This window comes from Elephas maximus, chromosome 12, assembly GCF_024166365.1.
Source record: "Elephas maximus indicus isolate mEleMax1 chromosome 12, mEleMax1 primary haplotype, whole genome shotgun sequence".
Classification (NCBI taxonomy): domain Eukaryota; kingdom Metazoa; phylum Chordata; class Mammalia; order Proboscidea; family Elephantidae; genus Elephas; species Elephas maximus.
Genome location: NC_064830.1, coordinates 63,445,841 through 63,590,019, shown reverse-complemented (window position 1 = coordinate 63,590,019; position 144,179 = coordinate 63,445,841).

The following is a 144,179-nucleotide window of genomic DNA, read 5'->3' as shown; positions in this document are numbered from 1 at the left end:
TTAAATTGCAAACCAGCACAATTTCTGAGGTGTCTGGTAGAGCCTCTAGACCTGAGTAGGCAGCACATATAAAGACCATTTGTCTTGTCCTGGAAACTCTGGTGGCATAGTGGTTAAGTGCCTGCGGCTGCTAACCAAAGGGTTGGCAGTTCGTATCTGCCAGGTGCTCCTTTGAAACTCTATGGGGCAGTTCTACACTGTCCTATAGGATCACTATGAGTCGGAATTGACTTGACAGCACTGGGTTTGTCTTGTCCTTGGCTGGGAGGAGGAAGGAGATGGGGAGGTGTGCTGAGGGGCTATGAACACTCTCCCTGGGCTGCTGTCAGTCACTTGATACTGGCCCAAGGGACTCCTTGTCCTCCAGGGGCTCTGCAGCTTATATCCTCCCCACTTCAAATCCTCTGTCTACCCTGGAGGCAGTGCAAAAGGAAAACAGGGTTCATTATATAGACTCTCCACTATTTCCTCACTTGGTTTTTACCATGCACCCCTCTCTATGTATGTAAAGTGCTTTTATACTCACTACAGCACTGAGACCAAAAAAAAAAAAAAGCCAAACCCTTTGCCACCGAGTCGACGATTCCAACTCATGGCGATCCTATAGGTCTGAGTAGAGCTGCCCCGTGGAGTTTCGAAGGACCAGCTGGTGGATTCAAACTGCCAACCTTTTGGTTAGCAGCCAAGCTCTTAACCACTGTGCCACCAGAGATCCATGGCATTGAGACAGAGTCTATTATTAGCCTCATTTTACAGATGAAAAAACAGAGGCTCAGAGACATGTATTGACTTGTCCAAGGTCATGCAACAAAAAAAGTGGAAGAATTGAGGTTTGAATCCAGGTCCACCTATACCAAAACCCATGGGCTTAACTCTTTCAAAGATGGAGAGTCCCTAGGCTTGCTCCCAAAAGGTGGATGAAGCAGGATATTCACTCCAAACGTTTGGCTACCTCCAGCCTGCATTCATGTATTCACACCACAAACACTTCCTGAGCCCCAGCTAAACCCTGGGTGCTGGGAACAGAGGGTGAGCAAGCCACTGCCCTTGTGTGTCTCAGGAGTCTGGGGCCAACTCAATGGCAGCTAACACCACCAACAAGCAAGCTTTTTCCTACTGTGATAGATCATTTTATATGGCAAATTGGCCAGGCTGTGGTGCGCAGCTGTTTGGCCAAACACTAGTCTAGATGTTGCTATGAAGGTATTTAGATGTGGTGAACATTTAAAATCAGCCGATTCTAAGCGAATGAAATTACCTTCCATAATGTGAGTGGGCCTCAGAAATCAGTGGAAGGCCTTAACAGCAGAAGCTGAGATTTCCTAGAGAAGAAGGAATTCTGCCTCAAGTTTCCAGCCTGCCACCCACCCTACAGATTTTGGACTTGCTGATTCCCATAACTGTGTGAGCCAAGTCCTTACAATCTCTCTGTCTCTCTATCTACCTACCTACCTACTTATCTCTATCATCCATCCATCCATCCATCCATCCATCCATCCATCCATCCATCCATCCATCCATCCATCCATCCATCCATCCATCCATCCATCCATCCATCCATCCATCCATCCATCCATCCATCCATCCATCCATCCATCCATCCATCCATCCATCCATCCATCCATCCATCCATCCATCCATCCATCCATCCATCCATCCATCCATCCATCCATCCATCCATCCATCCATCCATCCATCCATCCATCCATCCATCCATCCATCCATCCATCCATCCATCCATCCATCCACCGACCAACCTATCAACTGACCTACCTACGTACCTACTTACCTATCTCCAGTAGGTTCTGTTTCTCAGGAGAATCCTGACTACTCCCCCACCCAGCATCCTCCAGGCTCTGTTTCCTCCAATGGGTCATCCTCTCCAACCTTCCATGTCAACAATTTCTGGGCACCAGCTATTTGGAAGGCTCTGATAAAATGCTGGGGATGCAGAGAGGAAGAACATGTGAGCTTCCCAGGCTGACAGAGATATTGGTGAACAATAGCACTGCAGTGCACTATGAAATAAAATGATTGTCTGGGGCCATTGTGAGAATGGGAAATGATCCCCAGAGGAGATCTGTAGCATACCCTCTTGCTTGCTTACTCATTGGCAAGTTTCTCTTCCGCACTGGCAGAGCCCCAGTTGCTTTCTGGTGTTCACCTGTCTGTCCTTCATCACTGATGGAATGATAAAGGTCAAGGGTGAAGGTCAAAAACTGTCACTTTGGAGACTGAAAACCGTGGATGGGTAGGGTTCTCACATGGCATACTTGGGCAGTCAGTTCCCAATGCACTTCATGAGAAGTGATTTAGTTTCAGCCAAGGAGCATCATCCGTCACATTAAACTAATGTTGTTAATTTGGATCTTATTGGTTCTGTAGGTTTGTTTGTATTTAATTTATAAAGTTGTTTTAGCTTTATAGCTATATAAGAGCAGTAAGTATAAGGCATTTATAAGTGGTTTCATGTTTGTACTACTTAAATAATAATTTAACACTAATTTGGAATTATTTAAATCAGCACTGGGACTCCAAGAGAATATTTTTCCCCATGAGAAACGCCATAAATATAATGCTTGGGTTTGAAAAATGCTGCACTCCATGGTACTAGGCTCCAGTTCTTGAGCCCTTGGCTAAGAATTACTACAAGAAATGAAAGGAAATGTGCAAAATGAGGACAATCCTCGTCAAGCTACTTCTGATTTGGTTTATCCCTTATCCTCTTAATGAGTCTTCAGAAAATCCAACTTATTGAAGATGGCTGGCATTATCTTCCGAACCACACCCCTTCTTACAGAACGTGCCCTGTTCAGCCCCTGCTAAAGGCAGAACCACCATTCACAGCTGATTGGACCGGGGTTGGACAACTATCCAAATATAGACCGACCCAATTCTCTTTTCTGGGATTTTAGAATCAATATATGGAGAGACAGAACCAGTAAGTTACTGGAAGCCAAGCTGAAAAATCATGCAGACTCAGAGCAGAGACCGCCATTTTGGAGAAGCCATCAAGGGCTGGGTATGCATGGATCAGTGAGCAGGACAAAGTCAGTTTATGGCGAGATGAGAATGAAGTGGCTGGGAAGAGAGAAGCAGCGGTGGCAGTCGATGTGGCCCCAGAGAAGGGGCCGGGGAGAAGCTATGCAATTCTGCTGGTTTCCCAGATGCCAACTCCAGGACCCAGAGACCTGCTGTGAGATGCACCTATCTCTTCCCAACAATCCCCTTTCACATGAGCTAGACTGAGTGGGTTTCTATTCCTGGTAACCAAAGTGTCCTCTCTACGGCCTTCTGCTTGTTTCATGTCTTTACATTCATTGGAAGGTCTTTTAAAAACCATTTCCTTGTCATTGCCATGTCTCTGTAAGTACCAACTATCCCAGAAGGCTTTTGAGGCCAGGGGCCAGAAAGGAGGAAAGTCAGAAAAGGAAGCAAGATTCATCAAGTGCCTGCTGTGTGCTAATCACCACACTGAGTAGGCAGTTCACATGATCATATTTAATTCTCATTGTTTTTCTGAAACATGAGCATTATTACACTTAGTAAACAATCCAGGGCCAGGACTCAGAGAGGTCAAGTAACTTATGCAAGGCAAAGAGAAGGAGGGATGGAAGATAGAAAGTGATGGGAGACAGGAAGTGATGGGAGATAAGAGGTGATGGGAGGCAGGAAGTGATGGGAGATAAGAGGTGATGGGAGACAGGAAGTGAGGGAAGATAGCTAAATCTGATTCTACAACCTATTTATTTCCCATCAGGCTTGACTTTGGAGGGGAGGCATCCCTGCCTCAGGACCAGATACTGGACTCCGAATGTCACCCATGCTTAATCAATATTCTTGGCTGACCATCCCCAGCCAGAGGTAGGAACACCCACTGGACTAGCACAAGCTACTTGGAAAACAATTGAAAAGGAGGCAGTATAGTGCTTGAAAACCTAGGTTCAAGTCCTGGCTCTACCACTCACTAATCCAGTGTCACTATCCTGGCCCTCAGCTTCTTCATCCACAAAATGGAAATAATACTGGACTGCCTCACTGGGTTGTTGTGAGGATTAAGGGAGACGCTGCATGCAAAAATGCCCAGCACTGTGCCTGGGAGGCCACTTGAGGAGCGATAGGAGTTACTTCCTGACATCTCAGAAGACAAAATCACACGGCATATTTCATGAATCAGCAAGCCCTGACAGTCTTGCCATTTCCCAAAACTTCGCTGCAACAGAGCTTGCTACATTTCCCCAAACTATTGGATATTGATTTTTAACATGAATAACCTTAGATGATCTTTGTTTATAGCAGCAACTGCTTCAAACTGGCCCAAACTGATCAAGCATAAGGATTTTCTAGTAGGCAGAAATTAAGGAAACACATCTTCCAATATCTCAATTAAAACAGACCCTGTTTTGCAAAGGTAGGAGTCGTTACCTTGATTTTAGTGTCTGGAGAGCCATTTCATTGAACGAGGAGATCAATAAGACAGAAAACAAAGTGCCTCTCTCCACACACGCACGCACGCACGCACGCACTCACGCACACTTCCCCTCTCTTGGAGGCTGGATTCCAGGTTGGAGTCCATTCCTGGACTTGATCCCTCCTCCCACAGATGACAGTGAGGAGGGATGCTCTGCATTGGCTGCAGGAATGGAGGAAGGAAAGGAAGGAAAGTGAGCGGAGAGGAAGAAGGAAAGAAGACACCACCAGTTACAATGGAGTCTACTCCAGCTCACGGAAACCCACGTGTGTCAAAGTAGAACTGCGTTCCATGTTGTTGTTGGGTGCCATCAAGTTGGTTCTGACTCTTAGCAACCCTACAGAACAGAGTAGAACTGCCCCATAGGGTCTTCTAGGCTGTAGTCTTTACAGGAACAGACTGCCAGGTCTTTTCTCCCTCAGAGAGGCTGGTGGGTTCGAACCACCAACCTTTCGGTTAGCAGCTGAGTGCTTAACCATTGCGCCACTAGGGCTCCTTTAAAACTGTGCTCCATAGGGTTTTCAATGGCTGATTTTTTGAAAGTAGATTGCCAGACCTTTTTTCCGAGGTACCTCTGGGTAGACTCAAACCACCAACCTTCTGGTTAGCAGCTGAGTGTGTTAACCATTTGCACCACCCAGAGAAGGAAGGACAGACTGCCACATATTTGTGCAGTCAATGCCCTGTGGAGAAAGGCCAGCCTCCACTGTGTGATGAGAGGCGGCCACCCGAAATACCTTTGCTTCCTCCTCTCCCAAATGCACCTGCAGCAGCTTGCAGCACACCATGGGCTTCTCCAGCTGGGCTGCCCCCGGCCAGATGCTGTGAAATCAATAGCACACGTCCATCATTCCATCTCCACCACTTAATGGACACAAAACCACTTTACCAAAGTGCCCTCCGCCCCATCGCCCCGTGACCACCATCCACATCCGCCTTTCGTACAACTGTTTGAGTAACGTGGGAACCTTTGAAATCAAAGGTTTATTCCTGCCTTCCTTATGTTTTATTAGGGAAGGTTTATCATCAATATGAAAATTTAATTCCTCCAAAGTCGTGGATTAATAGACTCATAAACTTTAATACCTGGTGCTTTATATACTTCATTCAGCATGTACTCCAGATACTTAGGGAGTGGCAGCTCTGTCTCTCAGCCTGATCTTCCAGCCTCCCCTATCCTGCAGCTCTGAGGCCTCTGGGGACCGCCTTAGATTCATCTTGAGAAAACATTACATTGTGGGGAGCAGGTTGACTGCTGGGGTCAGACAGATGTGGGTTCAAATCCTGACTGCATCACTTACTGTCTGTGCAACTCTGGGCTGGTTGCTTTACCTCTCTGGAGCTCAGCTGCTTCATCTGTAAAATGGGGATGAGCTTAGGACCTACTTCACAAGGTTACTGGTTGTTCATGGTATATGTGTGTGTGTGTGTGTGTAAGTGTGTGAGAGCGAGAGACAAAGAGCAGCAGTGAGAATGACAGACAGAGAAGGGAGAGACAGAGGCAGGGGGATAGGGAGACAGAGGGAGAGAGGGGAAAGAGACAGAGGAGAAAGAAGGGCAGGAGGAGAGAGGGAGAAATAGAAATAACTGACAGTGCATGCAGAGCATTTCATACAGTCCCTGAGAGTGTTTGGTGACAACAGCCACTATGATGATCGTCCCTGGGTGGTGACAGGTTAAATACTCAGCTGCTAACTGAAAGGTTGGAAGGTCAAGTCCACCAAGAGGTGTCTCAGAAAAAAGGCCTGGAGGTCTATTACTGAAAGGCTCAGTCATGAGAACCCTATGGAGCACAGTCCTACCGTGACACACATGGGGCCACCAGGATTCGGAGTCAGCAGCAACCAGTATTATCATGACCACTCTTGGCTTAATGGTCCCTGGGGAGTGCAAACAGTTGACACTGGACTACCAACCAAAAGATTGGTGGTTCAAACCCACCCAGCAGCACCAAGGAAGAAAGGCCTGGCAATCTGCTTCCTGAGATTAAAGCCAAGAAAACCCTTTGGAGCAGTTCTACTCTGTAATGCATGGGGTCGCCATGAGTCAAAATCAATTCAACTCGAAGGCAATGGGTTTGGTTTTTTGGTTTCTTTGGCACCCTGGTGGTGCAGTGGTTAAGTGTTGGGCTGTTAACCAAAACGTTGGCAGTTCGAATCCACTAGCCACTCCTTGGAAAACAACTGGGGTAGTTCTACTCTGTCCTATAGGGTCACTGTGAGTCGGAATGGACTCGATGGCAATGGATTTTGTTTTTTGGTTTGGGTTTGGCTTAACGCTAAAAGACCCACAAAGCACAAGATGAAAAAGAAAACCTTTTCTACAGCCAGGTAAATAAAGGCACCACCACCTCAGAACCTCCACAGAGGAAACAGAACCGAGAGACTACAAGTCTTGTTTCCTCTCGGCTCTGCACGTGTCCTCAAGGCAGAGCTCTGAAGCTGAGACCCTGCACTTGTTTTCCTATCGGGCCACTGTTCAAAGTACAGCTGCTCCTTCTGGAAAGAACTGCTCATCTGCTCTTCCAAAGGAATCTTTGGGGGCCAGGGCTGAGGCTGAGCTCCTTATACCTTTCTAATTCCTCTGAAGACAATTTGGAGAGACAACCCCACTGTTTTCATAACTAACTGCGTCATCCTTCCAAAAGACCTCCTCTTTTCTAGCAACAGCTTAAGTAAAACAGCAAAAGAAAAATTATCATCTTGCTGGCTACACAACATACAGAGACTCAGATAATAATAATAACGGACATTTACATTGAGACAGTGGTGGCTCACTGGTAGAATTCCTGCCTTCCACGCAGGAGAAAAATTCACCATACTGCCCCCTTAAAATTGGTGAATTACATTTTATGTGAATTATTCCTCGGCAAAGTTTTGTTTTGTTTTGTTTTTTAATAAAAGTAATTAGCTTAGAAAAAGAGAGAGAAAGAGGATCTTGGAGACCATGATGCTGGCCCACCCCAGGAAGGCTGTAACACACCCCCGGTCCCCTTCTTGCTGTATCATCTGCATCCTACAGCCGACCCCGCCCCCTGTGTACACTCAGCCTGCCCCACTGCCTGGGGTGATTAATAGGTTTAATTTATCATTAACGTCCACGGAGCTGAGCTAGGCCAATGAAGGCTCTGGAACAGTGTATGAGCAATCCGTGGGGAAGCAGAGCCCTTTCCTACCTATTTATATTCATTTGTGCTGGGGACATGGCTATTTTGTTTGCTTTTCTCTGGTCTGCCTTCACCTACCTGGGCTTGGATGGCTGGGCCAAGGCCAAGAAAGCGCGGTGGTTTGGGGTCTGGGAGGGGAAAGAAGAGAGACTGAGTCCAAGGGGGCAGAGAAGGAAAGAGACGGGAATAGAAGGGAGAGAAGAATCTATGAGAAGCATAAATTTCTATGCCAACCGGCTGGCAGAATCTTACCCATCCAGCCAAATGCAGCCTGAGGACACGGCTGGTGCCAGGGTGGGGAGGTGAAGAGGCAAGGACATGAGGGTCTCCGCCTCCAGCACACTGCCAGCACATTAAGGGAGGCAGGCACATGAGTGACTTCAAGGCAAAGGTCAGACCAGCAGGAGGAGGCATGTAAGGCATGTGGGCTCCAAGGGAGGGGAAGGCTCCTGTTCTCATTCCTGGTAGGGCTTCAGGGCCCAGGCCTCCCAGAGTAAGCCTGAATCCAGGCAGCCTCTCCCCTCCTTCAGAGCTAGAATGGACATAGGCCTGGAGCCACAACCAGGGTTGGAGATGGGAGAGAGAGAAGAAAAGGTCTCTAACACACCCATTGCCACTGAGTCCATTTCCTGTTTACAGAGCAGAGCTATGCTTCAAGGTTTTCAAGGCTTTAATCTTTAAGGAAGTAGACTGTGAGGACTTTCTTTCACCATGCCCCTGGGTGGGTTCGATCCGCCAACCTTTAGGTTAGTGGCCAAGCAAACCGTTTGCACCACCCAGGGATCTCTCTAACACACAGACAGGGTGATAGTGTGGTTCCATTTGTTGAGAGATAGGTCCAGCCCCTCAAACACACATGCAGACCAATGCAGACCCCCTGGGCTGGGGAGGGCATACCACACACCTCCATGAGGAAATCCTAGCCAGCTCCTAAAAGCTGTGGGTTCCGAGAAAGGGTGGCAGGATGGATTTCCCTTCCCTCTCACCCCTCCTGAACAATATAAGAAGGTCTTCTGTGGTGTGTTTCGAGGCTGAAAAGGAGGCAGACCTTCCTTTGGCCTTCTAAGATACAGAAGCTCCTGCAGGTAGTACCCAGGTCTGGTCTGTGTAGACACTCCACCGGGAGCTAGACCACGGTGAGGCCAGCAGGGCAGTAGGAGAGTGGGGGGCCTGGGTGGGGCTCTGCCCCCCTCCCCCCCACCTAGGGCACTCCCAAATCTCAGATGGCGAGTACCACTCAAGGACAAGCTAAATGAACAAAAACCACCCAGGCTCTCTCCTGCCCAGCGGAAACGTGTAGCTGGAATCTGAAGGACAAGAGGGAACCTTCTCTGGGATTCTATGCATCTCGAGCAGTTCCTCGGCTCTCCTGAGCTTCAGTGTTCCCCTCTGAAAGTGGGGTAAGCAGCATCCACCATGGAGTTCATGGGGGATTAAAGGAGTTACTACCTACAACTGTGTCTGGCACCTATGAAGTGCTCAGCAAACATTAGGTGATGTATCTGCCCTTTGGGGGTTTGTGCCTGGTCTGCTTGATGTGGGCTGCACAGGGTCTTCTCCCTTGAGGATAACAGACGTGGTGTCAGGGTTCTGTGACAGTTACAGGTGACTATGCACATGGATGAGGAAACCCTGGTGGTGTAGTGGTTTAAGTGCTACGGCTGCTAACCAAAGGGTCGGCAGTTCGAATCCGCCAGGCGCTCCTTGGAAACTCTATGGGGCAGTTCTACTCCATCCTATAGGGTCGCTATGAGTTGGAATCGACTCGAGGGCACTGAGTTTGGTTTTTTGGTTTTATGCACATGGATGGTGCTATAGATTGAACTGCATCCCCCCAAAATACATGCTAAAATCCTTACCCCTCTACCTGTAAATACAACCCTATTTTGAAATAGGGTTTTTCTTTTGTTGTGTTGATGAGGTCATACCGGAGTAGGGTGGGTCCTGAACTTGATCACCCTAATCACATCTGAGTGGTCTCTTATAGAAAGAGTAGAATAGTTACAGAGACATGTAAGGACCTGACTACAAGCAGAGCAATGCCAAGGATCACCAGCAGACACCAGAACTAGGAGAGAGGTTCTTAGAAGGAATTAACACGGCTAAAACCCTGATTTGGACTTTTAGCCTTGAGAACTGTGAGACATATAATCCTGCTCTTTAAAGCCACCCACGTGTGGTGGTGTATGTTACGGCAGGCACCAGGACCCTGAGATACTGGTTAAGCCTCAGGCAGCACCTCTGTGGCTTGTCCATTGAGTCTGACTCTTCGTGGATGGAGACAGACGGCGTAACACAGAGTCCGCTCAGTGCATGGAGGGCTTTTTATGATCCTGCTGATGTGGATGGAGGCTCTGGTCAAGTTCATGATCAGAAGGGACGTACCACTGGCCCTGTAGCAGGAAACTGCTTCTTGGTGGGCTAAAGACAAACGCCAAGGGCTTCCTCATTATCAGGGCCCTGGGCCAGGCTGGGCAGGCGTCTCAAGCCAGTCTTGAACAAGGCAAATGGGAGGGTGGGGCGTGTCCTGGCAGCCCCACTTGCTGCTGGTGGCTGCTCGGTCCTGGGTAGCCTGCTCAGGCGCCAGGCTGGGGCGGGCAGAGTAATCAGGTTCATGTTCCGGGGCTGCAGCTGCTCTTGGCACGACTACAAATTGAGTTTGAAATAAGCACTCCAGAGTCAAGCTGCTTGTGCTGTGTGCAATGAGCCCTGGGTTGGCAGGACTTCTCCGCAACCCCCACCCCTGAAGATGCTGCTGCCCCAGACCTACCCCAGAGGCAACGAGAAAGCCAGCTTCCCTCCTATGTTGGGGAGGAGGGGCAAGGTGGGCCCACCAAAAAGAAGGAAGGAGGCCATTTATATGAAGCATCCAGAATAGGCAAATCCAGAGACAGAAAGTTAACTAGCGGTTGCTAGGGGCTGGGGAGGGAGCCTGGTAGCACAGTGGTTAAGGGCCCAGCTGCTAACCAAAAGGTAGGCGGTTCAAACCCACCCACAGGCACCTCAGAAGAAAGGCCTGGCGATCTGCTTCCAAAAGGTCATAGCCTTGAAAACCCTGTGGAATACAGTTCTACTCTGTACATATGCAGTCGCGCTGAGTCAGAATGGACTCAGTGGCAAGGAGTTTGGATATTTTGGAGGACTAGCAGAGGAGTCCCGGAGTGGTGCAGACAGTTAACATACTTGGCTTCTATCTGAAAGGTTGGAGGTTCGAATCCACCTAGAGATGCCTTGGAAGAAAGGCCTGGCAATCTAATCCCAAAAACTCAGCCACTGGAAACCCTGTGAAGCAGAGTTCTACTCTGACACACATGGGGTTGGGGCTTAGGGTTACTGCTAAAGGGTATAGGGTTTCCTTAGGGGGTGATGAAAACTGACTGTGATGATGGCTATGCACCTCTGTGAATGTACTAAAATCCACTAAACTGCACACTTTAAATGGGTGAATTGTGCAGGATGTGATTTATATATCAATAAAGCTGTTGTTAAAAACAACAAGCAGGAATGAGGAACTGGTACCATAAACCTCCGTCACTCCATCAGCAGAGCTCCTTGTCCTCCACACTGAAGTCCTTCACAGACTCTCCCATGAAAACAAAAACAAGAGCGAAGACGCATTACTGGTCCTTAGGTGGCACATACAGTGTGTGCTCAACTGCTAAGCTAAAGGTTGGTGGTTTGAATCCCCCACTGGCTCAGAGGGAGAAAAAGCCTGGTGATCTGCTTCCATTAAGGTAGATGTTGTTGTTGTTAGTAGGTGCCATTGAGTGCAATCCGACTCATGGGGACCCTATAAGGACAGACTTGCCCCATAGGGTTTTCTAGGCTGTAATCTTTACAAAAGCAGATCACCAGGTCTTTCACGCATGGAGTTGCTCAGTTGGTCTGAACTGCCAACCTTTCAGTCAGCAGCCAAGCACTTAACCATTACACTACCAGGACTCTTTCCGTTAAGATTAACCCATTTAAAATAAAAAACCCATTGCCATGGAGTCAATTCTGACTCATAGTGACCCTATAGGACAGAGTAGAACTGCCCCATAGGGTTTCCAAGGAGTGCCTGGTGGATTCAAACTCCCGACCTTTGGTTAGCAGCCATAGCACTTAACTACTATACCATCAGGGTTTCCTTTGTTAAGATTACAGCCAAGGAAATCCTACTGAGCAACTGTACTCTATAACACATGGGGTCACCATGAGTCGGAGTCGAGTCCCTGGCAAACAACAATAAGACGTGGTAGCTGTTTCACAGAGGAGGAGGCTGAGGCTGAGAGGCTAATGCTCCTGCCCCAAGTCACCTACCAGTCCACAGCAGAGCTGGGGCTCCTCCCCCAGGCTGCCCAGCTCCGGAGCCTATCCTCAACCATCGTGACATGCTGCCCCTGACTGATAAGCAGCTTAAAGACTTGTTTGGGGCACCGCCTGGCAAAACACCCTCAAAGAAGGAGAAAATCTTTTAGGAGAGATGTTTGTACTTGAAACTTCTAAATAAAATAATCGAAGCCATGGTCTCGGGGGCGAGATCAGAGATTTGTTGCATATCGGCGTGCGTTCTGTAGGGGGTCAAATCTTTTCTGGGACTAACTCTCTGGAAGTCTGAACACAGCTCAGCATCCGTGCCCCAGTCACTCCCACTCTAGCTTTTTCTCAGGGTCCCTTGAGGCAAGGAAGAGCCAGGAGCCAACAGAAGTTGTTGTGATAAAGATCCGATGGCGGGGGCAGGCTGTGCCGCGCAGGAGGTTCCACAGACGTCTGCAGAAAGGCTATAACTCAATAGAGAATTCTGTTAATATGGTTGCTGCCTGCTCTAATCCTTTCAGCTCCAGCCTAACCACTGCGGAGATAACTGGCTGGAGGCTACCAGGGCCTGATTACATTTTATCCCCACTCTCGCCTGCCCTGAAAGGTTGGGCTTTATTGGGTTTCTGCTGCCACCTACAGCAGCAGTGACAAAAGGCAGGTCTGGGACTGCAGCGGAGCCCTGGTGGCACAGTGGTTAAGAGCTACGGCTGATAACCAAAAGGTTGGCAGTTCGAATCCACCAGCTGCTCCTTGGAAACCCTATGGGGCAGTTCTACTCTGTCCTATGGGGTCACTATGAGTCGGAGTCAACTCGATGGCAGGGGGTTTGGTTTTTTGGGGAGGACTGCAGTGGGCCCTGGAGGAAGAGAGTAGGGAGCTGCAAGGGGGCGCTAACACCCCAGCTCTGACACGCATAGCCTCCCAGACCTCAGATAGGGTTGAGGGAGAAGATTCTAGAGCCTTCTTCCTACCCCTCCCCCACGGTGACCCCATCCATAGGGACACACCAGCCTGGAGGTGACACATGGTAGGGAGGACACCTCTCCCTCCTAGGGACCCGAAAGACACCCAGCCTTCTTCCTCTGCCCACCATCTCAGTCACCGCCTCCTCTGAGAAAACCAAAAGGCCAAACCAGTTGCCATAGAGACAATTCGATTCATGGTGGCCCTGTGTGTCAGAGCAGAACTGTGCTCCATAGGGTTGTCACGGCTGTGACCTTTTGGAAGCAGATCACCAAGCCTTTCTTCCGTGGCACCTCTAGGTAGACTCAAACCTCCAACAGCCGAGTATTTAACTGTTTGCACCACCCAGGGACTCCCTTCCTCCAAGAACCCCCTCTTGGTTCCCCCACTTGGTTTAGCTGTTCCCACAGACCTTTCTGCTGAACCACTGCCCATTCTGAGAAGGAGCTGTTTACCCTATCTGTCTCCTCAATGGTAACACTAATGTTGAGCTTGGGACGCATCACCTCATTTAATATGTTCAGCCATTTATGAGGGAGATGCTATTATTGCCTCTATTTCACAGATTCGAAAAACTGAAACTCTGAGGCTTTTACCCAAAGCCAGCCTGAGATTTGAATCCAGTCCCATCTGAGTCCAGAGCCCCATTCTCTTAACCCAGGATTCAGCCCTGCCTCGCTTCCACTCTTCACAAACCTTCCCACCTGGAGGACAGGATGACCACACAATTATTCTGTTGTTGATTGATTTAGAAAGTCAGGAGCCTACTCAGCTGGGATGTGGATAACCACATTTTCTTTTATAAGGTTCATGTAATGCTGGAAGCCATGAGTCGATGTCGACTCAATGGCAATAGGTTTGGCTCTTTGGTTTAATGTTGGAAGCAACTGTTTTAAAAAATATTGGCCATAATGATGTTGGGTCAGCAGGGGACAGTTCTGGGGGGTAACTTCTCTCCATCACACTTCCCTGCCCTTACAGTCTGTTTCTCTAGGGTTTAGGGGTGGGAGGGGCAAAGGGGAGCCAACACTGTGATCCCAAAAATTGTTGTTGTGTGCCATCGAATCAATTTTGACCCATAGCAACTCCATGTGACAGAGTAGAACTGTCCCATAGGGTTTCCTGAGCTGTCATCCGTACAGGAGCAGATTGCCAGGTCTTTCTCCTACAGAGCTGCTGGTTGCTTACATTTTAAATTTTTTTACTGAAATATTCGTACAGAAAAGTACACTGTTTGATGAACCATCACTGCATGAGAATACCAGTTCCACCACTACCCAGAGCCTTCTCATGCCTGGCCAAAAAAAAAACACCTGTTGCCATGGAGTTGATTCCAACTCAAGGTGACCCCATGGGTTCCAGGGTAGAACTGTTCCACAGGGCTTTCTTGGCTGTAATCTTTATAGAAGCAGTTTGCCAGCCCTTTCTTCCACAGAGTCACGGGAGGGTTCGAATCGCCAGCCATTAGGTTAGCAGCCAATCGTAAACAACTTGCACCACCCAAGCCCCCTCTATTCAGAAATTTATTCTTGTAGTAGCTGTATTCGGGATGAGGTGAGGAATAAAAAATCATAAAACCAAACTTTTTGCTGTCGAGTCTATTCCAGCTCATGACAACCCCGTGTGTTACAGAGTAGAACTCTTCCATAGGTTTTCTTGGCTGTAATCTTTACGGAAGCAGATCACCAGGTCTTCCTCCCCCAAAGCTACTGGGTGGGTTCAAACCACCAACCTTTTGGTTTGTACCTGAGCATCTAACCATTGCACCACCAGGGCTCCTAACTCCTAAGGACAGGATGAAGTTGGCTTTGGAGGGGTGGGGGGCCCCAAGTCTGTGAGTTAACAGTGGGATGAAGAGGTTTCTCAGAGATGACACTGTCGCATGGTGGGAGGAGCTATTTGCTCTGAGCAGACCAGACCTGGAGCACCCAGGGGTGGGGCCCACGCTGTGAGGGATGCTGGCTGAGGAGGGGGTTTGGAGAGAGTGACCAGGGGGTGAGAGGGAGAACTCTGAGTCATGACTTATCACAAGGCAAGGGTGGAGAGAACTTGGGGGAAGCTTAAGAACTGCCCACAAACATGTGGAGACCCCGATACCAGCAAGTACCAGGACCAGTTGCTGTCAATTCCAACTCATGGCAACCCCATGGATGTCTGAGTAGAACTGCATTCCATAGGATTTTCAGTGGCCAATTTGTCAGAAATATATCTCCAGGCCTTTCTTTCAAGGCACCTCTAGGTAGATTCAAACCTCCAACTGTTCGGTTGGGCTCCTGAAATTAGCAGGAGAGGAGATCTAATCCATTTCCCTAGAGGGCAGAACTAGGCAAATTTGAGGAGCGGAAGAGGGAGTGGGAGACAGCAAAAAAGCCATGGTGGCACACAGTAGGAGCCCTGGTGGCACAGTGGTTAAGAGCTACGGCTGCTAACCAAAAGGTCGGCAGTTTGAATCCACCAGCTGCTCCTTGGAAACCCTATGGGGCAGTTCTACTCTGCGCTATAGGGTCACTATGAGTCAGAATCAACGGCAGCAGGTTTTTGGTTTGTTGGCACACAGTAGGGATGCAATAACTATTTGCTGACTGAAGGCATGAAACAATGAGTGACCATTATGAGCATGGAATCTGGGGTCATAGAAACCTGGGTTCAAATCCTGGCCTTGCCCCTTTATAACTGCGGGGCCTTGGTCAAGTGGTCTAGCCTCTCAGGCTTTGCATATATGTTTCCCTTGGCCGGGAATATTCTTGCCCCCAGCTCTCTGCTGTGGGCTCCTCCTCATCTTTCAGGCATCTGTTCAAAAGCCACCTCCTCAGAGAGGCCTTCCCCAGTCACCAACCAACCTAATGCACCTTCCCCCCAAGCCTTCCGTTCCATCACTTTAATTCTCGGAATCTCTCCACTCTCTCTTTGTGTTTGTGACTTTAGTGTCTATACCCCCATCCGGATTGCAGGCTCTGGGAGCGAAGCAGGAAATCTGTTTGTCATTGTGTGGGGGCCACGAACAACCCAAGCTGGTTCCTGCCTGCAAAGGCCTCTGGGAAGGAACCAGAGAAACCTTACTGAGCAGCGACCTGGGCCAAGAGAAGAATAGGACAAACACCTGAGTTGAAGATAACGTCAATTGAAGCCCGTTAACTAGTACAAAAACAACCCCATCCGCCACTGATTAACCATGTTTTTTCCTGGTTCCCCTCCTTGCACGTATCCTTGATGGTGTATAACCCCACGCTGCCCTGTGTGGACCTCTACACGTCGCACAGGAATCTTGGTGCCGACCCCTGCCTATAAGTTCCCTAGTAAAGCTAGGTCTGATCTACCTGGCATTTTCCTGCCTCTCTTTTTGGAATCCGACCTGTTCTTCTCACAGCCACTCCTGCTGCTGGCCCAGGGGGTGCAACACAGTCACCACTGCATTTCCAGCAACTGCCACACATGGCGCATTGTTGAAGCTCAGGGGGCTTTATTCCAATCTATGACAATGGGTTGGTTGTGGGAGGCCTTGAAGGCCGAGCTAAAGAGCATGGAGATTCTGAGAGCTTCACAGCAGAGGCAATACCCAGCCTGGGGAGACAGTGCCTGCATCTTCTGAGAAAACCCCTCCAAGGATGCCACAGATAATAATAGCAGAGTAAATTCCCAAAGTGGATCTAAATTCACCATCCCTGGTGAAAGCTGGAAATTACCACCCCAAGTGGTGGAAATGTCAATTCAAACTTCATTTATAAAACCATTTCAGGCTCTGATTGCTAAATTATTATTTCATATGAGAACGAGTATTGTCTGGCTAAAAAGCGATGGCAAAAGTAAAAAAAAAAAAAAAAAAGCAATTCACCCGACATCCCCTTATCTAGAAAAAAAATTTTTTTAACATTAAAAGTTACTCCAGATAATTGCAGATATAAATATCACTTAGTGCAGATGCTGTGTATAAAACGTAATTATTACTCATGGAAAATCAATGGTGGCAAATGATAAAATCCATGATCTGGGTCTTTCTACTGAGCAGAAATGTATTAGCGCTTTGGCTGTGGTTGATGTGCTTTTTAATGGAAACTGATCTCCAGCTAGGAACGAAACTCAGCACAGGCGGGGCAGCCAGTTGCAGATGAAGACGTAAGAACCACCAAACTCTGGCAATACGGAATTCCAAAGCAGCAACCACCTTCCCCCAAAAGCATTCCCTGCACCCCCTCATCCACCTACTGAAGCTTTCCGTGCACCAGCCCTGTGCAGACAGCTGTAAACAAGACGGACGTGGCTCCGCCTGACCAGTACCAGTATGCACACCATTTGCCGTTAAGTCGACTCTCACTCGTGGTGACCCCATGTGTCAGAGCCAAACTGTACTCCATAGGTTTTTTAGTGACTGATTTTTAGGAAGGAGATCATCAGGCCTTTCTTCCGAGGCACCTCTGGGTGAACTCGAGCCACCAACCTTTCAGGTAGCAGCCGAGCATGTTAACAGTTTACACCACCCAAGGACTTCTGACGTTGTTGTTAAAGTGCCATCAAGTCAGTTCTGACTCATAGCGACCCTATGCACAACAGAACAAAACACTGCCTGGTCCTGCGCCGTCCTCACAATCGTTATTATGCTTGAGCCCATTGTTCTGGCCACCGTGTCAACCCTTTTCGTTGAGGGTCTTCCTTTTTTTTTGCTGACCCTCTACTTTACCAAGCATGATGTCCTCCTGATAGACATGCACAAACAAATAAGGTAATGAGACACTGACAGAGCGTGATACGCGGGATGAAGAAAATAAATAGGGTGACATACAGTGTAGCCAGAGATGCCACTAAAGATGGAGGAAGTCCTTTCTGAGATGCTGGCATTAAGTCGAGATGGAATGATGACAAGGAGCCAGGCACAGGGAGACTGGGGAGGAAAGGATCATCAAAGGCACATTGTAGTTGTTCACTGCCGTTGAGTCGGCCCCACGTACGGTGGAACTAAAGGCTGCCTGACTCTGCATCATCCCCATCGTGGGTTCAGGATCAAACCGTTGTGATCCATACAGTTTTCACTGACTGATTTTCAGAAGTAGATCATGCTTCTTAGTCTCTCCTAGTCTGGGAGCTCCACTGAAACCCAGTCAGCATCCTAGTAACACACAAGCCTCCGCTGACAAACAGGCGTTGCTGTGCATGAGGTACATTGGCTGGGAATCAAACCTGGGCCTCCCAAGTGGAAGGCAAGAATTCTAACACTGAGCCACCACTGCTCCCAAGGGCACATTAAAAAAAAAAGGTACCATCGAGTTGACTCTGACTCATGGTGACCCCATGTGTTTCAGAGTAGAACTGCTTTTCACAGGGTTTTCAATGGTTGTGATCTTTCAAAAGTAGGTCACCAGGGCTTTCTTCCGAGGCACATCTGGGTGGATTGGAACCACTGACCTTTCAATTAGGTGCCAAGCACGTTAACCATTTGCACCACCCAGGGACTCCAAAGGCACATTAACCACATAAACCTGTTACCGCCAAGTCAGTTCCGACTCACAGTGGCCCTATAAGACAGACTAGAGCTGCCCCATAGGGTTTCCAAGGAACGGCTGGTGGAGTCAAACTGCTAACCTTCTAGTTAGCACACTGGGCTCTTGGGTACTGCACCACCAGAGCTCTGAATGGCATATTGTTGTTAGGTGCTGTCAAGCTGGTTCTGACTCATAGCGACCCTACACACAACAGAACAAAACACTGCCTGGTCCTGCGCCGTCCTCACAATCGTTGCTATGCTTGAGCCCATTGTTTCGGCCACCATGTCAACCCATCTCATTGAGGGTCTTCCTCTTTTTTGCTGACCCTTTACTTTACCAAGCATGACGTCCTTCTCCAGGGACTGATGCCTCCTGATAACATGTCCAAAGTATGTGAGACTTAGTCTCGCCATCCTTGCTTCTAAGGAGCTTTCTGGTTATACTCCTTCCAAGGCAGATTTGTTTGTTCTTTTGGCAGTCCATGGTATACTCAATATGCTTCACAAACACCACAATTCAAAGGCATCAGTTTTTCGGCCTTCCTTATTTATTGCCCAGGTTTCAGATGCAATATGAAGCAATTGAGAACACCATAGCTTGGGTCTGATGCAGCCTACTCTTCAAGGTGATGTCTTTGCTTTTTAACATTTTAAAGAGGTCTGTTGCAGCTGATTTGCCCAATGCAATTTGTCCTTTGATTTCTTGACTGCCGCTTCCATGGTTGTTGATTGTGGATCCAAGTAAAATGAAATCCTTGACAACTTAAATCTTTTCTCCATTTATCATGATGTCACTTATTGGTCCAGTTATGAGGATTTTTGTTTTCTTCATGTTGAGCTGTAACCCATACTGAAGGCTGTGGTCTTTGAGCCTCATCAGTAAGTGTTTTAAATCCTCTTCACTTTCAGCAAGCAAGGTTGTATCATCTGCATAACGCAGGTTGTTTATGAGTCTTCCTCCAATCCTGATGCCATGTTCTTCCTCACATAGCCCAGCTGCTTGGATTGCTGGACTTTGTATTTGCTCAGCATATAGATTGAAGAAGTATGCTGAAAGGATACAATCCTGACACACACCTTTCCTGACTTTAAACCACCCAGCGTCCCCTTGTTCTGTTCCAATGACTGCATCTTGATCTATATACAGGTTCCTCATGAGCACAATTAAGTGACCTAGAACTTCCATTCTTCGTAATGTTATTTGTAATTTGTTACGATCCACACAGTTGAATGCCTTAGCATAGTCAATAAAACACGGGTAAACATCCTTCTGGTATTTTCTGCTTTCAGCCAGGATCCATCTGACATCAGCAATGACATTCCTTGTTCCATGTCCTCTTCTGAATCTGGCTTGAATTTCTGGCAGTTCCCCGTCAACGTACTGCTGCAACCATTTTTGAATGATCTGGAGCAAAATTTTACTTGTGTGTGACATCAGTGATATTGTTTGATAATATCCACATTCAGCTGGATCACCTTTCTTCAGAATAGGCATAAATATGGATCTCTTGCAGTCGGTTGTCCAAGAAGCTGTCTTCCAAATTTCTTGGCGTAGATGATTGAGCATTTCCAGTGCTGCATCCCTTTGTGAAACCTTTCAATTGGTATTTCATCAATTCCTGCAGCCATGTTTTTCGCCAGTGTCTTCATTGCAGCTTGGACTTCTTCCTTCAGTACCATTGGTTCTCGATCATAGGCTACCTCCTGAGATGTTGGAACATCAACCAATTCTTTTCTTCTTTTGATGCTTCCTGCATCATTCAGTATTTTGCACATAAAATCCCCCACTACTGCAACTTGAGGCTTAAATGTTTTCTTCAGTTCTCTCAGCTTGAGAAACGCCGAGTGTGTTCTTCTCTTTTGGTTTTCTAACTTCAGGTCTTTGCACATGTCATTATAATACTCTACTTTGTCTTCTAGGGTGCCCTTTGAAATCTTCTGTTCAGCTCTTTTACTTCATCATTTCTTCCATTCACTTTAGCTACTCAACATTCAAGGGCAACTTTCAGAGTCTCTCCTAACATCCGTTTTAGTCTCTTCTTTCTTTCCTGACTTTTTCTGACCTCTTGCTTTCCTCATATATGATGTCCTTGACGTCATTCCACAACTTGTCTGGTCTTTGGTCATTAGCATTCAGTGCGTCAAATCTATTCTTGAGACAGTCTCAGGTGGAATATACTCAGTTGTACTTTGGCTCTCATGAACTTGTTCTAATTTTCTTCAGCTTCAACTTGAATTTGCATATGAGCAATTGATGGTCTGTTTCACAGTTAGCCCTTGGCCTTATTCTGACTGATGATATTGAGGTTTTCCATCGTCTCTTTCCACAGATGTAGTCGATTTGATTCTATCTGTCAAGGTCCATGTGTATAGTTGCCATTTATGTTGTTGAAAAAGGTATTTGCAGTGAAGAAGTTGTTGGTCTTGCAAAATTCTATCTTGGGATCTGTGGCATCATTTCTGTCACCAAGGCCATATTTTTCGACTTCCAATCCTTCTTCTTTGTTTCCAACTTTTGCATTCCAATCACCAGGTTTGCAAGCCTTATCTCACAGACATAAAGGGGAAAAAAAGGCAAAAGTTTACAAATGTTTACAAAACTAACACATTCTGGAAGCATCACCTAATAGAATGCTCAACCTACACAACAGTGAGGCTCCAACTCTGGTCTGCTGAGCTTCACACATTTCAGAAGGGATTCACCTTCATGCTAAATGCATTAGAACTGGAATAACATACTACCTATGAGGTCCAGAGGCATAAAAAGTGGCTAGTATGCCGTTAACCCAATAGTAACTAAAGAGATAACCCAGGAGAAAAGAACACACTCTCATCGCACTGGGGCTCCATCTCCTGCTCCATTTATGAAGTAAACCACCTTACCAGTCTGCACAAAGCCCCATGAGAAGGCTGTTTATCTTGGTCCTCCCGAAATTCCTTTCTTTCCTTTTTGTTTGTTTTTAATTTCGTCCCCCTTCCGTTGTCTGCTTTGGAACAGCCACAAATGAGACAAGATGATTAATTTCGTATTTTGGCTACCACTGCAGAAACACCTTCCCTCAACCCCAGTGCGAAAAGAAAGACTTAATCAGTCTCCACTGAGGTTACCTCACCCGTCCCCGAAGATGTCTGATGGGAGGTGAAGAAGAAGTCTACGAACATTAAACTTTAATGAGCACAGCAGGCAAACATATTGCTGCATCAACACCCGACTTGGCCTCATCAGGGAGAAGCCCAGGGTAGCCCAACAATCTCTCCAGATTGGTACTGCCATTCACCCTCAGCTCTTATTAAGTTTCCCCAGCCCAGGTATGCATGGAGAATATCCTGTTACATCAGTCAGCATGGGGGAGAGCCAATGGGGAATGGGGGCTTTTGCAAAGTTGTGCTCCGCTGATGGAGGCAAGGGTTTTCTGTCTTCTGGGTGGAAGCTAATTCTTTCTACTTCTAACTTGCCATTCCTTAGATCTCAGATAGTCCCTATTTAAAGAGAAGGAAAAACATGGAGGAAAGAGAAGGTCTGTCTTGAGGAAGAATATCAGGGCAACAGTGAAAGCATGGTCTTGGAGATGTGAGTGGAATTATCAGTAATCATCTAGGCTGTTGTTTTGTTCTTGTTAGTTGCTGTCTAGTTGATTCCAACTCATGGTCACCCCGTGTGTGCAGAACAGAACTGCTCCATAGGGTTCTCAAGGCTGTGACCTTTCAAAACAGATCGCGAGGCCTGTCTTCCGAGGTGCCTCTGGGTGGATTTGAACAGCCAACATTTCAGCTAGTAGTTGAGCACTTAACCGTGTTGCCACCCAGGGACTCCATTCATCCAGGCTAGGTATAAGCAAACTTTTTCTGCAAAGGGCCATATAGTTTCTGTTGCACCCACTCAACTCTGCTTTTGTAGCATGAAAGCAGCCATAGCAAATACACAAATGAACAGGGGTGGCTGTTTTTAATAAAACTAATTACAAAAACAGGCAGTGAACTTGACTTGGACTATCGGTTATAGTTTGCTGTTTCTGACTTAGGCTATATGATCAAAAGAAGTAAATAGGATCTCACAGTGGATATGGAGAAAATTGAGATCAGCTTTCCCCTCACAGAAAGATCACTGCTTGGAGGTCAGAAAAAAAAAGTCCTTTCCCTACTTTGATGGTTGATGGTTTAGTGTGAGAAGGTAAATGTCATTTCATCCAAATGACTCACCCAGTAGACCAAAAGAACATGGGCATGTCCCTCCAATCACAGGACGTTTGCACATGCTGTATCCCCTCTGCTTAAAATGTTTTTTGCCGCACTTCTGCTCAATTAAATCCTCCTCACCTTCAGGGCTAGACTCAAAGACTGAATCCTTCATAGAAGACTTGCCTGGTGCTTCCCACTCCCGCCAATCGCTCTTAGCGCTATTAGTGCACTATCACAACGTGCAGCTATGTCTTGGTGTGACGGTCTCTCTTCCCTCTTAGAATACAAGCCCCATGAGGTCTATCTGCATTGATGGCATAGCAGTGCTGGCATGTAGAAAGTACTAAGTGAATATTCATTAATAAATGGACATGAAAGGCTTTGTATAGTGTTGGAAACTGCCAAATGGAAACATCATACGTGGAAAGCACCAATGACCTTTGAGATTGGCTCATCAACAAACTCTGACTGAACACCCTTGGTATCTACATACCAAGAAGGCAGTTGTGCAGGGGTTCTTGCACTTGAATTTTCACTAGCATTCCCTGGGAGATTGTTAAAGCACAGACCCTTAGGCCTCATCCCACAGTTTCTGGGTCAATATGAGCTTGGGTAGGGGGGGCAGTGGTGGTTCAGATGGTAGAATTCTTGCCTTCCACCCAGAATTCCTGGCCAGTGCACCTCATGTGCAGTCACCATCCATCTATCAGTGGAGGCTTGCGTGTTGCTACGATGCTGAACAGGTTTTAGCGGAGCTTCCAGACTAAGACAGGCTAAGAAAGGTCTGGTGATCTACTTCTGAAAATCGGCCAACAAAAACCCTGCGGATCACAGTGATCCAATCCACAAATGATCATGGGGATGGTGCAGGACTGGGCAGCACTTCATTCTGTTGTGCATAGGGTTGCCGGGAGTCAGGGGCTGACTGAATGGCTGCTAATAACAACAACAGGTCTGGGGTGGCGCCTGAGAATTTGCAGTTGTAATAAGCTCCTGGTGATGTTGATGCTGCTGGTCTGGGGACCCCACTTCATGGTTCTCAACCCCAGCTGTATATTAGACTCACCAGGGAATCTTTAAAATATACCAGTGTCCGAGCCCTGCCCCAGACCAATTACGCCAGAATCCCTGAGGATAGGGACTGGACCTCGTTGCTTGTTTGTTTTCTGTTTGTGTTGTGGTTTTGCTTTTGAAAGTTTTCTGGGTAACTGTAATGTGCACCGAGGCTTGAGAACAACCGATTTAAAGGATGTTTATAGTGCAAGAGCTGTCCCCTAGAGGCTGGGCTCAGGCTGGGCTTTGGCTGGGCCCATGGAGGCAGTTTGAGAACATGTTCCAGGTCTAGCTTACGGCTGCTGTGATGAATATCTAAAAAACATTTAGTATGAATCCAGAGCAAGAAAAACTTAGTGAGGAGGCAGCTGCACCTCCCATCAGTGGCCTGCAGGGGGCATGCCAGCTTCATGAACTCTGCTCTCCCAGGCTACTGCTCTGGTCTGCGGAATCCTAGGCCACCTTGAAGTTGCAGGGCAACCTGAAAGCAGTGGGTAATCCGAGCTCACAGGCAAGAGTGTCCAGCGCTGGGGGAGCCTGGCCAGTGGTAGGGCCACACTCACCTCCACTGGCCCCCAGCTCAGACACTCAGGCCAGCTGGAGATGTCATTCTCAAAAGCTCCCAGCATTCCAAAGCAATTCTGCCTGAAGGAGAGCCCACGATAGCGATGTCAGGGTCCCAGTTTCGTACACAGAGAATGGGGCATGTGGTTCACAGTTAGGGCAACCTGGGTTTGAGCTCCGGCAAAGCACTGAACCCCACTTCCTGTTCTGTAAAGGAGGGGTGATACTACCCACCACATGGGTTGTGGTGAGGACTTAATGAAATGGTGTATCCAAAAAGTGAAGGCAGGAACACAAACAGAAACTCGTGCAATGTTCACTGCAGCACTGTTCACAGCAGCCAAAAGGTGTAAACAAGCCAAGCGTCCACCAACAGACAAATAGATGAACAAAATGTAGTACACACTCAACAGAATACTGCTCAGCTATAAAGAGAAATGAAGTCCTGATGCATGCCACAACATGGATGGACCTTGGTGTATCATGCTGAGCTAAGTCAGTCAGTCACCAAAGGACAAATGCTGTGTGATGTCACTTATAAAATAAGCAAAGTGATTACAGGATGAGAGGGAGCAGGAAAGGGGGCTTTTGCTCGGGAGGCATTGAATTTATGTTAATGGTGGTGGAATGATTTGGAAACAAATAGCGAGAACAGGTGCACGAGTTGATGAATGAAATCAACATCACTGAATTATACGTGTAGACATTGGGTATATTTTCACCACAACAAAGAGACAGGCAGACAGACATATACACAGTCCATAGCTAAGCAGTGTCTAGATTAGGAGGTAATCGGTAGCTGTTATTCTCACCACACCGAACTGGACAATCCCAGCCTGGACTAGCCCTTCCCCTGCCTCTTCCATGTAGCACTGCATGGTCCTGGTGGGGAGGCAGGAAAAAACTTGCCCTTCCCCTGTCTGCCAGGATTCAGCGAGCTCTGCCACACAGAGAAGCTGGGGATGGGTTCAGCCAGGTCAGTGGTTGCTGCCACAGGCATCTAACCTGAGAGATGGTGGCCGAGGTCAGCGGCTGGTAGCACCAAGGTCAAGAGCAGTTGGAAACAATAGCCCAGGCCTGAGTCTGACCTCGTTCCAGACACTCCGGGCTATGAGACACCCCAGGATTCAGCACATACACTGCCAAGAAGGTTGGCAGCTACCTGGAACGCCAGGGGCTGCTTCCTGGGAAGTGATCCAGTGGAGTTAAGAAGACGGTTTAGGAACTCAGACAGGGAGCATCCCAGCTCCAGTACCTACTAGCTTCGTGACCTGGGAGAGCTACTTGGCCTCTTGGAGAAATGCCCATTATATGGAGAAATCACCTGCCTTATAGGATTGTTGGGAGAGCTAGGTGAGGTCATTTTGTCAAACCCCTGGCACGTAACAGAGCTTAGTGGATGCTGGTTCCCCTGGGTGGCTCTGGGCTCGTGAGATAACAATTAAAACAACAACAGTAATACCAGCTAACACAGGAGAACTTAGTACATGGCGTGGAGTCCCTGCATGGCACAATCAGTTAAGAACTTGACTACTAGCCAAAAGGCTAGCAGTTCAAATCCACCCAGAGGTGCCTCAGAAGAAAGGCCTGGCAATTGCTCCCAAAAGGTCACAGCCTTGAAAACCGTATGGAGCAGTTCTACTCTGCACACATGGGGTCACCACAAGTAAGAATCAACTTGATGGCAACTAGTTTGGTTTGGTTTTTAGTACATGGTGTGACAGCCCTTTGAGTAGGCACCAATGTCCCCACTTTACAGACAAGGATATTGAATCCTAAAACAAGGAAAGTGAAGGGCGTGATCTTATCCAAAGTCAGAGCCAGAGAGGACTAGAGGCTGAATTCGACCCAAGACTGCCTGGTTTCAGAATTGTGCTGTTAACCCACCTGGCCAAATGAGAACTCAGGCCCCCACCTCAGATTCCAGTCTCCATAATCCTCAGGGGCAAGTGCTGAACATTAAAGAGGTTTCTGCCCAGTTCCTTGCCCTCCATCCTCCTTCCAAAAAAGCTAACAGCTCTCAACTCACCCCACAGTCCTTGGCCCTCCACCTGCAAGTACAGGGTTGGGAAGTCAGGGGATGGGTTAGAGGAGGCAGGGGAGAAACCTGTGTGCAACTGTCCACACCTGTAATGCAGGAAAACCCCAGCCTTCTTCCTGTATTGTCCGTAGAGCTCCAGTGCCAGGCAGAGCTGGGGGTCAAGCCTTGCTCTGCCACTTACCAGCAGTGTGACTGCGTGCAGCTTAGGTAATCCCTCTGTGCCTTGGCAGTCTCATTTATGAAAGTGTGGATAAAGCCGGAAATGGAAACTACCAAACAACGTCCTTGCAAGGACTAAATGAGGAAACATGTCAAATGCTTGGCAGAGTGCTGACATGTAAATCAGCACTTGAGTTTTAGCTATTGTTGCAGGGTTGCTATGAATCAGAATTGACTAGAGCACCCAATGGATAGTAACATAGGCTCTCATGCCTCCATTTCCCCAGAACACAGCCTCTGGATCCCCCAGGACAGGGACCAGACTTGAGCCCCTGGGGAAGAGAAAAATGTCCAAGTCCACCTCACGCTCAGACTCCACCCAACAATCCAGAGTGGCCCAAAGACAACTTATGCCACCAGTTTCTGCAAGATCTGTGACTCTCACACCATTTCTGGTTCCTGCATACTCTCTGCTGTATTTCCACATCATTCACTCATTTATTCCGAAGAAGATTGAGCACGAGGTACCCCACCCCAGACACTGTACAATGAACTCAAGAACAGTTGAGAACAAAAATGGTCCTTATCTCTGCCCTTAGGGAGCTTTTGATTCAGTGGAGAAGTTGGACACTGAGCAGATCATTATGTAGTTACAGCTGTGAAAGGTTCTAGGAAGGCAAAAAAACAGGGGTGGCCCAAATGGTTAGACATTTGACAACTAGCCAAAAGGCTGGTTCAAATCTACCCAGAAGCACCTGGAAGAGAGGCCTGGCCTGGCAATCACCTTCTAAAAAGTCACAGCCATTGAAAACCCTATGGAGCAGTTCTACTCTGCACACATGGGATCACCATGAGCTGGAATCTATCCAATGGCAACTAACAACAACAACAACTTAGGCCAAGTAGGCTAAGTAAAGAAGACTAGGATTTTATTCTTAAAGCTCTGGGAATGAGGCGGGGCCAAGAGGGTGGAGTAGTCAGACACTTCTGGTGATCCCTCTTACAACAAAGACCCAAAAAACAAGTGAAACGATCGTATTTATGACAAGCTAGGAGCCCTGAACATCAAAGACAAAGTGAGAAAACAGACTGAGCGGCAGGGGGAGGGAGAGAACAGTCCAGAAATGGAGAGGAGTTGCCGGACATGAATCACTGGGGACCCTCAGGCACCATTCCCGGGAGCAACTGCGGTGGGCTGGTGGTAGCATTTGGCCACAGTTTCCTCAGGGAGAAGCAGCCAGCCACAAAGCCTACTCACACCTCCAGAATCAGAGAGGAATGGTGCTCTTGGCAAAAGCTAAGTACCTGCATATATTTTACTGCATCCCCAGCCCCCCAAGCCAGCGTCAGTGGCTGTCGATTTCCCCGGGACTGGGATACATTCTCCTGAGCGCCCTGAGCCATTCTCCTGGCCTTGGAGTAGGAATAAATTCATCACTGGGGGAAAACATAATCTGCCAGCAACACTAACCTAGGGAGCTCAGCACAGAAGCAGCTCCTGTCCAGGCATAAACGGTCCATGGACTTTCAATACCTTTTCCCGCTGCATGGACCTGTGTGGGCCTATTTCAGGAGAATAGTTGGCAAACTACAAATGTTTCAGCTGTGCGGTGGAGAGGTGGGTATTTGATGTTTGACACTGCTTTGCCTGGTAAACAGGGTCCTCCCATACCCACATCAGGGGCCTAAGGACTGGTGGCTCCAGGCAAGTTACCCAGCCATCCGTGACAGGGGTCCAAGGTTAACTGGTACATCCCAGTACTTACAACCAAAAGCATTGGGTGCCCACGGTCTGACTTTAGAACTCACCGACCTGTGTGCTCTAGGGAACAGCGATGCGCTTTCCTCACAGACTTTCAGGGGATGGTTGTCAGCCCCCTACCTTGTTCAGAGCATGAAACCCTGCTGCAACCAGATACCTGTACCTACACCAATCACCCCTGGCACTGAAAGACTGTAGGACAAAGCCTGTGCCACACACTTGATGACCAATTACCTGGACACCTAACCTGAATCCATACAAGAAAATTGAATGCACCCCTAGGCTCGTATACCTGATAACAGCTCTAGCCATTTGGTGACAGGACATTAGAGCTTCAAAGGTGAAAATAATCAAGCTAGCTCACTCAAGGAACCTATCTGGGCATATCAAAACAAAACAAAGCAAGAAGCTAGGATACAGTAAGTAAACATAAAATAAACTAATACAATAACTTATAGATGGCTTGGAGACAACAGTCAGTATCAAATCATATAAAGAAGCAGACATGATCGCCTCAACAAGCTCTCAAAACAAAGAATGAAGGGATCTTCTGGATGAAGGTGCCTCCCTGGAATTACCAGATGCAGAATACAAAAGATTAATATACAAATCTCTTCAAGACATCCGGCACGAGATCAGGAAGGAGATAAATCAATACGCAGAACAAGCCAAGGAACACACAGATAAAGCAGATGAAGAAATTAAAAAGGATATTCAAGAACATAATGAAAAATTTAATAATCTGCAAGAATACATAGAGAGAAAGCAATCAGAAATTCAGAAGATTAACAGTAAAATCACACAATTAGACTACTCAAGAGAAAGAGGAGCAGAATTGTGGAAGTGGAAGGCAGAATTTCTGAGATTAAAGATAAAACACAAGGCACCAATATATTTGAAGCAAAATCAGAGAAAAAAAAATTTTTTTAATGAAGAAACCCTTAGAATTACGTGGGACTCTATCAAGAGAAATAACCTACAAGTGACTGGAGTATCAGAACAGGGAGGGATAACAGAAAACAGACAGAATTGGTGAAGATTTGTTGGCAGAAGACTTCTCTGATATCCTGAAAGATGAGATGCTCATCGAATGCCACATAAGGTAAATCTTAAAGAAAGGCACCAAGACATATTATAATCAAACTTGCCAAAAGCAAAGATACAGAAAGAATTCTAAGAGCAGCTAGGGATAAATGAAAAGTCACCTACAAAGGAAAAAAAGTCACCTCAAAAGAGAGACTACTCAGCAGAAACCATGCAGGCAAGAAGGCAATGCGGTGACTTATATAAAGCATTAAAGGGAAAAAAAAAAAAAGCCAGGCAAGAATCATATATCCAGCAAAACTGTCTCCCAAATATGAAGGCGAAATTAGGACATTTCCAGATAAACGGAAGTTCAGGGAATTCATAAAAACCAAACCAAAACTACAAGTAATTCTCTGGTTAGAAAATCAATATCAGGTATCAACCCAAGACTAAAACACAGGACAGAGCAACCAGATGTCAGCCCAGACAGGGAAATCACAAAGATAAATGGAGATTAAAAGAAAACACTCAAAATAGGTAAACAGTGATGTCAATATGTAAAAGAAGACAACATTAAATCAATAAAGAGGGACTAAGAAACATAGTTACAAATCCTTCATATGGAGAGGAAGAGAAGGCAATATAAAGAAATAAAGTTAGATTTAAACTTAGAAAAATAGGGGTAAAAAGGTATCAACAAAGGAGACTAACAATCCTACTCATCAAAATAAAGTACAAAAAAAAAAAGTAGAGGCTCAACAGAAACAAAATCAACAACAACAAATAAGTGGAAAAGATAATAGACAAAGGTAAACTACTCAGCACAAAAAATTAAGTGGGAAAAAGAAACTGTCAGCAACACACAAAAAAAAGACATCAAAATGACAGCACTAAACTAATACCTATCCATAATTATGCTGAAAGTAAGTGGACTAAACGTACCAATAAAGAGACAGAGAGTGGCAGAATGGATTAAAAAAAAAAAAAAACAAGATCCGTCTATATGCTGCCTACAAGAGACACACCTTAGACTTAGAGACAAAAACAAACTAAAACTCAAAGGATGAAAAAAATATATCAAAAAACAACAATCAAAAAAGAGCAGGAGTGGCAATATTAATTTCTGACAAAATAGACTTTAAAGTTAAATCCACTACAAAGGATAAGGAAGGACACTATATAATGATTAAAGGGACAGTATACCAGGAGCTATAACTATATTAAATATTTATGCACCCAATAATAGGGCTGCAAGATACATAAAACAAACTCTAACAGCATTGAAAAGTGAAATAGACAGCTCCAAAATAATAGCAGGAAACTTCAACACACCACTTCCAATGAAGGACAGAATATCCAGAAAGAAGCTCAATAAAAAAACACAGAAGATCTAAACACCACAATCAACCAACTTGACCTCATAGACATACACAGAACACTCCACCCAACAGCAGCCAAGTATACTTTCTTCACCAACGCACATGGAACATTTTCTAAAATAGACCACATATCAGGTCATAAAGCAAGGCTTCACCAAATAGCAGAATCCAAAACATCGAAATATCACAAAGCATCTTCTCTGACCATAAGGCTGTAAAAGTAGAAATCAATAACAGAAAAAGCAGGGAAAAGAAATCAAACACTCGGAAACTGGACAATACCCTGCTCAAAAAAGACTGGATTATAGAAGACATTAAGGATGGAAAAAAGAAATTCATAGAATCTAATGAGAGTGAAAACACTTCCTATCATAACCTTTGGGACACAGGGAAAGCACCGCTCAGAGGTAAATTTGCATCAACACATGCACACATACAAAAGAAGACAGGGCCAAAATCAAAGAATTATCCCTACAACTTGAACAAATAGAAAGACAGCAACAAAAGAAACTCTCAGGCACCAGAAGAAAGCAAATAATAACAATTAGAGCAGAATTAAATGAAATAGAAAACAGAAAAACAATTGAAAGAGTTAACAAGACCAAAAGCTGGTTCTTTGAAAAAACTAACAAAATTGATAAACCATTGGCCTAACTGACAAAAGAAAACCAGGAGAGGAAGCAAATAACCCGAATAAGAAATGAGATGGGCGATATCACAACAGACCCAACAGAAATTAAAAGTATCATGTCAGATTACTTAAAAAAAATTGTACTCTAACAAATTTGAAAACCTAGAAGAAATGGATGAATTCCTAGAAACACACTACCTACCTAAACTAACACAAAGGAAGAACAACTAAATAGACCCATAACAAAAGAAGAGGTTGAAAAGGCAATCAAAAAACTGCCAACAACAAAAACCCTGGGCCCGGACGGCTTCACTGCAGAGTTCTACCAAACTTTCAGAGAAGAGTTAATACTACTAAACTTATTTCAGAGCATAGAAAAGGACGGAATACTCCCAAATTCGTTCTATGAAGCCAGCATATCCCTGATACCAAAACCAGGTAAAGACACAACAAAAAAAGAAAATTACAGACCTATATCCCTCATGAACTTAGATGCAAAAATCCTTAACAAAATTCTAGCCAACAGAATTCAAGAACATATCAAAAAAATAATTCACCATGACCAACAGGTTTTTTTTAACAGGTATGCAGGGATAGTTCAACATTAGAAAAACAATTAATGTAATCCATCATATTAATAAAACAAAAGATAAGAACCACAGGATCTTATCAATTGACGCAGAAAAGGCATTTGACAGAGTTCAACACCCATTCATGATAAAAAAAAAAAAAAAAAAAAACTCTCGGCAAAATAGGAATAGAAGGAAAATTTCCCAACATAATAAAGGGCATTCATATAAAGTCAACAGCAAACATCATCCTAAATGGAGAGAGTATGAAAGCATTCCCCTTGAGATCGGGAACCAGACAAGGATGCCCTTTAACATCACTCTTATTCAACATTGTGCTGAAGGTCCTAGCCAGAGCAGTTAGGCTAGATAAAGAAATAAAGGGCATCCAGATTGGTAAGGAAGAAGTCAAAGTATCTCTATTTGCAGATGACATGATCCTATACACAGAAAACCCTAAGGAATCCTCCAGAAAACTACTGAAACTAATAGAAGAGTTCAGCAGAGTATCAGTATACAAGATAAACATACAAAAATCAGTTGGATTCCTCTACACAAACAAAAATAACGTCGAAGAGGAAATCACCAAATCAATGCAATTTACAGTAGCCCCCAAGAAGATAAAATACTTAGGAATAAATCTAACCAGAGACGTAAAAAACTTATACAAAGAAAACTACAAGGCACTACTGCAAGAAACCAAAGGAGACCTACAGAAGTGGAAAAACATACCTTGCTCATGGATAGGAAGAATTAACATTGTAAAAATGTTAATTCTACCAAAAGCAATCTATAGATACAACATAATTCCAATCCAAATTCCAATGGCATTTTTTAATGAGATGAAGAAACAAATCTCCAACTTCATATGGAAGGGCAAGAGACCCCAGCTAACTAAAGCATTACTGAAAAAGAAGAACAAAGTGGGAGGCCTCACTCTACCTGACTTTAGAACATATTATACAGCCACAGTAGTCAAAACAGCCTGGTACTGGTACAACAACAGATACATAGACCAATGGAACAGAATTGAGAATCCAGACATAAATCCATCCACATTTGAGCAGCTGATATCTGACAAAGTCCCAAAGCCAGTTAAATGGGGAAAAGACAGTCTGTTTTACAAATGATGCTGGCATACCTGGATATCCCTCTGCAAAAAAAAATGAAACAAGACCCATACCTCACACTATGCACAAAAACTAACTCAAAATGGATCAAAGACCCAAATATAAAATCTAAATCGATAAAGATCATGGAAGAAAAAATAGGGACAACACTAGGAGCCCCAATACATGGCATAAACAGTATATAAAACATTACTAACAATGCACAAACACCAGAAGAGAAACTAGGTAACTGGGAGCTCCTAAAAATCAAACACCTATGCTCACCCAAAAGAGTAAAAAGATTACCTATGGACTGGGAAAAACTTTTTAGCTATGACATTTCCAATCAGCACCTGATCTCTAAAATCTACATGATACTGCAAAAACTCAACTACAAAAAGACAACCCAATTAAAAAATGGGCAAAGGATATGAACAGACACTTCACTAAAGAAGACATTCAGGTAGCTAACGGATACATGAGGAAATGCTCACAATCATCAGTCATTAGAGAAATGCAAATCAAAACTACAATGAGATTCCAGCTCACTCCAACAAGGTTGGCATTAATCCAAAAAACACAAAAGAATAAATGTTGAAGAGGTTGTGGAGAGACTGGAACACCTATACACTGCTGGTGGGAATGTAAAATGGTACAACCACTTTAGAAATCAATTTGGCACTTCCTTAAAAAGCTGGAAATAGAACTACCATATGTTTTTTTTTTTTTTTTTTTATGATCCAGCAATCGAAGGCCAGCGTAGCAAGGGCAGGGTTTTGGAGACCATGGCTTCAAGGGACATCTAGGTCAATTGGCATAAGAAAATCTATTAAGAAAACATTCCATATCCCACTCTGGAGAGTGGCATCTGGGGTCTTAAGTGCTGGCAAGTGGCCATCTAAGATGCATCAATTGGTCTCAACCTACCTGGAGCAAAGGAGAATGAAGAACACCAAAGACACAAGGTAATTATGAGCCCAAGAGACAGAAAGGGCCACACAAACCAGAAACTACATCAGCCTGAGACCAGAAGAACTAGATGGTGCCCGGCTACAACCAATGGCTGCCCTGACAGGGAACACAACAGAGAACCCCTCAGGGGGCAGGAGAGCAGTGGGATGCAGACCCCAAATTCTTGTAAAAAGATCAGACTTAACAGTCTGAGTGAGACTAGAAGGACCCGGTGGTCATGGTCCCCAAACCTTCTTTTAGCCCAAGACAGGAACCATTCCAAAAGCCAACTCTTTAGACAGGGATTGGACTGGACTATGAGATAGAAAATGATACTGGTGAAGAGTGAGCTTCTTGGATCAAGTAGACACACGAGACTATGTGGGCAGCTCCTGTTTGGAGGGGAGATGAGAGGGTAGAGGGGGTCAGACACTGGCTGAATGGACACAAAAATAGAGAGTGGAGAGAAGGAGTATGCTGTCTCATTAGGGGGAGAACAACTAGGAGTATATACCCCACTGCTGTAGAGTCAATTCCGACTCATAGCTACCCTACAGGGCAGAGTAGAACTGCCCCATAAAGTTTCCAAGGAGCACCTGGTAGATTAGAACTGCTAACCTTTTGGTTAGCAGCTGTAGCACTTAACCACTACGCCACCAGGGTTTCCAGGAGTATATAGAAAGATATATATAAATTTTTGTATGTGAGACTGACTTGATTTGTAAACTTTCACTTAAAGCACAATAAAAGGTAAAAAAAGAAAAAAAAGCCCTGGGAAGCCATTAAAGAAAATTTCAGTTGTAAGAGAAAAATTCTGAATTTTAATTAATACTTGCTTCATGCTCAGAAACGGGAAGTACTAAGTCTTAGCCAATATCCTTGTTGGAGTCTTCTCCATCTCCTGGGACCAACACGAGCAAAACCAGAAGAGGATTCACATAGAGCAATACAGCAAGAACTTACTGACCGATTAGGCTAACCCAGAAAGAAGGAGACACTCCAGATACTTCCCTGAGCAGACGACCATTTTCCCCAAATCGAGAAGAACCTGGCAGTTGACATTTCAAGTACCTGCTGCCCAAACCTACTCTCATCCGGCTTCCCCATCCACCCATTCCAGGGAGTCCACACTTAAGACTGTTCACTCTGAACAGTGGCAGAGTTGCATACTGACATCTTCCAGGAAAGCAGGTCCTCCTTGGTCCCCTCAGCATCTCTCCCCTTGCCCAGAAGATAAAACATCCAAGCTGGAGGCCAGGCTAGAAGACAAGAAGCTTCATGGACCGCCCCCCCTTGGTTCCTCCCTCCAAACATTCTCTCCATCATGGGTCATTTCAGGAATTAAGATGATCCTCGGGGGAACTCAAAAGGAAGAACTGATCACTTTAATATCGCTGCAGCCAAGCCCCCATCACCGGGACTTCCTAGGAGGGAGGCAGTCTGAATTGCGGAGGCTTTTCATAGAACTGTAGGTAGTATTACTTTAAAGAACGACTGGAACCAAGCAGTTCTTAGAATGCTTCCAGAGAGAGAAAAGAATTGCCAAGATTAGAATAAATTATTGGGAAGCAGAGAGAGGGGAAAATCACTCACATTGAATTTCTACTAGGGGCTAGGTACGTTGCATACTCTTTTAATCCTCACAATAATCCTATGACATGGATACTATTATCACCTCCATTTTGCAGATGGAGACAATGAGGTTCAAGGGGATAATAACAAAACAAGTTCCATCTCAGTCCCGAGACCATGTTCATTCCAGTTCTTCAACACAGGGTGCACTTCTAAAGGTCCGGACAGTGTTTGAGGAAACTCCAGTAGTTCAAGGATAATAGGCCTCGTGGTTAAAAATCTGGGCTTCAGAGTCTGACTCGGTAAGTGGCTTAACATCAACTTCTTTGTCTGTGAAATGGAGATAATAGTACTTATGTCCTTGAGTTATAATGAGGAACAAATTTTAAAACCCATGTAACCCCTGATTACTGTACCTGGTATTTGTTGTTGTTAGCTGCTGTCAGGTTGGCTCTGACTCATGGTGACGCTGTGTAAAACAAAATGAAATGTTGCCCAGCCCTGTGCCATCTTCACAATCGTTGATATACTTGAGTCCATTGTTGCAGTCAATGTGTATTTTGAGTACCTATCAACCATGAAGGCTCATCTTTCAGCATTATATCGGGCAATTTGCCATCGTAATCCATAGGGTTTTTGTTGGCTGATTTTTGGAAACAGATTGCCAGGCCTTTCTTCCTTGCCTGTCTTCATCTAAAAGCTCCACTGAAACCTGTCCACCATGGATGATCCTGCTGGTATTTGAAATACCGGTGGCATAGCTTCCAGCATCATAGCAACATGTAAGTCACAAGAGAATGACAAACTGACAGATGGGTGGAGACCTGGCATTTAATATGTGCTTAATATTTGCTAGCCATCATTACTATCATGAAGCATGTGCTCTAAGTGTGGTGGGCCACCTCTGAGATGGTCTCCAATGATCCTTGCCTCTTGTTATTCACATCCTTGTCTAATCCCTTCCATTTGAGCATGGGCTGGGCTGGTTGATCTGCTCCTAATGAAATGACTGCAGAAGCAACAATGCAATGTAGCTTCCAACGTTAGGCTACAAAAAAGGCTGTGGCTTCCATCTTGGGTGCCCTCTCTCATCACCCTCTCTCTCTAAAGGAAGCAGCTACCAAATTAGGAGAGGCCCGTGTGACAAGGAGCTAGTGTCTCCAGCAAAGAGCCAGCGAGGACCTGAGGCCCTCAGTTCAACCACGTGGGTGAGTTTGGAAGCAGATCTCCTCAGGCAAGCCTGAAGATGATGGCAGCCCTGGTCAACATCTGGCGCAAAACGTCTGCTCTCAGTTGAGAACCAAAAGGGTGAAGGTTTGAATCCACCCAGCAGGATCACAGAATAAAGGCTGGCGATTTACTTCTGAAAGGCTTGTTGTGTGCCGACAAGTTGATTCTGACTCATAGCAACCCCATATGTCTTAGGCTGGGCTCTCGAGAGAAGCAAAACCAGTAAAGTGAATAAGTATAGAGAGAGATTTATATCAAGGAAATGGCTCACATGGTTGTAGAGACTGGAATGCCCCCAGTCCCTGGGTCAGGCTGGAGGCTTCTCTTGATTCACGCAGCCACAGGGGCTGGGGAACCCAAGATCAGCAAGTCAGAGATCAGGGCTCTTGCTCACAGGCTGTGAAAACCAAGGAATTCCAAGATTGGCAGGCAAGACAGCAGCTAAGCTGCTAGCTCAAGTCCCAGGCAGCAGAGGTCAGAAGAACAGGAAACAGCTACAGGATTCAGAGCACACAAAGCCCATGAGCCTTGCCAGAAAGTCCACTTATATTGGATGCAGGCCATACCTCCAAGGAAACTCCCTTTCAACTGGTTGGTTACTCACAACAGATCCCATCATGGAGGTGTTCACATTATATCACATCTCCTCATGGAAGTGGTCACATCATTATATGACTTCCAAACTACATCATAACTGCCAAACCACTGAGAGTCACGGCCCAGCCAAGTTGACACACAACCTTAACCATCACAGTATTTGACAGAGTAGAACTGCCCCCGTAGGGATTCCTAGGCTATAATCTTTACTGGAGCAGAACGCCACGTCTTTTCTCCCATGGAGCCACTGGAGGGTTCAAACCACAGACCTTTCGATCAGCAGCCAAGCACTTAACCACCGTGCCATAAGTATTCCTTCACCGGCCACTAGAAAACCCAGTGGAGCAGTTCTTCTCTGACAAACATGGGGTTGCCATGAGTCAGGGTCGACTGGACGACAACTGGTGTTTTTCATACCCTTATCCTCTGTCCTGTATTCTTGGCAGGCATCCTTAATCAATCAGAACATCCTTTCTGGATAAACCTGGATATGGATCAGCATCTGTACACACACAGCACCTCAAGCAGTCCCTACTATCGATCAGAGCTAGCAAGGAAAATTAGATTGGAATCAAGTGTCTGCTTTGTCTTCCTTCCTAGCTCAGATTCTGATTTTCCACCGAGCAGGCCTGGCTCTTTCCCTGAGTCACATTCACCAGCCGACCCTGGCTTGGCTCCAAAAGGTGGGGGAAACAGCCAGACTCTCATCTGCCCATCTTCTCCTTGGCCTGGAAGGCAAATGCCTGGCCTCCATGTGCAGGGCTTCGTGCAAGGACTCCAGGTACTCAGCATGCGGGAGCGCCAGGACTTGGACAGCCACTGACATCCACAACCTAAGAGGTAAGGCCCAAGCTTCTCTGCCCCGGGTGCTTCGTGGCTCACCAGCGTTGAGTCTTCTAAATACTGGGTCTTGGAAATAGATTGGAAAAGGCATCGTGATGGTAAGAAGGGATGTCCATGTTGTTATCAAGTGACCTTATAGGAACAAATCAAGCATAGGATTCTTACTCGGATCCTAGTTACCACTACCTGCAAGGACACTGACAAAGAAGCTTACACATAAACAGGTACACAGAACCTCCTTTTCCAGGTCAGGGCAAATGACCGTGATCAAGAAGAAAGATAACCCCATCTGTGATGGTTAAGGTAGTGTGTAACTTGGCTAGGCCATGATTCTCAGTGGTTTGGGAGTTATGTAATGATGTAGTCTAGCAACTATGTAATGATATAGTCATCCTCCATGATGGGATTCTGATATGATCAGCCAATTGGTTGTAAGGGGAGTTTCTTCAGGGGTGTGGCCTGCATCCAATATATCTGAACTTTCTGGCAAAGCTCGCTTGCTTGCTCTAGATCCTGCATCTGGCTCGTCATCATCTGACCTCCAGTGCTTGGGACTTGAGCCAGCACCCTGCCATCTTACCTGCCAACCTTGGATTTGTCAGCCTCTATAGCCCATGAGCCAGCAGCCTGCTGCCTGACCTGCCAATTTGGGCTTGTCATTCCTGCAACTACATGAGTCAGGAGAAGCCTCCAGCCTGACACCTGACCCACGGACTTGGGACTTGCCAGCCTCTACAAGTACATGAGCCATTTCCTTGAGATAAATCACTCTGTGTGTGCGTGTGTGTTAAAAAAAAAAAAAACCCTGGTGGCGCAGTGTTTCAAATTCACTGGCAGCTCCCTGGAAACCCTATAGGGCAGTTCTACTCTGTTCTATAGGGTCATTACTAGTCATTGTGTGTGTGTGTGTGTGTGTGTGTATGATTTTGTTTCTCTAGAGAACCCAGCCTAAGAAACCACCTTCAGAGATGAATATATTTTTCTATGACAGTTGTCTTACGGAACAGAACAATGGAGAGATTCAAGCAAATATTTATTGATGTCTACTATGAGCTGGGACATCCCTGGGTGGCACCGTTGGTTAAGAGCTTGACTACTAACCAAAACGTAGGCTGTTAGAACCCACCCAGAGACACCTCAGAAGAATGGCCTGGTAATATGCTTCTGAAAGGTCACAGCCTTGAAAACCCTGTGGAAGTACCGTTCTACTCTGACACATGGAGTTGCCATGAGTCAGAATCAGCTTGAAGGCAACTGGTTTGGGTTTTTTTTGGGGGGGGTGCTTACTAGGAGCCAGGGGCTGTGTTTGGGTGAAGATGCCCAATGTCAGACCCAGCTCCTGCCTTGGAACTCGACATGGATAGTTCCATCATAGGGGCTGTGCGGACAAACTGCACCCAAAGTAGAGGAATAAACTCATGCCTCTACTTCCAACAATACGGATATGCAAATATTTCTGGAATTAATATACTTGTGTGGGGTACATGGCGACCCCATGTGTGTACGAGTAGAACTCTACTCCATAGGGTTTGCAATGGCTGATTTTTCAGAGGTAGATCACCAGGCCTTTCTTCTGAGGTTCCTCTGGGTGGACTCGAACTGCCAACCTTTTGGTTAGAGCCAAGCACTGAACCATGTGCACCACCCAGTCAGAGCTGACCAGAGAGCAAGTGATTTCTGGTAAGGTAACAGGAACTGACATTCATTGATTCAGTTGTGTTTGCTGCTACAACCCTTCTGAAGGGCTATTTAGCTATAAGTCAGAATCGACTCAATGACGACGGGTTTGGCTTTTGGTTTGTATCTGTTGATATGGCACAACCAGTTAAGTGCTAGGCTACTAACCAGAAGGTTGACAGTTCAAATCTACCTAGAGGCACCTAGGAAGAAAGGCCTGGTGATCTACTTTCCAAAAAATCAGAGCCATTGAAAACCTTATGAGACGTAGTTCTACTCTGACACACATGGGGTCATCATGAGTTAGAACGGACTCTATGGCAACTGGTTTGGGTTTTTTTTTTAATCTATTGACATTTAAAATCTTGAGCCTTTGACCAAGCCTTTCCACCTCTAGAGATTTACCCTACATGGATTTACTTGCCAAATATGACAAGATACATGCACAATAATGTTCATTGAAATAGTTTCTATGAGCAAATCAGCAGCAACAGCGAAGTATCAAGAGCAAAGAAACCATGGGACATCCATATGATGGCATTATGCATCCATAAAGAAGAAAAGAAAGAAAGAGCTGTTTGTGTGTCTGGAAAGATCCCCAAGAAACAAGAAGAAAAAATAATAATAATAAAGTTACAAAAGAGCATGTTACGTATGACCACTTTTGTATAAATTTTTAAGACTCCATAAACACACTGACATTCACGCTAGGACTGCAATAGATGATTCTTCTAGAAGGAGTTCAGGAAACCATTGGGAAGTAGGACAGGCTAGGCTGGAGGCTTTGGGGGACAGGGACGTTTTGTACCTTTCTGCCCATGTGAATTGTCTAACCAGGTGCACTTTCATTGTTAGCAGGGGTTATCTTGGTGGCGGGATTACGGGACCTTTTGTCTTCTTCTTTATACTTGTGTGTATTTTTGTGAAACGAAGCTGTAGTTTTTTTTTTATCAACGTGCAATGTATAGATGGGTGGGGTGTTTCTAGGTGTGTTACGTGCATGCATTTGCTTCCGTCTCACCCTCCTGGGGACCTTTGAGGGAGATCAATAGAAAATCACCCACTGGTTTTGACCTGTAGGCAAACGCTTCAACAAACATCATTAGTGATTCTACAAAGCGCGGTGGGGATTTCTTTTGCGTGTCTCCCGTTGAAAGGAAACCCAGATCATAAGTCATTCTGTGAATCTGAGACAGCTCCCATCTCTGGGGAGGACCCCTGCCACCTGAACAACACAGCAGCCTCACCGCCCGGCACACCTGGACGTGGAGACCACCTCCTGACGGGGGACAGGGTCAAGCTGTTGACTTTCTAGTGGCTGGGCTAGGGAGGAAGGGAAAGAGATACAGAGGAAGGGAAGGACCGTGGACGCTGAAGACCAGATGCTGCTGTATCTAGGCAAAATGCCTAGTGGGAGAGAGGAAGATGATTTAAGAAAACCAAACTTTCTCTGCACCATGAACACAGGTAACAAGGATGGAGTGATTTTAAGGAAACAGTACCCCATCCGCAGCTAACCCTGGGCTGCAGCTTGGCGCTGGGAGGGGCACAGTCTTTGCACTCAGAGAGACGTGGGTTCAAATCATGCCTCCACCACCTCTGAGCTATTAGCCTTGGGAAAATCACCTGACTTCTCCATACGTACGGAGCCCAAGTTCCTGGTAGAGGACATGAGCCACAAACACATCAACAGATTTGGGTGCCACAAACAGTTAAGCACTTGACTACTACCAGAAAGGTTGGCGGTTCAAACTCACCCAGAAGTGCCTCAAAAGAAAGGACTGCCAATCTGCTTCCAAAAGGTCACAGCCTTGAAAACTCTATGGAGCAGTTCTACTCTGTAAACATGGGGTCGCCTTGAGTCAGAATCAACTTGATGGCAACTAACAATTGTACCCTCAAGGTTGGTAGTTCAAACTCACCCAGTTGTACCATGGAAGAAAAGCCTGGCAATCTGCTTCCCTGAAGACTGTTGTTAGATTACAGCCTTGAAAATCCTATGCAGCACTTCTACTCTGATCACATGGGGTCGCCATGAGTTGGAATCGATTTGACAGAAACTAACAACAACAACAAGGGAGATCAAACAGATGCTATAATGGGGAATAGTGGGGGCAGGGGGGCCTCTCTAAAAGGGTGACATTTAAACCATGACTCCATTTTTATATAGTGGAATAAGCCATTGTATGAGCCAGGGTCCCAGCAGGAAACAGATGGTACACTCCAATTAGGATAACTTGAGAGGGATTTAGTAAAGGGGCTATTTATAAAGGTGTTGGCAGGGGCCAGGGAAGGCACAGGAGATAATGCAGTACCTGGGGCTACTGGCAGTGGGGGGTCCATGTTCTATCACCTCCCTGAGCCTGAGCGCAGATAGAGAGGATGCCTGAGAGGACCTGAGATGTTAGTTTAGGATATAGGCAGCCCATGAGAAGGAATAAGGTCTATAAATGCCCTGCCCTCTCCTCCTTCCTCCTAGATCCTGCTGTGGCTCCCTATTGCCCAAGCCCAACAAGAAGCCAGTGGGCAAGGGAGCCTAGTGCTATGGTCTATATAGGGAAGCGGGGTGGAAAAATGCAGACAGTAAATCTGGGGGGACAAGGAGATGCTATCCTGCACCTCCATGTTACCACATGTCTGAATTTTGGGCTGGCCTCTTAGAGCTGACCAGCACTCCTAAACCTCCATTCTTGAGGCCAGTGATAATTACCTGTGTATGTCTTGTGTGTCTGTTTAAATGTTCAGTGATTTGCTACAGATATACTTCTCCATGCATGGGTTTGTCACTGTCTAGAGCTTTAGATGTTCCAGGTAATCGATAATTCTGCAGCTCTGATTCCAAATTAAATAACTGCACATTTATTACCCATTACAGGAAGGCACACCAGGAACTCCCCCGCCCATGAGCACGCAGCCACAAATGCTCAGAGCCGTCTCTCTACTCCGTCACTGCAGAGCAGACAGTGCGAACACCATCCTGCTTTTTGATATCAAACTCCATTTGCTAGTCTAGCCTACCCAGGGATGAAAAACGCCATGGCTCTGAAATTTACTCTGCCAAGCTCAATCCCCAGGGAGGAGGTAGCATTTGACTGTGGAATCTCGGTATGTCTGGCTGCCTCTCCTGTTACCTGCTCCTCCAAGGGAGGTGGGGGACACAGGATTTCAGTTCTGTGGGTGGTGGGTTCCTTCACCCTCCCTGCTGAACTACTGAAGTAGAACGGAACAGTCACCTACAAATGAGTAAGCCAGGCTGGCTACCATGACGTGCAGTGAAAACCCCATTTGGGGCTGGCCAAAACTGAGTTTTGTAGCATGTTCTGTCTGTCTGAGCTGATGAAAAACGTCATGCCAAATGGCTGGGGAAGGACAACAGTGGCTGTCTTAGTTGTCTAGTGCTGCTATAACAGAAACACCACTAGCAGGTGGCTTTGACAAACAGAAATATGTTCTCTCACAGTTTAGGAGGCTGAAGTCTGAATTCTAGGCACCAGCTCTAGGGGAAGGCTCTCTTTGTCCAGTCTAAAAAAAAAAAGCAACCCAAACCCGTTGCCATCGAGTCAATTCCAATTCATAGCAACCCTATAGGACACAGCAGAACTGCCTCATAGGGTTTCCAAGGAGCAGCTGGTGGATTCAAACTGCCGACCTTTTGGTTAGCAGACGAGCTCTAACCACTGCATCACCAGGGCTCTGAAAAACCTTGCCTCAGCTTCTGGAGTGTTCTCACTGCTTCTTGGAGCTCTCCACATGGCATCGGTCTTTCTCCATTTGTGCTTCCTTGCTTCTCTGCCTTATCTGCTCTTTTTATACCTCAAAAGTGATTGGCTTAAGACATGTCCTATTCTGATATGTCCTCATTAACATAACAAAGAAAATCCTACTCCCAAGTGGGAGTACATCCACAGGTAGGTTGTCATTAGGTGCCTTGGAGTCGATTTCAACTCATAGTGACCCCAAGAGACAGAGTAGAACTGCCCTATATGGTTTCCTAGGCTGTAATCCTTACAGGAGCAGATAGCCTGGTCTTACTCCTGCAGAGCCGCCAGGTGGGTTCAAACCGTCCACCTTTCAGTTAGCAGCCAGGAGCATAACCGTTACATTACCAGGGTTCCTTTCCCACAGGCATAGGGGCTTGGATTTATGACACATATTTTGGGGGGACACAATTCAATCCCTAACAGTGGCCAAGCCAGAAATCCCCTCCACTGACACATCCTTTTTCAAGTTTGTGTCCCTAGGTGGTCTGTTCTGTGATCAGAAAACTGTGAAGCACCCCCACGAGAAGTAGCCATAAGGACTACGGCCTGGCCGCAAGCCAAGCAGAAGAGGGGAAAGGTGGGTATCCCATGGTCCCCAGCTCCCAGTACAGAGCTCACAATGAGGGACTGCCTACTGATCAAAGGCAATCTAGAGAAAGTCACAGCTCAGCTCGTTAGTGGTCCCAGCCCTGTTCAGCATCTTGCAGATCAAGAGCAATAGCCAGTGCAATTACTTTAATCGCTTATGCAAAGTAGGATCTGTTCCCAAATTGGAAGTGGCGGCCTCAGCCACCTGGAGGAGAAGGCAGCCCGTCCCCCCCTCAAAAGGCTGAGCATTTCTCATTTCTGTCCTGGCTCTTTGGGGGTTTGCTTAGTCATGTGATAATCATAATCAAAACCATTATCTTCTTCACTATCACCATCATCAAATCCACTCAGGTAGCAGAGTGTTGAGTAGGACTTCTCAGTACCCCTGAAATTGGCTCTGGAGCCCACACCTAAAAATAACAGGCATCAAGCAGCCATGTGAGGTTGAGTGGTATTCCTCGAAAGGGTCGTAAGGTCAAAGCATTTGGGAAACTGCATACCCTATATCCACGAATGGGAGATTGAAAATCCACGGTGTGGTAAAGGTGCTGCTAAGTCCTGCAGTGAAGAAACCTGATTAGCTTTGTCTTCTAAACTTGCTTGATCACAGAACCATCACCGCCACCCTTTAAAAATATATAGAGAGCTTTAGGGCTGTCTAACTGGGTTCTCTAGAAAAACAAAACCAGTGAAGTGCATATATGGCGTAGTGGTTAAGTGCTACAGCTGCTAACCAAAGAGTCGGCAGTTTGAATCCACCAGGCACTCTTTGGAAACTCTATGGGGCAGTTCTACTCTGTCCTATAGGGTCTCTATGAGTCGGAATCAACTCGACGGCACTGGGTTTTATATATATATATATATACACACACACACACACACACACACATAGAGAGAAGGAGTGAAATTTATCTCAAGGAAATGGCTCATGTAGTTGTAGAGCTGACAAGTCTCAAGGCTGTGTGTCAGGCGTCAGGCTGGAGGCTTCTCCTGACTCAGGAAGCTGCAAGGGCTGATGAACCCAAGTCAGATGGCAGGCCACTGGCTCAGGGGCTGTGGAGGCTGATGAATCCCAAGATTGGCAGGTAAGCTGCTAGCTCAAGTCTCAAGAATCAAAGGTCTGGTAAGGACAAGCTGGATGCAGGATCCAGAGCGAGAGCCTTGCTGGAATATCCATTTATACATGCAGGCAGGCCACACCCCCAAGGAAACTCCCTTTCAACTGACTGGCAGCTCATAACAGATCTCATCATAGAGTTCATTGACTACATCATTACATAACTGCCAAACCACTGAGAATCACGGCCTGGCCAAGCTGACACACAACCTCAACCATGACAGGGGTTAAACCCTACACGGGTAGTGTGGGCCACACGGCACTAAGTCAGTGGTCCTCAACTTGGGTTGTGTGTTGGAAGCCCAGGAACTTTCCAAGATACTGAGGCCTGAGTCCCAGGCTTAAACAGTCTAACTTAATTTAATTACCTGGGGCATCAGGACTTTTACAAGCTCCCTGATTCTAGAGGCAAAGGTGGCTCAGTGGCAGAATTCTCCCCTTCAACACAGGAGCCCCAGGTTTGATTCCCTAAAATCTCCAGGGAAGTAGATCACCAGGCCCTTCTTCCTAGCCTTAGTCTGGAAGCTCCACTGAAACCTGTTCAGCATCAGAGCAACACACAAGCGTCCACTGACAGACAGGTGGTGGCTGAGCACGAGGTGCATTGGCTACAAGTCGAACCTGGGTCCCCCACATGGAAGGCGACAATTCTATCTTTACTGATACTACTTTGCTTAAGCCCCACAACAACCCAGTAAAAGTGGGTGCTACTATTCCAGTGAGTAGCAGAGCTGGGATTAGAACCCAGGCAGCCAGCTTTGGAGACCATGTGTTTTGCCACTACACTAAATAGTAATGCGCTAGAGGATTGGTAAAATCAGGGCCAGTTACCCAGGCAGAGTGGCTAGTTCTGAAGTAGTACAAAATCTTGCTCTGAGAGCAAGCAGCAAGGCGAAAAGTAGCAGCAGCATCACCTTGGTGCATGTAAGAAATGCAGAATCTCAGGCCCCACCCCAGACTTACTGAAATCAGATACTGCATTTTAACAAGAGTTCCTGGGGGATTCTTATACACATGAAAATCTGAGTAGTGCTGGTCTAGAACTCTGCGGTCAATAAGGCAAATCTAATACAAAGAGGAACACCCTGGGTGGAAACAGAGCAGGCCAGAGCCTCAATGAGCTGTTGGTGGCAATATGGTTCCAAGCCCCATACAGCTGGCAGCAGTAATTTCCAACAGAGAAGCAAAACAGTTGTGGTTGGGAACTAACGCCAGGTCCAGGCACTAATGACTCTGCCACTGACTCAACCGTGTGACCTTGGGCAAGTTATGAAACTTCTTGAAGATTCAGTTTTACCATCTGAACAACGGAGGCAAAAGATAGCTCCTCATCAGCATGTGGTGAGGATTTGGTGAGAAATTCTGTTTGGTGCTTAGCACAGTGCCTGGGACATATTATCATCTTTGCAAATACCATCTATTATTGTTGTTATTGTTAGTTGCTTTTAAATCAGCTCTGACTCATGGCGGTCCCATGCACAACAGAATGAGATGTTGCCCGGCCCTGTGCCATCTTCACAATTGTTGTTATGCTCAAGTCCATTATTACTATTGTTTTTGTTATGATGATGTCAAAATCATAATCTCTTAATATTAACATGCTTCTAAAGGGCCTGGCTATAGAGGCTGAGAAGAGGTCAGAAGAAGATGCGGAGAAATGCAGAACACAGGGAGCTAAAATTCCTCATCTTACCTGGCCGGAGTTCAAAGATGCCACTTCATTCTTGACTTCTAAGATTAGAGAAAAAAGGGTTACAGCATCCTTTTCAGAAGAACTTAAGGCAACCACACGCAGAATTAATAACAGGATGCTACCTTCCAAGTCAGTGGGTAAGAAGAAAGCAAAGCAAATGGAATCCACAGAGCAAAGAGCAGAGAAAATAAATGAAGGAGCAAGAAAACTTTTTAAGGAATAGTTTTTTAAATGACAGAAGATCAAACATGTCTATTATGGCAAATATACTTGTGCTAATCTCTTCTATTAAAGGACTATGACTCTCCAACTGGGTGAATAAACAAGACCCATTGTAGGCTACTTCCAAGGAACACTTACACCAAAAGGAAATGAAAAAAGAAGCAGCAGTGATGGATGTTTCCAGGCCAAAAAAAGAATGGAGAGCAACATTGATTTCAGAAAAGGCTAAGGCAGGAAGCATTAACCAATTTCAAGACGGTCATTGTATATTAATAACAGATTTGCTTCATAACCAATGCCAGCCAATAAACAGCCACTGTGAGTCAAATAACATAGCTCAAAATATACAAAGCACAAACTTTGACCAACACCAAGAGAAACTAACAGAAATATAGTAGCTCTGGAAGACCTTAACCAACCTCTCAGATGAAAAATAATAGACCCCAAGCTCCCGAGTTGTAAAATTAATGAAGTTTGTCACAAAAAGAACACACCTACAAGTGTCTAAGGGATATTTACAAACAACAATCATATACCAATGCACAAATTAAACTTTAATAAAATCTCCTCAGTAGGTCTGTGCAGGCTAAATCCTCAGATACCATGCATCTGGAAATCAATGAAATGTAATAATACTAATATCCTGACAACAAGTTCCTAATACTTAGAAATTCATGTGCATCTTGGCTGGTGTGACTAATGGAGATTAGGTTGGGTTTGAATAATCTTGGAGAAAACCATGCCAGATAAGTTATTTTCTGTGGAGTATGGTCACTAAATTAGGAAAATTCAGCCAGACTTTCCCACTTATCCATCCACCCATCCATCCATCCACCCACCCACCCATCCACTTATTTCATCTATCCGCCCACTCACCGATTCACCCATACCACCATCTCATCCATCTATCCTTTCATGTACGCTCTGTATATCTCTCCATGTACCCTTGGACCCATCTGTCCATCTATCCATCCATCTACCCTCCCACTTGGTCACCCCCGCTTCAGCCATTCATACATCTACTCATCCATACATCAATCCACCCATCTATCTATTCATTCATCCATCAATCCACCCATTTACCTACCCATCTAACTGTTCATCCATCCATCCTCCCATCTATCTATCCATTCATCCACCCACCAACCTGTCCATCCATCCCACCCTCTGAGCCATCTATTCATGTACCCTCCCACCCACCTCTCCATCTATCCTTTCACCCATCCATCCATCCACCCATCCATGCAAAGTATATTGAGAATCTGCTTCATATAAGGTACAACACAAGGCACTGGAGATCCAATGGAATAAAAAGACAAATTAGGTACTTCTTGTTATCAATTGTATAGAATTCCCCCAAGCACAAAACAGAGGGCAAGCAGACAAATGATGTAATTAAAAATGGAGGTATGATGATAAACGACAGGACATGATAGAGGGTAACAGGAGAAATAAGGTATCATGAAGGTCTCGGCTTTTAATTTGACTAATATTTATTGAATGCTCATTATGTGCCATGCCTAGGCGCTATTCCAGTGAACAAGACATAGTTCTTAGGGAGCTGAGATTTTAGTGGGAAGGAGTCAACTAAATAAACACGAGATCACGAAAAAAAAACATTTCAGACAGTGCTAAGTGCCATGAAGAAAACAAAATAGGGGAGTGAATAGGAAAGGGGATGACTGGGACAGGAGAGGTACTGACCCTTTGGCCAGGGTAATCACCAAAGACCCCGCAGGGGAGGAGACACTGGACCTGAGAGCCTCAAGGACCAGTGGAGTGGCAGGAGGAAAGGTCAGACAGGTGGCTGGGGGCCAGCTCACGTCAGTTGTCTGGGTCATATTCTTAGAACGATGGGAAGCTCAGGAGAGTGACGTGATCCGACTGAGTGCTTTGGAAGGTAATTCCACATGATTCTGCTGGGGCCCTGATGATACCATGATTCCTGTGGAAACCAGACACCCTTCTACGCCAAAGTTTCCACAGAGGATCAGATGGTAAATCCTGTTCTAATTACACTGGTAATTAGGAACTGACACTTGCTGAGCAGGGAAGAGCATTCCTTCTGTTAGGAAATGATCACTGGGGGGCCAGCCTCTCCAATAGGGAGGGTGCTGTGAGTTGACAAACAGCTGATGAAAGGAGGTGAGACTGGGTCCAGATGGGGAGCACAAAAATACATGAGGATCCTGGACATTGGGAAGGAGCTCCCCGCCCAAGCATCCAGGCAGCATTAGAAAGAGCAGATACACCTCACTCAATCCCACCTGGGCATTCATCCTTGGCCTGCCTCCAGGGAGCTGGGTTATCCCTTGCCATCCAGGTGATTCCGACTCATCACAACCCCATGTGATAGAGTAGAACAGCCCCATAGGGGTTCCAAGGTTGTAATCTTTACAGAAGCAGACTGCCACATTTTTCTCCTGCGGAGCAGCTGGTGGGTTCAAATCATCAACATTTCAGTTAGCAGCCAAACACTTAACCATTGCTCCACCAGGGCTCCTTGAGCTGTGCCACCAAGGACTGTTATTTCCCTTTCCGAGCCTGTGATTTCCAACCTAAAAACAGGTTTAGTAAAAACCTTTCCCACAGGGTTGGCACACGGATTAAATGAGATCCCTTTTGTACGGAGTCCAACACATAGTAGGTGTCTGAGAAATGCCAGATCCATCTCTTCAGTGCTAAAAGCCTCTTGGCTGGAAGCTCCAGGACCAGGAAGACGAGAAGGCGGAAAAAGAGAGGGCTCAGCCAGCCACAGAGGTTTCTCTGCTCCCTGGTGCTGCCGGAGGGTTAAGGAGCCAGGAGAATCAGGTTCTCAGCCGTGTTCCCTGTGACAGGGAATAACAAAGTCACGAGGATAGGGCATCCATCAGGCCTTAGAGAGGAAGGAGGTGGACGAAGGCAGGTGATCAAAGGGATAAAGCCGCTGCAACCTGAGAAACAGCCTGCCTGCTTTCGTCAGCCTGAGGGGTGACTGAGGACTCACACTCTGGCCAGAAACAAGCTTTTTTTTACCCAAACCACACTTACCCTCCAGCCAGAAACAAGCTTCTTTTTTTACCCAAACCATGCCGAGGGGGGCAGGGGCCATTGGCATGGCAAGCTCTCAAGACAGATGCTGGAGGGTCATAAATCTCCTCCTTGGTGGGGCCACATCGCACCCATGCCCCCCATCCCCACTCTGAGCTCAGCTTGAGAAATACACCACTGCCAGGGAGATTTATTTGCGGTAAAAAGTCAGAGTTATGGCCACAGAAATGTGTGCATGGAGCAAGTGTAAATATTCCCCAGCTCCCCCAAGTGCTTCATCATGCTCAGAAGAGGAAACCTGGGGGGCATGGAACCTTCCAGAAGCTAGTACCCAGGCAGGGCATTTAGCTGTGTTGGTGGCTGGGAGTCAGGAGACCTACCTACCCAGATTGCTTTTCTCATTCTCCTCTTCCTCTCACCCTAGAAACATCGCATCTCTAGCTTCCTGGGCCACCAGTGATACCTGAGGCCGGGACCCTCCCTGAGCAGGTTTGTGAGTCTGCGGGAAGAAGGACGAGCAACTCCACACAACAGGTTCTGACCTCAACCCAGTTACAGAAATACTGAGGGAGCAGGGATGCAAAGCCTATCGAAAACCACCATCCTCACCTTGACTGTAAAGAGTCTGTTTTGTAACACATCAGTTACTAAGCCATTAGGAAAGGAGCCTTGGTGGTGCAGTGGTTAAAGTGCTCGGCTGCTAACCAGAAGGTTGGAAGTTCGAACCCACCAGCCACTCCTCAGGAGAAAGATGTGGCAGTCTGCTTCCGTAAAGATTACAGCCTATGGGGCAGTGGTACTCTGTCCTACAGGGTCCCTATGAGTCAGAATCAACACCATAGCAACGGGTTTTAAAGCCACCGGGAAGGGAGACATGGAATGCATCTCCCCAGTCGGAATGCTCATCTTCTCATGGCCGACTAAGAGCTTCCTAGAGTCCCAAATGCTCTGGGGGCTGTGTGGGTCCAGGCGAGCCAGAACTGTAATTAGATTTTTTTTAACAAGAAAACAATCAATCGTTGCACTAGTATGAAAAATATCGATGCCTGGGGGAGCTGGAGACGCCTCCAAACGCAGGGGAAAGAATCCAGGCTGCGGAGATGGGCAGATCTGGATTCCAGTCCCGGCTCTGTCACTCGCAGGCTGTGTGTCCTGGGCAAGCTGCCTCATCTCTGTAAGCTTCTGAGCCTGTCATAGAAAGAGGTGGACGATGAGTCCCTCGATGCCCAGGTGCTGTGAGGATTCAGAATAATGAAGGTGCTGTTGCTTGGCTCAGCTCACAGTTGATGCCCAACAAATCGTTGTTGTTATTTTGTCAAGTTGACTATGTCAGCCCTGAGATACATATACGTACAAGAATCTCTCGTGGCACAATGGTTAAGTTCTTGGCTCCTAACTGAAAGGTTCATTGTTCAAACCCACCCAGTGGCTCTGCAGGAGAAAGACCTGCAATATACTTTCACAAAGATTGTTGCTGTTGTCATGAGGTGCCATCAAATCGATTTCTACTTATAATAACCCATGTGACAGAGTAGAACATCCCCATAAGGTTTTCTAGGCCATAATCTTTACAGGAGCAAATCTTTCTCTCATGAAGCCTCTGGGTGGGTTCGAACCACCAACTTTTCGGTTAGCAGCTAAGCATTTAGCCGTTGTGCCAAAAAGGCCCTTCTGTAAAGACTATAGCCTAGAAAACTCTGTGGGCAGTTCTACTCTGTCACATGGGGTCACTATGAGTTGAAATCGACTCAACAGCATCTAACAACATCAATATGTATACATGTACATGTACATATACCTACACATATACATATAGAGTCCCTGGGCAGCACAAATGGTTAGGTGCTCTGCTACCAAGTGAAAAGTTGGTAGTCTGAATCCGCCCAAGAGGCACCTTGAAATAAAGCCTCAGCAACCTACTTTTGAAAGATCACAGCCATTGAAAACCCTATGGAGCACAGCTCTACTCTGACAGGCGTGGAGTCACCACGAGTCGGAATCGACTCGATAGCAACTGGTTTGGTTTTTGGTATACATATCCATATATACATACGGAGACAAAGATTGGTACTGAGTAACTGAATCCATCAACCTATCAACGAACCCGCTCAATCAACTCACACAGCAACTGCGCAGACTCCCCAAACCTCAGAAGAGTCCACAGTAGAAAAAGGGAGCAGGGCAGGGGAAGGAAGCCCGTGGGCAGGTGAGCCAGTAGCGGTTGGCATCTGGTCCTTGGAGATGAGAGGAGCCCGCTCACCCTCCTCTTTCCCTCCCACCCCTTTTTCCCCAGCACAGTGCACAGAAGGAAACATGCTAACCAGGGCTGACAGACAGGGCACCATGGTTGTTAGAGGCTCTGGTCCTGGAGCCAGCCTGCCTGGCTTCAAATTCCAGCTCTGCTCTCACTATGGGTGACCTTGGGGGAACCTCACTGAGTTTGTTTCCTCTCGTTAAAAGGAGTAACAGTCTGGTGGATCCTCGAAAAGCCAAATATAGATTTACCGTATGCCCCAGGTCACTCCTTAGGTATGGACCCAATTCACTCTAAAGGTATATGCCAAAAATAACTAAAAAACAGGTATTCAAACAAATACTTGTATGCACCAGTTCAAAGCCACATTATTCACAATAACCAAAAAGTAGAAACAACCCAAATGTCTATCAGCAGATGAACGGATAAACAAAATGTGGCCTATCTACACAGTGGGATATTATTCAGCCATGAAAAGGAATAAAGTTCTGATACCTGCTGCAATGCGGATGGGCCTTGAAAACATGATGCTAAGTGAAAGGAAAAAAAAAAATTTTTTTTATTTTTTTTTTTTGAAAAGGAATAAAGTTCTGATACCTGCTGCAATGCGGATGGGCCTTGAAAACATGATGCTAAGTGAAAGGAGCTGGGCACAAAGGTCAGCTCTTGTATGATTCCCTTTCTATGCCCAGAATAGGCAAACCCATAGAAGCAGAAGGCAGACTGTTAGTTTTCAGGGGCTGGGGGAAGGGGAGAGTGGGGTGTGACTGCCTAAAGAGAACAAGGTGTCCTTTTGGGTGATGAACTTGTTCTGGAAATAGACAGAGGTGGTGGCTTCAGGACATTGTGAGTGCCCTAAATGTAACCGAATTGTTTACTTGAAGACGTTTAATTTCACGTTATGTGAATTTCACCTCTTTAAAACCATTAATAAAAAGAGAGAGAGAGAGATTAAAGAGGGTAGCAATGGCACCATCCCTCAGGAGGTCATCAGGAGGGTGAAAGGAAGGGGGGCATGTAAATAAAGCACTTGTCACGTCTCAGGGCACATAAAAGGCACCCCAAACATTCAGTTGGACGCTTCCTATGTTTGCTGGTTTTCAACAGCGCCGTCCCTTCCCCAGTCACCCCAGTAGTCCTGAAATACCCTCCCCACCTGTAGGGAAGGACAAGCCTGGGTGCTGGCATTGTAGGCCCCCAGCCTGAGGCTCCCCACAAAGCAAGAGGACACTGATTAAGCTACCAGTGGCCCAGAAGCCCCAAGACCAGCTGTGCCTGGAGGCTCCTTCCTCTGCCACTTCCACCATGCTCCCCGAACCAGTGGGACAGGTGCCATAGATGGACGGAGCTGTGCCCGCTCCAGTGCCCCTGCCTCCCTGTGGGTCCCAGTCACCCACCCCTACCAGGCTCTGCAGAGGTTAGAGCGGCCAGGGCCGCTCACAGCACAGGCACACCAACCTACAAGGAGAACGGGCAGCAGCATCGATGCTTCTGTTTTCAATTCCCAGCCCAAGAGGCCAAGGCTGAGGCAGTGGACAAGCAGGCAGCCCAGCAAAGGAGTCATGAACTCTATCCCCAGATGGAAACAACCTCCCACCTGGATCCCACAACTTCCATCTGTGCCTTTGGTAAAGGAGCTGGGATCAAGGCAGAGGGGACCCAGGTCAAGCAGAAGGCAGCTACTCAAATCCTCTAGCCATAACTGGCAGCTGGGGGGGGGGTAGGGGGCAGGGAGAAAGGCTCCGAGGGATGGTGGCACTCAAAGAGAGAGGCACAGAGCTCACTCTAATCACCACTCAGATGGCAAAGACCATAGACTCCGCCCGCCGCTGCCCACCCCCCCTTACACGGTCTCCAACCCACTCAAGGACCAGCCACGGAGCTCTCCAGTCTCCTTAAGCACGCAATTTATATATGTAATAAAAAACTGCTGTCTTGCCACTAATCTTAGAAAAAAATTTTCTTACATTTGTATTAATTTGTATTAATTCTCCTTCCCAGGTGACTGCTGTAACAGAAACACCACAAGTGGGTGCCTTTAACAAATGGAACCTTATTTTCTCACAGTTTAGGAGGCTGGAAGTCCATATTCAGAGCGCCAGCTCTAGGGAAAGGCTTTCTCTACGGGCTCTGGGGGAAGGTCCCTATCTCTTCAGCTTTTGCTTCCTAGTTCCTTGGAGATATCCATGTGTCATGGCATTTATCTCACCCTATCTTTGCTTCTCTCACGTGCTTGTTTAATCTCTTTTTATCTCTCAAAAGAGACTGACTCAAGATACACCCTACACCTATCCTGCCTCATTAACGTAACAAAGGCAACCCATTCCCAAATGGGATTATAACCACCGGCACAGAGGTTAGGATTTACTACACATATTTTTGGTGGCATAATTCAATCCCTAACACCTGGTTTTAATTGAAGAGAAGGTACGGTGTCTCAGGGGAAATAAAACCATTCTTGGTCTATCCGAGGGCCATGTGGCTTCATTACAAATTACATTAGTTTCTCATTAAGCAACAATAATAATGTAGAGCTGGAATCAGTAAAAAAAAAAAAAAAAAAAACACGGCCCAGAGGTATAGATTTATTTGGTTCAATTATATTCTTACATGGCCAGCTCCAGTGGCTCTGATGCTAATAAAAATATGGTGTGATGCTGGGAGATGTGGGTTCGCTTGACTTGCCTTCAAAGCACAAGGCACAAGGGCTGGTTTCAGCAAAACAGAGGCAAGCGTTTGTATGCTTCCCACCCTGATGACCATCCTCATCGTTTCCAGTAAGAAGCTATCAATCACCCTGGCAAAGATGACTTCGTTTCTAGAGTTCATACATTAAAGACTGTAAATAGGTTCCATCTTACAAGCCTTCCATGATCAATTAGTAGTGGCTGTTCTGCGTAAGGGTTGAACAGTGATGTGGTTGATTATAGAAGTCTGCCTTGGGCACAGGGATTGGAGTACTGGGCTGTGTGGCAAGTCTTTGCCAGCCATGCCCAGAAGCCCCTACAACTGACAGGGTGGTTTAAGAAAACTACAGGTTATTAGCACTGATGATGCCCACACCCTCCTTAGCCATGCCCCCTACTTGGTTGGGTTGGGTTGGCACAGAATCACAACAGTTTTTTACCTCCTTCATTTCCATCAGACATAAGAAACATCCTAAGCAAGAACAAAACCAACACTTACCTGACTCTCTACCAGGCTGTACGGCAAGGCTGGTAGATCCTGCATAAAAAACAGAAAGACAAGAGATGTTGAGTTTCACATGGAAACCATTGCTTTTGCTCTGCTTTTAATTCAGACATAATAGCAGCATTCCTTAGGAAGAGATATTTTTATTTGTTTATTCATCCATTCTGAAAATGCTGACTGAGTGCCTCACATGTGCCAGGCACTGTGGTGGGCTCTACCTTTTTAACAGTAAGCAAGATGACAAGTCCCTGCCATGGAGTGAGAAGGGAGAACACAGCAAATAAGCAAGCTAATAAATAACTAATAAATGAAGACAACAGCAGATAGTGATAAATCCCATGATGATAATAAGATGGGTTATGGAATGGACAGTGACTGGATGCAACTTTAGGGTGAGGGTCAGGGAGGGCTGAGAGCTGAATGACAAGAAGGAACCAGACATAGCCAGGGCAGAGCGTTTCCAATGCAGGAACAGCAGGTGCAAAGGCCCTGTAGCAGGCACAAGTGGATGAGGGCCAGCAGGAAGGCCAGAGTAGCTGGGGGAAGTCAAAGCCAGGGAGAGGGACAGAGATGACAGATGTCAGGGAGGAAGGCAGGGGCCTTGAAGATCAAGATATGGAGTTTGTGTGTTTTTCTAAGCAAGTTGTGAAGCCACAGGAAGATTTTAAGCAGAGGTGAATTTTCACAGACCCAAAAGCAATCTCCCACTCAGCTCAGCATCATCCCCAGGCAGGGCCTCAGGGCTTTACTCTTTCTAAAGACCGCCTAGCTCCTGAGCTGGGGTTTGTTTGCAGCAGACATCCACAGAGACCTTTGCTGCCTCCAGAAAGACCTTGCTTTTTGAGGAATCTCAGATTTCAGGCCCCCAAGCATTGCAAAAGGAGCTCTGGTGGCTCAGTGGTTAAGCACTCAGCTGCTAACCAAAAGATCGGCAGTTTGAACCCACCAGCCACTCCACAAGAGAAACCTGTGTCAGTCTGCTTCCATACAGATGACAGCCTTGGGAACCCTATGGAGCAGTTCTACTCTATACTCCAGGGTCGCTCGGAGTGGGAATCGCCTTGAGAGCACTAGTTTGTTTTTGCTATTGAGAGTTGAGATGCCCCCCTCCTCTCCACAGTCAGGCCTCCAGCTTCCCCCTCACCCAAATGTAGCCCTGAGCCAAAACGGAAAACAACCCCAGCCACTGGACGTGCTTCTTCAAGCCACAAACACCTTTGCTTTCTGCCTCGCCTTCTCCCTTCTCGGCTCCACCCTTCGGCACTATTTCCTACCTGTCAAGACGCTTTCCCACTGGGAGGGACAGAGCACCCCACATGCCTCTTTCTCAGTGCCCAAAGCTCAGGCCCTGCCCCTCCTTCACATCCACACGAGCTTTCTGCAGGGCAGAGACAGAACAGCAGCCCCTCCCCAGGCTCTGCTGCACCAAGGAGAATCCCCACCTTCCCCAAGCCAGCACCTTACACACAGACCCTCACCTGCGCGTGTTGCACCCCTGCTTGCTGACCAGCCTCAGCCCAGCACACTTGACCATTCCAGAGAAGGCAACATCCAATAGGTGTCTCCCACCCAGCATGTAAGTGCGGGGTCTCAGGCTCCTCACCCCACCTCGTAGGGAGCTCTCGGGAATTGAACGAGATCATGCCGGCCTGGTTCGTAGAAAACACTCAGCAAAGGCAAGCAGTATTAGCCTGTTCGTAATTGTTGCTTGTTAAGTGCGTAGCCTGGAAATTAACAATGAACCTGGGCTACGACATGCCAGGGGCAGTCTTGTCAGCAAATAGAGAAATGCTCAGGGGTTTGACTTTTCACTGGAGCCCTGGTGGTGCAAATGGTTAAATGCTCAGCTGCTAACCATAAAGGTCAGAGGTTCAAACCACGAGCAGCTCTGCCGGGGAAGGACCTGACGATCTGCTCCCATAACCTGTTGCTGTTGAATCACTTGTGACTCATAACGACCTTACAGGGCAGAGCAGAACCGCCCCATAGGGTTTTCACAGCTGCAGTCTTTACAGAAGCAGACTGCCACATCTTTCTCCCACAGAGCAGGTTGTGTTTGAACTGCCGATCTTTCAGTTATCAGCCAAGTGCTTAACCACTGCACCACCAAGGCTCCTCCATAAAGGTTACAGCCTAGGAAACTTTATGGGTCAGTTCTGCTCCATCCTATAGGGTCGCTATGAGTTGAAATTGACTCCACAGCACACAACAACAATGTATATATATTGTATATACATATTGCATATATTGTTTATATATTGTATATATTATAAATATAGTAAGGAACCCTGGTGGCGCAATGGTTAAGTGCTCGGCTGCTAACTGAAAAGTTGACGGTTGGAATCCACCAGCTCTGCAGGAAAAAAATTTGGCAATGGGCTTCTGTAAAGTCTGGGAAACCCTGTGGGGCAGTTCTACTCTGTCACACAGGGTCGCTATGAGTCAAAAATGGACTTGAGCAGCACCCAACAACATTCTCCTTTTGCCAGTAGTGATCCTGAGTGCAGGGGACAGTGTAAAACGGGCACCCTCACATTCTGCTGGTGGGAGCGGAAATGGTACAACCTTTCTGGCAGGGGACGTGGCAGTAAAGATCAAGAGCTGTCACCCTGTCTAGCTACGTATTTCTTGTTCAGGAAAATGAGGTGAATGGTTATGGTCTATCCTTTCCCTTCTCTTTAGACTTGATGAGCTCAGCGGAGCTGGATAGCACTCAGAGATAAATGCCTGGCTCCTCTCAGGAAGACAATTAATGAGCTCAGAGACTGCTTAAACCCAGATGAAGTGTGAGATTAGCCAACGCACGGCCATCCATCCACTCCACCAACAGGCTTTTTCCTGTTCATAGTGCTGCTGTTTCATTTGACACTGCCAGGAAACCCACCCCGTGCACCTCAGCCATCACGTCTATTTCTGAGATAATTACAGGGCCCAGGCTTGAGTCCACTGACAGGTGGAGATATGGGATGTTGAAGGATTAAGGCGAACTATATCCTTTCTTCTTCAGCTAAAAATGTCCCAGAAGGCTTTAAAGGGAAGAGAATGTGACGTGAAACTTTTATCAGAGCCCGCTGGCTGCTGCCGGAGCTGGGGGCTAGAGGTTCTAATTCTGAGCAGCACCCAGCACAATAATTAGGTGCCTCCTTTCCCCTCCGGCTTGCTGGTCTCCCCACCCACTGCCTCTGCTCGTATCTGGGAAAAGGAGTACCTTAAGGGGAAGGAAGGAATGGGAAGAAGGAAGGAGAAACAGAGAGAAAAAGAAGGAAAAAGGGAGAAGGAGGAGGGAGACAGCGGAGTTCAGAGCTCTCGTTGAACTTATTTTTATTTTTTTACTTAAAACTTTTTTTTATTTGATAACTTCTCAATTTGGTTTTCTTATTTTTCTTAAAAGGAGCCCTGTTGGGGAAATGGTTAAGTGCTTGGCTGCTAACCAAAAGGCTGGGGGTTTGGACCCATCTAGTGGCTCCACAGGAGAAAGACCTGGCAATCTGCTCCCCGTAAAGATTACAGCTTAGAAAACCCTATGAGGCAGTTCCACTCTGTCACTTGGGGTCTCTGTGAGTTGGAATTGACTCAACAGCACATAACAACAACCGAGGAGTTGGAGAAAAGGAGATAGGTAGCAGAAATATTTTGGAGGTAGAAATCAAGAGGTCTTGCTAAAGGATCACAGTGTGTGTGTGTTGAGTCAGGGAAGATGACACTGAAGACAAGTATCATGACCCCTCATTTCCTGGCTTCCATTTCTGCTGGATGGTGAGGCTGAAAATTGAGCTCAGAAGGACTCAGGGGGAGAAGGAAAAGGGTTAGGGGATGGTAAAGAAGTGTTTGATATGCATGGGACTTTTTTTAGACATATGACAAGTGGTAACATCTGAGATGTCTGTGAAACATCTATTACAGCAGACAAGGAAGCAGCTGGCCAGGTGAGTCTGGGATTCAGGTCAGAGGTCTGAACTTGGGGACCTGAGAGGCCTCACCAGTTGGCCTAGCAAAGCGATAATGGTTCTTTCTCAATTTCAGAGTCCTCTTGGGGTCCCAAACAACTCCGTAACACTGCATGAGGATGCGATGACACTTTCAGATTCATTTGAATAGGTGAGCTATACCTGCCATGCAGGTGGTCAGAGATGTGGATGGGGTTCTGAACACAGAGGACAAGAGTTTTACATGAGGATCCAGGGTCAGATCTGGCCTAGGCACCAATGACATGTCTCCATGTAGCCTCTGAGCACTGGGCACAAGACATTCCATGGCTCAATCATCTGGGGAAGATGATGTTGACCAGGGACTCTCTGAGCAAGCTACCAAGGATCAGGGCACAGTCAGCACAGGGCCAGAAATCTCCCTTCAGCACCTCACCCTGTCCTGACTCTTCAAAGACACAGGATACATGACCTGGGCAAAGAGTGGCTCAGAGTACGGAAGCACCTTGAGAAGGGGAAAGAACTTGGTCCTGGCTTCTGCCACTAGATTATGAGATCCACGAGGATAGGAATTATATCCGCTTTGTTCCTCCCACTGGCCATTCCTGGTAATCATCAGGAGCTCAATAAGAACCTATAAGATGGGTGGATGGATGGATAGGTGGGTGGATGGATAGATGGATGGATAAATGAATAGATGGATGGCTGATGGGTGGGTGGAGGCGTTAAATGGATGGATAGACGATGAGTGGGTGGATGAATGGGTGGATGGATAGAAGAGAAAAAGGAAGGGGGAGGGAGGGAGGAATAGACGGATGGAGGGATGATGGGTGAATGGATGGAGGGAGAGATGGATGATGGGTGGATGGATGGATGGAAGAGAAGGAGGAAGGGAGAGAGAGGGAGGAAGGGATGGATGGATGGACAGATGGGTGGGTGGATGGATGGAAGAGACAAAGGAAAGGAAAGGGAGGGAGGGAGGGAGGGAGGGAGGGAGGGAGGGAGGGAGGGAGGGAGGGATGGATGGATGGATGGATGGATGGATGGATGGATGGATGGATGGATGGATGGATGGATGGATGGATGGATGGATGGACGGACAGACGGACAGATGATGGGTGGATGGATGGAGGGATGGGTGGATGGATGGATCGAAGAGAAGAAGGAAGGGAGATGGAGGGATGAACAGATGATGCATAAATGGATGGATGAATAGGTCCAAATTCTACCATGTTCCCCTTTTTTATGAACAAAGACAGCCAAAAGGTAAAATTCTTTAAAACTCATGTGTCCATTTGGATTCAGAGCAACCAAAAAGCACTTCCATCAAGAAGCAGTAGACAGTTGTAGTTAAGAATACAAGTCAGAATGCCTGGAATAATATCTCAGCCTCACCAAGACTATGAGGCCTTACGGATTCTCTTAACCTCTTTGAGACTCAGTTTTCACGGCTGTAAGGTGGAATAATAATTATACCCATTTCATTTGGCTATAAATGAGATAAAAAATTAATGAGATATGCTATATAAACTGCTTAGAACAGTGTACAGCCAATGATGAGTGCACAATAAATTATATCTCCCCCCTTCTCCTCCCCTTTCCTCTCTCCTCCTGCTATCAGACATCGGCTCTCACTGCCTTGCCTTCCTGGCCACTTCACCCAGCCATCCGCAGGCTCCCACAGCCTCTCACCATTTCCTTTACTCCTGTAAAAACCCAAAAAGGTGCTAATAAATCATCAGTGGCATGGAAAATGACTACAGGCAGCTAGCACATGCTGGGCTGATTGTGGCAAGGCCTTCATAATCCAGCTCTAAGGAAGAGCATCTAGTACTTAATTGTTAAAATGTATATTTAATCCAATATTAATATTTAACTCACTTAATGTAATATTTAATTTGATATCCAATGCAAATAAAAATAGTAAACAGATTTATTAATGATTTACACACTAGCACTTCTGTTTTTAAAGCATTTCTCAACCCAGAAGACAATTTTCTACCCACCCCCCACCCAGAAAGCAAATATCAGATCTTCAAGCTGGTCTTTTAAGTGGGTCAGAGTTGTCACTCTGTGAGTGGGCTTAGCCAAGAAGTGGTGCTGGTGTTCATTTATTCAAATAGTTACCAAAAAAAATCATTGTCATCGAGTTGATTCCAACTCATAGCGACTCTGTAGGACAGAGTAGAACTGCCCCATAGGTTTCCAAGTAGCAACTGGTGGATTCAAACTGCCCACCTGTTGATTATCAGCCGAGCTCTTAACCTCTGTGCCACCAGGACTCCTTCACATAGCTAACAAACACCTGTTTTGTGCTGGGCACTGGGCTAAGTTCTGGTGAAAAGAGGAGGCCCCGCTCTCGCCAAGTTCACAATCTAGGAGGAAGCAAGGTAAAATCCTGTGGCAACTAAAATAAGTCCTAGGAAGGGAGTCCACACCCATAGTCACATGGAGCAACTAGCAGGGCACCTAGCCCATTCTTGCAGAAGTGGTCAGGGAAGGCTTCTCAGAAGAAGCAATATCTGAACCGAGACACATTTGGAAAAAAGGAGGAAGAACGTTCCAAGCAGAGGGAACAGTTAATTCAAAGGCCTGGAGATGTGGCTGTGCCCAAGACGGAGAGAAGCTCAGAATGGTTAGAAGACTGAAGAGGAAGAGTAGCATGAGGTGAGGCTGGTCTCGTGAGCCCCGTGAAGGGGCTAGAATTTATTCTGAGGGTGGGGACATTTAAACATTGGAAGGACAGGATAAGGTCTGAACTTTGGAAGGTTCACTCTGGCTAGAAGACAGTTCCACAGCTATTAGAGTTGTCCAGATAAGAGAGAACTCAATGGGAATGGGGGGGAGGAGGGGATGGGCGGATTCAAGAAATATTTAGGACACTGAATTGACAGATCTTGGTGACTGGGGGTTGCTGTTGCTGTTGTTAGCTGCCATCAAGTTGGCTCCCGAGTCATGGCAACCCCATACACGATGGAACTAAATGCTGTCATCCCCATGATTGGTTGAGGATCAGACCCTTGTGATCCACAGGGTTTTCACTGGCTGATTTTCAGAAGTAGGTCATCAGGCCTTTCTTCTGAGCCTGTCTTAGTCTGGAAGCTCCACTGAAACCTATTCACACAAGCCTGTACTGACAGACAGGTGGCGGCTGTGCTTGAGGTATATTGGCAGGGAATCGAATCCAGGTCAGTGTGGTGATAGACAAGGTGTTTTCACTAGGTTTCATTCCACGTGGACCAAACAACTCAACACAAGTTTACAAGTTTGAAATAACCTAAATGTCAAAAAAAAAAAAAAAAACACCATTGCTGTTGAGTCAATCCCAAGTTGAGTAGAACTGCCCCATAAGGTTTCCAAGGAGTGGTTGGTGGATTTGAACTGCCAACCTTTTGGTTAGCAGCCAAACACTTAACCACTGTACCACCAGAGCTCCATCAATAGGGTTAAATAATATTCATACAATTGAATATTATACAACCTTTAGAAATCATGCTTCCATCTTATAGTTAATGACACAGAGAGAAACAGGCTTAATGTAATGTTCTGTTCTCAGTATTAGCATATGTAGAATAATGCCCTTATCTTAAACACACAGTTTAAAAAAAAGAATACTACATGCCAAACTATTAAAACAGCAGTTATCTCTTAAAATTTTTATTACTACTTCTGTATTTTTCCTTTCTTTTTTTCACAGTGAACATATATTGCCTTGGTACTCATAACACTATCAATATAAACAGAACTTATAGCAGTCAATTTACTCAAAATGATACCTAATAAAAATACCAGAAGCCTTGGATTAATATTATTAGTTGACTCCCAAACATGAGAGACTTAGTCAAAGACTGTGTCCCAAGACCAACAGCCTTTATTTCAAGGACATATTTCCCCAAACCAGGGCTCTCTGGCCAAGCACCTTCACCATCTCCTTTCTCCACCATTACCATGGCCAGGCCCCCATCTGTCTATCATCCCATTAGGAGGATGAGCAAAGAGAATGTAAATCGATACCAAAAACACTGCCTCTCTATGCTGAGCATCAGATGTGTGGAGAATAAAGTGGGAGATAATGGTCTTTCTCTGTGGGAGGAGAGGATTCAGTTGAATAAAACATCACAGAAACTTGAGAGAAGAGAAATATTGAAAAATTATCTAGTCACCTTGGGTAAGGATGAAAGAATCCTAAATATTCCCCAAGGCCTGATTCGTGTGGTGTTTTACATACCTGCCCTGAATTACTGGACATTCCTCCTATCAAGAGGTGAGGTCTGCATCCCCACCCTTGAGCCTGGGCAGGCTTGTGATACTTCGACCTACAGAGTACAGCAAAAGTGATGCTTCATGACTTCTGAGGCTAAATCATAAAAGGCCACACAGCTTCTGCCATGGTCTCTTGGAAAACTCATTCTCCAGACACACCCTCTTAGGATGCTTTCTTTCAAAACCCAGCCACCACGCATGAGAAGCCCAAGATACATGGGTAAGACCCTTGAAGAGCTCTGTTTAACAATCTTAGCTGAACCCAGGCTTTCAGTCATCCCAATCAAGGCAAATGACATGCAAATGAAGAAGCTTCCAGATGCTGATTCCACCTTAAGTGGTATGAGTCATCCCCAGCCATCTGAGTCTTCTCAGCTGAGGTCCCAAACATTCTAGAGCACAGACAAGCTGCGCCCTCTCCAAATGCCTGACCCACAGAATCCATGAGCATAATAAAATCATTCATTTTCTATGCTACTAAGTTTTTTTTCTGAAGATCATTCAAAAACAGTTGCAGCAGTACATCAACAAGAAACTGTCAGAAATTCAAGCTGGATTCAGAAGAGGACGTGGAACGAGGAATATCATTGCTGATGTCAGATGGATCTTGGCTGAAAACAGAGAACACGAGAAAGATGCTTACCTCTGTTTTATTGACTATGCAAAGGCATTTGTGTGGATCATAACAAATAATGGATAGCACTGTGAAGAATGAGTATTCCAGAATGCTTAATTGTGTTCACGCTGTTGTTGTCGTTAGATACCGCGGAGTTGGTTCCGACTTATAGCGACCCTATGTACCAGAGAACAAAACACTGTGCACATGAGGAACCTGCACATAGACCAAGAGGCAGTTGTTCGAACAGAACAAGGGGATGCTGCATGGTTTAAAATAAGGACAGATGTACGTCAGGGTTGTGTCCTTTCACCATACTTATTCAATCTGTACACTGAAAAATAATCCGAGAAGCTGGACAATATGAAGAAGAACAGGGCATCAGGATTGGAGGAAGGCTCAATAACAACCTTAGATACGCAGATGATACAAGCTTGCTTGCTGAAAGTGAAGAGGACTTGAAGCATTACTGATGAAGATCAAAGACCACAGCCTTCAGTATGGATTACACCTCAACATTAAAAAAAAAAATCCTCACAACTGAACCAATGAGCAACATCATGACAAACAGAGAAAATATTAAAGTTATCAGGGACTTCATTTTATTTGGATCCACAATTAATACCTATGGAAGCAGCACTCAAGGAGTCAAAGGATGTATTGCATTGGGCAAATCTGCTGCAAAAGACCTCTTTAAAGTGTTCAAAAGCAAAGATGTCACCTTGAGTACTAAGGTGCTCCTCACCCAAGCCATGATATTTTCAGTCACCTCATATGCATGTGAAAGCTGGACAGTGGATAAGGAAGGCCGAAAAAGAATGATGCCTTTGAATTATGGAGTTAGTGGAGAATACTGAATACACCACGGGCTGTCTGGAAAGCACAGCCAGAATGCTCCTTCAAAGCAAGGATGGTGAAACTTTGTCTCATGTACTTTGGGCATGACATCAAGAGGGACCAGTCCCTGGATAAGGACATTATGTTTGGTAAACTAGAGGGTCAATACTCAAGGTGATGGACTGACACAGTGGCTCAAGCATTGTGAGGATTATGAGGATGGCACAAGATTGGGCAGTGTTTCCTTCTACTGTACGTATGGTCACTATGAGTCCAAAGAGACTCAACAGCACATAAAACAACAACAAGTTTAGGAGATTTGTTATACAGCAATAGATAACTGGAACAAAATGTGGTACAAAGAAGTGGCGTGCTGCTGATAAAAAAACTAAAAAATAAGCCATTCATTTGGCAACCAGGTGTCGAGCCTTGGTGAAGGCAAAGAGGAAGACGTCATTGGAAGCTGAAGAAAGGGAGTTCCCTGTTATGTAGTGGAGGGAAGTTTGACAACACTGTTGCCTATGGTAATGCGGAAAGTGGGAAACACACCGAGTGAACTCCATAACGGAGCAAAGGAGATTTCCGGGCAAAGTATCGAAGGTGCAGCTTGGTTTCTTCTAGCCACCTAGGATAAAATGACCAAGATCAGAGTTCAACTAAAGAATAAACTATTCTATTTTCAAATACAAATTTGGAATAAATGTAAAGGGTCCAAGACAATCTTTCAAGACAGCAAAGGGTACTCAAAGTAAGAAAGAGCAAAGATCAAATCTAGATCATCAGAACACTAAGCTGGGGCTGGTATCAGACAAGTCTTTGGGTGGCGCAAACGGTTAAGCGCTTGGCTACTAACCAAAAGATTGGTGGTTCAAATCTACCCAGAGAACTCTCAGATTGTCTGGTGGAGAAAAGAGCTGAATGAAGGAGCTCAGAGGGATCCATGTGTAGGCTGGAGCCAAATGAGAGAAGATACTTGTCTTTGAAACCACGGACAGTGATGTTTCTCTCCTTTCTGTGAAGTCTCATGGTATCCTGTGTATCCTTCTATTGTAGAATTGATTTCTTTCTACCTTAGATGACAGTCATTTATCTATCTCCCAAAAGCAGACGAAGCCCCTTCAGGGTGAGAAGAGTTCTTTCCCATGTTCTCTGAAATTCCTGCACATAACAGGTCCCAAATAACCTCCCCAGGAGCCCTGGTGATGCAGTGGTTAAGCACTCAGCTGCTAGCTGAAAGGCGGGTGGTTCCAACCCACCAGCCACTCAACTGGTAGCCGAAAGGTTGGCAGTTCAACCCACCCAGAGATGCCTCAGAAGGCAGGCCTGGTAATCTGCTTCTAAAAGGTCACAGCCTTGAAAACCCTATGCAGCAGTTCTACGCTGCACACATGGGGTCGCCAGAAGTGAGAACCGACAGCAAATAACAACAACCACATGTTCCCATTGTGCAATATGGATTCTGTCTGATGGCAGCAGGAGAAAGATGGGGCAGCTTGCTCCCATAAAGATGACAGCCTCAGAAACCCTAGGGGGCAGTTCTACTCTGTCCTGTAGGGTCACTATGGGTCAGAATCAACTCGACGACAACGGGTTTTTGGCAATAACCTCCCCATACCTGAACTGTCTGGGTATGGTTGTGGTGGCAGAGGGGACACTAGTTAGTTCTAATCCCGACTAATTGCTTTTTTTAAACTCACATATAAATCTGACTTTTAATAGGTTCTGAGAATCGATGTTTCATTATTTTTCGCCTCCGCAGAGATTATCCCTGTTGACGGGTCATTACAAATCGTTGCTCTCTGAGAGGTCTCCTTTCTATCTCGCGTTTCCTGATCTTTCAGCAGGATATCTTTGTTCTTCAGAGTGAAGGAAAAAAATTAAACGGGTCTTGGAAATTAACAACCAGGACCAACCAGACCCAAGGAAGCAGCTCCCATCAGATAGAATCCATATTGTGCAACGGGAACTTGTGGCTGTTGTTAGTTGCCAACCATTCTGACTCATGGCGACTCCACGTGTGCAGATACAAGTGTGCTCCACAGAGTTTTCAAGGATGTGAACTTTTCGAAGCAGATCGCCTGCCTTCCGAGGCACCTCTAGGTGGGTTGAACCGCCCACCTTTTAGCTACTAGTCAAGGCTTAAGTGTTTGCACCACCCAGGCACTCCTCTATGGGAATAAAGGGGAGGCTTTCTTCTAGTCCTCAATCAGATTGATATTTTCAAAGCATATCTGCACCCATGGGCTACTCCTCATATATCAACCACTGGCCAAGCGAACTGCAGTGCAGACTCATTCAATTGTCACCAGAACACAGAGAAGCATGGCCTGTATTCAGCTCATTTTCCAGACATGGATACTGAGGCTCAGAGCAATCAGGAGCTTGCCCAGCTCTGCCTCTGTGCTTGGTCCCTTAACCAGGCTGCAGTGCATGTCTGGTGCATACACCCAGCTCTAAGTCCTGGCAGCCCACGGAGACACCTGCTGAGAAGTCACAAGGGCCCCAAAGCATCCCTTGCCCAAAGTCTTGCTCTCAACAAGGTATCGGAGCTGAATGTCATCACTGAGTTACTATAGAGGCAAGTTTCCTCCCTGACTCTGACCTCAGAGAGCAATCCTTTCTCTTTTCCTTGGCATTTGAGCTTCCTCTAAGGAGCCATCCATTTAAAGCCAAGCAAAACAGTACCCCCCCCCCACACACACACACACAAGAGCAAAGAAAGGGAGAGCTGTGGCTCAGACGACTCCCCAAGCAGCTTCAACGTGGCCACCCTGGAGTCTCCTATGGTTGTTCCGAAGCTGGGTCTGAGCATAAAAGGGCCATTGGAGGAGACCCTCCAAACCAGTTCAAATTCCCTCATGTCTGTCGGTGCCAAGACCAAAGAAATCAAAGAGCGACAAACCTGCAGCTGATCGATTTCTGTCTCACTGGAACCTTCGTGAATCTTGGGGGCCATATATGTAGCCAAGACCCTCAGCATCATTACCCGCACTTCCATTTTCCTTCAGGAATGAAAGGGGCAGAGGGGAGGCAGTATAGTGGGTAAAGCAGCCATCAGCTGAGAGTCCCCCAGGACCGAGTGCAAATCCTGCCTCTGAGACCTTGGGTAGTCATCTCTCCTACCCAAGCTTCATCTTTCTCATCTGTATAATGGGTTCGTTATAGTTCCTGCCTCATCAGATTGAATGAGCTGATGCTTGGAGAGCAACTTACTTACAACAGCATCTGGCAAGCACTGAGACCTCAATAAGTGTTAGCTGCTAATCCTGGTGGCATAGTGGTTAAGAGCTACAGCTACCAACCAAAAGATTGGCAGTTTAAATCCACCAGGTGCTCCTTGGAAACTCTATGAGGCAGTTCTACTCTGTCCTGTAGGGTTGATATAAGTCAGAATCGACTCAATGGCCACGAGTTACAGTTATTATCATTATCTTTACACAGTTAATTACAAGTAAAGAGCTCTGCATAGCCATAGGTGAATTGAGAGGGAAGAGGTTCGAGTCTACCCAGAGACACCTCAGAAGAAACCCCTGGTGTCTTTTAGTTATCTAGCGCTGCTATAACAGAAATACCACAAGCAGGTGGCTTTAACAAAGAGAAATTCATTTCCTTGCAGTAAAGTAGGCTAAAAGTCCAAATTCAGGTCATCAGCTCTAGGGGAAGGCTCTGGAAGAAGGTCCTCATCCTCAATCTTCCCCTGGTCGAGCAGCTTTTCAGGCACAGAGACCCCGTGTCCAAAGGATGCGCTCTGCTCCTGGTGCTGCTTTCTTGGTGATATGAGGTCCCCAACTCTCTGCTTGCTTCCCTTTCCTTTTACCTTTTGAAAGATGAAAGGTGGTGCAGGCCACACCCCAGGGAAACTCCCTTTACCTTGGGTCAGGGAGGTGACCTGAGTAAGGGTGGTGTTACAGTCCCACCCTAATCCTCTCAACATAAAATTACAATTACAAGATGGAGGACAACCACACACTACTGGGAATCATGGCCTAACCAAGGTGATACACACATTTTGGGAGGGGGACATAATTCAATCCATGACACCTGGTGATCATCCAAAAAAAAATCAGCCATTGATAACTCTGTGGAGCACAGTTCTATTCTGATGCACATGGGGTTGCCTTGAGCAGGAGTTGACGCGATGGCAACTGCCTTGGTTTGGGTTTTGAGATATTCCAGAAAATGTGCTGAACAATTTGCACCACGTATCCCATTGGCTCCCCACACAGGTCTAAGTGAGAGTTATTGTTAGTCCATGTTACAGATGAGAAAACGGAGGCTCAGAGAGATAAAGCCACTTTCCCAGGATTGCATGGCATGTGGGCAGTGGTGCCAGGATTGGAGCACAGGTCTGTGTGACCCCAAGTCCACACCTCTGCCATGTGTGTGACACCCCCTCCACTGTACATGCTCAGTGGTGACGCCCACACTGGCATCTTGGCAATGGGGCTGGAGAGGAGGAGTGGCCCCAAGGACATTTCAGGGGATGAAATAAAAGCCAACCAAGAGAATGATTGGGGGTGAAACCAAGATCACCCAACAGGACTTGAGAGGTGATAGAACCTTCAACAACCCTCAGAGATCGAACCACTAGTTGCTGTCGAGTTGACTCATTTGTGTCACAGTAGAACTCTGCTCTATAAGGTTTCAGTGGCTAATTTTTTGGAAGTACATCACCAGCCAGGTCTTTCTTCCGAAGTGCCTCTGGGTGGACTTGAACTTCCAACCTTTTGATTAGCAGCTGAGCGTGTTAACCATGCGTACCGCCCAAGTATTCCTGAAGGCAAGCAAAGTAGGACTTCTGACTGTAAAGGTGTCCTGGGTCTCTCTTTAGCAGCTCCCACCTTCTGTGGGGAAGCTCACATCCCTTCTGCGGGTTGACGAATGTTCCAAGGCTTCCATCACCCTCTCTGATGCTTTGCCAAGAGAAGCCAGCAACCCGACCATTGTCCCTTTTGCCTGACAAATGTCTCCGCTTGGGTGTCAATTACTCAACTTCTATTGTCCCCTAGATGTAATTCATCAGTTGGAATTGTTACTTTCAAGCAAAATTTGTCTTCCTTCATTCACAATTAATGTCTTCTAAGGCATCTCAAATGGGTCTTGCCCAGGGTAAGAATTCACTTTCAAAGCCCTTTACATCCATCAACAAAAATCAATGTGATTGTTAAAGAGGCTTTTCCTTGTTAGGGCAATAAAGATCCTTCAAACTAAGTGTTCTTTTTTACTCCTCACCTTCCCTCTCAAAGCATGCCTGAAAAGAAAGAAAAAGGAAAGAAAAGAAAAGGACTGACCCAGAGAAAAGATACTTTACTCTGCCAATGACAGAACTTCCCTTGTTTAAAAGCAATTTAGCATACAGTCCTGATCAGAGTGTTCCTCATTTAATAGTCCAGAAAAAAATTAGTGGGCAGAGTCCAAATTAGCTAAGTTAAATGGATAAAGACATGTCACTCTGCAAATGTAAACAATGAATAATACGCGGCTGGGTCCAAGAGTCCCTGTGTAGTGCAAATGTTTAAAACGCTCAGCTGCAAATAGAAAGGTTGGTGGTTCCAGTCTACCCAGAGGTGCCTCAGAAGAAAGGCCTGGCAATCTACTTCCCCAAAATCAGCAAATGAAAATCCTATGGAACACAGTTCTCCTCTGACACACATGGGGTCACCACGAGTCAGAGCTGATTTGACAGCAACAACAATGTGGTAGACACTATGATGTTGTTGTGTGCTGCTGAGTCAATTCTGACTCCTAGCAACCCTACAGGTCAGAGTAGGACTGCCCCATAGGGTTTCCTAGGCTATAAATCTTTACAGGAGCAGATGACCAGGTGTTTTCTGTGGAGCAGCTGGCAGGTTCGAACCACCGCCCTTTCAGTTGGCAGCCAAGGATGCATAACCACTGTGCCACCATGGCTGTTCTAGGGATACAGCCATAAACAAGAGGACGCGGTACCCACCATCAGGGATCTTACGGTCGAACAGCAGAGATTCTTGCAGTAAGAGGAAAGTGCAGGGTGTCACGAGCATGGACTGAACAGGGACACGGAGCAAGGTTTTGAAGGGTGAAGGAGAGACGCAGAGGGAGGGGACACAGCCAGTCAAATTCCACATCCTGTTGATCCTCATTCCCAAATATTTCTCATATCAGTCTTCTCGACACCTTCCCTGGTATCCTTCTAGTCTAAGCCGCCAAGCCACTCTACTTGGACTATTGTCACAGCTTCCTCAAAGGTCTCCCGGCCCTCTCACACACACTGTTCACATAGCCTTCAGAGGGGTCTTGCAAGGGCAAGTCTGAACATGTGAAAGCACTCCAGGAGAAAAGGAGGAAGAGGAGGAGGGAAAGGTTGGTGGCACTGAATTCTCCAAAGCTAGCCCTCACTGCTGCTACGTTCCTGGCGTACGATCTTGGACAAATGCCTTAAACTTCATTTTCCTCAGCTGCAGAGCAAGGCTAATAATAGTATAGGCTTAACGATACAAAAATGCCAGTACTCAGCTGCGTTTGACCAAGAAGAATGGCGATTTCATATGGTTCAACCTAATACCTCCATCATGGAGTTGTTGTGAGACGAAATAAAATCAGCACAGTGCCTGGCACGTAGTAACGTCCCAGAAATGGTGACTGGCGTTCATCTCCTCGTTCTTCCCTCTGCGTGGTCCTACCTTCTTGCCTTGCAGAGATTCCCCCTGGCCATTCTGTGCAGTCAGCCTGCTAGCTCCATGGGTGTTTGGCCACTAGACCCAGAAACGTCTGGGCTTTGGGGAGCTGGTACCATCCTTCTCCCTGTGTGACAGTCAGTCCATCAGCGTGGCGGACTTTATTTGTGGCCAGTTCCACAGAGCTGACGTCTGCCTAGCACAGAGGAAAATTGCTCTGCCACATCCTCCTCCAATAAGAATGATTTTCTTCAGGCTCTATTTGTCTACAACTGTCTTTCCGATCATTCTCACTGTTAGCACACAGTCTACAGGCTTGAACTTCAGCCAGAGGGAAAGGGTAAAATTTACGACCCACTGAGTGCCAAGGGCTGGAGCTCTTGGATTTGAATGTAAATGTTGCAGTGAGGTCATCAAAAGTAACAGGTAGCAAGACAACCCATCTACAGATCTGCCATGCTGGTAATCCATACTTTAATCTGCTATCAGTTAAAGTCTGTAATTAGACAACCTACATTAATTAATGGAACACAGAGATTTTTCCCAGCCTTTTATTTTGAGATTATAATTTTTGATGGCATTTCGAGTCCCACGGTGTCACGATTAGCGTTAGCATTTTGCCAATAACGCTCTGCTCAAACAGAACAATTCATTAGTGCTAAAACCAATTTACTGGCATGGGCTGAAAATCACCTCGGTTTTCTCTATTAATATATTACAACATGAAATGTTTTGCGAGCTGGTCGTTGACAGGCTTGACACTGCCTCTCAGACTGCTTAGCTCACTCAAGGTGGAAAGTCTCCAGCCAGTAAATGAGATGCCAGGAACAAGTTAAAACACAAAACAAAACCCCAGACCCTCAAAAAATGGTTTACTGCCCTTCAAAATGTAGACATTCCCCATCTGTATTTTCTAATGAACTTATTTCTTGAAGGATAATCCTCAAGATAAATGAAATCATCAAAGCAAAATGTTTAAATCAATATCTGGCCTGGAGCAAGTGCTCAGTAAATATTAACTATTATTTGGGGGAGGCAGGAAAGCTACAGTGGGTAAGAGCACAAGGTCCCTGGGTAGCTCAAGTGGTTTGCAATCGGCTGCTAACCTAAAGGTTCCTGGTTCTAACTCACCCAGAGGCTCCACAACAGAAAGGCCTGGCAAACAGCTTCCATAAAGATTGTTGCTGTTGTTAGTTGCCACTGAGTCAATTCCCACTCATGGTGACCTCATGCGTACGGAGTAGAACTACTCCATAGGGTTTTCAATGGCTGGGACCTCTCGAAAGCAGATCACCAGGCCTGTCTTCCCAGGTAGCTCTGGGTGGATTTGAGCAACCAACGTTTCAGATAATAGTCAAGGGCTTAACTGCTTGAGCCATCAAGAGATTACAGCCAAGAAAACTTTATGGAGCAGTTCTACTCTGTAACACAAGAGGTCGCCATAAGTCAGAAGCAACTCGACAGCAGGGAGTAAGACCACAGACTGGAAGTCACAACAGTGAATTCAAAAGCCCGCTCTGTCATTTCCTGGTCAGGTGGTCTTGGGCTCACAGCAAACCTCTCTAAGCATTCGTTTTTGTTTTTGTTTTTTTTTTTCCGTCTGTCAAATTTGAGTATATTCATTTATCTGGGGCTGCCACAACAAATTACAACAAACTTGGCAGCTCGTGACAGCCGAGATTTATTCCATCCCAGTTGTGGAGGCCGGAGATCCAGAATCAAGTGTTAGTAGGGCTGCTCTCCCCTGAAGGCTGCAGGGGAAAATCCTTCCTCGCCTCTTCCTACTTCTGTGACTCCAGGTGTTCCTTGGCTTGTGGCCACTTCTCTGCACCTTGGCCTCCTTCCCTCTGTGTCTTTCCTCTTCTCATCAGGACATCAGTCACTGGATTTAGGGCCCACCCCAAATCCAGGATGATTTCATTCAAGATCCTTAACTAATTACATCTGCAAATACCCTATTTTCAAGTAAGGTCAAATTCTGAGGTTCCAGGTAGACATACATTTTTGGAAGACACTCTTCAACGCACTGGAGTTGCAGGGTTGTATAAACAGTTAACGCGTTCAGCTGCTAACCAAAAAGTTGGAGGTTTGAGTCCACCCAGAGGCACCTCAGAAGAAAGTTCTGGCAATCTACTTCCAAGAAATCAGCCACTGAAAACCCTGTGGAGCACATGGGGTTGCCATGAGTCAGGATCGATTCAATGCCAACTAGTACTGGTATTCAACCCACTATAGGAAGTAATGATAGCACCTGCTTCATAGGATTGTCAGGGAATTAGATAAGGAAAATGCATGAAAAGTACTTGGCCAGCAGCTGGCACACAGTAGGGCTCAGTAAAAGGAGCCAGAAAAATGGCACAGCCACTCTGACCACTTTCCGAAGACATTTCCTCCGAAGTCCAGCTGTCCTCCTTTCTTCACTCACTGGGGTTCTCTTCCCGCACCGACCAGTGGTCATTACCATCTCTCAGCGGCAGCATCCAACAGCTTGTTGGGTCATCCCCTGCCTGTACTCTGAACTCCTGCCACTCTCCACACAGCCACCTGGGCAGGCTTCCTGACACACAGATCCATCAGGACCCTGTCTCCATGGAGCTTCGATCCCTCAGGGGTTTCCCAGCCCTCGGGACAAAGTCCAAGCAGCCTCACTGGTCTCGCCCTGCTGCCCTCTGCAGCCCCACCTTCAGTCATGCCCACCGGCCTTCAGCTCCCTGAACGCGCAGGGTCCCTTGGCAATGTTATTACCGCTGCACAGAATGCCCCTCCACACCCTCCCTAGAATGTTGTCGTTAGCTGCCCTTGAGTCAGCCCTCAATTCATGGTGACCCCATGCACAATGGGACAAAAATGCTGTCTGGTCCTGCACCATCTCCGTGATCAGTTGCAGATCAGACTGTTGTGATCCATAGGGTTTTCACTGGCTGGTTTTCAGAAGTACATCACCAGGTCTTTCTTGCTAGTCTGTCGTAGTCTAGAAGCTCCACTGAAATCCGTTCAGCATCACACCAACACACAAGCCTCCACTGACAGATGGGTGGTGGCTGCACATGAGGTGCACTGGCCAGGAATCGAACCTGGGTCTCCCACACTGAAGGTAAGAACCCTACCGCTGAACCACCAATGCCTCATCCCCTTTGATTGTCCATTCTCAGGGACAGCATCCATCACCTCCTCCAGGCAGCCTTCCAGATCTGAGAGCCCAGGTCTGAGTTAAGTTTTCTATTATGAATTCCCTGTCCACCTCTATCAGAGCCCTTCATTCTGCATTCTAACTTCTTGGCTCTGTGTCTGTCTCCCTGACCATAGGGGAGTTTTCTAAGGTCAAGGATGGTATCTTATGCATCATTGTGTCCCCAGCAGCAAACTCAGAGCCAGGTCCATGGTGGAAACCCAATGAACAAAGGAATCAATGAATCCCCACAGCTCTACCTACAACAACCTGATAAATATGAACTTCAACATGACAGTATGCACTTTGTTGAACAAGGGATGCTCAGCCTGAATTCTTGTGGCTCTGGGAACCATTAAAACAGTTCAAATATCATCCTAGGCCAGAGCTATGGTCCACGGTGCGTGAGGCAGACCCTAATTTTCACGTTCAATTTGTTGCTGAAAAGCTACTTCCTCATAAAACGCATATACGTGGGTATTATAACCACCTCCCATCCGTCAATTTGTCATACCGTGATAGCTTGTGTGTTGCTATGATGCCAGAAGCTATGCCACCAGTATTTTAAATACCAGCAGGGTCACCCATGGTGGGCAGGTTTCAGCAGAACTTCCAGACTAAGACAGAGTAAGAAGAAAGGCCTAGTGATCTACTTCCAAAAAATACCCAATGGAACCCTTATAGATTACAATAGAACACAGTCCAACTCACTTGTTTTGGACATGTCATCAGGAGGGATCAGTCGCTGGAGAAGGACATCACGTTTGGTGAAACAGAGGGCCAGGAAGGGTGAAGAAGACCCTCAGTCAGATGGACTGGTACAGTAGCAGCAGTGTGGACTCAAATATGCCAGTGATTGTGAGGACGACACAGGACCTGGCGATGTTTCATTCTGTTGTACATAAGGTCACCATGAGTCAGAGCTGACTTGATGGCAGGTAACAACAACCAAACCAAACCCGCTGCCATCGAGTCAAGTCAATTCCAATTCACAGCAACCCTAAAGGACAGAGTAGAATTGCCCCATAGGATTTCCAAGGCTGTAATCTTCATGGAAGCAGACTGCCACATCTTCCTCCGGTGGAATGACTGGTGGGTTCAAATCACTGACCTTTCAGTTAGCAGTCGAGCGCTTAACTACTGCACCTCCATGGCTCCTACAACAGCCACCACCATAAAGGAGCTTACTGCTCAGAGGGTGTATGACCAAGTGAGTCAGGAGAATGCAGTTCGAACCAGCTGCGTGACCTTTGGAAAATCACTTTACCTCTTTGTGCCTGGATAGCCTCAATGATCAAACAAATGGGTTAGTCTAGAAGACAGTCTGTGGTGTCTTCAAACTCCTGAGACGCTCATTTGGATTCTCTGAAATATAATTAATTGCCCATGAATGTACCTCCCCGCCCTCCACTCCCTCTCTAGAGCTGAATTTTACAAAATATACACTCTGCTTTCTTGAAAGGAGGTTCATTTGTCATGGGATTCCTGGCCAAGTAAAGCGCAGCCATGAGCTAGTCTTGCTCCTAAATCATGATCTCCACTGCTTTGGGCCAGACCCCACTCAGCGGGGATAAAATATTGACTGTTCACCCAAAGCCGTGGAGAGCTCCAATCTGGCCTCAGCAACAGCACTCCTGGAGGTGAACATGGTACCTTCTCTAAACTCCCATGCAAGTCCAGAAAAGCCTAGAGACCCTCATCCTTTTAGGCTGGGGCTCAAATAACTCAGTTGAAACATTTTTCAACCAAACGAAAGGTAATCTGCAGCCTTATCACCGTTCTCCAAACTTCAATATTTAGCAAGAATCCTGCCTAAATCACTGGTCTAGGTTGAAGGGCAAGAGTTATCTAAGAAACTTGGATGTGAGTACATGATGGGGAGGGGATTTTCTGCCTGAAACAATAATCTAAGGAACAAAGGATACCAGAATTATGAGGGTTTCAGGAGGTCCAAATACTATGATGGTAGAATAGGAGAAGCATTTGCACAGTGCTTCATAGTTTTCAAAGTGTTCTTACTCTACATTATTCCACTGATAGAGTCAAACTTATATATAACATGACACTCATTTTAAGGAGGAAAATCATTCTAAGTATTTTATCATCTCCCCATATTATTCAACCAATTTAAAAACTATTAAATGATGCCAATGGCCAAACTAATATCTTTAGCTCTGGCATTTATCCTGAGCTACATAATAGTATTTCCAGCAGCCAAATTAATGACTACATTTGAATTCTTACTCCAATAGTACAAAATCTAAAGCAAACTTTCGATTTCAATCTCAGTCCATATCCTAAACTCATCTTCCTTCCATCTTTCTCATCCCAGTCAATTGTACCACCATCCCACCCCCCACCCTCCCCACCCCCCGTCACTCAAACCAAAAGCGTCAGGGCATCCTTTTCTCTGTTCTCCTCCTCCTTCTGCATGTCCCATTCATCAGCAGCAAGTCTCACTGATCCAGCCTCCAAACTGCATATCTTGGCTCTGTCCAGTCCTCTCCATCTCTACTTCTACGCCTCAATCCGAGCCATGGCCATCTCCCTTCAGGACTGCACCAAAAGCCTCCTAGTTGAACTCTCTGTTATGGGTTGGATTGTGTCCCCCCAAAAAGATGTGCTAGAGTCCTAAACCCCAGTATCTGTGAACATGACCTTGTTTGGAAATAGGGTTTTTGAAGATGTTATCAGTCAACATAAGGTCATACTAGAGTAGGGTGGTCCTGAGCCCATCCGAGTGGTGTCCTTATGAAAGAGAAGAGACACAGAGGGAAGACAAACACGTGACCATGGAGTTAGGTTACACCTGAAAGCCAGCGCTTGGGGCTACCAGAAGCTGGGAGGTACAAGACAGGATCTTCCCCCAGAGCCTTTGGACAGAACATGGCCCTGCCCACACCCTGGATTCAGGTGCTCGCCTCCAGAGCTGTGAAACAATAACTTTCTATTCTTATAAGCCATCCACTTTGTGTGCTTTGTTATAGCAGCAGTAGGCAGCTCATAGGCTCTATATTTCTACTTTTGCTCGGACGTCATCTATTTTCTGCTGAGGTATCAAAATAATCTTTAAAAATATAAACGATATCATGTCACATCCCTGCCTAAAATCCATCGGTGATTTCCCATTACATATAAAATAAAGTCCAGCCTCTTTGCCACAGTTTCCAAAGCCATGTGGACCTGGTCCCTGCCTGCCTTTCCAGATCATACCAGGTCAGAGTGATGTGATATTCATAATTCTTGCCTAGCAGATGCTCAATAAATACCTGATGAATGAATGAATGTAAGTAAGAGATCCTCCCTCTTTCCCACCTTTGACTTGACGATCTAGAAAACCAAACCAGTTGCCTGGGGTTCATTCCAAGTCATGTCGACCCCATGTGTGTTGGAGTAGAACCATGCTCCACAGGGTTTGCAACGGCTGATTTTTTGGAATTAGATCGCCAGTATTTTATTCTAAGCTGCCTCTGGGTGGACTCGAACCTCCAACCTTTCAGTTAGCAGCTCAGCATGTTAACCATTTGCACCACCTGTGGAATCTTAGCTATGTAGACACTTTTATAATTCTGACTGTAACTTGGGTGACGACTGGAAGGATTGTGAGTATGGTCTCAGCCTTCCCAAGTGTTGCTTTCCCTACGAGGGAATTCTGCTCCAGTTGCTTCACCTAGCCAGCTTTGCTTTGTTAGTATCCCCAGTGGATTAGAACTGCAACATTCACAAAGTAAAAGATCAATGCGTTGATTTACTTAAACTACAAATGCACAAATAATACAACGGAACAATGAGTCCTCTACCCAAGCTCTTGTCCAGCTTTTTCATTTATTTTTTATCTGAATCATTTTGATCAAAGATGTCCCTGTACCTTTGCAACACTGAGACATTGTCAGACCCTTCCTTTTTTGAATATTCACCCATTTGCTCTACAAGGAAAAAGGTACAAGCAAACGCAATGTCCAACAGCCAATGAACAATCACATGGCTTACTTAGAGCTTCTAATGTATATTTCAGTGGTTCTTTTAATAACTGTTTTCAATATGAAAGAGGGGCATGCTCATTAAAGAAGACTCGAAAAACGTAGAAAATAAGAAAGTAGGGAATGATTGCTCATAGCATCATCCAAAGTGATGCACTGTGTGTGCTCATAGCACACAGCCACTGGGGGGTGGTTTCTTCTGACATTTGTTGTAGGCATACTTATTTTTAACACCGCTGTATTTACACTACATATACAATCTCATGTCTTATTTTTAGTTAATATCATGTTGTTGTTGTTTTTAGGTGCCATCGAGTCGGTTCCGATTCATAGCGACCCTATGCACAACAGAATGAAACACTGCCTGGTCCTGCGCCATCCTTACAATTGTTGTTACGCTTGACCTCATTGTTGCAGCCACTGTGACAATCCACCTTGTTGATGGTCTTCCTCTTTTCCCCTAACCCTGTACTCTGCCAAGCATGAAAGTATGTAAGACGCAGTCTTGCCATCCTTGCCTCTAAGGAGCATTCTGGCCACACTTCTAAAACAGATTTGTTCGTTCTTTTGGCAGTCCATGGTATATTCAATATTCTTTGCCAACACCACAATTCAAAGGTGTCAACCCTTCTTCAGTCTTCCTTATTCATTGTCCAGCTTTCACATGCATATGATGTGATTGAAAATACCATGGCTTGGGTCAGGCGCACCTTAGTCTTCCGGGTGACATCTTTGCTCTTCAACACTTTGAAGAGGTCCTTTGCAGCAGATTTACCCAATGCAATACGTCTTTTGATTTCTTGACTACTGCTTCCATGGCTGTTGATTGTAGATCTCCGTTTATCATGATGTTGCTCATTGGTCCAGTTGTGAGGGTTTTTGTTTTCTTTATGTTGAGGTGTAATCCATACTAAAGGCTGTGGTCTTTGATCTTCATTAGTAAGTGCTTAAAGTCCTCTTCACTTTCAGCAAGCAAGGTTGTGTCATCTGCATAAAGCAGGTTGTTAATGAGTCTTCCTCCAATCCTGATGCACTGTTCTTCTTCATATAGTCCAGCATCTCAGATTATTTGTTCAGAAAACAGATTAAATAGATATGGTGAAAGAATACAACCCTGGCGCACACCTTTCCTGACTTTAAACCAATCAGTATCCCCTTGTTCTGTCCGAACAACTGTCTCTTGATCTATGTAAAGGTTGCTCATGAGCACAATTAAGTGTTCTGGAATTCCCATTCTTCGCAGTGTTATCCATAGTTTGTTATGATCCACATAGTCAAATGCCTTTGCATAGTCAATAAAACACAGGTAAACATCCTTCTGGTATTCTCTGCTTTCAGCCAGGATCCATCTGACATCAGCAATGATATCCCTGGTTCCACGTCCTCTTCTGAATCCAGCCTGAATTTCTGGCAGTTCCCTGTCGATATACTGCTGCAGACGTTTTTGAATGATCTTCAGCAGAATTTTGCTTGCATGTGATATTAATGATATTGGTCTATAATTTCCTCATTCAGTTGGATCACCTTGCTTGGGAATAGGCATAAATATGGATCTCTTCCTGTCAGTGGGCCAGGAAGCTGTCTTCCATATTTCTTGGCATAGAAGAGTAAGCACCTCCAGCACTGCATCTGTTTTTTGAAACATCTCAATTGATAATCCCTCAATTCCTGGAGCCTTGTTTTTCACCAATGCCTTCAGAGCAGCTTGGACTTCTTCGTTCAGTACCTTCAGTTCCTGATCATATGCCACCTCTTGAAATGGTTGAATATCGACTAATTCTTTTTGGTATAATGACTCTGTGTATTCTTTCCATCTTCTTTTGATGCTTCCTGCGTTGTTTAACATTTTCCCCATGGAATCCCTCACTACTGCAACTCGAGGCTTGAATTTTTTCTTCAGTTCCTTCAGCTTGAGAAATGCCGAGCGTGTTCTTCCCTTTTGGTTTTCTATTTCCAGGTCTTTGCACACGTCATTATAATACTTTACTTTGTCTTCTCGAGAGGCCCTTTGAAATCTTCTGTTCAGTTCTTTTACTTCATCAGTTCTTCCTTTTGCTTTAGCTGCTCTACGCTCAAGAGCAAGTTTCAGAGTCTCCTCTGACATGCATCATGGTCTTTTCTTTCTTTCCTATCTTTTCAGTGCCCTCTTGTTTTCTTCATGGATGATGTCCTTGATGTCATTCCACAACTCGTCTGGTCTTTGGTCACTGGTGTTCAGTGCGTCAAATCTGTTCTTGAGATGGTCTCTAAATTCAGTTGGGATATACCCAAGGTCATATTTTGGCTCTCATGGACTTGCTCTGATTTTCTTCAGTTTCAGCTTGAACTTGCATATGAGCAATTGATGGTCTGTTCCACAGTTGGCCCCTGGCCTTTTTCTGACTGATGATATTGAGCTTTTCCATCGTCTCTTTCCACACATGTAGTCAATTTGATTTCTGTGTGTTCCAACTGGTGAGGTCCATGTGTATAGTCGCCGTTTATGGTGGTGAAAGAAGGTATTTGCATTGAAGAGGTCGTTGGTCTTGCAAAATTCTGTCATTCGATCTCCGGCATTGTTTCTATCACCAAGGCCATATTGTCCAACTGCTGGTCCTTCTTTGTTTCCAACTTTTGCATTCCAATCGCCAGTAATTATCAATGCATCTTGATTGCATGTTCGATCAATTTCAGACTGCAGCAGCTGATAAAAATCTTCTATTTCTTCATCTTTGGCCCTAGTGGTTGGTGCGTAAATTTGAATAATAGTCGTATTAACTGGTCTTCCTTGTAGGCTTATGGATATTATCCTATCACAGACAACGTTGTACTTCAGGATAGATCTTGAAACATTCTTTTTGACGATGAATGCAACACGATTCCTCTTTGAGTTGTCATTCCCAGCATAGTAGACTATATGATTGTCCAATTCAAAATGGCCCATACCAGTCCATTTCAGCTCACTAATGCCTAGGATATTGATGTTTATGTGCTCCATTTCATTTTTGACAATTTCCAATTTTCCTAGATTCATACTTCATACATTCCAGGTTCCGATTATTAATGGATGTTTGTAGCTGTTTCTTCTCATTTTGAGTCATGCCACATCAGCAAATGAAGGTCCTGAAAGCTTTACTCCATCCACGTCATTAACGTCGACTCTACTTTGAAGAGGCAGCTCTTCCCCAGTCATCTTTTGAGTGCCTTCCAACCTGGGGGGCTCATCTTCCAGCTCTATATCAGACAATGTTCTGCTGCTATTCATAACGTTTTCACTGGCTAATGCTTTTCAGAAGTAGACTGCCAGGTGCTTCTTCCTAGTCTGTCCTAGTCTGGAAGCTCAGCTGAAACCTGTCCTCCATGGGTGACCCTGCTGGTATCTGAACACCGGTGGTATAGCTTCCAGCATCACAGCAACACAGAAGTCCCCACAGTATGACAAACTGACAGACATGTGGGGGAGTTAATGTCATGGGACCACTTTTTTGGTGTTATATCATACTCTTTGAAAACAGAATTTCTAATGACTCCTTAAAATAACATCGATTATGTGTACCTTAAATTTCTTGGCTATTTCCCTATAGTTAGATCCAAAAAAAAAAAAAAAACCAAACTTGTTGCCATCAAGTCGATTCCAACTCATAGTGACTCTATAGGACAGAGTAGAACTGCCCCCATAGGGTTTCCAAGGAGCGGCTGGTGGATTTGAACTGCTGACCTTTTGATTAGCAGTGGTAGCTTTAACCACCATGCCACCAGGGCTCCATAGGTGGACATTTAGATTATTTATAATTTTTCAATATTGTAATGACTCTGAGCACATTTTTGTTATTTAAGCATTTATGATACTTAATCGTGTCCCCCAAAATATGTGTTAGAATTCTAGCCCTGTGTATGTAATCCATTTCAGAATAAGATTTTCTTTGTTAAATTAATGAAGCTGTATCAGTGTAGGGTGTGTCCTAAACCTAATCCAAGTTATAAAAACTGCAGATTAGACACAGAGGCAAGCACAAATGAGGGGAAGAGAGATGCCTCATAAAGATTGCCAAGGAACCAAGGAGCACCAGGGCTTCAGCAGCTGAAATAGACAAGGAGCTTCCCCCAGAGCCAACAGAGAGAGAAAGCCTTCCCCTAGAACTGATGCCCTGAATTTGAGCTTCCAGGCTCCTGAACTGTGAGAAAATAATTCTCTGTTCTTTAAAGCCACCCATCTGTGGTATTTCTGTTATAGCAGCACTACAGAAACTAAGACACTTAGGATGATTTCCTTATGAAAAATTTTCAGACTCTCTGGACTAATGTTAAGGATATGTTTAAGGTTTTTGATATATATGATGGAACTGTTTCCCAAAAATAATGCACCAATTTACCATTCAAAGCAAATAATAATAATGGTTTGCTTTTAGGTTAAGACAATGGCCTTGGCTCTATCTATTCTGTTCCTTAGGATTTCCTGACATGATTCAAGACAGTCTTTCAGCACCTTCATTTCTTTCCTATGATATTCCCGCCCCGAATGGCCATTGTCAACACAGAATTCTAAGTCAATGCACTTTTCCATGACAATTTGTAAAAGTTCACTGGATCAGATGACACGGTCAATGGTTCAATCTACAACCTCTGATATCAGGATTAACCACTAGGAAGGCCTTTCCCTTGTAGCCTCTAGACATGTCTGAGTAAATAATACCCTTCCTGTCAGCAAAGGGGGTAAATACAACTCTATACTGGTAAAAAGAGGGTAGATATGGACTTGGCCTGGGATGACAAAATCAGAAATTCAGTTCAAAGAGTTTAGGTGATCCAAAAGGACATTGTCTGGTGGTGTCCCAATTATAGTTCTGTCTTGGATGCAAAGAAGATGAGTTCTAAGTATTCCTTTATCTCTTCAAAAGAGGTGCTTCTTAGTAATGTGACCTAGAAGCAAAGATCTTAGAGAACAGAATAGAAGCCTAGAGTTTGTAAGAGTGTAAATTCCTCAGCTATCCAAAGTGATGGGGATTTTTGGTCCAGTCCACCAAACCAGTGCCTATACCTTGAAACCAAGGGCTTCTCATGACCAAGGAGCTTAAAATAAAACAAGATTAAACAGGCACACAATCCCAGGGGCAAGAACGAGAAGGCAGGAGAGGACAGGAAAGCTGGTAATGGGGAACCCAAGGTCGAGAAGAGGAGAGTGTTGACACATCATGGTGTTGGCAACCAATGCTGAAAAACAATATGTGTATTAGTTGTTAAATGAGAAACTGCTTTCCTCTGTAAACCTTCATCTAAAAAAAAAAAAAATTTTTTTTTTTTCCATCTAAAGCACCAAAAAAAAAAAAAAAAAAAGACCAAGGGTTTATTAGTCCATGCTGTTGAAAAAGGCAGCGTGGGTGAGCATAACTCATAAGCTACTGGGTTTGAGTCCTTCTTGGTGGGAATTTGAGCTAGTTCTCCCCAGAGAAAGGAGTAAAAGAAGGAAACGGGGTATCCTCATGCTAGACCCCTACCCCCCAGCATTGCCTCCCACCTCTCCATAACTACCTCCACTGGGGAACTGAATCTGAAGGTGACCTTGTTAGTTTGTTTCTCCACTGAAACTTGAGGCCTATAATATGCTTCCCTATAAGAGGTAAGGGGCCCTGGTGGTACAGTGGTTAAAGCACTCAGCTGCTAATCAAAACGTCACTGGTTTGAACCCACCAGTAGCTTCGTGGAAGAAAGATGTGGCAGCGTGCTTCTGTAAAGACTGAAGCCTTGGAAACCCTATGGGGCAGTTCTACCCTGACCTATATGGTCACTATGAGTCGGAATCAACCCGAAGGCAATGGGTTTGGTTTTGGGTTGGTATAAGGAGTGTATTAGTTTCTTAGGTCTGCTGTAACAAAGTACTACAAACTTGATGGCTTAAAAGTTTCCCCAGAGTGTGGTACCCAGCTACCACTACTGAACATTTTGATCAAGGATTTTAGAAAAGAATCTGGTCAAAAGGGGGAAAATGTAGCACCGAATTTCAAATTCTCATGGAATCCAGACTTTCTGAAGCCATGGAGGTTGGATAACCCCCAAAAATTTTGTGCTGAGATCATCTTTAAACTTTAAATGAACAATATCCCCTGAAGTCTTCTTTAAACCAAAATAAAAAAATAGTTTAACTTAATTAGTAAAGAATGTCTACCTTGAGCATTGTGCCTTTTAAAGAACTATCTACAAAGAATCAAACTGATAAAATTTTTTTTTTTTTATCTACAAAGAATCAAACTGATAACAGCAACTTGAAAGGTTAGATAGGAAGGCTAGTGGCAGTGAGTTCCTAAAAATGGGGAAAAACAATTCAGAAAAGGAGGGTGAGAATGGTTGTACAACTTGAAGAATGTAATGAACGTCACTGAATTGTACATGCAAAAATTGCTGAAAAAAAATTGCTAAATTGGTGTATGTTTTGCTGTGTATATTTCCAAAAACAAATAATTAATTAATTTTAAAAAATTCCCCCAGCTGATTCTAACGTGAAGCCAGGGCTAAGAACCACCAATTCTCTTTGTATGGTACATTTTTATTATTTTCTTTCTAATTTCTTGGAGCCCAGGTAGTGAAGTGGTTAAGAGCTAGGGCCGCTAACCAAAAGATCGGCCGTTCAAATCTACTAGCCACCCCTTGGAAATCCTATGGGGCAGTTCTACTCTGTCCTATAGGGTCACTATGAGTCAGGATCGACTTGATGGCAACCAGTTTTTGGTTTTGGTTCTGATTTCTTATGTTTCCTAAATTTTCCATTCATTCACGGAGCAACTATTTATTGAGCACTTACTGTGCTACTGTGCTACTTACTGTGTAGTGGTTAAGTGCTATAGCTGTTAACCAAGAGGTTGGCAGTTGAAATCCGCCAGGCGCTCCTTGGAAACTCTGTGGGGCAGTTCTACTTTGTCCTATAGGGTTGCTATGAGTCAGAATCGACTCCACAGCAGCGGGTTTAGTGGGTTACTATGCTATTTAAGCATCATGCCAGATGCTAAGGATCTGGTGGTGAACAAGACAACCCTGATGCTCAACAAATGATTCATTCATTAATTCATTATACCAAAACCAAACTCATTGTTGTCAAGTCGATTCCAACTCAGAGCAACCTTATAAGACGGAGAACAGCTTTCCAAGGCTATAATTTTTACAGAAGCAGACTGTCACATCTTTCTCTCATGGAGCAGCTAGTGGGTTTGAACCACCGACCTTTCAGTTAGCAGCTGAGTGCTTAACCACTGTGTTACCAGGGCTCCTAATTCATTATAATTGCAGCAAGTGCTACGCAAAAAAAAAAAAAAAAAGTGTAATAAAAGCATGCATTATTTTTGTAATTGAGAGAAAATAAATAGATGCTATTTTTAAAATCCACGTTCTCTTCTTACTCTGCTCCCTCCCTTTTCCCAGAGCCTGGAGGTCAAGGTTGTTACCCTCCCCAAAGAAGCCATCAGGAGCTATAATGCCACCTCCAAGGGCTGGGTCCTGCCCTTCAACCAGAGTGCATTACAACCATAAAACCTGGGTCCTGATGCCCTGGTAGCTGGCCGTGCTTCCATGTGCAACATGCATGCTGCCTTAAAATCCTCACCCTGCACAGAGTGGAAAGGGCACTGTCTTGGTTACCTAGTGCTGCTGTAACACAAATACCACAAGGGGTGGCTTTAAAGAATAGAAACTTATTTCCTCACAGTTCAGGAGGCTAGAATCGAATTCAGGGTTTGGCTCCAGGAAACGGTCCTTCTTTGTCTATTTCAGTTCCTTGCAGCTGCAGGCAATCCTGGCAGATGCATTGTCTCCATCATCCATTCTTCTTTTCCCTGCACGTGTGTTTGTGTCCATTCCACTCTTCTTATAACTCAAAAGTGCTTAGGTTTAGAACCCTCCTTACTCAGCTATGACCTAATGAACGTAACAAAGAAAACCTTATTTCCAAACAGGATCACGTCCTGGTTGGCTGCTGTGGAGCTGATTCTGAATCAATGAAACCCCATGCATGCAGAGCAGAACTGCTCCACAAGGTTTTCTTGACTGTTACCTTTTTTTTTTTTCCAATAATTTATTTTTTGTTGTTATTGAAAATATAAACAGTAGAACATACACCAATTCAATAATTTCTACATGTACAATTTAGTGACATTAATTACATTCTTTGAGCTGTACAAACCTTCTCACCTTCCTTTTCTGAATTATTCTTCCCCATTAACATAAACTCACTATGCCCTAAGCTTTCTATTTACTTTTCTGAGTTGCTGTTGTCAATTGGATCGCATAGATATGCTACAGAAGAACCCTGATCAAAAGGGGGAAAATGTAGAACAGAAGTTCAAATTCTCATGGAATCCAGACTTTATGAAGTCATTGAGGCTGGATGAACCCCCAAAACTATTGCCCTGAGATGATCTTTAAACCTTAAATCAAAAATATCCCCCATAACATCTAGGTCAGTTGGCATAATACAGTTCATAAAGAAAATGTTCTACATCCTACTGTGGTGAACAGCATCTGCGGTCTTAAAACCTTGTGAACGGCCATCTAAGATACATCTACTGGTCCCATCCCATCTGGAGCAAAGAAGAATGAAGAAAACCAAAGACACAAGGAAAATTATTAGTCCAAAGGACTAATGGACCATGTGAACCACAGCCTCCACCAGCCTGAGCCCAGAAGAACTAGATAGTGCCCAGCGACCACCACTGACTGCTCAGACAGGGATCACAATAGAGGGTCCCAGACAGAGCAGATGAAAAATGTAGAACAAAATCCATATTCACAAAATGACAGAAACTGGATGAACCCCTGAGGCTATGGCCCCTGGACACCCTGCTAGCTCAGAACTGAAGCCACTCCTGAAGTTCACCTTTTCAGCCAAAGATTAAACAGGACTATAAAACAAACAATAACACACATGAGGAACACCTGCCCAGAAACAAAGATGAGAAGGTAGGAAGGGCCAGGAAAACTGGAAGAATGGAAACGGGAAACCCGGAGTGGAAAGGAGGGGAGTAGCTAACACATTGAGGAGATTGCAACCGATGTCATGAAACCATTTGTTATAAATTTTTGAATGAATTTTGCTCTGTAAGCTTTCACCTAAAGCACAATTTAAAAATATATGTATCCCCTGAAAACTTCTTGGCTGTAATCTTAACAGAAGCAGATCTCCTTGCCTATTTTCTTCTGTACTGCTCATGCATTTGAACCGCCAACCTTTAGGTTAGCAGTTGAGGATTTTAACACATATTTTGGAGGGACACAATTAAATCCATAGTAGGTGGGCTGTTGTTGTTGTTGTTGTTGTCAGGTGCCATCGAGTCAGTTCCGACTCATAGCTACCCTATGCACAACAGAATGAAACACTGCCTGGTCCTGTGCCATCCTTACAATCGTTGTTATGCTTGAGCCCATTGTTGCGGCCACTGTGTCAATCCACCTCGTTGAGGGTCTTCCTCTTTTCCGCTGACCCTGTACTCTGACAAGCATGATGTCCTTCTCCAGGGACTGATCCCTCCTGACAACATGTCCAAAGTATGTAAGACGCAGTCTCGCCATCCTTGCCTCTAAGGAGCATTCTGGCCGCACTTCTAAAACAGATTTGTTCGTTCTTTCGGCAGTCCATGGTATATTCAATATTCTTCACCAACACCGCAATTCAAAAGCGTCAACTCTTCTTTGGTCTTCCTTATTCATTGTCCAGCTGGCGACCAGAGACCATGAATGACAAGCCCCCCAAAATGCTGGCTTCTCTGCAAGTCAGTGTCTGGGAATCAGGGTTTCTTTTCCAGATTTCCATGGAGCCTACCTCCACCTGTAACAGCTATCCACGAGAATCAAGCAGATAATGAAAAATCTGGACCTCATTAATCCAGGGGATGACAGGTGGACAGTAAGTGACAGCTGAGAGGGGCCGCTCCCATAAACTCAGGGCTTTGGGCATCCATAATCATCACTTTTGACCTGCCGTCCTCTCTGGTAACAGCAAAAAGCGAAGAGAACTTTTTTTTTTTTTTGCCAGTTTATTTTTGCTAGAGGGGGACAAACAGTAAAATAAAACCTGCCCAGTTATAAGCGAAGACTATAAATAGGGAAATCACATCAAATCAGAGCCCTTAACTTAATCCAACACCAATAAAGAGCTATCAGCAAGGGGTAATGAAGGACAATAAATACAGGTGCGTCCTGTAGTTAAATTACAGGGCCCAAGCAGAGGCATTAGGCGGGGCTGTGAGCTTCACGCCAGGGCTATCACGGTGACTAATTCGGTTAGTGGCAACAGCGGGCTTCTCCCAGTGAGCACCTGCGTTTTCCCATTTCACCTCATTTTTACTGTAACCATATTTTTATTTTTATAGGCCAATTTGATCCTGTCCCACACTTTCAGAATTGAGTTTTTCAGAATTATGACACAAAGGCTTTCAAATGGTTGTGATGCCCTGGCTTCCCCGTACAGGTCCCCATGGCCCTTCTCTATCAGAGTCACCAAGGCCCCAGAGGGGGCTCCCGTGGCCTGAACTCCCAAAATCTCAAGGCCATGCAGTCTTCAAAATAGGCACCTTCATTCCCCTCCAAGATAGGACCAACTGTAACCCCAACTTGCCTCTTCTCTCCTCCATAAGCCAACTAACTTTGTGCGGATGCTCCCCAAAAGCCCCTTTATGGCCTGCCAGGGGTCGCAAGCCCTGCTAGACCTGCGGTCCGCAGTGGCAAGGTGCTGCCTCCTAGGGGGAGCTCTGGAAAGTGGTGGGGACAACTTTTGTTGTCACAATGACTCTGGGGACACAACACGTATGATGGTTAATTTTAGGTGTCTACTTGACTCGAGTGCTGGGTTACTTGGCTAGGCTATGGTTCCCAGTGGTTTGGCCAAACGCTAGTCTAGTTGTTATCATGGAGTAGTAGTTCCATGTGATTAAATCAGTCTATGCAGAATCTTGCATACATATAAAGTCCTTAGCAGGGCAAGGCTGAGCTCTAACCATTGGGTACTTGGAATCACCCTACAGGACAGTGTCGATTTTGCACCCTACCAGCTGGACTTGCCCTTTGTTCCAGTGACAGGAGCTTGGGATCCCTCCCCACTCTTGGATACTCTGGCTCTCTCCCGGACCTTCCAGGCTCTGCTTACTCCAGCCCCAGCCTATCTGTCCACCCTCATCTTGCCTCCCTGGTTCAACACACTCCAGTCACACCCACCTTCTCACTGTTTCTTACACCCTTTCCCATCACAGGACCTTTGCACATAGAGTTTCCTCCTCCTGGACTGTTCCTGGCTAACTCCCATTTCTCCTTCAGTTGTCACTTCCTCTGAGAGGCCTACCCTAACACCCAAGACCAGGACAGACCCCCTGTCACCTTCTGTCATTTCCTACTGAGCAGTGATGACAATTATAATTAATTCTATGATTAGCTTCTTGGTATCACTGATAAACTTCCACGCTCCATGAGTTGTTGTTGTTAGGTGCCAGGAAGTCGGTTCCGACTCATAGAGACCCCATGTAAAACAGAATGAAATACAGCTCAGTCCTGTGCCATCCCTACAATAGGAGGTATGTTTGAGCCCATTGTTGATGTCACTGTGTCAAACCATGTCATTGAAGGTCTTCCTCTTTTTCACTGACCCTATACTTTACCAAGCATGGTGTCCTTCTCCAGGGATTAATCCCTCCTGACAACATCTCCAGAGTAATCGAGATGAAGTCTCCATGAGCAGAGGCTTTTTTTTTTTCTGCTTCCTCCATGACTACATCCCCCCAAGTAGAGGGTGCCTAGTCCATAAATGGTGCTCAATAAATATTTATTGATGAGTGAGTGAATGCATGAATGAAGCCTCTGAACACAAAACCAAAACTCACTATGAAAAGTTCTTGACAAAACAGCAGCCTTCTCTCTGCCTCCCTGGATCATCTGCAAAATGGAAAATGACATCCGAGGCTGTAAAAATGAAGATGCCCTAAGAAAATCTTCACGGGCAGGTCGGTGTCACAAGGGCAGGGGTGTGGGTCTGCTGCATTCACTGACGTAGCGTAGCCCCAGCACCTAGCACAGGGCAGGGCCGTGGAAGGGGTCAAAAAGCCCATTGCAGTCAAGTCCATTTCAACACACAGCAACCCTATAGGACAGAGTAGAACTGTCCCATAGGATTTCCAAGGCTTTTAAGACTTTATGGAAACCCTGGTGGAGTAGTGGTTAAGTGCTATGGCTGCTAACCAAAAGGTCGGCACTTCGAATCTGCCAGACGCTTCTTGGAAACTCTACGGGGCAGTTCTGCTCTGTCCTATAGGGTCGCTATGAGTCGGAATTGACTCAACGGCAGTGAGTTTTTTGGGTTTTAAGTCTTTATGGGAGCAGACGGCCACATCTCCCACCCCCACCCCCAGAGCAGCTAGTGGATCCGAACTGCCAACCTTTTGGTTAGCAGCTGAGTGCTTTAAACACTGTGCCACCAAGGGTCCTTGTAGAAGGGGTCCGAAACCCGAACCTACCGCCATCGAGTAGATTCTGACCCAGAGCGACCCGATAGGACAAAGTAGAATTGCCCCACAGGGTTTCTAAGGAGCGGCTGGTGAATTCTAACTGCCAACCTTTCTGGTTAGCAGCCGAGCTCTTAACCACTAGGCCACCAAGGCTCCTTTAGAATGGGTCCAGTAGATGCTTACTGAACCAATCGATCAATCACAGCAGGCCAGACACTAACCGTGGCTTCTTATTGGTAACAGCAGAATCATGGTACAACTGTTCACTGTAGATGACTTGAAAGGGGTAGTGGCGTCACTAGGGTCGGTGCCACCCAGTGCAGTAATTCAAGGTGTTACTCCCCCCATGAACCTCCTTCTGTACCAGACCATACAGAATCCTTAGTATTGTTTTTTGTACTAATATTACTTATGAATCAGAATTCCCGTATATTACTCCTTCTTTTCTTTTAATTATTTCTTCATTCTCAAAAAAGTTATTGATATAGGTTCACAAATACTAATTACTGCAACATTGTAGCTAAAACACCATAAATTTTGACAAACTAAGTGACTATAAAAACACCAGCAGCAACAAAAACAGCACGTGTTTGTCGCCCCTGCAGATGGAACCCCGTGGTTCAAAGCATCATTGTGACTGGGTAAAGACAGCTCTGACCAGAGCGCATCACTAGAAGGCTTAAAAAGTAAATGAGCACAGGATTTTAGCCTTGTAGGTATACTGATACATGTAAGCTGCTTTTGTTGTTTAACTACAGGGCTATTTTTCTAAAAAATAATAAATTTCTGCTGAAACACTACACAAAAATTTTATAGTCATTTTGGTGTCACCCCCTCTGACAGTATTACCTGGTGTGGTCTGCACCCCCTACACCCCCCTAGTGACGCCATTACAGGAGGACAATGGCTCATCAGAGGAGGCGTGAAATCCCCAGGCCTTAGGGCTGTACACACCTCATTCTCGTGAGCCTGACAGAACCACCCCTGCAAACCAGATGATTCTGCCTGTGCACCAGCATGGGAGGCTGGAGCCCCCCTCCCCACCTACTTCATCAGGTCACCCCACGGCCCTCCAGAGTTCTCCTGAAAACCCCCAGACAGTGTGGATTAAGGAGCCCTGCCTTCCAGAGTCATCCCTTCAATAAATGTCAAATTAATCAGAAAATCGCTCTTCACTGAACTTGCCTGAGGCCAGAGCACCTCAACAGCTCAGGACCCTTGGGGGCAAAGGGAACCCAGTACAACAAGACTCACTGGGACCAAGAGCAGCAAGGAGCTCAACATCAGCCCCACCTCCCAGTCACTCCCCCAAGCCAAGGCTTAAGCAGGGAGATTACTCTGGGTAAATCATTTTGAAAAGGCTTCTGCCAGAGAGGCAGGAAGGAGAATGGAAAGAAGACAGTGTGGCATGGAGTCGGACTGAGGGGCCAAGGAGCACGGACAGAGGGCAGGGCTCTGATTCCTGGTCCCTTTCTCCATCAGGGAGTCCGGGAGTGCCTTAACACCTTCCCGCTGCGGGGGGCCTCCCAAATGCCTCTGTTTACAAGGCCACAGGTTACTCTAACTCACACACACACACAAAAAAGACCAGACTTACTGGTCTGACAGAGAATAGAGAAGCCCCGAGGGTATGGTCCCGGGACACACTTTTAACTCAGTAATGCAGTCACTCCTGAGGTTCACCCTTCAGCCAAAGATTGGACCGGCCCATAAAACAAAATGAGACTAAAGGGGTACACCAGCCCAGAGGCAAGGACTAGAAGGCAGGAGGGGACAGGAAAGCTGGCAACGGGGATCCCAAGGTTGAGAAGGGGAGAGTGTTGACATGTTGTGGGGTTGGCAACCAATGTCACAAAACAATATGCGTATTAATTGTTTAATGAGAAACTAGTTTGCTCTGTAAACCTTCATCTGAAGTACAATAAAAAAGGAAAAAAAAAAGGTCATAGGTTAAGGTCCCTGGGTGGTGCAAACAGTTTGTGCTCAGCCGGTAACCAAACGGTTGTCAGATCAAACCCACCCAGCGGCACCGTGGACGAAACAAGCCTGGTGACCTGCTTCCGCAAAGATCATCGCCAAGAAAACACTGCGGAGCACTTCTACTCTGTAACACGTGGGAATCCCGAAGTCACAAATCAACAACAAATAAAAGGCCACAGGCTGGAGGGCTGCCCCTTCCAACAGAGGCAGAAGCCCTGCCCTGCTCACATGGAGACAGGGTATAAAGACAACCTCCCGTCAATGAATACATCAATATTTAATATCAATATTTCACAGACAGTGACTGCCCAGGGGAATGAGGCTTCAGTGTGCCTCCCCGGGCGCACGGTCTCCAACTCAGTTTCTTGTTGTTGTTAGCTGCCGTCGAGTCAGCCCCCGACTCATGGCAACCCCGTGCAGCATGGAACTAAATGCTGCCTGGTCCTGTGCCATCCCATAATAGGTTGCAGATCAGATGGTTGTGATCCATCGGGTTTTCATTGGCTGGTTTTCAGTAGATCACCAGGCCTTTCTTTCTAGTCTGTCTTAGTCTGGAAGCTCTGCTGAAACCTGTTCAGCATCATAGCAACACTCAAACTCCGAAAACTCATTTGTCATTAAAAATTGTTACATATCAAATTATATTCCATTTCTTAAACCCACATAGCTCTTAGCTTCTTCTCCCCATGTTGCTTCCTCTGCCTGAAACTCCCTCCCCCAGATATGCAGAGGTCAGCTCCTCCTCATCTTTCAGTGGCCAACTCAAATGCCGCCTCCTCCAAGAAGCCTTCCCAGACTTTCCTGGCTCAGCTAAGTCCCCCTAGTCCCTTTTTCTCAGTAGTCTGCTTGTTTCCTCATGGCACACAGTGTAATTTGAAAGCATCTTACTTATTTGCTTGATTACTCGTTTTGGTATATTTCCCCAAGTAGAATGTACCCAGCTGAGGGCAGAAACCTGTCTCCTTGTTCTTTTTGGAATCCCAGTGCTCAGCACAGCGGCTGGCCCTTAGCAGGTGCTCAGTCAACCCTTGTGGAATAAAGGCCTGAAACTCCTCGGGAGGGGGCTGTACGGGTAATCTGTATATGCCCAGGACTGTGCTAGATGCTAGAACAGTCCATAAAGCAATGACAGGTTCACATCTACCTGGCATGGAGAGGTGTTATAGACTGAATTGTGTCCCTCAAAGAGATGTGTTGAAGTCCTAACCCCTAATACCTGTGAACATGACCTTGTTTGGAAACAGGGTCTTCGAAGATGCTATCAGTTAAGTTCACATGAGTTCATGCTGGAGCAGGGTGGGTCCTAGTCTCATCTGAGTGGTGTCCTTATAAAAGAGAAGAGCCACAGAGAAGCAGACAGAGGAAGTACAGCCTGTGAAGACGTATCTACAGGTCAAGGAGCACCTGGGGCCATGAGAAGCTGGAAGACAAGGAAGGATCTTCCCCTAGAGCCTTCAGAGAGCACAGCCCTGCAGACACCCTGAATTCAGACTCCTAGCCTGCAAAACTGTGAGACAATCAATTTCTGTCCTTATAAGCAACCTCGTCTGTGCTGCTTTGTTACGGCAGCCCAGGACACTAAGACATGACAGGCGGCCGGTGGTACGATCGGAAATAAGGAAGTTCAGGTGAGGTCTCCTTCAGCTGCGTCACCTGTGCGTACAGAAAGCCCGACTGCACCACCAGGGCTCCTCTGCCTCCACGTTTATCTCTCCCAGGAGTCAGAGCACACAGGGCAAAGCCACCCACATGGCACAACAAGGAACACCCAAACCCACAGCATGGGCGGCCTCAGAGCCAAGGGTCTCCAGCATGCACACTGGCCCCGCTCACAGGCTCCAACCTTCCCTCCAGGGCACGGAATGCCCAGGAAGACAGGGATGAGAGGGAAGAGACGGCTAGGAACCCAGGCCTGCTGTATGGACCACTAGGGGATGACAGCCAAGAAAACTAGGAGGTACCAGGAACAGAGTCGGGAGAGCTGAGGGGGTCCTGGGATCAGAGTCAGCCACGTGCCAGTGTTAGTCTGAGCCCAATGTAGACCACACGTGACTTACGTGAAGGTGATCTTGGGCCAGGGTCTGCTTCCTCTGTGAAGCAGCTTCCTCATCTGTCAAATGGGGACGCTGTGGCTCCTGCTTCACGGACTATTGTTGGTTAAGCCCATGGCCTTGATGTGTGCCATCAGGTTGATTCTGACTCCCAGAGGCCCCATGTGACAAAGTAGAACTGCCCCCTAGGATTTTCTAGGCTATGGGAGCAGATCACCAGGGCTTTCTCCTGCAGAGCCACTGGGTGAGTTTGAACCACCGACCTTTCAGTTAGCAGCCGAGAGCTTAACCATTGTGCAACACGGCCTGGGCCTCTACGAAGCTGTTCTACTGCTGTAATTTAATGGTAGTGGGACTAAGTGGATGCTTCCCTGCAAACAAGGTGAGCCTGTCCCCTGAGCTTCATCAGGAGAAGTTTGTCTGCCCTCCTCTCTGGAGCGAGAACAGAAAAAGGCCCAAGAAGTAGCTCTTTGCTCTCCAGAGAGAGTCCATTTTAGTAGCAAGCAGGCAGATAACGCACGGTCTCAGGGAAAAGAGCTGAGCAGGTAGCAGTCACTTCCTCCAGCAAAGAATTTGATAATGGGGAAAAGGAAAAAGGTGTTTGGCATTGTCCGCCACATTCCTGGAGAGAAGACCCTCAATTATCAGCAGATACCCCAGCTGTGGCTGCAAATGCTGGGCACAACTCAGGTCTTTTGGGTTCAATGGAATTGGTACTTTTACCAGATAATTTCAATAATTTATTCCTTTCCAAAAAACACCCAGCAACATTTCTGCTTACTAACGTCCTAAGTCAAATCAGGAATCCGGCAAAGCTACACGCTTTGACTATACAAAGGCAGTCGACTGTGTGGATCATAACTATGGATAGCACTGTGAAGAACGGGAGTTTCAGAACACTTAACTGTGCTCATGAGGAACCTTTACATAGACCAAGAGGCAGTCATTCAAACATAACAAGGGGATACTGGGTGGTTTAAAATCAGGAGAGGTGTGGATCAGGGTTGTATCCTTTCATCATACTTATTCAATCCGTATGCTAAGCAAATAATCTGAGAAATTGGACTATATGAAGAAGAATGGGGCATCAGGATTGGAGGAAGACTTGTTAACAACCTGCAATGTGCAGATAACAACCTTGCTTGCTGAAAGTGAAGAGGACTTGAAGCACTTACCGATGAAGATCAAAGACTACAACCTTCAGTATGGATTACACCTCAATATAAAGAAAACAAAAATCCTCACAACTGGACCAATAAGCAACATCATGATAAACGGAGAAAAGATTGAAGTTGTCAAGGATTTTACTTGGATCCACAATGAGCACCCATGGAGGCAGCAGTCAAGAAATCAAACGACGAATTGCACTGGGCAAATCTGCTGCTAAAGACCTCTTTAAAGTGTTAAAAAGCAAAGATGTCACTTTAAGCACTAAGATGTGCCTGACCCAAGCCATGGTATTTTCCATTGTCTCATGCATGCAAAAGCTGCACAAGAATTGATGCCTTTGAATTACAGTGTTGATGAAGAATATTGAATATACCATGGACTGCAAGAAGAATGAACAAATCCCAGCAGAATGCCCCTTAGAAGCAAGGATGGCAAAACTTTGGCTCACGTACTTTTGGCATGTTATCAGGAGAGACCAGCCCTGGAGGAGGACATCATACTTGGTAGAGGGTCAGCAAAGAAGAAGAAGACCGTCAACGAAATGGATTGACATAGTGGCTGCAACAATGGGCTCAAACATAGCAATGTTTGTAAGGAAACAACAACAACACGTGCCCCACCATTACCCATATGTCAGTTTGTCAAAATGTGGTAGCTTCTGTGTTGCTACAATGCTGGAAGCTATGCCACTGGTATTTCAAACACCAGCAGAGTCACCCATGGTGAACAGACTTCAGTGGAGCTTCCAGACTAAATAAAACTAGGAAGAAAGGCCTGGCAATTTACTTCTGAAAATCAGCAAAAGAAAACCCCATGGATCACAACAGAATATTGTCCAACATAATGTTTGAAGATGAGGCCCCTAGGTTGGAAGGCACTCAAAATATACAATGGTGACCACAACAGAATCAAGCACACCAATGACTGTGAAGATGATGTAAGACCAGGCAACATTTCATTCTTTTGTAATGGGGTCACCATGAGTCGGAGTCATCTCGATGGCAGCTAACGACAACATGCATCCGATGAAGCTGTGGTTCTCTGCAAGCTCCCTGAACACACTCCAGCCTAATTCAGGTGGGACCATCCAGTCCAAATGTGCCCTGAACTTGAACTGGGTAGGTCTGGGGCCATTATTTCTTCATTCATTAAGAACCAATGAGCTTGAGGGAAACCAGCTCTTTGGATTTCACTTGAACATTGCATAGGTTTTGAGGAAGGGGTGAGGATTTCATTTTGGAAGCTTGTTTTTGTTTGTTTTGCTCTGTTTTAAGTTCTGCTGCTTTCTAACATCATCACATCTACCCCAGATCTTTCATCCCTGCTTTCTCTTGTCCTCCAGGAGAAGGAGGCAGAGCCAATGCAGCTATCTGGTTGCATCTGGGCCATGGAAGACACACAGTTGTGCAAAAAGACAGGCTGGAGAGGTGCAAGGCCTGAAGTTCAGGATTCCATTGGCAGTGGAACAGTTCACTCCCAGAGCAGGAGTTAGTTGACCCAACTCTCATCTGCATACTGATATTCCACACCCCCTCCCAAGGATGCAGGGGAAGCTTGGAGAAAACAGAATCTCCCGGATCAGAGTACACCAACCCCATGATTGGTTTAAGATCAGGCCATTGTGATCCACACAGCTGTGATGAGCCGGCTTTTAGAAGTAGATTGCCAGGTCTTTCTTCCTAGTCTATCTTAGTCTGGAAGCTCTGTTGAAACCTGTCCAGCATCCTAGCAACATGAAAGCCTCCACTGACAGATGAGTGGTGGCTGCACATGAGGTGCATTGGCTGGGAATCAAACCTAGGCCTTCCACATGGCAGGCGAGAATTCTACCACTGAACCACAAATGTCCCTGCTTAGCCAAATCCATTCCCATATTCAAAGAGAAGTTAAGAGGTCTTTCTCTCTTGGATGCGGGGATCCACAACAAAGGCAGGGAATCCCACAGCTGACTAAGCACCATGGCCTGTGTTGACAAGAGGTATTGCTAAATCCTCTTTTCCTGGGAGTGATTTGGGGGCTGCAGCCAGGAGGGACCGTATTCACTCAGTAGGTTTGGGGACCCAATATAGAAAACATGTAGATTTCATCACACACAAACATGCAGTGACTGCAAAAGATCATTATCAGAGAAAGAAAATAATGAATTTCACTTGGATAGCAAAGACTCAAGGAACCCTGGTGACCCAATGGTTAACTGTGGCTGTCAACTGAAAGGCTGGCAATTCAAACCCACCAAGCTGCTCCGCCGGAGAAAAAATCCAGCAATCTTCTCCCATAAAGATTTCAGCCTAGAAACCCTATAGGGCAGTTCTACTCTGTCGCATGGGGTCACTATGAATCAGAATCAACTCATGGCACAAAACAACAACAAAGAGATGCTTAATTTCTTTACTCATTTGACTCTACTATTTGTATCATCCACTGTGGGCAAGACAAACTGTTAGACTCAGGGGGGATTGGATTCTGGCCCTCAAGGAAAAGACATGAGCAAATAATTTTTTTTTTTAATCAGGTAGGCGAGGCCAAGATGGCGGAATAGTCAGACACTTCCCACAAGCCCTTGTATGACAAAGACCCGAAAAAACAAGTGAAACAAGTATATTTACGACAAGCTAGGAGCCCTGAACATCAAAGGGAAAGTTAGAAAACGAACTGAGGGGGAGGATAAGGAAGAGACAGTTTAGAAGCGGAGAGGAGTTACCGGACCTGAATCACCGGGAGCCCTCAGGCACTATTCCCGGAGCAGCAGCAGCGGGCTGGTACTACCATTCAGCAGCAGTTTCATCAGGAAGAAACAGTCAGCCACACAGCCTACTCACACCTCTGGAACCAGAGAAGAACGGCACTCTCGGCAAAACCTAAGTACTTGTGTGTATTTTACTGTGCCCCCTGCCCCCAAGCTGGCTTCAGTGGCTGTTGATTTCCCTGGGCCTGAGATAGGCCCTGTTGAGCACCTAGAGCCATCCTCCTGGCCTTGGAGAAGGAATAAATTCACAGTTGGGGGAAAAGGTAATTTGCCAGCTCCACTAATCTGGGGAGCTCAGGAAAGAAGCAGCTCCAGTCTAGGCATAATCAGTCCATGGACTTTGAGTACCTTTCCCCGCTGCATGTACCTGTGTGGGCCTATTTCAGGAGAATAAGCCCTTGTTGGCAGACTGCAACTGTTTCAGCTATGCAGTGGAGAGGCAGGTGTTTGATGTTTGACACCACTTTGCCTATTAAACAGGGTCCTCACCTACCCAAATCAGGGACCTAAGGACTGGTGGCTCCACTCAGTTCACCGAGCAACCCACAACAGGGGCCCAAGGATTGGTACCTCCTAATCCTTACAACGAAAAACTTTGGGTGCCCGTGGCCTATCTGCACAACCCACCCACCTGTACACTCTAGGGAAGAGGGACGTGCTTTCCTCAGAGACACTTGGGGGATGGTTCTCAGCCCCTAGTCTTGTTCACAGCGTGACACCCTGCTGCAACCAGATACTGGTACCTACACCGATCTCCCCTGCCCCTGTAAGACTGCAGGACAGAGCCTGTACCACACACTTGATGATCAGCTACCTAGACACCTGAGCTGAATCCATACAAGAAAAGTGAATGGGCTCCTAGACTGATATAACTGATAACAGCTCTAGCCATCTGGTGACAGGACGTCAGAACTTCAAAGGTGAAAATAATCAAGCTAGCTCATTCAAGCAACCAATTTGAGAATATCAAAACAAAACAATGCAAGAAGCTAGGATACAGTACACAAACATAAAATAAACTAATGTGATAACTTACAGACAGCTCAGAGACACCAGTCAATATCAAATCACATAAAGAAACATACCATGATTGCTTCAACAAGCTGTCAAAACAAAGAATCAAGGGATCTTCTAGATAAAAGTGACTTCCTGGAATTACCAGATGCAGAATACAAAAGATTAATATACAGAACCCTTCAAGATATCAGGAAGGAAATCAGGAAACTCACAGAACAAGCCAAGGAACATACATATAAAGTAGTTGAAGAAATTAAATTAAATTCAGAAACATAATGAAAAATATAATAAACTGGAAAAATCCATAGACAGACAGCAATCAGAAATTCAGAAGATTAATAATAAAATTACAGAATTAGACAACTCAATAGAAAGTCAGAGGAGCAAATAGAGCAAGTGGAAGGCAGAATTCCTAAACTGGAAGATAAAGCACTTGGCACCAATATATTTGAAGAAAAATCAAATAAGAGAATTTTAAAAAATGAAGGAACCTTAAGAATCATGTGGGACTCTATCAAGAGAAATAACCTACGAGTGATTGGAGTACCAGAACAGGGAGGGATAAAAGAAAAAAACAGAGAGAATTGTTGAAGATTTGTTGGCAGAAAACTTCCCTGATATGGTGAAAGATGAGAAGATATCTATCCAAGGCTCTCATTGAACTCCACATGAGGTAGATTTTTAAAAGAAAGTCACCAAAACTTTTTTTTTTTTGGTATTTGTTCATTTCTTTTTTTTTAATTTTTACTGTGCTTTAAATGAAAGTTTAAAAATCAAGACAGTCTCTCACATGAAAACTTATATACACCTTGCTACATACTTCCAGTTGCTCTCCCCCTGATAAGACAGCACACTCCTTCCCTCTGCTCTCTCTTTTCATGTCCATTCCACCAGCTCCTAACCCCCTCCACCCTCTCATCTCCCCTCCAGACAGGAGATGCAAACCATAGCCTCAATTGTCCACCTGATCCAAGAATCTCACTCCTCACCAGCATCCCTCTCCATCCCATTGTCCAGTCCAATCCCTATCTGAAGAGTTGGCTTTGGGAATGCTTCCTGTCACCAAGACATATGATAATCAAACCTGCCAAAACCAAAGATAGAGAGAGAATTTTAAGAGCAGCTAGGAATAAATGAAAACTCACCTACTGGAGAGTCAATAAGCTCGGACTACTCAGCAGAAACCATGCAGGCAAGAAGGCAATGGGATAACTTATATGAAGAATTGAGGAGAAAAAATTGCCAACAAAGAATCATATATCCAGCAAAACCGTCTCTCAAATATGTAGGTGAAACTAGGACATTTCCAGAAAAACAGGAGTTCAGGGAATTCGTAAAAAGCAAACCAACACTACAAGAAATACAAAAGGGGGTTTTTCGGTTAGCAAATCAACAATACCAGGTTTCAACCCAAGATTAGAACACTGGACAGGGCAATCAGATGTCAACCCAGACAGAGAAATTAAAAAATAAATCAAGACAAAAAAAAAAAAAAAAAACGCTCAAAACAGGGAAACAGCAACGTTATTATGTAAAAGAAGACAACACTAAAACAATAAAGAAGGACTAAGAAATGTAGACATAGATCTTTCCTATGGAGAGGAAGACAAGGCAATATAAAGAAGTAAAAGTTAGGTTTAAATTTAGAAAAATGCGGGTAAATATTAAGGTAACTGCAAAGGAGGCAAACTCTCCTACACATCAAAATAAAATACAAGAAAAAAATAGAGACTCAGCAGAAACAAAATCAACAACAACAAATGAGAGGAAAAGACAATATATAAAGATAAAGTACTCAGCACAAAAAATTAAGTGGGAAAAAGAAACTGTTAACAACAGACAAAAAGACATCAAAATGACAGCACTAAACTCATACATATCCATAGTTGTGCTGAATGTAAACGGACTAAATGCACCAATAAAGAGACAGAGAGTAGCAGAATAGATTAAAAAAAAAAAACACAATCCGTCTATATGCTGCCAACAAGAGACACACCGTAGACTTAGACACACAAACAAACTAAAACTCAAAGGATGCAAAAATATATATATCAAGCAAACAACAATCAAAAAAGAGCAGGCACGGCAATATTAACTTCTGACAAAAGAGACTTTAAAGTTAAATCCGCCACAAACCAGACAAGGATACCCTTTATCACCGTTCTTACTCAACATCGTGCTGGAGGTCCTAGCCAGAGCAATTAGGCTAGATAAAGAAATAAAGGGCATCCAGACTGACAAGGAAGAAGTAAAATTATCTCTATTTGCAGACGACATGATCTTACACACAGAAAATCCTAAGGAATCCTCCAGAGAGCTACTGAAACTAATAGAAGAGTTCAGCAGAGTATCGGGATACAAGAAAAACATACAAAAATCAGTGGGATTCCTCTACACCAACAAAAAGAACATCGAAGAGGAAATCCCCAAATCAATACCATTTACAGTAGCCCCCAAGAAGATAAAATACTTAGGAATAAATCTTATCAGAGATGTAAAAGGCTTACACAAAGAAAACTACAATACACTTTTGCAAGAAACCAAAAGAGACCTACATAACTGGAAAAAACATACCTTGCTCATGGATAGGAAGACTTTACATTGTAAAAATGTCTGTTCTACCAAAAGCGATCTATACATTTAATGCAATTCCAATCCAAACTACAAAGGCATTTTTTAATGAGACGGAGAAACAGATCGCCCACTTCATATGGAAGGGAAAGAGGACCCGGATAAGTAAAGCATTACTGAAAAAGAAGAACAAAGTGGGAAGTCTTACTCTACCTGATTTTAGAACCTATTATACCACCACAGTAATCGACAGCCTGGTACTCGTACAACAACAGATACATAGACCAATGGAACAGAATTGAGAATCCAGACATAAATCCATCCACATATCAAGAGCTGATATTTGACAAAGGCCCCAAAACAGTTAAATAGGGAAAAGACGGTCCTTTTAACAAATAGTGCTGGCGTAACTGCATATCCATCTGCAAAAAAATTAAACAAGACCCATACCTCACTCCATGCACAAAAACTAACTCAAAATGGATCAAAGACCTAAATACAAAATCTAAAACAATAAAGATCATGGAAGAAAAAATAGGGACAACATTAGGAGCCCTAATAATACATGGCATAAATAGTATAAAAAAAAAGTTGGTTTTTTTTTTATACTATTTACGCCATGTTAACAAAACATTATTAAGAATACAGAAGAAAAACTGGATAAAAGGGAGCTCCTAAAAATCAAACACCTATGCTCATCCAAAGACTTCACCAAAAGAGTAAAAAGATTACCTACAGGCTGGGGAAAAGTTTTTAGCTGTGACATTTCCGATCAGCACCTGATCTCTAAAATCTACATGATACTGCAAAAACTCAACTATGAAAAGATAAATAATCCAATTAAAAAATGGGCAAAAGATATGAACAGGCATTTCACTAAAGAAGACATTCAGGTACCTAACATATACAAGAAAATGCTCACGATCATTAGCCATTAAGAGATATGCAAATCAAAACTACAATGAGATTCTACCTCGCTCTAGCGAGGCTGGCATTGATCCAAAAAAACACAAAATAATGAATGTTGGAGAGGTTGTGGAGAGACTGGAACACTTATACACTGCTGGTGGGAATGTAAAGTGGTACAACCACTTTGGAAATCAATTTGGCACTTCCTTAAAAATCTAGATATAGAGCTACTATACAATCCAGGAATCCTACTCCTCAGAATATATCCTAGAGAACAAAGAGCCTTTACACAACAGATATATGCACACTCATGTTCATTGCAGCACTGTTTACAATAGGAAAAAGATGGAAGCAACCAAGGTGCCCATCAACAGATAAATGGATAAATAAATTATGGTATATTCACACGATGGAATACTATGCATCGATAAAGAACAGTGAGGAATCTGTGAAACATTTCATAACATGGAGGAATCTGGAAGGCATTATGCTGAGTGAAATTAGTCATTTGCAAAAGGATAAATATTGTATAAGACCACTAATATAAGAACTCGAGAAATAGTTTAAACAGAGAAGAAAATACTCTTTGATGGTTACGAGATGGGGGAGGGAGGGAGGGAGGGAGAGCGGTATTCAGTAGTTAGATAGTAGATAAGAGCTATTTTAGGTGAACGGAAAGACAACACACAGTACAGGAGAGGTCAGCACAAATGGACTAAACCAAAAGCAAAGAAATTTCCTGAATAAACTGAACTCTTTGAAGGCCAGTGTATCAGGGGCAGGGGTTTGGGGATCATGGTTTCAGGAGACATCTAAGTCAACTGGCATAATAAAATCTATTAAGAAAACATTCTGCATCCTACTTTGGAGGGTGGCATCTAGGGTCTTAAACACTAGCATGCGGCCATCTAAGATGCATCAATTAGTCTCAACCCACCTGGACCAAGGGAGAATGAAGAACACCAAAGACACAAGGTAATCATAAGCCCAAGAGACAGAAAGGGCCACATAAACCAGAGACTACATCAGCCCGAGACCAGAAGAACTAGATGGTGCCTGGCTACAACCAATGACTGCCCTGACAGGGAAGTCAACAGGGAACCCCTGAGGGAGCAGGAGAGCAGTAGGATTCAGACCCCAAATTCTCGTAAAAACACCAGACTTAATGTCTGACTGAGACTAGAAGCACCCCAGTGGTCATGCTCTCCAGACGTTCTGTTAGCCCAAGACAGGAACCATTCCCAAAGCTGGCTCTTCAGACAGGGATTGGACTGGACAATGGGATAGAAAATGATACCGGTGAAGAATGAGCTTCTTGGATCAAGCAGACACATGAGACTATGTTGGCATCTCCTGTCTGGAGGGGAGATGAGAGGGTAGAGGGGGCCAGAAGCTGGCGGAATAGACATTAGGGGAAAAGCAATTAGGAGTATGTAGCAAGGTGTATATAAATTTTTGCATGAGAGACTGACTTGATTTGTAAACTTTCACTTAAAGCACTATATATATATATATATATATATATATATATATATATATATATATATATATACACATATCCACATATCTCCAAAGAAAAAAAAATCACTGAGTAGGGGATGGAGCCACAGGGATGGGGATAAAGACGTTTCATGCCATCATCTCCGGGGAAAAGAGGCAAAGCCAGATCTGAGGAAAGTCCGTCGGAATCCTAACCTGCATGATGCATGCTGCAACAGACCAAAAGACATCCTGAACCTGCATGAAATGGGATTTTGCACAATCTGTATTTTTAGAAGTTTCTCATTCCTTTTTGCAGTCCTGATTTGGCACACCAAGATGACAGCTCTTACTCTCCAGATCAAAGAAATACAGTCAAACCTTCAAATATATGGCAGCCAGTTGCCAACAACTCAGTCTGGTGGAGACTGGAAGTTGTGGTCCATTAGTCTTTTGGAATAATCTTTCCCTTGTGTCTTTGATTTCCTTCATTCTCTCTCTTGTTCCAGACAGAATGAGACCAGTGGAGTATCTCAGATGGCCACTCACAGGCTTTTAAGACCCCAGATGCTACTCACTGAATTAGGATGTAGAATATTTTCTTTATAAACTATATTATGCCAATTGACCCAGATGTTCCCCAAGACCATAGTCCTCAGCCCTCAGCCCAGTAGTTCAGTTCCTCGGAGAGTTTGGATGTGTCTATGGAGCATCCACGACCTTGCCTTGGTCAAGTTGTGCTGGCTTCCTCAGTATTGTGTACTGTCTTACCTTTTACCAATCTAAAAAAAAAAAAAAACATTGTCCTCAAGTCGATTCTGACACATAGCGACCCCACAGGCAGAGTAGAACTGCCCCATAGGGTTTCCAAAGAGCTGCTGGTGGATTCAAACTGCCAACCTTTTAGTTAGCAGCTGTATCACTTAACCACTGTGCAATCAAGGCTCCATCCCTTCACCATAAGTAGAAAAACACCATAGGTACCACTTATCTACGGTCTACTTAGTGTTTTTCCCTCCCCACCACCCCCTAGATGCCCTTTATTGTGTAGTGGAATTTCTCTTCTGTACCAATTTTATTGAGTGTTTATCAGGAATGGGTGTTGGACTCTGTGGAATGCCTTTTCTGTGTTGATTGAGATGATCATGTGATTCTTTTATTTATGTGGTGGATTATGTTGATTGATTTTCTAATGCTGAACCATCCTTGCATAGCCGGTACTAATCCCACTTGGTTGTTGTGTATTATTTTTTTGATATGATGCTGAATTCTATTAGTTAGAATGTTGTTGAGAATTTTTACATCTACATTCATGAGAGATATCGGTCTATAATTTTCCTTTTCTGTGGTGTCTTTGCCTTGTTTTGGTGTCAGGGTTATGTGGCTTCATAGAATGAATTCGGAAGTATCCCTTCTTTTTCCATGTTCTGAAATAATTTGAGTAGTGCTTGTGTAAACTCTTCTCTGAATGTTTGGTAGAATTCTCCAGTGAAGCCATCTGGGCGAGGGCTTTTTTTGTTGAGAGTTTATATTACTTTTTCAATCTCTTCTCTTGCTATGGGTCTGTTGAGGTTTTCAGTTTCAGTTTGTGTTAGTTTGGGGAGGTAGTGTGTTTCTAGAATTTGTCCATTTCCTCTAGGTTTTCATATTTGTTGGAGTATAGTTTTTCACAGTACTCTGTTATGATCCTTTTTATCTCACTTGGGTCTGCTGTAATGTCCCCCATTTCATTTATTATTTGGGTTATTTGAGCCCTTCCCTGTTTTTCTTTTGTCAATTTGGCCAATGGTTTGTTGATTTTGTTGATCCTTTCAAAGAACCAGGTTTTGGCTTTATTGATTCTATTGTTTTTCTGTTCCATTTATTTCTGCTATGATCTTTATGATTTCCTTTCTTCTGGTGGCTGTGAGCTTCTTTTGCTGTTCTCTTCCAATTTGTTCGAGTTATGTAGCTAATGTTTTAATTTTGTCCGTTCTTTTTGATGTGTGCATCTATTGCTATAAATTGACCTCTGAGTTCTGCCTTTGCTGTGTCCCAAAGGTTTTGGTATGATGTATTTTCATTCTCATTTGATTCTAGGAATTTTTTATTCCACCTTTGATTTCTTCTATTACCCACTGGTTTTTAAGCAGGGTGTTATTCAGTTCCCTTGTATTTGATTTTTTTTTCCTTGCTCTTCCTGTTAATAATTTCTACTTTGATGGCACTATGATCAGAGAAGATGTTTTGTATTATCTCAGTGTTTTGGATTTTGCTGAGGGTTGCTGTTTGGCCTAAAATGTGGTCTATTCTGGAGAACATTCTGTTTGCATTGTAAAAGAATGTGTACTTTGCTGCTGTTGGGTGGAGTATTCTATATCTGTCTATGAGGTAAAGTTGGTTCATGTCACCTTTAGATCTTCTGTATCTTAGTTGAGTTTCTTTCTAAATGTTCTGTCCTTTACTGAGAGTGCTGTGTTGAAGCCTCCTACTACTATTGTTGAACTGTCAATTTCTCTCTTCAGTGCTATTAGAGTTTGTTTTATGTATTTTGGAGACCTGCCATTGGGTACATAGATACTTATTACAGTATGTCTTCATGATGGATCATCCCTTTAATCGTTATATAATGCTCTTTGTCTTTTATGGTGGATTTTGTTTTAAAGTCTATTTTATCTGAGATAAATACTGCCCCTCCTGCTCTTTTTTGGTTGCTGTTTGCTTGATATATTTTTTCCATTCTTTGACTTTTAATATATTTATGTCCTTGTTTCTAAGGTGTGTCTCTTGTAGAAAGCATATTGATGGGTCCTGTTTTCTTTATTCATTCTGTCACTCTCTGTCTCCTTATGGGTGCATTGAACTCATTTACATTCAGTGTGATTACTGATAGGTGTGAGTTTATTGCTGTCATTTTGTAGTGTTTTTGTATGTGTGTGTGTGTGGTGCTCACATCTTCTTTGTTCTTCTTACTTTCCTGTGCTGAATTCCTTTTGTTTGTGGGATTTTTGTTTGTTTGTTTGTTTGTTTCATTTTTTGTAGAGTTTGTGTTTACTGAGACTTTGTTTTTCTTCTTTATTTTGATGAGCAGGTTTGTTAACTTTCTTTGTGATTGCCTTGAAATTTACTCCTATCTTGCTAAGTGTGAACCAGTCTTTTATTGCTTGATATCATCTTGACTTCCTCTCCATTTGAAAGTTCTGTACTTACACCATTTATTCCCTTTTTTATTGTTCTGATGTTGTTGTCATTTATAGATTGACCTCTCTGGTTCCCTGCTGTAAAATTTTAGTTTTGATTTATCCTTGAGGGTTCACTACCTAGGCTGGTATCTGGCTGACGCAGTCTTGCCTCCTAGATTCAGACTGTTGTCCCATGTTGTTGGTTATGTAACAGTAGGACTCCTTTTAATAATCCTTATGAGTTTGGTTTGGTTTTTACATATTCCCTTAATTTCCGTTTATCTGGAAACGTCCTAATTTCACCATCGCACTTGAGCAAGAGTTTTACAGAGTATATTATCCTTGGTTGGCAATTTTTTTTTTCTTTCAAAGTTTTATATATGTCATCCCATTGCCTTCTTGCCTGCATGGTTTCTGCTGATAAATCTGAGCTTAGTCTTATTGTTCCCCTATGTATGTGACTTTTCATTTTTCTTGAGCTGCTCTCAGGATTCTTTCTTTGTCTTTGGTTTTAGTGAGTGTGGTTATGATAAATCTTGGTGTTTCTATCTTGGGGTCTATCCTGTATGGGGTTTGTTGAGCTTCTTGGATGGCCAGCTTTTCAACTTTCATGATATTAGGGAAGTTTTCTGTCAGTAAATCTTCAGTGATCCTCTCTATGTTTTCCATTCTCTCTCTCTGTTGTGGAACTCCAATCACACACAAATTTTTGCTTTTGATTGTATTCCACGTCGTTCTCAGGATTTCTTGATTTTCCCTCATTTTTTCTCTGATTTTTCCTCAAAGTGATATCCAAGGATTTGTCTTCAATTTCACTGATCCTGTCTTCCATCATTTCAAATTTGCTCCTAAAACCTTCTATGGCACTGTCCATTTCTGAAATCTTGTTGTTTATCTTTTAGATTTCTAATTGCTGTTTTTGTATGGTTTGTTGTTGTTTGTTTATTTTGACATTCTGTCCCTGTATTATTTTATTGAATTCTACCATTGCTTTGTCTGTCTTTTCCATCATTTTATCTGTCTTTTTCATGATTTTGTGTATTTTTTTCCCTTATTTTTGTCTGCATCTTCCTTCTTCTCTTGTAGAGCCCTGAATATTACAGTTTTGAATTCCCTATCAGGCAGTTCCAGTGCCCTTTCTTCTACTGGAAGGTCATCTGGTGTTTTATCTTGGACACTTTCTAGAGCCATCCTATCCTGTTTGTTATGTGTGTGTGTGTGTGTGTATATATATATATATATTTGTTTTGTTGGAAACCCTGGTGGTGTAACGGTTAAGTGCTACAGCTGCTAACCAAATGGTCAGCAGTTTAAATCCACCAGGCACTCCTTGGAAGGTCTATGGGACAATTCTACTCTGTCCTATAGGGTCGCTATGAGTCAGAATCGACTCAATGGCACTGGGTTTGGTTTTGGTTTATATATTTTGATATGGTCCACCGTCTTTGGATATCCAGGAATTATTTTCTTCATTTATTGACTGTAGATTTGTTTGTTTCGTCCTCCTTTTTTGTTTTATCTAGTTATGTCTGGGCAGGTGGGCTGGGTGTTCTTTGTTGTTTGCTTGTCTATGGGCATGATACTTCTCACCACCTTGTCCAGGTGGGGTGGGCAAGGCCAGTTGCTCAGCAGGTGCTCTGTCTTCTGCTGGGAGCTCCATGAAGTTGCCTTCCCATACGCCATCCACTGCTCTTCATGGCTGAAGGGTCTAAAATGAGGTTCCTCATCAGCTGGCAGGGGACCTCCTCTCCACAGCTCTCCTCATTCTTTGTTTTCTGTCAGCCTCCTACTTTACTCGGTGTTTGGTTGAGTTATTTATTCCCTCATTTGCCACTTAGCATTCCAGGACTGACGACTACAACTGTTTTACTCAGATTTAAGGTTTTTTCTGTAGAGGGATGGTGTGGTGCCTCTATAGCGCCATGTTGGCTCCACCCCCTCAATAATCACTGTTCTTAATGTGGTAGGAAACACTCAGCTAGCACCTAGGAAGGGCAAAAGCATTGGTCAAGGGATATTTTAACCAAATCTCTAGGAAAATCAAGCAATGGGGCCTCTACAGCCTCAGCAGAGTCCACATGTTGCTAAGTCCCTTTGACTAATATTTAAAGATTCTGAGCTGGGACAGAGATGAGGCGAGGGAATAAGGGAAGAGAAGCAGATAATTCCCTCCACCAGGAGTTTTCTCTAGTGCTTGCTTAGGATTCCCAAAAGCATTGGCAACTGAAAAAGCACATATCTAGAATAGCGTGCCCACCACCTCTTTGGGGCCCTGGGCCTTGGCAGACATTACTAATTGATCATGACACTTTTTGCTGCTAAACCTGGATAATGCAACAGAAGCCTGTACACGGTGATTCAGACAACCAAGAGCTGTCCTGCTATATAAAACTCATCTGCTATCCTTGCTCTAGGGAATAAAGAACAAAAGAAGCATCCTAAAATCCAGCTGCCTTCATATGCCGGGAAATCAGGGCAGAGGACAAGACTGCTGTTTGTCTGTTGCCTTAAACAGATAGATATCCTAGGTCTGACTCTGACTCAGATTGGCCTAAGTTAGATAAAAGAGTAGGAACTCTCGGTTATGTGTTAGCTCTAAGACTTAGTGGAATTCTGTTTTGTATGTCTCTTGAAAGTCAAAAAGTGCCCTGGAAGCAGATGCAGTACTACTTCTACCTAAAAACAAGGTAAAAGTATGGAAAGACCTGCAGAGGGCCTTGCCAGGCCAAAGAGATTAGGTTTCAATTATCTAGCAATGTGGTCCACTAGGATCACAAGATCAGACAAAATGCTTCAAAATCAAAACCTAGATATTTTAACACCCATTCATGTCAATAGTTTTGTCTTCACCAAAAAAATTTAAGAAGCACTTTACAAAGAGCATCGGTGAAAGCTAAAGTGAACAGGTCCTCCCTCTTCTCCCACAAGCACACCCTCCAATGGAGACTCTCCATCCATATCCCCATTCAGTAATGAAGGCCTTACTCCCCCAGCTGCTTGGAGAAGTACCAACAGAAATCCCTTAGTCACTAATACCTACAAGGGACTGCCTCTGCTGAAGAGTGTCCACCACTAAAGATCAGGGTAGCCCGCACACAATAATGGACTGTTATGGAGATATAAGGGCCAAGCCCCTGAAGCCAGTCAGGGAGAACCCTAGAGTTGCACTCCAGCTTCGGAGCTCCCCAGAGAAGCCCTTGTTGAGACTACAGTACAGTTTAGGTCCCCCTCTGTCCACAGCCTGCTGCTGTCCCCTCCCTCCCATACGTGTTGATCCTAATAAAACCGTTCCCCACACTCGCGAATCTTCATTTCAGACTTGGCTTCCCAGGGAACCCCAGCTGCCAAGATGAGTGGCAGGAGACAAAAAAGAAGTAACGGGCCAGGCAGTCCTTAAATTCCAACTTCAGTTCTGGGCACCTGGCTCCTCTTATTCTTCTACTTCTCACAACAGTGTCATGCCCATTCTACAGATGGGGATCCACAAGGTAGTGTCAGTGGATAAGGTCAATTGCCCAAGGTTATTAAACTAGCCCAATCTTGTTCCCACACACCACACAGACACACCACACAGCCCTTTAACAATCTCTTGATAACTGGAATCTAAATGGACAAGTTAAAACAAGTCTTGTTTTGGCCAAATTAGGTGGTGCTCTGGTGTTGCAGTAGTTAAGATCTCAGCTCCTAACCAAAAGGTCAGCAGTTCAAATCCAACAGTTGCTCCTTGGAAACTCTATGGGGCAGTTCTACTCTGTCCTATAAGGTTGCTATGAGTAGGAATCAACTTGATGCCAGTGGGTTTGGCCTTGTTTGTTTTTTGGGTTTTTATCCTTCAGTGAGATTCTGCAGATATTCACTGAGCTCTTACCAGTGTTCTGAGAAATTCAAAAAGTTGAGAGAGACGGAAAGACATCAGAGACAGAGAGAGGAGACATCCCCCAGTTCTTTAGCTCATTGACAATTTGTTGTTGTTGTTGTTGTTAGCCGCTGTCCAGTCAGCTCTGATTCATGGCAACCTTACGTATAGCAAAGCAAAACGTTACCTGATCCCGCACCATCTTCAATAATGTTGATATGTTTGAGTCCACTATTGTGGCAACTTCTCAGTTCATCTCACTGAGGTTTTCCCTTGTTTTTCGTTGGCCTTCTACCTCACCACACATGACTGCTTTTTCTAGTGATTGGTCTTTTCTGATGATGTGTCCAAAGTAAGTGACTCAGTTACATGGTGCTGCTATAACAGAAATACCACACATGGGTGGCTTTCACAAACAGAATTTTATTTTCTCACAGTTAGGAGGCTAGAAGTCTGAATTCAAGATGCCGGCACTAGGGGAAGGCTCTCTCTCTCAGCTCTGTGGGAAGGTCCTTGTGTCTTTTGAGCTACTGCTTCTCAGCGAGCTTTACGTGGCATGGCATCTATCTCCCCCCATCTCTGCTTGCTTAAACCCCGGTGCCATCAAGTCAAATTCCAACTCATGGCAACCCTATAGGACACAGGAGAACTGTCCCGTAGGGTTTCCAAGGCTGTAATCTTTATGGGAGCAGACTGCCACATCTTTCTCCCACAGAGCTGCTGGTGGTTTCGAGCCACCAAGCTTTCCGTCAGCAGCCAAACACTTAACCACTGCACCACCAGGCTTCCTTCAACCTTGCTTAATCCGCTCTTTTATATTTCAAAACGTATTAACTTAAGACACACCCTACACTAATTAACATAACATTAAATCATTAACATAACAAAGAAAACCCATTCCCAAATGGGATTATATCCACAGGTATAAGGATTAAGATTTACAACACACATTTGGGGGGGTGTTGTTTGTTACTGTTAGGTGCCATCGAGTCGGTTCCAACTCATAGTGACCCTATGCACAACAGAACGAAACGCTGCCCGGTACTGCGCCATCCTTATAATCATTATTATGCTTCAGCTCATTGTTGCAGCCACTGTGTCGATCCACCTCGTTGAGGGTCTTCCTCTTTTCCGCTGATCCTGTACTTTACCAAGCATGATGTCCTTCTCCAGGGACTGATCCCTCCTGACAACATGTCCAAAGTATGTAAGACGCAGTCTCGCCATCCTTGCTTCTAAGGAGCATTCTGGTTGTACTTCTTCCAAAACAGATTTGTTCGTTCTTTTGGCAGTCCATGGGATATTCAATATTCTTCACCAACAGCACACCTCAAAGGCGTCAATTCTTCTTCGGTCTTCCTTATTCATTGTCCGGCTTTCACATGCATACGATGCAACTGAAAATACTGTGCCTTGGGTCAGGTGCACCTTAGCTCTTAAAGGTGACATCTTTGCTTTTCAACACTTTAAAGAGGTCCTTTGCAGCAGATGTACCCACTGGCAATGCGACGTTTGATTTCTTGACTGCTGCTTCCATGGCTGTTGATTGTGGAACCAAGTAAAATGAAAACCATGACAACTTCAATCTTTTCTCCATTTATCATGATGTTGCTCATTGGTCCAGTTGTGAGGATTTTTGTTTTCTTTATGTTGAGGTGTAATCCATACCGAAGGCTGTGGTCTTTGATCTTCATTACTAAGTGCTTGAAGTCCTCTTCACTTTCAGCAAGCAAAGGTTGTGTCATCTGCATAAAGTAAGTTGTTAATGAGTCTCCCTCCAATCCTGATGCCCCATTCTTCTTAATATAGTCCAGCTTCTCGGATTATTTGTTTATCATACAGATTGAATAGGTATGGTGAAAGGATACAACCCTGACGCACACCTTTCCCGACTTTAAACCAATCAGTACCCCCTTGTTCTGTCTGAACAACTGCCTCTTGATCTATGTAAAGGTTCTTCATGAGCACAATTAACTGTTCTGGAATTCCTGTTCTTCACAATGTTATCCACAATTTCTTATGATCCACACAGTCAAATTCCTTTGCATAGTCAATAAAACACAGGTAAACATTCTTCTGGTATTCTCTGCTTTTAGCCAGGATCCATCTGACATCAACAATGATATCCCTGGTTCCACGTCTTCTTCTGAAACCAGCCTGAATTTCTGGAAGTTCCCTGTCGATATACTGCTACAACCATTTTTGAATGATCTTCAGCAAAATTTTGCTTGCTTGTGATATTAATGATATTGTTCTATAATTTCCACATTTGGTTGGATCACCTTGCTTGGGAATAGGCATAAATATGGATCTCTTCCAGTCAGTTGGCCAGGAAGCTGTCTTCCATATTTCTTGGCATAGATGAGTGAGCACCTCCAGCGCTGCATCTGTTTCTTGAAACATCTCAGTTGATAATCCCTCGATTCCTGGAGCCTTGTTTTTCGCCAGTGACTTCAGAGCAGCTTGGACTTCTTCCTTCAGTACCATCGGTTCCTGATCATATGCCACCTCTTGAAATGGTTGAACATCGACTAATTCTTTTTGCTGTAATGACTCTGTGCATTCTTTCCATCTTCTTTTGATGCTTCCTGCATTGTTTAATATTTTCCCCCATAGAATCCTTCACTATTGCAACTCAAGGCTTGAATTTTTTCTTCAGTTCTTTCAGCTTGAGAAATGCCGAGCGTGTTCTTCCCTTTTGGTTTTCTATCTCCAGCTCTTTGCACATGTCATTATAACACTTTATTTTGTCTTCTCGAGCCGCCCTTTGAAATCTTCTGTTCGGTTGTTTTACTTCATCATTTCTTCCTTTTGCTTTAGCTGCTTGACATTCGTGAGCAAGTTTCAGAATCTCCTCTGACATCCATCTAGCTCCCTAGAATCCCATTTTCCCATTTTTTTATTTAATAGAAAGGTAGATACAAAGTCTGTATGATGTGTGTGTGTGTATGTATGTGCATGTATGCTATACACACATTCTTTTAAAAAATCCATGGTGTTACTTTTAAATGTCTTCCAACAGAATAAAAACATACCTATTCTCTTTTTATTACTATTCCTTTTTTACCTAAGACAACCACAGGGCTTCCAGAACCATTTCATTCTGGTTGGAACCCCTGCTGAGAATTTGCATTTCTAACAAGTTCCCAGGCGATGCTAATGCTGCTGGTTAGAGACCAATTTTGAGAACCACTAGTAGAGCAGTGACCTACATGAGAATGACCTAAGGATCTTGTTAAAATGTAGATTCTGCTTCAGTATATCTGGTGTGGAAATGCAAATTCTCAGCAGGGGCTTGAACCAGAACAAACTGGTTCAAAGTCCTGGGCAACAAAAGTCACATTAAACAGAAGCAGAACATAAACCAACTTCAAATGTTCATTTGTTTAAATCTATCTCGTTGACCCTAACCCAGCTGGGTATTTCCATGGCTGTATTACAAATGGCCGCAAATTTAGTGCTTAAAACAACATCCATTTATGATCTCACAGTTCTATAGGTCAGACGTCCAGTGAACTCTGCTGGCTTCTCTGCCCAGGGTCTCATAAGACCAAAGTCAAGGTACAGTTGGGCTGGGCTCTTATCTGGAGGAGCTAAAGAAGGTTCTGCTTCTAGCCTCATCCTGGTTGCTGGCAGAATCCAGGTCCTCATGGTTGTAGGGCTGAGGTCCCCATTTGTTGCTGGCTTTCGCCAGGGGTCATTCTCTGTCCCTAGATGCCACCTGCATTCCTTCTCATGTGTCCCCCTCCATCTTCAAACCAGCAACAGCACTTTGAGTCCTTCTCGTGCTGCAAATCTCTCTCCCTTCTCCTGCTGCCTTCTTCTTCTCCCACAAGCCAGAGAAAATTCTCTGCTTTTAAGGGCTCATATGATTAGATTGGAGCCCTGGTGGCACAGTGGTTGAAGCACTCAGCTGCTAACCAAAAGGTTGGCAGTTTGAACCCACCAGCACAAGAGAAAGGTGTGACAGGCTGCTTCCATAAAGATTATAGCCCTGGAAACCCCATGGGGCAGTTCTACTCTGTCCTATAGGATCACTATGAGTGAGAATCAACTTGATGACAATGGGTTTGGTTTGGTTTATGATTAGATTAAATCACTCATCTGTCAGTTTACTGGACTGCCCAGTCCTGAGCCATCCCCAAGATCGGTTGGAGGTTAAACTATTGTGATCCATAAGGTTTTCACTGGCTAATTTTTGGACGTAGATTGCCAGGCCCTTTTCTTAGTCTGTCTTAGTCTGGAAGCTCCTCTGAAACCTGTCCACCATGGGAGACCCTGCTGGTTTCTGAAATATCAGTGGCAAAGCTTCCAGCATCATAGCAACACATAAGCCACCACAGTATAACAAACTGACAGACAGATGGTGGAGAAAGTCCTGGAGGAAGTTCTAAGAATGCTTAGAAGCAAGAATGGCAAGGTTTCAACTTGCTTACTGTGATGGCTAATGTTATGTGTCAACCTGGCTAGGCTATTATTCTCACTTATCAACATGGTTAGGATCCAAAGACCAGTTCATTATGCCAAATCGGTGTTAAGCAAGAGTCAGGGACCAGTCTCCGTCTTCAGCACCAGTGTCCCCCAGTCACTCACCATACATTGGGCACCCCCATCAAGTCTCAGGATGCCCCTCTTCCCCACCATGCCTTCCCCACCACTGTGGGGCCCATGGAGGTTGCAGGTGGTGGTAGTGGTTCTTGGATATAGCCAGCCTCCTCCCACCCGCTGCCTCCCGCCACCTTCCCTGGATGGGAATTCCACTCATCCTCCGTCTACCCCCTACCAGCCCTACAGCCCCACACGACCCCCTTCCCTCTTCCCCCCTTTCCTTCCTCCCCCCAGTGACCTCCCTGTACCTTCAGGCCCTCACCGCCTCCCCCTGCCTGCCTGTTGACCTAGCATCGTCCCACTGTCACCCCACACCCTCCATGGCCAGACCAAGATGTTGCGGACCAACAGAAGGCGTTCATCCAGTCACAGTCATCACCGGGGCTTCCAGTATATCATTTGGGGTGGCCCGCGAAGGGCGCTCCGGGCCTGGCCATGGCCCTGAGTGGGGCCCGGACCATCAGAGGTGCCACCTGAGAGTTTTTTCAAAGTTTTTGTAGACACAAAATGTCAAATAATGGGAGAGTCAAAAAGGGAGGAGTAGGTGTAATATAATCACCTCCATGATGAGATCTGATATGAGGTAATCACCTCCATGATGAGATCTGATATAATCACCTCCATGATGATATTTGATACAATGTAATTACCTCCATGATGAGATCTGCTATGAGCAGCCAATCAGCTGAAAGGGGAGTTTCTTTGGGGGTATGGCCTGCCTCCAGTATATAAATGGATGTTCCAGCAAGGCTGACTCTATCGCTGGATCCTGTATCCAACTCATCATCCCTTGACCTCCAGTTCATGAGTGCCAGTAGCCTGGCACCTGACCTGCCAATTTTGGGTTCGTCAGCCCCTGCAGCCATGTGAGTCAGGAGAAGCCTCGAGCCTGACACCTGACCCACAGATTTGGGACTTGCTAGCCTCCCTGGTGGCATAGTGGTTAAGAGCTACGGCAGCTAACCAAAAGGTTGGCTGTTTGAATCCACCAGCCACTCCTTAGAAACTCTATGGGGCAGTTCTACTCTGTCCTACAGGGTCGCTATGAATCAGAATCAACTCGACAGCAACAGGTTTAGTTTGGGTTTTTGGTAGCCTCCACAAGAAGCCCTGGTGGCACAGTGGTGAAGAGATTGGCTGCTAACCAAAAAGTCGGCAGTTCAAATCCACCAGCCACTCCTTCGAAACCCTATGGGGCAGTTCTACTCTGTCCTATAGGGTTGCTATGCAACAACAACAAAGAAATGTTTCAATGCAGTGAGACTCTGGCATGTTCAAGGACATTTCTGCATTACTTCACAAATCTTGGTGGTGGGGGACACCCAATATTCTCTGCAGACACATGAGTCTGTATGGACCTAGTCATTCCACATGCACTTATTAAGTGCCTACTGTCTTCCCAACTAAAAAGGAGCCCTGGTGGCACAGTGGTTAAGCACTCAGCTGCTAACCGGAAGACCAGTGGTTCAAACCCACCAGCTGCTCCATGGGAGAAAGATGTGGCAGTCTGCTTCCATAAAGATTTACATCCTTGGAAACCCTATGGGGCAGTTCTACTCTGTTCTTTAGGGTCGCTATGAGTCCGAATCAACTCGACGGCAATGGGTTTGGGTCTTCCTAATTAGGTAGACCTCCTGAAGATGGCAGGTCATGCCAGATCCAATCTCAAAAGACCTTGCAGTAAGCTCCCCAGGTTACCAGGCCACACTGGCCTGCCTCAGCTTTGGCTGTGGTTGTCTTCCTCATCTCAAGCCAGGAACGCAAATTCCATGACCGAGGCTTCTTGTCCAGAAGCCACACACAGGGTGATAAGTGGGCCCTTCACCAACCTCATTCTTAATTCTCACTATGCTCTTACACCGCAAAAACCTTAATTTATGGTAAGAAATGTGCTTCCCACCCCTCCGTAGAAGAAATAATTACTTTGTCAATCACTCCTCTTTCACTGGACTTACTGAATTACCCAAAATATCAAGATAATGTCTCCCCAGCTTGTTTTTGCTCTGGTACCAGGTTCTTTTCATTAAATTATGTTCAAATGCATTGATTTCCTTCAAGAGGGAGTAGGGGAACTCTGCCAGAAATTAACACTAATCTTCTAATTTAGTAAGAATAAAATATGTAACTGATTAAATCTTAATTAATAGTTCACAAAAGGCTGCTTGATGTCAGGTGTCGTATGCATCTTAATTATCTAACAGTGCTATTGCTGTTTGCAAGATGAGGAAGGGGGCTGTGAGCCTTCTGTAGATCAGTTGTCTTTTTCTCTTTTGCTCTACGGTATCTTCCTCCTTGCCTCCCATCCCTCCATCTTTGCGGTTGCCAGTGGGTTAAGTTTACAACAGGGCTCCAAACCGGTTCAAACCGATTCAGTCATGGCCCATGAAAGCAGAACAAGAATAGATGTGAAGTTTTACAACTTGAAAGACTCGGCACAGTACCCAGGATGGGAAAAATTATGGGTTGAAGCCCTGGAATGGGAGACTTGAAGAGGCGTAGTGAACCCTTTCAGGAACCTGATGTGTGAGACTGGATGATTGACAGAATTGTAGGAGAACACCACACATTCAAAGCAGCGCAATCAGCCACCATCTTTGAGCAGGGCAGTGCTGCTTCGGACTGTGCTCAAAATCTGAGGGCAAGATATTTGATTGCTATGCGACGTGTATGCTGCTCTTGATCTCTAAGAGAGAACCTAAGTTTCTAGCCGGGCTTCAACCCATAATTTTTCCTGTTCCAGATATCTTTCTGGTTCACTGTAACTTTAAAAATTTGGATCTGTTCTGGTGATGCTTCCTTGGCCATGACTGAACTGGGCAGAACTGGTTGGAAGCCCTGGTTTACAAGTAAGAACTTTTCATTGCTGGGCCCTCTTCCACAAGCTGTCCCTAGGATTTGCTTCTGAAGGAAAGTGATATAGTCTATCAGACAGGTTAGGCTAGACTAGGCTACAGTTACAAACATCTTCCACACCTTAGACACATATAACCATGAAAGTTTGTTTACCACATGCTACATGTTCAGTGGTAGAATTCTCGCCCCCTATTTGGAAGACCAGAGTTCAATTCCCAGCCAATACACCTCAAGCACGTCCACCACCCGTCTGCCAGTGGAGGCTTCCATGGTGCTATGATGCTGAACAGCTTTCAACAGAGCTTCCAGACTGTCATGGACTGAGCTGTATCCCCCGAAAATATGTGTCAACTTGGTTAGGCCACGATTCCCAGTATTGTGTGGTTGTCCTCCATTTTGTGATTTTCCTGTGTGTTATAAATCCTAATCTCTGCCTGTGGTTAATGAGGCAAGATTAGGTTATGTTAATGAGGATCGGGGTGGGAGGTAACACCCTAACCCAGGTCACATCCCTGAGCCAATGTAAAGCAAGTTTCCCTGGGGTGAGGTGTGTACCACCTTTTATCTCTCAAGAGATAAAAAGAAAAGGAAGTGAGCAGAGGAGGAGAGGAGGACCTCATACCACCAAAAAAGCAGCACCGGGAGCAGAGTGCATCCTTTGGACCTGGGGTTCCTGCATGGAGAAGCTCCTAGACCAAGGGAAGACTGATGACAAGGACCTTGCTCCAGAACTGACAGAGAGAGAAAGCCTTCAACTGGAGCTGACGCCCTGAATTTGGACTTCTAGCCTCCTAGACTGTGAGCGAATAAAATTCTGTTTGTTGAAGCCATCCACTTGTGGTATTTCTCTTATAGCAACACTAGATGACTAAGACACACACCAAGGCCTGGCGATTACCTAAAAAATCTGCTATAGAAAACCATATGGATTAACTTGTTAAAATGTCTGCTTTGAGCACTGTGCCCTTTTAAGAACTATCTATAGAGGGTCAAATTGACAATAGCAACTGGAAAGATCAGATAGAAACCTTAGGAGGCAGTGAGTTTATATTAATGGGTGAGGAACAACTCAGAAAAGGAGGGTGAGAATGGTTGCACAACTAGAAGAATGTAATCAATGTCACTGAATTGTACACGTAGAAACTGTTGAATTGGTGTATGTTTTGCTGTGCATATTAAAAAAAAGTTTTTGTTTTTTTTTTCCAACAACAAAATAAATAAACACCTCTATAGAGCACAGTTCTATTCTGATGCACATGGGTTGGAATTGACTTCATGGCAATTTTGTTTTTTTTTTTTACATGGTCTTAGTGGGCCAGTTGGGGGGCTTTGCTCCACACTATCCACATAACAGGACCCATGTCTGCTGAGCAGCCACCATCTTGAACATGGTTGCCTCTCTCCATGGCAGTGGGAAAGGGAATGTGGCAAATGGTGCAACATCTCTTGATCCTTCTACTCACGTTCCATTGGCCAAAGCAAGTTACTTGGCCCTACCTACACCCAATGGAAGAAGGGAAGCTCAACCCAACACGGCCCCAAAGAGGAGAAACGGAATATGTATAAGCAGCTCTCATGATTAATATAATGTAGAGGTTAAGATCAATGTCTCTGGAGTCAGAGTCCCTGTATGCAAATCTTGGCTCCATCATTCATAGCACTGAGACCTCAGACAAATGACTCACCCTTTCCTCAATGTCTTCATCTGTAAAATGGGGCCAGAACTGTGCGGGGGGGGGGGTCTTGGGGATTAAATGAGATGATGAACAAAAAGTGTCTATACAATTCAATGGATTGCTTTTGTGTGGTCTTTCTAACCATGGTCTTTTAATTCCCACCCAAGTGATTGGGTGGGACTATACAAATAAGGCACTTGTGGCCCACCAAGGGGCTTGGTCAGTTCTGCCTTGAAAGAGAGCCAATTCCACAACAGAGAGGGGATCCCACCACTACCAAGGAAGAACAGCCAGGAGCAGAGAGCATGTCCTTTGGACCCGGGATCCCCCCGCTGAGAAGTTCCTGGAACCAGGAGACAGAGAGAGATGGCGAGAAGCAGTGGCAGGAGAGACTGACAGGAGACCGTGCAGCGGGCTTCCTGGCCCACGGAGCAAGAAAGCTGAGTGCCTGGGGTGCCTCTGGGCTCTTACTGGCAGGGGCTAAAAAAGCTTTGTAACACTTGCCTGAGCAGGGCAGAGGCCTAGGGCCAGAGAGAGGTGTGCCTGCAAGCAGAGTTGAGAAGAGGCTATGCTGATGGAAGAACTGTATCTTGAGCATTCCTGAGCCTGAATAGTAACCTGTTACTTCCCTGATAAACCCCCAAATTGTGAGTATTGTCTGTGAGTTCTGTGTGGCCATTGCAATGAATAATTGAACCCAGCAGAGAAGCAGAGAGTGCCATGGGAGGGACAGCTGGCGTCAGAATTGGTAAAGATGGTGGAGAGAGGAGTCATGTCTGACCTCCGCCTCATAGGGATCAGCCTTGGGCTGTTGATCTGGATTCTCCTTTCCCCTTGTGACGTTAGAGGGGGTCAGATGCTGCCCCCATACCATTTTTACAGTCTGGCACAGAGTGAGGGTTTCAGGTCAAGTATTATTATGCAAACAGTTAACATGCTCAGCTGCTAACCAAACGATTAGAGGCTCAAGTCCACCTCAAGGTGCCTCAGAAGAAAGGCCTGGTGAGCTACTTCCAAAAATCAGTCACCGAAAACCCTGCACAGCACAGCTCTACTCTGATACACTAGGGGGTCGTCATGAGTCAGAGCTGGCAACTCATGTTTGGTTTATCATTAAAGGAGATGTACAGGTGTTTCCCAGTCATAAGAGTTGAAATTCTACCCTAACCTGCTTAGCCACAATCAAGCCTCCCTTTTCTTAAGATGTTCCAGAGAAATTTCTCTGTTTGCAGGTCCTTAAGTATATTACACCTCTCAGCTCTGCCACCGTGGTCTCTAAGGCTACCCGTACACCCAAGCACTTGGTATTTCACCTTCTGAACACCCAGACGCCTCATCCATGCTGCCTTTGCCCTAGTAAACAAACCTTTGTAGCCAATAAATGGCCTAGTTCTCGGCCTTAATGACATTCTTACACCAGTGTCACTATTTTTACCACATCCACACCACATTTGCGATTATTTACATACTGTTTCCCTTTAAATGGAATCACTTTTTTTTTTTTTTACATAAATACATTTACTTTTAGAGGAAACTTATCACTGCTATAAATAGAAAACCGATATCATTTCAAGTAAAAATAAATGCAGTGAAAACCAAGCAGTGATATTACATTCTGGCTGGGTGCTGTTGGCTGCCAACCCCCGGAGCCTAGGCACCCAATCTCGAGCATTCGCTGTTAAAGACATACCACCCTAGTCAGGAGAGTTGATCCTGGATTTGGACTCCTGGGTCTGAATCTCAGTTCCATGGCTTAGCGGCTGTGTGACCAGACATCATCTCAGATGTCTGGCCTTCAGTCCTCTCATTTGTAAAATGAGAATGATACATGGGGCCAAGCTCAGAGGGCTGCTACAAGGATTGAGACATATAACCTGGCATATGGCAAACACACAACAAACAAAAGTTACGAGCCAGACAGAAGGAAAGTCTCCACCAAGGACGAAAAACCAAACCGACCAACCAGCCAGCTGCAATCAAGTCAATTCCTACTCATGATGACTCTGTGTGTGTCAGAGTAGAATTGTGCTCCATAGGGTTTTCAGTGGCTGATTTTTCAGAAGTAGGTCGCCAGGCCTTTCTTTCAAGGAACCTCTGGGTGGACTTGAACCTCCAAACTTTTGGTTAGCAGCTAAGCATATTAATCCTTTGTACCACCCAGGGACTCCAGGATAAAGAACAGGCAGGGATTATTATCCAGACCCCTATCCCTTCCATGAAACATAAGATCTCAGCCCCACTGGCTCCTTCATTCCCTCAAGCAGAAGGCCAGCCAAAGTTGTGACTGTGACAGCCTATTCCAAACTTTTCCTGCTGTGTTGGGTCCAGCCAGATGCCAACTTCATCCTAGAGATGAAAGAAGTAGCTCTATGCTTGGACTGATGGTGAATAAGCAGCCAGTTGTTGTTGGGTGCTGTCGAATTGATTCTGTCAAATTGATTCTGACTCGTGGCAACCCCGTGGGTTTCAGAGTAGAACTGTGCTCCACAGGGTTTTCAATGGCTGGTTTTTCAGAAGTAGACAGCCAGGCCTTTCTTCTGAGGGTGGACTTGAACCTCCAAACTTTCACAGCATCCAAGCACATTAACCATTTGCACCAATCAGCCCCCTATTCATCTCAACCCCACAAGCAACAGAATGAAATGCTGCCTGGTCCTGCAATCAGGTGCAGATCAGATTGTTGTGATTCATAGGGCTTTCATTGGCGGATTTTCAGACGTAGATCACCAGGCCTTTCTTCCTAGTCCACCGTAGTCTGGAAGCTCCTCTGAAACCTGTTCAGCATTATAGCAACATGCATACCTCCACTGACAGACAGGTGGTGGCTGCACATGAGATGCAGTGGCCAGGAATCAAACCCTGGTCTTCCACACGGAAGGCAAGAAATCTACTACTGAACCACCAAGGCCCTCACTGGCACATAGTAGGAACTCAGTAAATAAGTTTTGAATAAGTGAACGAATGCCTTAGACTAGGGCTGTGCAACAGAATTTTCTGCAACAATGCAAATATTCTATCTATGCTGCCCAACATGGTGGCCATGAGCTACTTGGAATGTGGCTACTGCAAGTAAGGAGCTGGACTTTTATTTTGTTTTAATTAATTTAAATTTAAATAGCCACATGGAGACTGTGGATACTATGCTGGACACTGCAGCTCTGGACCAATGCCAAAGGCAAAGAAGATGGGGGTCCCTTCAATCATCAGGCAGGTTGAGAGAACAAAGCCCTTTCTGGGAAAGTCTAGAAAGAAAAAGAAGCGAGGTGCTCTCTGGGGACACCTTGTTAATATCATAAGAAGTTGTAACATTTGGGCCTGATGGTAGGAAATGCCAGGCTTTTTCTTAGTTAAGAGGCACCCCACTTTATGGGACACAAAGCAATTTGGCAGCAGCACTGAGAACTCCTAGAGGCTCAGGGAGCACAAATGAAGAACTGTAAGCATCATGATGGGGAACATTAATAGCCCATCCTCTTTTCTGCACAACCCCTGGGGTAGCCCACTTCAAAACATGGCTGAGCGCCTTTATCCAGAGCTGTGGCCTGGAAGGCACTGAGGCTCCCCTCCTTCTTCCTTCTTCTGTGCGCGAACGTGTGGTTCTAACTGAAACATGCTCTTGAAGCCCTGTCCTGGGTGGGTGGTGCTGCTCCCTGGGGAATCCCAGAACGCACTCACAACGGTGCTACTTGGAACTCCCAGGTCCTACCAAGTGTACCAAGGCTTGGTGGGTAGCGTGTGGGAGCCAGGCCATAGGCAGGTTGCTTAGCCTCCTGGGGTCCTGATTTGTTCTCTCTCAGATGGGGATGCTAATACCCACTCCTTGGATGGCCGTTATGAGCAATAAATCAACAAATGCTTACAAAGCACTAAGCAAGTACCTGGCACACAGTAAGGATTTAATGTTAATCTCTATATCTGACTCCTCATCCCCCTACTCAAAACTCTTCTGGGGACTCGTCTTCCCATCCCACTGTAGGCACCTCTCTATGATTCTACAGTATCTTCCTTCTTGCCTCTCCCACCCACCATCTTTGTGGTTGACAGTGGGCTATGTTTACAAGCAAGAACCTTTTATTGCTGGACCCTCTCCAACCTACACCACCTTCCTTCATACAGAAATGATAGAGATGGATCTTGCTCCTGTGATTCAGTTTCTAACCCGTTGAATTTGAGTTCATCAAAAGATTATCCTGGGTGCGCCCTTTAAAAGAAAGAAGTCAGAGAGGTTCCTCCCGGTCTGATGTGAACTGCCTATTGGGACCGTGCAGCAGGGTACTGTGGCTGGCCTCCAGAAGCTGAAAATCATCTCCGCCAACAGCTGGCAAGAAAACAGGGACCTTGCCATACAGCTGCAAAGAAGTAAATTCTGCCAACAACCTGAATCAGCTTAGAAAGGGACTCCAAACTCAGATGAGAATCATAGCCCTGCCGCCACCTTGACTGCAGCCTGGTAACTTGAGGCTGCAGCAGAGGACCTGAGCTAAGACCCCGCTAACCTGTACCCAGACTCCCAACCCACAGAAATGGAGCAATAGTAAAATTGTTGTCTTAAGCTGCTAAATTTGTGGTCATTTGTTACACAGCCATAGAAAACTGATACACCATTTGTCATAATGTGGGGTTTTTTGTTTTTATTTTAACAATATATGCATACAGTTACACAAACTCCTTAAGAAGCCCTGGTGGCACAGTGGTTAAGCACTCAGTTGCTAACTGAAAGGTTGGCAGTTTGAACCCACCAGCCACTGTGTGAGAGAAAGATGTGGCATTCTGCTTCCATAAAGATTACAGCCTAGGAAACCCTATGGAGCACTTCTATTCTGTCATAGGGGGTTGCTATGAGTTGGAATCGACTAAATGGCAATGGGTTATACAAACTCCTTACCCTTGCTTACAAAAGCCTGCCCCTCTCTCCTCCTCCACCTCATCTCAGGTCCCCCCACCTTCCACCATAATGCTCCAGTCCTCTGTCCTCCTCCGTGACTCAGACACGCCAAGCTTGTGGTCACCTGTTCTTTCCTCTACCTGAAGCCTCCTTCCTGCCCCACCCCATGCCACCAACACCTTGTTACTACATGTCCTGCTCAAAGGTGTCTTCCCTGACCCCCTGACTGAAGTCGTTGTTAGCTGCTGTGCAGTCAGGCCCCAACTCATGGCGACCCAATGCACAACGGGACGAAATGCTACTGGGTCCTCCATTGTAATCCACAGGGTTTTCATTGGGTGATTTTCAAAAGTTGATCACCAGCCTTTCTTCGCAGTTCATTTCAGTCTGGAAGCTCTGCTGAAAACTGTTCAGCATCACAGCAACACACAAGCCTCCACGGACAGACAGGCGGTGGCTGCGCGTGAGGTGCACTGAGCAGGAATCAAACTTGGGTCTCTTGTATGGAAGGTGAGAATTCTACCACTGAACCATCAGTGCCCTCCATGTTACTACTCCACACAGCACCCTTCACTGTCTCGGTGTTCTGGAAACCGTAAGTCAGGACCGAGTGATGTTGCTGTTTTTGGGTGCCATCGAGTCTATTCTGACTCAAAGTGACCCCAAGTGACAGAGGAGAACTGCTCCATAGAGTTTCCTAGGCTGTAATCTTCATGGGAGCAGATCACCAGATCTTTTCTCCCAAGAAATGGCTGGTGGGTTTGAACCAGTGACCTTTTGGTTAGCAGCCAAACACTTACCCGTTGCACCACCAAGGTGCCTTTAGGACCCAGTAGAGTGTGTGAAATCATTTTGGTGAATGGTAACCAGGAGGTGTTTTTCTTTCTTTATGAATAAAATGAATTAAAATAGAAAACATCAGAACACATTACATGTAGTGAGGGCTTTGTGAAATTTTTGTTTTAGTGCAATTATATATGCGTCGGGTGTGTGTGTGTGTGTGTTGGGACTAAATGTAAAATAAATTTCTTACTGCAGGATGAATTCAAAAAGATTGCGAAGTGTTGCAGTGATGTTTTTATTGTCCGTATATTTGTTTCCTTATTGTCTCTCTCCCACCCACATGTTCTAGAAAGTAGGCTGTCTTGTTTACCACTGAACTGCCTGGTGCTTGTATTGTGGCTGGCACTTAATAAATCTATACTGGATGGATGGTTGGGGGACGGGAGGGGAAAAAAGAGGGGCAGAGGGAAGAGGAAATGGAGAAGACAACCCACAGATTTCTCTTGATTCTCAAAAAGCTGAAATGAAGGCTCTTAAAAGGGTCTCCTTAAAGCCATATAAGGTCCTAAGGAAAGTGCAGCTCTTGCAATAGGAACAGGAACTAAAAGGAGAGGCCCAACCATTAGAAACAGAAAGAGAACGTTATTACTTGCAGATGACATAACTGCATACTTGGAAAACCCAATGGAAGCAACTGAAAAACTCTCAGAATGAGCCAGAAAGCAAGCACTTAGGAAAACATTGGAATCCTCACAACTTGACCAATAAGCAACCTCATGATAAACGTTGAAAATACTGAAGTTGTCAAGAATTTCATTTTACCTAAACCCAGAATCAACGCCCATGGAAGCGGCAGTTGAGAAATAAACAACGCATCCCATCAGGCAAATCTACTGCAAAAGACCTCTTTAAAGTGTTAAAAAAAAAAACAAAGATGTCATTTTGAGGACTAAGGTATGCCTGACCCAGGCCATGGTATTTTTAATCTCTTCGTATGCATGCAAAAGCTGGGCAATGAATAAGGAAGATGGAAGAAGAATTAAGGCCTTTGAATTATGATGCTGGCAAAGAACACTGAATATACCATGGACTGCCAGAATGAACAAATCCGTCTTGGAAGAGGCACAACCAGAATGCCCTTTAGAAGCAACGATGGTGAGACTTCATCTCACGTACTTTGGACCAGTCCCTGGAGAAGGGCATCATGCTTGGTAAAGTAGAAAAAAAAAAAGAGGGTCAGCAAAAAAGAGGAGGACCCTCAATGAGATGGACTGGCACAGTGGCTCCAACAATGGGGTCAAACATAGCAACAATTGTGAGGATGGCACAGTACCGGGCAGTGTTTAGTTCTGTTCTGCATACAGTTGCTGTGAGCTGGAACCAACTGGTCAGCACCGAACAACAACTATAAAAAACAAACAAAAAACATTGTCATCGAGTTGGTCCTAACTCATACAGACCCTATAGGACAGAGTAGAACTGCCCCATAGAGTTTCCAAGAAGCAGCTGGTGGGTTTGAACTGCTGACGTTTTGGTTAGCACCCAAGCTCTTAACCACTGCACTACCAGGGCTCCAACAACAACATATCAGCTCAAAAATACAAGTCAAGCTCATTAATCCTTTACTTAACACATTATGACACTACACGAAAATCAGAACTGTACCTTCCTTCTTTTCACTGATGAAAACTGGTCTATGATATGCTCAAAGTCATTTTTTTTTTTTTTTTCAGTTTCTTCTCTTTCTACACCCAGCAGAGCAAGATCACAGTCTGCCAAAAGCATTAGTTTTAACTTCCTGAATGATCTCTTACAGCTGGTGATGGAAACTTTGAGGGTTAGCAGGTACTGCTCAGTGGCACCCCTCCCCTTCAACTAATGCCACGGCATGTGCCATACCTGCCTTGCCTTAGATACACCTCTGTGTGGGCTACACCAAAAGACCCCCTGACTCTCTAGTTCCCAGTTGGGTTTGGCCAATGCAATGCACCATCAAGAAATTAAAGGGAGAAAGGAGAGCCTGGAGAGGTACTGGTAATTTCTCCGTCTTCTTACCTCTTCATCCTAGGGGCAGTAACTGCCCCTTGGGATTGTCCCAGGAGTATTCTTATGGTTTTCCTACACTCTCCCCAAACCTTGATAAATAGTCCATTTATAAATTCTCTTTCATTTGCCCAATTACAGTATGTCTGCAAGGGCATCAACCTATATTGGGTGGCGGGATTCCATCACCAATAGCAATAAAAATACCACACACACACACACACACACGGTAAATACAAACAAGAAATGGCTGAAATGTATGTAAAAATATACACATTTCGGAGCTTTCCTGTATGCGACACATCATGCTGAGTGAAAGAAGTCTAAGTTTACACCAATCCAATAAAAATTCCAGTAGTTTTTAGGTGGGTGACAAAATTATCCTGAAAATCGCTGGATTAAGAAACAGACAAGAATGTTTAAGGACCACATTGCAGAAGAAGATGAATACTAAGAGATTTCCCATCATTAAGCTACAATCATTCCAGCATATTGGTGGTGTAAGACCGGTGGTAGAGTAGTTAGCACGTGGACACTCTGAACCATACCAGAACATAAATAGAAACATGTACCCTGTGCTAAGGTCCCTGGGCAGCATGAACAGTTTGCAGTTGACTATTAACCTATAGGTTGGCAGTTCAAGCCCAGCCAGCAGCACCAGAGAAGAAAGGCCTGGTGATCTACTTCCACAAAGATTACAGCCAAGAAAACCCTACGGAGCACAGTTCTACTCTGTAACACATGGGGTCACCATGAGTCGGGGGCGACTTGACAGCGATGGGTTTGGTTTTTGGTTTTATCCTATGCTAGAGGAGGCATCACACCGATGGGAAAAGGAAAGGAAAATGCATTCACAAAGCAGTTTCTAGAAAATTGAGTATTTGTAGCAATAAAGCCAAATTTACATCTTCATCTCAATCATACATCAAAACGAGTTCCAAATGTATTCAGGACTTAAAATGTAAAAACTGACCATAAAAACTTGAAGGATATAGAGATACACATTTAACTGATGTTAACACAAGGAAGGATTTTCTAAGCAGAAATAAGTGAATGGGGGAAAAAATCACAAAGAAAAAGACTAATAAACTCATTACCTAAATATAAAAACATCTCTATTTCAAAACCATCCTAAACAAAATTGAAAAGCAAATGACAAACCAGGGAGCTATCTGCAACAACCATGGCCCACCAGGAGTATCTTCTTTAATATATAAAGAACTCTCCCAAATCAATAAGAAAAATGGGCTAAGGACATGAATGGAGAATTCACGAAATAAATATACAGTAAATGGCCAGTAAACAGTGCAAGTGTGCCTAATGCATTCTCCTCTATCAAATTGGCAACAGTTTTAAAAAGACTCAGGTGTGGGGGACACAAGAGGAGGTAGGGAGTTACATTTTTTACCACCTTTCTGGAAAGCTATTTAGCAAAACGCACCAAGATCCCTTCAATAGTCTACACAGCATTATTTGTAAAAGAATAAAATAAAAAATGCCCAACTGGAAGGGAAAATTATAAATAAATTCTGGCACAATAATAATATAGAATATTATACAAGCAATAAATTTCATATTTCCAGAGACTTTTTAACGAGAAGGAGATATGTTCAATAGATACTAATATTTTTTTAATCAGGACCAAAAAAAAAACTATGTATTGTGTGAGAGTCAGCGAAAAAGAGGAAGTCCCCGGACGAGATGGATTGACACAGTGGCTGCAACAATGGCCTCAAGCATAACAATGATCATAAGGATGGCACAGGACCAAGCAGTGTTTCATTCTGTTGCCCGTGGGGTCTCCATGAGTCTAAACCGACTTGACGGCACCTAACAACAACAACAACATTGTGTGATTTCAATTTTGTTTTGAAAGAGAATTCTGTATGTGCATAGAGAAAAATGAAAATATATGTGTTCTGGATTGAATTGTGTTCCTCAAAAATATGTGTTGTAAATCCTAAACCCCTATACCTGCGGATGAGTCCTGGTGATACAATCCCATTTGGGAACGGGACTTCCTTTGTTATGTTAATGAGCCCATATCTATGCAGGGTATGTCTTACCTTTGAGATAGTAAAAGAGCAAATTAGGCGCAGAGAAACCAAAAACCAAACCCGCTGCCATCGAGTCAATTCCGATTCATAGCAACTCTATAGGCAGATTAGAACTGCCCCCTAGAGTTTCCAAGGAGTAGCTGGTGGATTCAAACTACTGACCTTTTGGTTAGCAGCTGTAGCATTTAACCACTATGCCACCAGGGAAGCACAAATGGAAGGGAAGATACCTGCCACATGAAGATTGCCAAGGAACCAAGGAACAGGAGCTGAAAAGGCAACGAACTTCCCCCAGAGCTAACAGGGAGAGAAAGACTTTCCCTAGAGCCTGTGCCCTGAATTCAAACTTTTAGCCTCCTAAACTGTGAGAATACATTTCTGTTTGTTAAAGCCACCCACCTGTGGTATTTCTGTTACAGCAGCACTAAGAAACTAATATGCTTTGGAGAAATACATATAGATGCCAAAAAAAAAAGCAAGCAATGGAATGTTGAATGCTGCCTTCCAGATGATGGGTCTCTGGGTTGGGGCAGAGAGGGAGGTGGAAGGATGGGATAGGAGAGGGTGATCATATGGTTATATGGAGGTCACTGTCAAGGACAAAGCTTTTGTTTGCAGTGGGGGGTTCACAAGTTCTTCCTACATTATTGGAAATAAAATAAATAACAAGATGGATGAACCATACGCAACTGTGGATAATCAACTGCTTTTGATTTTCAAAAACGGAAATGTTTAATAGCTCACCTTAATAAATAGACAGACAGATGGACAAAACTGGCCATGGCTGAACCAATGCTGAGATTATGCCATAATTAAGGATTGTGAAGGAGCCCTGCTGGCACAACGGTTAAGCGCTTGGCTGCTAATCCAAAGGTTGGCAGTTCGAGCCCGCCCTGCTGCAGGAGAAAGACGTTGCAATCTATTTCCTTAAAGATTGTTCTTGTTGTTGTTCTTGTTGTTATTGTGCGCCGCCGAGTTGATTCTGACTCATAGCAACCTATGTGACAGAGCAGAACTGCCCCATAGGTTTCCTAGGCTGTAATCTTTACGTATCTTTCTCCTGCACAGGCACTGGTGGGTTTGAACCACCAACCTTTCTGTTAGCAGCTGAGCACTTAACCACTGCACCACCAGGGCTCCTATCTGTAAAGATTACAGCCTATGGGGGCAGTTCTACTGTGCCACCTGGGGTCACTGTGAGTCAGAATTGACTAGATAACAATAAGGACTGTGACTAATCTAACTGTAAAAAGATAAAGAATTGGTAATTCATTACAATGTTAATGGTGTGCATCTCCCAGTGGCATGACTACAGGTAATTTATTATTTTCTCCTTTATTTTCTATATCCCAAGCTTTTTCAGTGAAAACTGAATACTTCTATATACTTCAAAATAAGCATCGGTTTCCTTGGCTCCCTATCCTACTCTATCTAATATCCACTCTTGGCTCAAGAAGACATATATCAAGGTCTGAGCCCTTAACTCTCCCCACCTCCCCAGCCCCCCTAAGGCTGAACTCTAAATCATGGGGATTTGTAATTATTATTACTAATAAGGAAACCCTGGTGGCGTAGTGGTTAAGAGCTACAGCTGCTAATCAAAAGGTCGGCAGCTCAAATCCACCAGACTCTCCTTGGAAACCCTATGGGGCAGTTCTACTCTGTCCTGCAGGGTCGCTATGAGTTGAAATCAACTTGACGACAACAGGTATTACTAATAAAATGATAATGGCAATAACAGCTCATGATTGCTGCGCATTTACCACGATACTCCTGTTTATCTCACCAACTCCTTCCCACTAGGGAAGGGTCTATGATCATCCCCATTTCACAGATGAGGAAACTGAGGCTTAGAATGTCAAGTAAATTGCCCAAAGTCACAAACCAAGTAAATGGCAGAGCGGAGATTTGAACCCAAGACTCCACAGACCTCTCTTGCTCCTGGCACACAGAACCACTAGTCCTCTGAGAATAAAGAAGGCCAAAACCAGTTTACCTGCACTAAGCACAGAGCTGGAGCGCTGGTGGCACAATGGTTAAGCATTTGGATGTTAACCAAAAGGTGGGCAGTTCAAATCCACCAGCCACTCCTTGGAAACCCTATGGGGCAGTGCTGCTCTGTCCTATCGGTCACTATGAGTTGGAATCAACTCGAAGGCAATGGATTTAATGGAAGCACAGAGCTAAGTAGTGGCTTTAAGGAAGGGGTCTAACCCTCCAGGTGGCTGTGGTTGAGGTCCCAGGACATGGGCTGAGAAGGAGAAAGTGGGGGTCAGGGAGCTGGGGAGGGTGTCAAACTGCAGTCCTGGCTGCCTTTCTGGTTCAGAGCTTCGGCCACTGAAATGAAGCGTATAATAGGGTCCCTGGACTCCGTGAGTCATGCCTGAGACATTGAACTCAAACCAGACTCAGATTCAATTTCTCAGAAATGAGCCCAGTGCTCAGGGTTCTGCTGCCAGAGCTGTTCCAAACACCTTCCCTCCCATCCCTTGCATCATCGCTTGCTCCAGACTCCTTAAAGGGGCCCACAGCACCTCAGTCCCTTCCTCCCGCAGCAGCTCTTCTCATGCCCTCCTGCTGGACCTCCAACTCTGAGTGCACCTCGTGCTTTGGCACAAGCCATTACTCTATCCTCTTGTCCTTCCTAACATGCGTGCAGGCATGCACATGCACACTCACACATGCACTCAAATGCACATATACATGAGCATGTACATTCATACACATGCATGTGCACATACAACGCACATGCACAGATGCGCACTCACACGTGTACATACAACACACATACACACAGGCATGAACATGTACATTCATACACATGCACACATATACAATGCACGTGTACATGCACACACACAGATGCACACTCTCACATGCACATGTGCACATACAACACACATACACATAAACATGTATATTCATACACATGCACACATACAATGCATGTGTTCATGTGTATACACAGATACACAGTCACACACGCACATACATATGAACATGCACATTCATACAATGCATGTGCACATAAAACACACATGGACATGCACAGATGCATACTCACACATGCACACTTGCACATATAGCACACATACACATGCATGCTCACACATGCATGCACACATACCATGCACATGTATATGCATGTGCACAGAAACACATTCACACATGCACTCATGTACATGAAGGGATACATGCACGCACATTTGAATATGCATGTGCATCACATGAACATATATGCACATGTACATGTGTACACACAAATGTACAGTCACGAACTCATACGTGCATGTATACACACATGCACATTTACCCATTCATGCAAACACCCTTCTGATATCTGCTTAAGTGTCCCTTCTCAGGAAAGCTTTTCCTCGTGCTCTTTGTCTAGTCCAGATTGAGCCTCCCCATTATATGCTCTTTCAGAACTGTGCAGTTTTCCTGCACAGCACTGATCACAATTTCAATTAAGCGCTTCTCTGTGCAAATATTTATTCAACATCTGTCTCTCCCACCAGCCGGTGTGTTCCATAGATGCCAGGACCATCTGTCTTGTTCACAAGCACCTAGCACAGTGGCTAGGACACAGAAGGCACTGAATAAATGTTGGGAGAGATGGAGTTATTGTACCCATTTCAAAGATGGGGTAATTGATCCTTCCATGTATCAACAGTCACCAGGACTCAGTCTTCTAATCCACAGGAGGTGATATACATTTCAAACACACAAAGAGGAGAGCCAGCACTACTGGAACCTTCATGTACCCATCACTGGCTTCAACGACCACCAATTTTCTGCCATTCTTCTTTCATTTGCCCACCCTTCCCATTTTTTAATTGCTTGTTCATTTGGTTTTTCTGGAGAATTTTAAAGCAAACACCAACATTGTATCATTTACCCATAAATATTTCAGTGTGTATCCCTAACGAAAACAGGCTTTTCAAAACATAAGCATAATATCATTATTGCTTCAATGTAATTAGCAATGATTCCTTAATGAAATCAAATACCCAATCTGTCTTCAATGAGTTCAGGCCCCAAAAATGTGTTTTAAGTGTTGACTTATATGAATGCCACCACTCATCTGAAAGTGTGTCGTATTGTGATGGTTTGCATGTTGCTGTGATACTGGGAACCATGCCAGTGTTATTTCAAATACCAGCAGGGTCACTGTCATGGATTGAAATGTGTCCCCCCAAAATCTGTGTCAACTTGTCCAGGCCATGATTCCCAGTATTGCATGGTTGTCTCCATTTTGTGATCTGATGTAATTTTCCCTTCGGTTGTAAATCCTAATCTCTGCCTGTGGTTAATGAGGCAAGATTAGGTTATGTAGAGGATTAGGGTGGCATGCAACATCCTTACTCAGGTCATAACCCTGATTGGATGTGAGGGGAGTTTCCTTAAGGGTGTGGCCTGCATCACCTTTTATCTTACAAGACATAAAAGGAAAAACAAGTGAACAGAGAGAGAGGGACTTCCTACCATCAAGAAAGAAGAGCTGGGAGCTGAACACATCCTTCGGACTCTGGGTCTGTGTGCTTAGAAGCTCCTATACCCAAGGGAAGGTTGATGACGAGGATCTTCCCCCAGAGCAGACAGAGAGAGAAAGCCTTCCCCTGGAGTTGGTACCCTGAATTCTGACTTCTAGTCTCTTAGACTGTGAGAGAATAAATTTCTGTTTGTTAAAGCCATCCACTTGTGGTATTTTTGTTATAGCAGCACTAGATAACTAAGACCATCACCTGTGGTGGGCAGGTTTCAGTGGAGTTTCCAGACTAAGACAGATTAGGAAGAAAGGTGTGGTGGTCTACTTCTGAAACCTTACGGAACACCCTCTGGCTCATAAATGTTAGACAACTTGGAACTTTCAAAGGCAAGAAACTGTATTGGCTGCAAAAAAGGCTGGGAGTTAACAAGGCATCCAGAGGTGTTGACAACTAAAAAAAAAAAAATCAAATTCATCTGCCATCAAGTCGATTTCAACTCGTAGCGACCCTATAGGACAAAGTAGAACTGTCCCATAGGGTTTCCAAAGAGTGGCTGGTGGATTTGAACTGCTAATTTTTTGGTTAACAGCTGTAGCTCTTAACCACTGCACCACCAGGGCTCCAGAGGTGTTGACAGGACTCTGGAAAAAGGTGAGTACCCAAACTCCCCTCCTGCAGAGAATCTCTATAAATCATGGCAAATGTTTACTGCTTTGAGACAAGCAAGTTCAAAAAAATCAATCCACCCTCTTCACTGGAGTCTCCTAGCTTCAAGGAGATAATAAAACGTTCTGACTAAATAGGAATCACATTTACCTTTGGTTTTTCTAGGGTAAGCCAAGACTCAGATGCATTTCTGACTACAAAGACTTAAACCAAAACCAAATCCATTGCCATTGAGTCGATGCAGATTGCCAAGTCTTTCTCCCGTGGAACTGCTGCGTGGTTTTGAACCACTGACCTTTCAGTTAGCAGCTGTGCGCTGAACCACTACTGTACCAGGGCCCCTTACTACAAGGACAGGGGTCTTGAATCTAACACTGGGTGGAGGATGTTCATTCATTTGTTCATCCATTCAGACACCCACCAACCAACCCCAATTTTCTAGGTCTAGAGCAATGTAGGAATAATGGTAATCGCATTAACATCTCACTTTCACACATGTTCTACCACGAGCTCACCTTCTAGATGCTTTGTTTCATTTAACTGTCACAATGAAGATGACCTACTTTGAAGTGGTAGGTGCTGATAGGCCTATTGTATTAGTTATCTATTGCTTACAAATTACCACAAACCTAGAGGCTTAAAACAGGACACATTTATTATCTCACAGTTTCTGTGGGTCAGAGGTCTGGGTACTGCTTAGCTGGGTTCTCTTCTTCAAGGTGTCACCAGATTGCAATCCAGGTGTCAGCTGGGGCTGTCTCATCAGTGGCTCAACTGGGAAACCTCTGCCTCCAAGCTCCCTCTGGTGGTTGGCAAAATTCACTTCCTGCAGCTACAAGATTAAGGGTTCCAGCTTCTGGCTGGAGGCCACCCATAGCTCCTTGCCATGTGGGCTCCTCCAACATGACCACTTACTTCATGGAAACTTGCTTCTTGAAGGTAAGCAATGGAGACAGACAGAGTCTGCTAGCAGGAGAGTTTTATATAATAAACCACCACCCATCTGTCAGTTTGCCATACTGTGGTGGCTTGTGTGTTGCTGAGATGCTAGAAGCTAGGCCACTGATATTTCAAATGCCAGCATTGTCCCCCATGGTAGGCAGGTTTCAACAGCACTTCCAAAAATGAGCCAATGAAAATCACAATAGAACACTGTCCAACTCACTTGCTTTGGACATGCCATCAAGAGGGGTCGATCACCAGAGGAGTACATCATGTTTCGCCAAGCAGAGGGCCAATAAGGGTGAGAGAGATGGATCAGCACAGTACCCACAACGGTGGACCTGAACATACTGGTGATTGTGAGGATAATACAGGACCGGGCAATGTGTCATTCTGTTGTACATAAGATTGCCAAGATTGGGAGTCAACTCAATGGCCACAACCTATCTATTCATCCATCTTAGTTTTCTAGTGCTGCTGTAAAAGAAATACTACAAGTGGCTGGCTTTAACAAAGAGAAATTTATTTCTTCACAGTAAAGTAGGCTAAAAGTCCAAATTCGGGGTGTGGACTCCAGGGGAATGCTTTCTCTCTGTGTCAGCCTTCTCCTCAATCTTCCCCCGGACTAGGAGCTTCTCTGCACAGGGACCCTGGGTCCAAAGGATGTGCTCTGCTCCCAGCACTGCTTTCTTGGTCATATGAGGTTCTCCCTCTCTGCTAACTTCCCTTTCCTTTTATCTCTTGAGAGAGAAAAAGTGGTGCAGACCACACCCCAGGGAAAATCCCTTTACATTGGATCAGGGTTGTGACCGGGTAAGGCATTACAATCCCACCATAAACCTCTTTAACATAAAATTACAATTATAAAATGGAGGACAACCACGGAATACTGGGAATCACAGCCTAACCGAGTTGATATACACATTTTTGGGGGAACATAATTAAGTCCAAAACACCATCCATCCATCCATCCATCCATCCATCCACCTATCGAACTACCCATCCATCCATCCATCCACCCATCTATCCTCCAATCCATCCACCTATCTATCTACCTATCTATCTGTGTAATCACAGGAGTGATATCCCATCACCTTCGTCAAATCCCACTGGTTAAATACAAGTCACGAGTCCCACCCACACTCAAGAGGAAGGGACTGCATAAAGGCATCAACACCAGGAGGTGTTCACCAGGGCCCCCTTAAAGTCTGACCACCACACTCATTGTACAAACAAAAAACTAAAACTCAGAGAGCAGAAGAAACTTCCTCATGGTCACACAGCCAAGGGCAGAATCCGTGACTGGGAGCCAAGTCTGACTCCAAACTCCAAAGCCCATGATCTCATCCACAAGAGCATTATTCAAAGAAGCCATTACTGTCCTCAAGGAGTCACAGTCTCCCTCACCTACAGTAGAGACAAAAACAAATCAAATTGATCCGATTAGACAAGGATCTAATAGAGGAGCAGACAGAGAGGCTGAAATAGAGAAGAGTTCTCTCAGCCTGGTGACCCTCTGCGTTTGGCCTCAAGTGACGAGTTCTCTAGATGAGGAAGAGGCATGAGAGAATGCCCAGTGGAGTAATGGCAAACATAAAAACAATGTGGTAGGAGATGCTGGCGTGTTCCACAATTGGCAGATAGTTTCAAGTAGCATAAAGTTAACAAAAATAAAGTAGACTGTCAAGACACAAGACTAGAAGGCTGGAAACAGATTACAAAGGGCATTGAATGCCTGGCTTGGGATCTGGGACCTTGAGCAATGGGATGCCAAGGAACGGTGTAAGCCAGAGGGCAACAGGATCAGATCACATTTCAGGGGAATAACTCCGGCTGGACCGAAGGTGGCCAGTTAGGATGTTACTGTGTCAGTCCAAGCAAGAGATGAACTAGGGAAGCGATGATAAGGAATATCCCTGGGTGGTGGAAATGCCAAAAGGTTGAAGGTTCGAGTATGCCCAGAGGCACCTTGGAAGAAAGCCCTCTCAATCTACTTGGGGAAAATCAGCCATTGATAATGCTATGGAGCATAGTTCTACTCTGACACACATGAGTCGCCATGACTCAGAGTGTACCCAAGGGCAACTTGCTGGCTTGTATAAAGCTGTGTACCACTCAGTCACTATCCCTGCCCTCAGGAGCTTCCATTTGACAAACAATATTCAATTACATCACAAAATCCTTGCCTCTACTCCTTCAGCATCACAGCTGCTAATTTTATATATATCTATTTAATGATCTTATTGTTAGCCTTGACCTCTTAGTTGGTAATCATTAATAAACCTAAATAAACTCCCCCCACCAAAAGAAAAAAAGTTACAGAGGTTTAACTCAACTTTCTAAGCTCCCAACCCCTTGGAAATGGGATCTATAAATTATTTCTTCTTGGCAAACACAGCCCCTTCCCTAGGCACCATGAAGGGCTGGCAGAGGTCTGAAAGAGGCATCCACTTCCTCGTCTCTTTGCATCTGTGGTTTAGATGTGCAAAAACATGGTTCAGCATTTTCACTCTAACGCAGATCTATCCACACTCCTTGCCCTTGCTTCTCTCCCCAGCAGGAGATGAGGCCAATCAATCACACATTCTATCAGTCAGCTTTGCCTCTTGGCAATTTCAATAGTGTTGCTGATTGAGGGAAACATGGAAAACAGATCAGGCCAGGTCAAGACAGTCCTAACAAACAGCCCATCAAATGGGACGATGCGCACCTCTCTTCCCAAAGCAGAGGACCCAAGGCACAGAGAGAAGCTGAAATCGCGCTGACAATGGGATGGAGTGGTAAAGAACCTCCCAGCAAGTTCTGTAATGTTCATGCCCCCTTTGATGTATAAGGGACACTGACAGCCCATTAGGTAATTTAAGTGGATGAAATCCGGGTGACTCTTTGAGGCGAATATTTTCTGAATTATTCTTGTGTCCATATCACTTCATCAGCAAAGATCGCCTTGTTAGTAACTGTTGTTGTTGCTGAATCACTCTTTGCTTAAAGTGTGGTTTTCATATCCTGTAAGATGCACTAAGGAGCCCTGGTGGCCCAATGGTTAAGTACACAGCTGGTAACTGAAACGTTACTGCTTCAAACCTACCCAGCGGCTCCGAGGGAAAAGACCTAGAGATCTGCTTCTGTAAATATTACAGCCTATGGAGCGGGAGCCCTATGGGGCAGTTCTACTCTGTCACATGGGGTCGCTATGAGTCAAAAATCGATTTGACAGCACCTAACAACATAAGATGCACTAGAAGTGAAGGGAGGTTTAGATCCAATAGGTTCGGGAAACACCCTATACCTGTACTCTCTCCACCTGGAAACTGGATATTTTCACTGCACATGCAAATGGTAAAGGCTCTGAGAAGTCCTGCAGAAAACCAATCAGTGTAGCATAGGAAGCAACGGCCTGGTCTCTGGAGTGAGGCACACTCGTCTTTTAATTCTGGCCTTGCCACTTCCTAAAGGGTAACCCTGGAGGGTAGCGGTGAGCATTAAATGAGGGAAAACACGTCCAGCAGACTGCCAGTCATGCAGTCACTTAACACATACTTGCTATAACAATAATTACTAATATTGAACCCAGCATTTATCAAAACACATCTGACTTCTTTCATGTTAACACCCATCAAACTATTCTTCCTCTAAATACCCTCTGGGAAAGCCTTCAATAAATGGTTTGAATTTTGTTCATTTACAAAGTTATGTAGGCCATATTATGAGCCAGACATGGTTCTAAGTTCTTTATACACATTAACCCATTCTAATGCTCACAGTGGTCCCGTGAGGTAGGGGTACCGCCACCACCAGAAGTCATCAAGTCAATACTGACTCATGGCGACCTCATATGTGTCAGAGTAGAACTGTGCTCCATAGGGCTCTTGATGACTGATTTTTTGAAAGTAGATCACCAGGCCTTTCTTCCAAGACACCTCTGGGTGAACTCAAACTGTCAACCTTTCAGTTAGCAGCCAAGCATGTTAACTATTTGCACCACCCAAGGACTCCAAAGTAGGGGTACCATGAATATACAGACTTCATAGATGAGGAAATTGAGGCACCAAGAGACTAAGCATCTTGCTCAAGGTCACACAGCTAGTGAGTGGCTGGCTCTGAAGTTTCTAACCCAGGCTTTTTATGTGGGGGCCAAAAAACCCAACCCCGGGGAACCTATAGAAACTATTTCTCTGTGACTCCTTTGCCCTTCTCCCAAAATTATCCAAAAATCTCATTCTTTTCAAGTCTCTCCTCTGCTCAAGAACCTAGAATGCCTCCTCATCACCTCCAGGATGAAGTTCAAATTCATCTGATCCCTCTACCTGGCCTATCCTTTGTCTTCCTGGTAAACTCACATGCATCCTTCAAAACCCAACTTAAAATTACCTCCTTGGACAACCGAGAAATCCCACTCCTCGGAATATATCCTAGAGAAATAAGAGCCTTTACACAAACAGATACATGCACACCCATGTTTATTGCAGCACTGTTTACAATAGCAAAAAGCTGGAAGCAACCAAGGTGTCCATCAACGGATGAATGGATAAATAAATTATGGTATATTCACACAATGGAATACTACACATCAATAAAGAACAGTGACGAATCTGTAAACATTTCATAACATGGAGGAACCTGGAAGGCATTATGCTGAGTGCAATTAGTCAGAGGCAAAAGGACAAATATTGTATAAGACCACTATTATAAGATCTTGAGAAACAGTATAAACTGAGAAGAACACATTCTTTTGTGGTTATGAGAGGGGGGAGGGAGGGAGGGTGGGAGAGGGTTATTCAGTGATTAGATGGTAGATAAGAACTACTTTAGGTGAAGGAAAGGACAACAGTCAATACAGGGAAGGTCAGCTCAACTGGACTGGACCAAAAGCAAAGAAGTTTCCTGAATAAACTGAATGCTTCGAAGGTCAGCAGAGCAAGGGCGGGGGTTTGGGGACTATGGCTTCAGGGGACATCTAAGTCAATTGGCAAAATAAATTCTATTAAGAAAACATTCTGCATCCCACTTTGAAGTGTGGCATCTGGGGTCTTAAATGCTAACAAGCAGCCATCTAAGATGCATCCATTGGTCTCAACCCACCTGGATCAAAGGATAATGAAGAACACCAAGGACACAAGACAATTATGAACCCAAGAGACAGAAAGGGCCACATGAACTAGAGACTTACATCATCCTGAGACCAGAAGAACTAGATGGTGTCCGGCCACAACCGACGACTGCCCTGACAGGGACCACAACAGAGAACCCCTGAGGAAGCAGGAGAACAGTGGGATGCAGACCCCAAATTCTCATAAAAAGACCAGACTTAATGGTCTGACTGAGACTAGAAGAATCCTGGTGGTCATGGTCCCCAAACCTTCTGTTGGCCCAGGGCAGAAACCATTCCAGAAGGTAACTCATCAGACATGGATTGGACTGGACAATGGGTTGGAGAGAGATGCCGATCAGGAGTGAGCTACTTGTATCAGGTGGACACTTGAGACTGTGTTGGCATCTCCGGTCTAGAGAGGAGATGGGAGGGTAGAGAGGGTTAGAAACTGGCAAAACGGTCATGAAAGGAGACACTGGAAGGAGGAAGCGGGCTGACTCATTAGGCGGAGAGTAAATGGGAGTATGTAGTAAGGTGTATATAAGTTTATATGTGAGAGACTTACTTGATTTGTGAACTTTCACTTAAAGCACAATAAAAATTATTTTTAAAAAATTAAAATTAAATTAAAAAAAAAATTACCTCCTTGGGAAGCCCTCTCTGACCACCTCCGTCCAGGACAGAGTGACTGCCCCAAACTTTATACTCCACCCAGCTTTGGAAGAACTTCTATCAGTTAGTATTTCCCAGAATGTATTGCCCATTGCACCCACTGGAGTCGACAGAGCTCCTTCTTCTGGTACAAGTCCTGGCTTTCCTTCCCAACTTGCAGTCCATGGAGGGGGGTACCTTGACTCTACCCCAACCCCAGGAATGAGGCTATGACTCAAATGTGGCCAATCACCCCACCACGGGGATTGTTTAGGCACAGGCACATGACCCCGTCAGAGACAATGAGACTGGACCCCAAGTCTCCCGATGGGTTTTCTTCCTGCAGGATATAGAGTTGGGAAGCTGAAAGCCTGATGCCACCAGGACCACCCTGGGGGAGAAGTCCTGCTTGAGAGTGAAGCCAGCATGGAAGAAAGTGCAGAGCAGAGAAAGGAGGGGAAGAGAGAACAAGCCTGAGCCCCAGTGGCATCAATTGAGCCTCTGGATTTCATTCCATTCTTAGGCTTCTCAATTCTTAGCACAACAGAACGAAATGCTGCCTGGTCCCATGCCATCTAACTGTCGTTGGTATCTCGAGTCCACTGGTGAGGCCACTGTGTATCTTGAATTCCTTCCAACCTAGGGGCTCATCTTCCAGCACTTTGTTAGTTGCCTTTGAGTTGGTTCCAACTCATAGCCACCCTATGCACAACAGAACGAAACACTACCCAGTCCTGCTCCACTCTCACAATTGTAATGTTTGAGCCCACTGTTTCAGCCACTGGGTCAGTCCATCTTGTCTAGGGTCTGACCCTACTTTACCAAGCATGATGTCCTCCTCCTGATGACATGTCTAGCACTACATTAGACAAAAGTCTGTTCTGATGCATAGGGTTTTCATTGGATGAGTTTTGGACATCTATCACCAGGCCTTTCTTCCTAGTCTTACTCTGGAAGCTTCACTGAAACCTGTCCACCATGGATGACCCTGCTGGTATTTGAAATACCAGTGGCATA